Source organism: Phaseolus vulgaris, chromosome 11 (genome assembly GCF_000499845.2).
Source record: "Phaseolus vulgaris cultivar G19833 chromosome 11, P. vulgaris v2.0, whole genome shotgun sequence".
NCBI lineage: Eukaryota > Viridiplantae > Streptophyta > Magnoliopsida > Fabales > Fabaceae > Phaseolus > Phaseolus vulgaris.
This window is the reverse complement of record NC_023749.2, coordinates 15,325,559-15,469,737: the sequence shown is the minus strand read 5'-3', so window position 1 is coordinate 15,469,737 and position 144,179 is coordinate 15,325,559. Positions and strand designations below refer to the sequence as shown.

Genomic DNA, 144,179 nt, shown 5'->3' with positions numbered 1-144,179 from the left:
TTTGTCGGTTCCTAATCTTGTCCAAAATTTTTTGGTTAATGATCAATTTATCTCTGTAACTTGTCTCCTGCAGGATAAAAGTTTTAGCTTTGCAAGTGTTTATGGTGCTAACACATACTTGTCTAGACGATTTTTGTGGAGGGATCTTAGTTTCTTCACAGGGCCTTGGTGTATTCTGGGAGATTTTAATGTTGTGCTCTCGGCGGATGACTGTAAAGGGGGGGTGGCTCCTAATCAGGTTTCTTGTAATGAATTCCTGGACTGGATTAATACTAATGATCTTTCTTGTATGCCTTTTACTGGATCTTGTTATACTTGGTGTAACGGAAGGAGAGGGTTGCATAGAATTCACAGAAGACTGGATAGGGCTTTATGTAATGGAGTGTGTCTGGATGAATGGGATTCTTGTACTTATCAGGTTCTTGTTAAAAATTGTTCTGATCATTCCCCTAGTCTTGCTAGTAATTCTTTGCGGAAGGTTAGCCATTTTCGTTTCTTTTCTATGTGGCTTCAGGACACTTCGTGTATGAAGCTTATTCATGATTCTTGGGCTAATAAGGTTGTTGGGTGTCCTATGTTTATCTTGCAACATAAGTTAAAAAGGTAGAAACTTAAGCTCCGAGACTGGAATAAAAATTCTTTTGGTAATGTTCACAATGTAGTTCTTCTTAAGCAGGGTATCCTCCTTGGTATTCAAAAAAGCTTAGAGACTGCTAGTTTGTTTGATAGTGATGGGCTTCTCTGTCAAGAAAAGATTGCTAAGGAGGAGCTTGATCATGCTCTTCACTGTCAATATTTGTTTTGGAAAGAAAGGACTAAGATGTTATGGTTCAAGGATGGAGATCGAAATACCGCTTTTTTCCATGCTGTGGTCAAAAGGAGAAATAATTCTAGTGGGATTCATCGTCTACGGATTGATAATGAGGTTACGGAGGATCCTAAAATCATTGAGGATCATATTTTGGACTTTTATAAAAATCTTTATGCTGAGTCTATTTCTAATGTTCTGGATGTTGATAATATGGAAGATTTTATTGGTACTTATATTCCTGCGATGGTTTCCTCTGAGGAGAATATGATGTTGATTAAATGTCCTGATTTTTCTGAAATCAAGAATGTTGTTTTTAATCTTAACGGTAATAGTGCTCCGGGTCCTGATGGTTTTGGTGGTGTTTTCTATCATTCTTGCTGGGAAATTATTAGGACAGATGTTTGTAATGCTGTTCAACAATTTTTTAAACAAAATTGGGTTCTCCCTAGAATTAACAGTAATGTGGTATCTCTTATTCCTAAGATTCAGAGTGTTGATTCCATTAAAGATTACAGGCCAATTGTTGTTGCTAATTTCAAATTTAAAATTATTTCCAAGATACTGGCATATAGGCTTGCTCTTGTGGCTGCTAGAATCATTTCTCCTAATCAATATGGGTTTGTGCAGGGTAGACATATATTGATAATGTGTCTAGGATTGCATTGGTATTGCTTCTGAAGCTATTAACATGCTTTCTAAAAAGGTTAGAGGAGGTAATGTGGCTTACAAAAGTTGATATTTATAAAGCTTTTGACACTCTGAGTTGGAAGTTCTTATTATTAGTTTTGAAACGCTTTGGTTTTCACCCCTCGTTTGTCAGTTGGATTAGTACAATTCTCCGTTCAGCTATGCTTTCTATCAGAATAAGTGGTATTTTGGTGGGTTTTTTTCCCTGCAGTCGAGGTGTAAGACAAGGTGACCCATTGTCTCCTTTACTTTTTTGTCTTGCAGAGGAAGTTCTTAGTAGATGTATCTCTAAGCTTGTGAATGATAAGAAGATTTTAAATATGGCCTGAAAGGTTATCTCACTCCCTCTCATATTTTGTATGCTGATGACATTTTTATTTTTTGTAGGGGGGATATTAAGTCTCTTCAAAATTTGAGTACTTTTCTTAAAACATATGGTGATTTTTCTGGTCAATATATTAATAACTCTAAAAGTTGTTTCTTCACCATGGATAATTCTCCAAGATTTTTCACCAAAATTCAAAATATTCTTTCTTGTAGTCATGGTTGTTTTGTCTTTCAATTATTTAGGAGTGCCTATCTTTGTTGGTGCTCCAAAGTGTCGATTTCTTCAACCTTTGGCTGATAAAGTCAAATTGAAGCTAGCATCTTGGAAAGGTAAATCTCTTAGCATGATGGGTCGGATCCAGCTGGTCAATACAGTGATTACTGGATTTCTAGCTTATAGTTTTAATATGTATAATGGCCTGTTTTCACTTATTAAGCAAGTTGAGCAGTGGTGCCGGAATTTTATTTGGACTGGTGATATTATGAAAAAAGGTATCGCTACTGTTAATTGGGCAAAAATTTGTTCACCTCTTGAGGATGGAGGCTTGAATATTATTAATCTTCATCATGAAAATAATGCATATCTTCTTAAGCTTGCTTGGAACTTTGCTTATAGCAACAAACCTTGGTCTTTACTCTTGAAAGCCAGAGTTCTTAAATCAAAATACGAGTTTAGAATGGTTTATAGATCCTCCTCTCTTTGGCTTGGAATTAAACAATTTTATTCTATCATACTTTATTATACTTCTTGGACGGTTGGTACAGGTTCTTTTATTAATTTCTGGAATGATAAATGGTGTTCTACTACTTCTTTAGCAAATATTGCAGGGTTATCTGATGGGGCTAGCATTCCGGATACAGTCTCTTAATTTTGGTCAGGTTATGATTGGAATATTCCCTTATCTTTACAGCAGATGCCGCATTTTCTTAATCATATCATGGTTAGAGAGGAACAAGATATTCCTAATTGGATTCTAGATGAGTGTGGTCGTTTCACTCTTAAATAGGCTAGGACTTTTTTCTTGGAACCAGGAGTTCCATGTGGTTGGGGTAAGTTCATTTGGTCTTCATCTATTCCGCCTTCCAAAACTCTAGTACTCTGGAAAAAATTTCATGGGCGACTTCCTACAGATATGCATATTCAGAATAAGGGTTTGCATATATGTTCTATATGTACGCTTTGTGAAAAGCATGAAGAATCTATTCAACATCTATTTTTTGAATGTTCTAATGCATTACATATTTGGAGTTGGGTTCGACAGATTTTTCTTACTTCTCATTTCTCTAATAAGGATGATCTTCTTTCTTTTATTAAGAGTGATGGTAGTCTTTTGGTTAAATTGATTAAGCTTGCTATGACAACCTTTTCTATATGGATGATATGGCGTATGAGGAATTATGCTAGATTTCAGGATAAGATTGAGGTTTCAAAGGCTATTTCGGTAATTAAAGATTTAACTTGTCTAGTGGGAAATTCGTCTAAAGCTTCAATGAAGAATGATATGTTGGATTTCAACGTGATTAAGTTTTTTGGTATTAAGACTCATAGTGGGAAAGTTCTTCGTCCTCTTCCTGTTAGATGGGAATTTCCTTCACCAGGTTGGGTTAAAATTAACACTGATGGGGCTGCTAGGGGGTATCCTGGTCTTGCTACTTGTGGAGGTATTTTTCATGGGAGTATGGAAGAATTTATTGGTGCTTTTTCAGGGTTTCTTGAAGTTCAGACTGCTTTGGTTGCTGAGTTTTATGGAGTTATACATGCTATGGAGAAGCTCAAAAGATGGGACTTACTAATGTTTGGCTTGAATGTGATTTTGTCTTGGTTTGTGCTGCGTTTACTGCTAGGACTAATGTTCCGTGGATGCTTCGTAATCGATGGAATACTTGTCTTAATTTCTGTAGGACAATCAGGTTTAGGGTTACTCATATTTTTCGTGAGGGAAATGCATGTGCTGATAAGTTGGCTAATTTAGGGTTCATTCATAGAGAATCATTTCATTGGTATAATAAAACTTCCATCTAGTCTGTTCTTAGAATTCTTTATGAATAGGTATAGTCTACCTATGTATCGTTTTTGTTAACATGTGAGTTTTGGTCTAGTCCCCCCATATTTTTGTATTTTCTTTTTTTTTCCTTTTTTTTAATAATACTTTTTTCATGTGATGGTAAATGATTGTTGTTACTTGAGGTATCAGCCTAGCTGAGATGTCAAGTTGCATAGTGATGCCTAACATGAAAACTTTTATAAAAAAATAAAATAAAATAAAACTTGGATAATATATCAAAATTACAATTTGATTTTAACAATCTTATGTTAAATAACTTAAAGATTGGAAGAATAATATTATTTTTTAAAAATTATGCTAATTTTTAATTTTTGATTTTTTTTCTGATACTTAAAAGAAAACAAATAAAAACTAAATGACTAAATTTTTAGAATAATTTAAAATATGACATAAGAAACATTGTTAGCGTTATTATACTTTAAATATTTAGAATAATTTAAGCAATGCTGAATTTATAATTAAAAATATTAAGTATGAAAATGTTATAATTTAACATTAAATAATATTATTAATTGAATTTTTTTATTTAAAAAACCAATAAATAAAATATTATTTCATATTCATACTTTAAAACTCCCTTAAGTATTATACTTACTAAATGCATTAGATAGCGTAGATGTTTATTTCGTGTAAAAAAAACGTCTTCATGAATGTGTTTTGGATAAATTTCTCAATAAGTATTTTTTAAAAATATCTTTGTAAGTTAAAATTAGTTTGTGCATCAAATTAATTTATAAAAGTTGTCTCAATAACTTCTCTAAATTTTTATTTCTAATTTGGACATAAGCTATTTTTCACTCCTATAAATCTCTATTATAATATATATATCTTTTAAATTAATTATTTTAGATATTTTACCGTGATTAGTGAAGATGTGTACAAAATGAAAAGTTTCAAAGTAAATTTTACATCTATTGAAGGGTATAACCAATTTTAAAAAGTCTCGTTTTCAATTAAATTAAACAATGCAAACTGAATTAAAATGTAACCTTTTAAAATTCCCTCAAAGCGATAGATATTAAAGTTCAATAATACATTTTCACTTAAAAAATCTTGAAACAAAAATATAACAATTAATGATTCCTAATATGCAAAATATACTTTGTCCATTCAGTTAAAGAACTTCTTCGATGTTAATGACTCCTTATCTGCAAGCTTCAAAATATTTAATCATAAATAAAATAAAATAGAAAGAAAAATTTATGATTAAGAAAATAAAAAATAAAGGTAACAATTTAAACGACTTGAATAAAAATAAAGATATGTTGAAAGTTTATATCACTAACATTTTTCACATCACTTTAATCCTTATTCAACAATTTCAATTACTCAATTCATTCATTAAACGATCCACAAATTTAAAACCCTAAGTAGAGAAATTGTGAATTACTTAAACACTAAAAGAAAATATTATAAAACCAAGAGCATAAGGTGATATTTCTACAAATTTATCTTTGTGGAGAAGAACAACTACATCAACCTCTAACAAGAGGACATGACTTAATACTTACACCAAACACTGAAAGAAAAATAGTAAGAGACTAAGAGTGTAGTGTGATGTTTCCAAAAATCTAATTTTGTGTTGTAAGTAGAGTTGAGTATGTGGTTGAACAACCCATTTAAACTTGTACCACATTAAAAAAAAAAGTCTGCTAGTATGACCCACATCTTAAACATGTTTCAATTTAAATGATCACACCTGTTATACACTTCAAACACATAAAATCAAATTTAAATAAATATTTTAAATTCAATTGCAAATTATTAAACATTAAATTTCATAATATAAATATATAAAATAATTGCAAAAAAAGACAACAGCATCAAATTTATTTGTCAATTATGTTTTATCACATCCTTAATATTGTTAATATTGTAGGTTCTTCCTATTTTGTCAATTTTGCATATAATCTATCTAGCACAAATATTGAAACGAACATTGTTACGACACAAATACAGACACGGAAATACGTATAATCTCTAAAATATAGGATACGGAAACACGAATTTATATATTATATAATTATAAATTATATAAATTGACAATAAAGATTTATGTGCACAAATATGTTTCAAATTTTTTTAGGAGCAGATAGATATTTTGTATGACTGGTTCAAAATATCATAATAAAAATTTAAACAATAAATTTGAATTTTTAGAAAATTAATGTATTTCTCTTTTTTAAAGTTGTGTTAGAATCGTACTAGAATTGTCAGAAATTTAACAAATATTTTTTTAATTGAACATTTCATCAATACGTGCGTACGAATATCATACGAGTATTGGTGTCCGATACGTATGTCCGACACGGACACGCTATTTAAGAGAAGTGTACAGGCCTCATAGGATATAATACAATATAAAAACAATTATTTTACTTCATCGTAACAAATAAATTATAATACATTAGTGCAACTTAATGTGTTGTGTTGAGTTGTATTAGGTGTTTTTAACTTGTTTAGTCCACGGGTAACGTAGACCAAATTTTAAAAATTATCATTCTATTTTTAACTTAAAAAGATAAACATATGCACAGGTTGGAAGTTATGTAAGTAATATGCGAGCTTTTATTCACATCGGTAAAATATTTTTAACTAATATGTAACAAATTGATTCAAAACAAGTTATTGTAATTATTATTTAATTGCTTTTATTCTCTTAGCGGTTGTCGGTTATCAAAAACAATCACATCCGTTTATTTCCCTTTTTAAAAAGGGGCTTCCTCTGTTTTACAGTAACAATAAGCTGAATACAATTTCTCTGTTTCTGATGGATACAAAATTCAATTTCTCTGCCACTTAAGGTTTTTTTTTACTTTCAAAATACAAAACACTGTTTTTCTTCATGGTATCAAGAGCGGGTTGCAGAACCCTGTTATGATTCCGCTGCGTTCGTCACCGTCAATCCTTCTATTTCTTCTTTGTGTGTCTTGGTTCGTTCTTGCTTTTCCATGGCTTCCTCGCCTGTAAAAAAGGATGATCCCGAGCCCAAGATTTCTGAAGTTAAGGTTTTCAAGGATCCCTCTGGAGATCCTTCTAGTGCTTATTACCTTCATCTCGGTGAGAACCCTGGAGCTGTTCTAGTTCATCCTCAACTCAGTGAGCAAAATTACCATTCTTGGAGTAGAAATATGAGAAGAGCACTTTTGTCGAAGAACAAATTGAAATTTGTCGATGGCAGTATTGACATGCCAGAACACCATGATCCTCTGTTTGAAGCATGGGAGAGGTGTAATGTGATGGTCTTGTCTTGGATCAATCGCACCCTGTCTACACAAATTTTCGAAAGCGTGGTCTACATCGACATTGAAAAGAATCTCTGGGATGATTTGAAGGAACGTTTTTCAAGGGGCAACCATTTTCGGATCTCCGATTTACTCCAAGAGATTCACTCCATCAAACAAGGTGAGAGAAATGTTACCCAATTTTATACTGATCTGAAAATTCTTTGGGAAGAATTAGAATATTTGAGACCTATACCAAGATGCACATGTGGTGGCACCTGTCAATGTGATCTATCAAGAATCTCTCACAATTACAGAGACTTAGAGTACGTTATATGTTTTCTGAAAGGGCTTAATGAGGTTTACAGTACTGTGAAAACCCAAGTCTTGATGATGGAACCCCTTCCCAACATTAGTCGTGTGTTTGCCTTGTTGATTCAGCAGGAACGTCAGCTTAATGGAAATGGAAATTTGGATAATAGAGCTATGATTAATCTGGCTGAGAAACAACAAAATTGGAATGGCACTAACAAACAGAATAACTGGAAATTGCAAGATCAAGAAAATTGGAAACCGCAAGGGAGAAATAACAACTGGAAAGGAGGAAGAGGTAGAGGTAGAAGCTATACTCAAGGGAAACAATGCTCATATTGTCACAGACTGAATCACACAGTTGATGAATGCTATGCCAAGCACGGGTACCCTCCATGGTACAAGCAAAGAAATGAGAACTCTGAAAGGGAGAAAGGCAATGACCAATCTTGCAATATTGTTCAAAGAAGTGATGATAGTCAAATTCATAGGAACAATAGTGATCAAGACGATTGGTCAAGCTGATTTGCATGGAGGTTTATATTGTCTTCATGATCCTGTTAACATACACGAAGAAAAATATTTGATGAATTGTAATGTCCTTAATTCTAAAGAGAATGATATTGACCTATGGCATTTTAGATTAGGCCATCCTTCCAAACATGTTGTTGAACAAGTTTGCAAAACGTTTCCTTATGTTAATTCTAGTTCTGATAAGTTGTGTGATATATGTCACCTTGCTAAACAACATAAACTCCCTTTTCAAATAAGTAATACTGTTTCTTTAAACACTTTTGATCTCATACATATAGATATATGGGGACCTATTGCTGTTAGCTCTATTCACGGTCATAAATACTTTCTTACTATTGTTGATGATTGTTCCAGGCACTCTTGGATTTTTCTTATGAAAACTAAAGGAGAAACTAGAAACTTGTTACACAATTTTATCATTCTTGTTAAAAACCAGTTTAATCAAAACATCAAAACTATTAGAACTGATAATGGAAAAGAATTTGATTGTAATGAATTGTATGATAAATATGGCATTCTGCATCAAAGAACTTGTGTTGAAACTCCCCAACAAAATGCTGTTGCCGAAAGAAAACACCAGCATATCATGAATGTCACACGTAGCCTTCTTTTTCAATCAGGTTTGTCTAAAATCTACTGGTCTTATGCTGCTAGTCATGCTATTCATTTAATAAATAGACTTCCTTCAAAAATTTTGAAAGGTAAGTCTCCTTATGAGATGTTATACTGCCAACCCCCTACATATTTAAATCTTAAAACCTTTGGTTGCTTATGTTTTGCCTCCACTTTGGAAAACAATCGCAGTAAGCTTGAACCAAGATCTAGAAAAAGTGTTTTCATTGGATATAAAACTGGAATTAAAGGGTATGTACTGCTTGATGTTAAGAGTAGAGAAATTTTTATCAGTAGAAATGTTATCTTTTACGAAAACATTTTTCCTTACAATCTAACCAATAACCACGATAAAAATAGTGATAGCTTGATTCATGATGATGCTAATCTCTTGCTTAATCTTAATAGTTATACTGAAAGTGCCATGGCTGATTCAGGTAATATTGTTCATATTCAAAATTCTTATAACACACCAGAAATTGCTCACAATGCTGATTCTATTTTGGAGATTCCAAACTGTATTGACAATTTGACAGAAAGTAACAGCTTCAATAATATAGATCCTGAAACTGTTATTCAAGACGACCTTGGTAGTGATCTAAGACGATCTAGAAGAATAAATAAAATTCCTTCCTATCTTGCTGATTATCAACATCAAATTGCAAATCTGCACAAAGGTTCTAATTCTAATTTCAAAATCAAATATCCTATATCTTCTGTTTTGACATATGATTTCCTATCTGACAAGCATTTGAATTTTACTTTGGCTATTTCTTCACATGTTGAACCCCACACTTATGAGGAAGCCATAAGAAACTCTAATTGGGTGGAAGCTATGAACAGAGAAGTTCGTGCTCTTCAAGCCAATAAGACATGGTATATCACTGAATTACCTCCTAACAAGACTTCTATTGGGTGCAGATGGATTTACAAGATAAAGTACAAATCAGATGGTTCCATAGAAAGGTATAAAGCACGTTTAGTAGCTAAAGGGTATAATCAATTAGAAGGTATAGATTTTTTAGATACTTTTTCTCCAGTTGCTAAGCTGACCACTATCCGTTTATTGCTTGCTCTTGCATCTGCACATAACTGGCACCTACATCAATTGGATGTGGACAATGCCTTCCTTCATGGAGATCTTGATGAAGAAGTCTATATGACTCCTCCTCCAGGACTTATCACATCTAAACCTAACCAAGTTTGCAGATTAACCAAATCTTTGTATGGGCTGAAACAGGCAAGTAGACAATGGTTTGCCAAATTATCTTCATTTCTTATCTCTGTTGGGTTTATACAATCTAGTTCAGATTATACCTTATTCATTAAAAAGACTGCATGCACTTTCACTGCTTTACTTGTTTATGTAGATGACATCATCCTTGCTGGAAATTCCATTGATGAGATCAACAGTATAAAGAACTCCTTGCATTCCAGTTTCAGAATCAAAGATCTGGGTCACCTCAAGTATTTTCTCGGATTGGAAATTGCTAGAACAAAAAAAGGCATACATATATGTCAACGCAAGTATGCCCTTGACATTCTCCACGAATGCGGAATGCTTGCCAGCAAGCCAGCCTGATGGAGGAGGGCCCAAGCTCACCACACTATGAAAGCCAAGCTTCCAAGGCTAAGACCGTCTAGCTTATGAAGAGGAGCGTCTAAGACTCAAAGAGGAGCGTCTAGCCTAAGATATGGAGCGTCTAGACCATGATAAGGAGTGGCTACATAAGGAGCATCTAGAAGGACCGTCTAGCTCACCACACATGGATCAAGCTACGGTTTGGGAAAGCCTTGTAATTGGTACATGAAGGCCCATTAGGGGTACTTAGTAGATAGGATAGTGTAGAAAGCACTTTTGATGGAAACATTCTAGAAACTAGGTTTGTGTGGCCGGTCATTGCTTAGCACATGGCTTAGCATTTAGATTTAATTTTTGGTTTTCTTTTTCTTGTAATTCAGCTTACAAATTACGTCCAAGATAGCCTATAAAAAGGAAGGCTATCTCATTGTATTTGACAAGTTTAATTGAGTAATGTTATGCTGCCATTTTTGTGCACTAGCTTTACTTCTCCTAGAAATCTAGGCTATAAACTTCAATCCTTTCACCTTTCTCCCTTGAGCTGGCCGAACCACTCAAACACCACACTCATCATGCACCTTCAAAGCCAACACAACTCCTAGGAGGGCTTTGTTTCACTCACCCATTGCTTCCGCATCACTTTTTACTACTTTGATTCAAGAAGAACACATGAAATGCCATCATTTGGTATCATGAGCTTTTGGTTCTTCAAGATGAGTAGCTTGGTCTTTTAATTTCAGTTCTTCTTTAATTCATCTTTGTCTTTTCAATTCCTTACTTGTCTTGCTGTTTTTATATTTTAAGTTGTTCTTGGTGTGCTTATGGAAGATCCAACCAAAGCACAATTGTTCAATTGATCTTGAACAAATTCTGTGCAGCTTGTGATAGGATTCCTTACACCATTGTGTGGCTGTTTTTCTTTTAGGAAATTGAGTCCTTATTGCTTTCTTATAATTGCTTCATTTTATGCTTTGAGTCTTTATTTTCTGAATCTATAAATGTTGTGTCAAGTCATGTGAATCCATAATTGTCATCAATTCTTAGTAGTCCTATTTTTTGGCTTGATTGTTTCTTGTTTTTGGGTCTCTCTATATTGCTTTAATCTGCTGTTATTTTGATCCTTTGGTGCTTTTTATTTTTAGTTTGAGTTCATAATTGTGTCTTAGTTCTTACACAATTTCCATTCTTACATTTCCATTGTGTTAATTTTGGTTATCTTGCTGTTTTCTTCCAGTTTTCCAGATTTCCCCTGTATCATCTCTCTGTTCTGGTCTGTTTTGTTTTAAAAAAATATTTCTACCCATAGGAAAATTCTGATTTTCTGGAAAATGCAAGTTTAAAGTGTTATAGAAAAGACAGAAAAAGAATGAGGTCAAAAGAAGCAACAGAAAAAAAATGATAAATCTTACAAAATCAGAGTGCAAATCTTGAGCGCTCCAGCTGGCCTAACTGCACACCAAATTTGCAAAAATTATTAAAAAAAAATGGTGCATGCGTTTTAGGTGATTCCAAAGCCAAAATTTAGGTAAGATCCTGAGTTTTCTTGCATCCAAATTTCAGAAACAAATTTTACAATTACAGCTCAGCATAAATCGGGGAACAAACACGTTTTCTGGCCCACAACATTTTCCAGTGGTGCTGTTTTTTTTATTTGGTCATCTAATCTAGTGCTTTTCTTTAGGAATTCCTTTTGTGTGCCAACTTTTATTGAGTACCTTTAATTGTTTGCTTTAATTTCTTGAATCTCTTTCTAAGTTGTCATATTATAAATCCTTTTGGTAGTACTGTTTTCTTTCAATTAAATTTGTTTCTTGCTTTTGTTTCTTGACCTCTCATTATTGGGTGTTGGAATTTAATTTTCTCTTGGTGCTTATGTGCATGGAAATTGACTTGGTTTAAGGTTAAGCCCTTGTGAATAGGTGCTGGAAATTGGAGAATTAAAGCCAACTTTCTAAGGAGGAGTCAAAGCTAAGGCCGAAACAAGTTTTTTTGAAACAAACACTACAAACACCTAGAAGATCAACAATCAAGGCAACAAAGAAAGTGCACTAACCAAAAAGAGGAACAACAAAGGGGGTTTTCTTATCTCCTTTACAACTTGGTTTATTGTTAATTACCTCTTTTAAATTACGTTTTAGACGGTGAGTGTGTCTTCAAGGGCTCAAAGTGTCCAAGAAGCCTCACCTAGGGCCGAATAGCATAGTAATTTTGCTTAGTAATTTGTTGCTTGTTTGAACTTGTTTTTCTTTTGATTTGGTAGAAACGTTTTGCATGCTTAGTATTGTTTAATTTTGTGCTATACCGACTAGCTTTGCTGCATATCTAGCTTACATAGTTTTCTTGCTTTTTGATTTCTCAACTTCTTGTGTTCTAAGTGTTTTACTAAGAGAAAATTTTGTGTGAAGTCATTGGAGGAAAGTTTTTGGCAAGGAAAAGGCTTGGTACTTAAGTAGTCCATTGTGACTCACCTCCCTTACCTGGAAAACTACCTTCTCTAACTTTCCTAAACTTTCTCCAAGTAAAACACCTATATACACAAAGTTTTAGCCATGTCTTCTTCTTCTCACTCTCCAAAGTCTATAGAAAGTGAAGTAAAATCTTTGAAAACTCTTTTAAAAGAAGTATCCCAAGCGGTACAATTGATATCTTTTAGACAATTGGAGAATGAGAACAAAATCAATGAGTTGGCTAAAGCTCAAGAAGAGAAGTCACAAAAATCACAAAAATAAAAAAAAAAACTCATGCATCCCATTCTCAAAGTATTGAGTCTCTAGGGGAGGGAAGCCGTAGAATCAATGATTATTACCAACCACCCCCTAGAAGAACTAGACAAAGGGAGCAAGAGAGCCCAAAGGAAGTAAGGGTAGACCTACCCCATTTCTATGGTAAGGAAGACGTAGAGGCCTACCTAGATTGGGAGATGAAAGTAGAGCAACTCTTTGCTTGCCATAGGGTGAGTGAAGAGAGGAAGGTACCCTTAGCAACCCTTAGTTTCCAAAGCAATGCCATGTATTGGTGGACCTCTTTAGAGAGAGACCGACGTCTTCATAGGGAGCCTTCCATAGAATATTGGAATGACCTTAGGGGAGCCCTAAGACGTCGCCACATACCTTCCTACTACCATAGGGAGTTGATGGACAAGCTCCAAAGACTCCAACAAAAGAACTTAAGTGTGGAAGAGTATAGGCAGAAAATGGAGCTCTACATGATGAGAGCATCCATTAGAGAGGAAGAAACCACCACCATATCTAGGTTTCTAAGTGGGCTCAACCTTGAGATAAGGGATCGAGTAGAACTATTACCCTACCAAGACTTGAATGATTTGGTTCAACTTTGCATTAAAGTTGAACAACAAAATTTGCGCAAAACTTCAAATCTAAGGGTGGGTTCTTACTCCAACTCTTATCCCAAGAAAGACTTTAAAAGGGAGGGTAGTACACCTAGAGACGAATCCAAAGAAACTACCAAACCCTTAGTGAAAGATGCCTCCACCCCATACATCCGTGCTAGGGACACCAAGTGTTTTAAATGTTTTGGAAGAGGACATGTGCAAGCACAATGTCCAAACCAAAGGGTTTTGTTTTTAAAAGGAAAAGATGAGTACACAAGTGGTGAGGATGAACCTAGTACTCAAGAAAAAGGGGAAGGAGAAAGGATAAATCCTTTGGAGGGGGACTTATTGATGATTCAAAGAATCCTCCACAATCAACCTAGTGCATCCAACGAGACACAACGAGAGAACATTTTTCATACTAGATGCAATATTTTAGAAAATATATGCTCTCTTATTGTGGATGGTGGGTCATGCTGCAATTGCTGTAGCACTAGATTGATTGAAAAATTAAAACTACAAGTAGTTCCTCATCCAAAACCGTACAATTTACAATGGATCAATGAGGATGGAGAACTACGTGTAGACAAACAAGTGGAAATCGAGTTTTCTATAGGTAACTACAAAGACAATGTTTTATGTGATGTAGTACCTATGGAAGCTTGCCACATCTTATTAGGTAGACCATGGCAATTTGATAAGAAAACCTCGCATAATGGTCTAACTAACGAGATTTCTTTCATCCACAAGCACAAAAGATTTGTACTTAGCCCTTTACCACATTCCCAAGTGGTAAAAGACCAAATACAAATGAAACACAAAAGGGATGAAGAAAAAATAGAAAAAGAAAAAAAATTTGGGAAACAAAAGGCGTGGGAGAATAGTGTTCCTTCCCACAAGGTCATTCAACAAGTCAAGCACAATGAAACTACCTTTACAAACAAGCTTCTTGTTGAACAACCTAGCCTTTCCTATTGTAAAGGAACACTTGCAAGCATGAGCACAAAAGAAAAGTCTTTAAAAGAAGCTTGCATAGATCAAGACTATTTCTCCAATGTGTTAAGATATCCCCAAAAGAATGACAAGTTATCTATAAGCACCTACCAATTTTTGTATGAAGTAGTGCCTAGAACAACTTGCCATGTCTTATTGAGACAACCATTGCAAAATGTACAAATTTTCATAAACAATGGTTGTACCAACGAGACTCTCTTTGCACATAAGAGAAAAAGTCTACAAGAAGGAGAACTCATGGGGCAAATGAGAATTGATGAAACTCTAGAGCTTTTAAGAGGAAAACTTTTGTCACCCATGAGAAAAGAGGTTCAAAGACATTACTTTAGGTACAACTCTTGTTTTCAAACTACACCTAAAGCAAAGTCTCAAGAACTCTATACTCCTTCACCTTTTGTAAAAGATACTTGGGAAGACACACATTTCATATTAGAGCTTCCTAGGACAACAAAAGGTCTTGATTCTTTCTTCATGGAAGTGGATAAACTCTTCTTAAGAAAAGTGACAAGCCTCCATGATTTATTTTCAAAAAAAAGGAATAGAGCTCCAAAATTTGAAAACATAGCTCTCCCTTCTATGCTTCACGAAATCATGAGGGACACCCACAGTTCTTGGGATGAGAATCCTTTTCCTTTTATACATGCATACAATGGAGTAGTCCACAAGATTACTCATATCTCTCCATTTGAAGTTGTATATGAACATAGTCCTCTTGCCTTTTTAAAGTTGTCACCATTTCCTAAAGGTATTATGCCTAAGGAAAAAGTAACTACTTTTGAAAATTTTAGAAAATATAAGAGGATTAGAGGGCACCTACAACCCTCAAAAGGGAGATATTGTGAGAAGTTGACCAAAACAAGCGAAAAACAAAGATGGCAACTTCACAAAATTAATCGTTTTCCAAAGGCTCACCCTAACTCCTTTGCTTTGTTTCAGGATTCACATAGATTGACATTTGATCCGGGAGGATACATCTTGACGAAGCAAGAGGCTGCTATCCGAGATCAAGAATGCACATCTGAGGATAGATCTTCTCATGAAGGAGGAGATGATGGACACCATCCAGCCACAACCATCCCCTAAGCAAAAGCCTTGGATTTGAGGACAAATCCTTTTCAAGAGGGAGGGGATGATGGAGGAGGGCCCAAGCTCACCACACTATGAAAGCCAAGCTTCCAAGGCTAAGACCGTCTAGCTTATGAAGAGGAGCGTCTAAGACTCAAAGATGAGCGTCTAGCCTAAGATATGGAGCGTCTAGACCATGATAAGGAGTGGCTACATAAGGAGCATCTAGAAGGACCGTCTAGCTCACCACACATGGATCAAGCTACGGTTTGGGAAAGCCTTGTAATTGGTACATGAAGGCCCATTAGGGGTACTTAGTAGATAGGATAGTGTAGAAAGCACTTTTGATGGAAACATTCTAGAAACTAGGTTTGTGTGGCCGGTCATTGCTTGGCACATGGCTTAGCATTTAGATTTAATTTTTGGTTTTCTTTTTCTTGTAATTCAGCTTACAAATTACGTCCAAGATAGCCTATAAAAAGGAAGGCTATCTCATTGTATTTGACAAGTTTAATTGAGTAATGTTATGCTGCCATTTTTGTGCACTAGCTTTACTTCTCCTAGAAATCTAGGCTATAAACTTCAATCCTTTCACCTTTCTCCCTTGAGCTGGCCGAACCACTCAAACACCACACTCATCATGCACCTTCAAAGCCAACACAACTCCTAGGAGGGCTTTGTTTCACTCACCCATTGCTTCCGCATCACTTTTTACTACTTTGATTCAAGAAGAACACATGAAATGCCATCACAGCCTCTACTCCTTTGATTCATGATACCAAAGTTCTTTTTGAAGACAAGCCTTTTCTTCATAATGCCAATTCCTACCGCAGATTAATTGGGCGACTTCTCTACTTAACCAACACACGTCCTGACATCACCTTTGCTGTACATCTACTTAGTCAGTTTGTTCAATAGCCAACCATTCATCATCATCAAGCTGCTCAACATATTCTCCGGTACATAAAAGCCAATCCTGCACAAGGCATTTTTTTTGCTGCTGACAATAACATTCAATTGAAGGCCTTTAGTGATTATGATTGGGCTGCATGTCCAAATAGAAGGCGATCGACGACTGGACTTTGTATTTTTCTTGGCACTTCTCTTATTTCTTGGAAGTCCAAAAAGCAGACCACCGTATCTCGCTCTTCCTCTGAAGCTGAATACCGTGCCCTTGCCACTACTACTTGTGAGGTTCAGTGGCTCACTCATCTTCTTAATGATTTTAATATCAAGCCTAATGCTACTACAGTTTTATACTGTGACAATCAAGCTGCCCGTCACATAGCTTTGAATCCAACTTTTCATGAAAGAACCAAGCATATTGACATCGACTGCCACGTTGTCCGAGAGAAGTTAAATGCTGGACTTTTTCATCTTCTTCCCATTCAATCTTGTGATCAACCAGCTGATATCTTCACCAAATCGTTGAATCGTTCTAATTTTCAAGACATCATTTCCAAGCTTGGAATAATGAGTATTCATTATCCAGCTTGAGGGGAGGGTATTGTAATTATTATTTAATTGCTTTTATTCCCTTAGCGGTTGTCGGTTACCAAAAACAATCACATCCGTTTATTTCCCTTTTTAAAAAGGAGCTTCCTCTGTTTTACAGTAACAATAAGCTGAATACAATTTCTCTGTTTCTGATGGATACAGAATCCAATTTCTCTGCCACTTAAGGTTTTCTTTTACTTTCAAAATACAAAACACTGTTTTTCTTCAGACTAACCATTTTAATATCTTGTATTTCCAAATAAGTTTATATAAATGTGATATTATGAGAATTAACATTTTTTATTTCTTACATGTTGGGTCTTTAAAAGTACGAGGATCAAAATTATACTAAGATTTTTAAATTTAAATTTAAAAAAAAAAAACGAAAGGCGTAAAAGACTTTTTTGAGCTAATTTTAACGTTAACTTTTTTTTCCTTATACTAATACACATAACAATTATTTAAGACCAAAACTAATACTTAATTACCTTAATCAATTAAAGAATACAAATAAAAGAAACGAAATTAAATTTTTTATATTAAAATTATTATTTTTTATACTAGAAACAAATCAATACTTATTGTAATGAGCTAATTATTTATCCAATTTATTTTAATCAAGTTATTAATTCTAAATTTTTATGTAAAAAAATTTTATCAGCAAGAAAGAATTAATAAATAGAACTACTTCAAGGATAGTCCAATCTTTATACAAACACATGAAAATAAAGCACACATCTCCTAACAATTCACCCCAACAAACGGAGAAAAGTTACCATCTAACGAAAGAAACCAAAGCATTAATACAATTTGTCACAAGTTAAACCAACAGGTTCAACACTCCAAACAAACTAAACAAAGATCACCAAAACGTAAAACTCGTCACAACTTTACATATAGTCAACACACCACCCAACCAAATCCCCCAAAAAAATATCAAGTCTAGCATACCTAAATAGAAGCATACAACTTAAATCGAATTCAAACAAATCAAGGGAGCAAAACACCAGTCAAAGAAGGAGAAGCAAGCAGATGAAACTTTAGAAGTAACCCAAGACCAAGCCTTCAATTGGGCCAAAGAGAATATTTTATAATGATCCACCACTCTGCCATTGAAGATGACCTTAATCCTATGACTCCAAATCTCCCAAACCACTAAGATCCACACACTCCCCAAAACTAAGTTGATAGACTCAAGTGCATTACAAATAGAAAACGGAATGAAATGTGAAAAGGGATCATTAGGAGCAACCGTCAACAAGCCTAACCATGAGAAGCACCGAATCCAAACTAACCATATTATTCTACAAGCAAAAAACAGATGGTTAGTAAACTCCTTTTTTTAATCCACACACACAAACAACAGAGAACACTTTCGACCACCACCCTGCATCTAGCCAAATTAACTTTAGTAGCAATCTTGTTTTCCAGCACCCTCCAAGACATAACCTGGGTCGCAGGAAAAACCTTAATGTTCCAAAAAAAATTGTAATAACTCGAGAGCACCCCATCAATTTCTCCCTTTAATAAACCGTAAGCAAATTAACCGAGAACTGAACAAGATCACTTGTCATCAATACCCAAGACAAGACTCGTCTCATGTACATCCTCAAGAAGTTGGCAGACCCGAGTCTTCTTCCACTCAATCAGACTTCTTTGTCACACCAAATTCCACCTCCAAACACTATTTTCTCAAACCACACAAAGCTCCAACAAAATATTTTTATCAACACATAGGAAAAAACAACCTCAATAATTTACATTTTAAGGCAACGTTACCCACTCATCTGTCTTTCCAGAACTTAATACACTTCCCACCCAAATTCTATGTAACTTATCACTCAAATTAATCATACTTTTACTTTTGATGCTTATCTTTCTCCTAAAACGATCAAAAAACCTTTTTTTTCTTGACTTGTCAACTTCAATTTTCCAAACCTAAAAGAATTTCTTATAAACAATAATACACAATCAAGCTCAGTAGCTTCTGGACAAGAAGTCACTGACCCATCCACACCATTGCCATGTTACTAGATTCTCGTGGCCATTAGTTTCTATGAAGATTAAATTGGAAGTTGAAGGACCTTTGTCCAACAGTTCCCATTCTTGACCTAGTCCAAACCCTAAGCAACATGTTTGTAAGACTCTTTTAAGGTTGTTTCACACCTGCCATTACTATTTTGTGCATGATCCCAACCTTTATGTAAAACCATTCATCACACATCATCTTTTGGGGACTAGGAAGCAATATCCCATCCCCTTCCAACACTCATTTAATTTTAGTGAATTGCTTTATGCTAATGGACAAAAATAGCATCCTTGACTAAAGGAGATTAATGTAAACAGAAAAAGTGGGCTTTAGGAAATTTCCTCATCAAAAAGGGGAAAATTTTCAAATCATGGTATAACATTTGAATCTCATCAAAAGTTGAGGACGAGTTTTTTTGGAAATATCAATTTTCTTGCGGCCTTCTTCACGCATCATGTCTTGTTGGGGAACAAACCATAGTGCATTGGATAATTAAGTTGAAGCTGTAATAAAAAATAGTTGGCGTATCCAAAAAAAGAAACAAATCATATCAATATTAAAGTTGATTCAATTTCGATTTTGTTCAACACGATGTGTTAGGGAATAGTTATCTACTAATAATTGTACGAGCTCATTTAACTTCATCTAAGTTTGTGAGTATTATTCTATCTTAATTAGGATTAGACTGTTCCCTACCCTTGATCCTAATCTCTTAGAAAAGTAAAAAGTTAAGTTGAAGTGGTGATCGTGCTGTCCAGGTAGGAGGGAACAAAATTTAGATGTAATTTTGTAAATATTTTTAGGGTTATTTTAACTGGAATTATATTTTATATCAATATTTATGTAGAAAAATATAAAAAAAAAAATATTTATATCTAAAACAATTTTTATTACTAATAAAAAATTATAAAATAGTTTCTAAATTAATATTTACCTTCTATCAAGATTTTAATTACTAATACTTTATATTTTAAATTAGTATCTAAACGGTTAATAAAAACTAATTTAAAATATAAAATAATAAATAGTTAAAACTTTGATAGTTAATAATTAAATAAAAATTTATAAATTATTTTATAAATTTTTATTAATAACAAAAATTATTTTATATATCCATAATTTTTTAGATTATAAAATATTTTCTAATTTAGTATAATATTAACTAATTATTTTAATCTGTAAATGATTATCTTATGATATATATTTTGATAAATGTAAAAGCCAACTGTCAAGGTAAAACTATTTTTTTTAATGGAAATATAACACACCAGACAATTTTGGTGAGATTATTACGTGTCTATTAAACCTTTATATATTTTGGGTTTTTATTTTTATTTTAAAACAATCGATGTATTAAAAAGGTTAAAATGTATTTTAATTATCTCAATTTGATATAATTTTGTTTTGTTTTTTAATAAAAATATGTAGAAATTAGTTCTTTAAAAACAATTTATTTCTTTTCACTCTATTCATGTTGTTACTTAATAACAAAATGAGAATACACTCTAAAATAAGACATGTGAGAATATGTCAATTTTTATAAATTCTTATTAAATATTTAGTTTTGATGAGAAAAAAAAAGGTCATATTTGTTCCTCTCAATAATGAAATTGGTTGGATAAGTGAAAAAAATGTGATAAATATCTTCTTTGTTGGTCACTTTTAAATGATAATACTAATAGTGTAGATGAGAAGAGACCCATACAGTTTTTTTTTTAGAAAGACTAAGTTTTGCTAATTGTTTTGAAGGATTTTTTTTTGTTTTTCAGGACTAATTACTCTAAGAAAATTCAGACATCGAAAAGTAATTGTGTTAAATTAAAAGACTATTATGTTTAAGTCTATTACTAAAAATTTAGTGTAATTAAGATTTGTTTATGTCGAGAGAGAATGGTTGTATGTGTTGTATGTACGGTAATAAAATGATAAGTTTTCAGATAAAGATATGTTGTTTTTTATACATTTTCTTAACTGGTTGTTTTCAATGAGTTCTAATTAACTTGATCGTCGGAGTGTAATCAACAGGTAGGACATCATTTGTCTCATGAAGCCTTATTCTAGTGCGACAAGGAGATATGAAATCAGTTCCTGAAGAAGTAGATACAAAAGGGATTATTCAACCTGAAGTCAACCGTCAACTCAGTCAATCGACAAGAACATTTACTAAAATACATCAACTTAGAAACTACAATAATAAAATTTACTAAAATACATCAACTTAGAAACTACAATAATAAATAGGTTACATTCTAACTTTTTTTTTTTAATTGAGTCAACAATTTGGATCATTCTATTTTTCACAATATTAGTCTTTAAATTAAAAAAAAATTGCAATTTTTACTCAATTATCAACTTTGTATACCGTTTTGTTTCTTTTATGTTAGTCTAATTGTACAACGTAAGTAAAATTGAATGTGACCAAAACTACAATTTTTTTAAATTCTGGAATTATAAGTCAAGTAATAAACGTGATTTAGTTAAATACACGTTTAATAAATTGAGGATTACTTAAATAGTCTTATTGTTTAAAGAACACATAAAAGAGAATGTAACTATATAAAGACAAAATTGATAGTTTTCCTACACTTTGCCTTCTAAAATATCAAAATCAATTGATTTAAAATGTTCAACCTTTTTAATTTGAGGCTAAAAAGTTACACATGAAAAAAAATAAAAAGACCCGCTCATAATTTTACTCATAGTTATTAAGTGGTTTGTTTATATCAATTAAAATTCCATAACGAAATTTTCAGAAAGAAAACTTTTTCCTTTATATGTTTTTCAATATTAATTTTTCTATTTTTAATTTTTCTCTATCTAATATAATAATATGCAAATTATTTAAAAAGTTGTTAAAAAAAATCTTATTATTTCTCTCCATGCAAAGTGCAAAATAACGCATTACTCAAAGGATGCACCGAATATACTACGTGTGGTCCCTCCCGACTCCTAAACCATCCCATCTTCACAAAGGTAATCAGACACGCCCCAAACATGTTTTTACCAAATCAAACAAGAAACAGTTGCAACAAAACACAAAAATTAAATTTAAAGCATGTATGTATATATATAAATAAAATCCTCAATAATAGACAAACATAACAGACAAAAAAAAATAAGAATTAATTAATTAATTAATAGATTTTTTTTATATTTCCCTCATAGATTACATAGAAATAAATAGTCACGACTCACACAGGCGTGGAAAAAAACTCACTAGAAAGCATCACAAAACAGTAACAATTTCCGTAGTATTACCATTTCTCACTCAATTTCTCAACCTAAATGCCAAAACAACCTTAAAAAATGACATCCAAACATTTTCCATGTTTTTTCCCTTAATTTCCTAGACAGCACAAGATCAAAAAGGCTGAAGGGAAAACCCCAAAAGCGCGTTTCCGCAACGCGCTTTCATCTGTGAGCAGTAATCAGCGTTTCGATGAACCGCAACCCGTCGAACCGTGGCGCGAACTTCTCCATCGAAGCCGCACTCACCACCGGCGAGATCCCGCCGTGATCTCTCCGCGCTCCGCCGTCCTGCACAACCGAAACGCTCGTTTCAATTTCACCAAAAAAGGAGAATTTTCACATGAAAATTTCAGATCCCGCTGTTTGACACAGAATCACAACAAAAACAGAGAAATTTCGGATTTGAAGGCGAGTACCTGTATAGAGAACTTGGCGGAGGAAGAGAGGGAAACAGCGGTGGCAGTGACGGCGGCAACGGAGGCAGCTAGGAGGGCAGATTTGTTCATGGTGAAAGCTTTTGGCTGCCTAGAAAATTTTGGGGTGGAGAAAATATTTCTGGAAAAATGGGAGAACAGAGAGAAAATTGAAGAGTATGTGTTTGTTTAATCGGGTTTGACGGCTTATATATAGAGAATGGTGAAGGATGGATGGTTTTGAGCTTGGAGGGTAATAATGGAATACCGATGAAAATTAATTACGCGGCAATTCTTCATTTCCTTTTCCTTGTTTAAAATTACCCTTTTTCTTATTATTATTATATCATATTATATGTTATATACAATGAAGTGGACCGAAGACTTTCTTTTAATTTCATATATATTTTATTAGTATTTCAGTAATTCATTTTTTAATTTCAAATATCTATTTGTATTTAGTGCTAATTTAAAACTTTATTTAAGAGGATTGAATATCTTATTACTATCACTCATATCATTCGTTTGTGGCTTGTATTTTTGTTAAACTCAAGAAACATGAACCACTCATAAATAGAAGATATAATCCTAAGAATATATCAATGGAACAGAGCAAACACAAATAATATTTGTGCATATAATGAATGTTTATAAAAAAAATACTTCTTTGTATAATTTGTTCAATTTAGTGCCTATGTCAATTCAATTAAATTTCTTGACTTTCTTTTATTAACGTCAATTTGATCACTTCCATCAACACAAAAAGTATTACAAAATAATATGATAGAAACTATCAAATTAATGTCAATTTTAAAATTTAATTTAAATTTTTAATAATACAGGAATCAAATTGAATAAATTATATAAATGTAAGACTAAATTATATAAATACAGCACTAATAACTTAATAAAGTAAATAACTAATTGTTTATTAATGATTTTATTAACCTGATATATGGAGATAATGTATTTTTTTTAGTCTAAATGAATCCCAACAAATAAATGTTTTGGAACTAGTTTTAAATTCTTATTGTTAGAAATATTAACAATATATCTAAATACATTTTTTTAAAAGACCACAAAAAATGTAACTTTTATTTCATCTTCAAAATTTACTTCAAAGCTATAAAGATGCTACAGGTTTTTTGCATACTAATTAATATGGTTTTGTTAATTTTAAAGAAATAAAAAAAATAAAGATTTATATTTTTTTTGTGTTTTCTAGGTTAAATTATTTATTTTTCATATATCTATACAATTTATTTCAACTTACTCCAATAAAGAACTTCCATTAAGTCCTTTATTTTTAAATAAACATCAATTTGGTTCATTTGATGAAATTGTTAGTGTCAGTCGTGGAAAGATCAAATTTTAAAGCTAATTTAAAAATGAGAAAATCAATTGGAAATTTTAATAATATAAGAACCAAAAGATGAAAACCAAATTTTAGAATTTTGATCATATATTTTATTAACAACTTTCAAAAAATAATTTCAAGGCTTGAAAACTAAAATTCGCTAATATTCTACGCAATTGTAACGCATGCGATTAGAAAGCTAATTATCGATTAATATCATATATTTAAACAAAAGCCTTTAAATAACTTATTATAAGTTCTTTTTAAAAGTGTATGTGGGTATAGTGAGAAATTTGTTAGGTTTTTGTTAAATTTTTTTTATATAGCTTTTGGTAAGTTAGGGTAATGAGTTTTTAGTTTGGACGTTGTCGGGCGATGCTGGTGGGGGAATTTTTCGTGGGTAGGTAGGTAAACATATATAGGTAAACATATATGTTATACTGGGTTGTTGGGTACTATTAACGTTGGTCTTTGATCAATAAAGGGACTTGGTGTTGGTTGTAGGTTGTGAGTTTTAATTCTGGTGTTTTGAAGGTAAGTTTCGATCTTTGATTTATTTCTTATGGTGGTTAAACAGGTTATATGAATACCGAGCATGCCGATAGGCAGGTAAGAGTTCTTTTGGTTTTGAAGAAGAGCGGGCTCTCCTTGGCTTGGTGTTGTGGGGGTGGTTGATTTTAATTTGTATTAGTACTTGTATTGTGATTTGTAACAGTGCGTGTTGTTTCTTTGGGTGTAGTAGAGTTTGTTTTATGTGTATTGTTTGGACTAAAGACTGGTTGTATAAACTCGGACATGGTAGTAGGAATTTTTTTTTTTGGCGTGGTTCGCCATGCCTCTCTTTTGAGGTTTAGTTTGGAGGTATGTAGAGCCTGATTGTTCAGGTGTTGAGCAGGTTGGCTTTTGCCACTTTGTGTATAAGGGTTGAGACAGTCCTGAAGTGTCTCATTTTATTTTATTTATTCTTTGCTGAGCAAAAACAAAAAATAGTGAGAATTTCTGAGTTGTTCCACTAAGTTGTGGTGTACCTACAAATGATTCTCTAACGCTCAAGTTAGTAAGAATACAAATGATTTCATGTGAGTAAATGAATAATAAGATATATCTACTTCTTGATAGGATTGAGGTATTTATAGACTCATGGGTTTAAGTAGAGATTCAATAAAGTGGTTACTTTTTCATAATCGTTTAGGCCACATTCTTCCCTATGTGTGTCCTATTATTAAGGTGATTTGGTAGTTACTTGATAGTTAAGGCCAAACATTGAGTAACGTGTGTAGTTACGGTCAACTTTATTGTCATAAAGTGAACTGTTATAATTGTTTTAATAGTTTTCATCAATTAATACATAATATTTTTTAAATCCCTATTGTTTAGGTACTAGGTAGTACATAAGCCCTCCCCATGAGTGGGACAATCATAATAGTAATGGTGGAAAATATAAATGCTCTCTTTGGTGGAGGGATCTTAAGAGTGTGTGTGGAGATAAACACCAAAAAAACATAGTTTGTTAATAACTTAAAAAGAGGAAGGTTGGGGAGGGAACAGGTATTAAACTCTAGTATGGTATGTGGTTAAGTATTTCTAAGCAAAAGGAGGAGTGTGTCAAAGAGATGGGGGATTGAAATCAAAGAAATTGGACAAGTGATATTAAATGGAGAAGATAAATGTCGGTGTAGGAAACTGAAAAGGTTGAACGTAAGAAAGGTATTCAAGATTAATGGTATTGAAAGGGATAAAAGAATGATAAATACTCTGCCAAATCAGCTTCAATTTTATACAACAAGATGTGAGATTTAATCAATCTTGTGAGATATATAAAGAATTGTTGGAAAAGATAATACCATACAAGGTCAACTTTCATGTCTAGAGGTTGATGAGGAACAAATTAAGGAACAACGGTTGAAGAGAAATATTATTCTGTCAACAATGGATTTAAATTTCCTATTGTTGAATATGTGGAACATGTCTTGTTCGTTTTAGTAGAGTTCATGATATTTGGATGGTCTGTTATGCTTGGATTGATCTTAATATATATGGTGTTCCTTGAAATGCAAAAGCTCATTACTAGCAACATAAACAAGGGACCACCTAGTTTAAAAAGGATGTTTGGATATGTTATAGGTAATTGTGGTATGGTATTTTTAGAGGGAAAGTAACAAGTGTGTTTTGGAGGAAGAAATGTTGTGTAAAGAGAAAATTATTTTATTGTGAAAAGGTTTCTTAAACAATTATGATATAAGTTAGTCATGTTAAAAGAGGATATATAATAACAACTATGAAATATGTTTAGTCAAAGGCGTAAACATACCAATAACTTTTAGTCACGCAACAAACAAAATATTTACCCAACGACTACACCCCTGGGAGTTTTTTCATACAAATCAAAAAATCTTGCGCAACGAGAATTGACTCATCCAGACTCATGTTGCGAAGTACACACAAGTATTCTTTCCCAAGCTACTTATGACTCAAACAAGTATTCTTTTAACAAGTCACTTTTGGCTTATCATGAGTATTCTTTCGGCTCCCAACCATTCCTAGTTGACCTTATTCAAGTATTCTTTCCACAAGCCATTTTTTTCTAAACTATGTAGTCTTTTAACAAGTCACTCCTGGCTTATGCAATCACAAGGTTTGATTTATCAACATATCACAATTTTAGCACACTAAAAGAATAATGTCTTTCAACATATACAATGGTTAAACTTCCGTAACTAGTTTTTTTATATGAACACAAACAATGTTCTTACAAAGTTTTAGGGCAGATAAAAATTTTAGCAAAGTTTTGGCCTTTGCATATGATAACTTTTCTTCTTATCTTATTCTTCTAAAAGATACTTTATATAGGTTTGTGAAGAGATGATCGTTGTAAACCCTTTTCTACGTGTTGAGTAGTCTTGCACTCACTTGGATGCCTTCTTCTTCTTTTTGTTATTGTTTGTTAGATTTTGACAAAGAAACATTGAATGTGTTTCATGCAACATTAATTGCTCTTATCTCTTTTACGCAATTTCTCAAATATCTACAATACTTATCTTCTTAGGTTGCATAGCTTTTTATTCCTTCAAGTGATAAAAACACACATCATATTGGACAGTAGCTTGGTCAAAGTTGACATTCTTGTGTCAAATAAAGTTGACAAACATTTGAGCTTCAACTTGAATCGCAAGAGATATTTGAATAGAGCTTTGAACTTGGACGTGAATCTCTTGACAAAAGACAATGAAGACATTTTCTGCATTTTCGAAACTTAAGCTAAGAAAGTTCCTCGTGTTTGAGCTTAAAGTTTTGTTTATTACTTTCTTTTATTGATCTTCATTTGCTTATCAAACGAAGTGAAATTTAACATACTTTATCGTTTGCCAGATGAAACACATACACTAGGGATGACAATGCGGGGTAGGTCATGTGGGCTGGCTCGTAGCCTACAGGCCGCTACCAAAAAGCGCGGGACGAGCTCACTAATCTAGTCCACTAACCCGATTAGGCTCACTCCACATAACCCACAGCTCGCGTGGGTCAACAGCGGGGCGAGACGAGTTGGCCCACTGGCTCGCATAAATAAAAAAGTAATTTTTTTTACAAAAAAATCATACCCCACTCACCGTTATTGCAATGCGATCTTTATTTTATTTTATTTAAAAAAATTGAATTTAATGTACTAAAAAATGTTTCATTTTAATCTTCTAAAGGAGTTAATATTAAGAGTGACAATGGATTTAGTTTTAAGTAAAGTTTTATATTTAAATTTTTTTAATAAAAGATTAATATAAAGAAAAGATTTCAATTAGATAGTTAAAAAAAATAGTCATCTTCATTAAAATATCTTGTAGCAAAACTTTGATAAGATACTCTTATGTATTTACATACATATATTGGAAAAATAGATACAAAACAAAACTTTAATTATTTTTAATCAAACTTTCTAACAACCATTATACTTGAATTCATATGTTTATCTTAACTGAATGAATTGAAAGAGGGATAAAATTTGAATTTTTCAACAGTAGGAATAACTTTTTTATAATTAATAAAATTTTAATTTTTGAATTTTTTTTTCTTATGTGAATTAACCTGTAGACCCGCGGGTTATCTCTCTTATGTAGGACAGACCAGTAAAATGAGTCTACACTCCTATTACAAAGCGACCAATCCAACCCACATTTTATGGACCAAACATGAGCTTAACTAGCCCGAATTGCCACCCTAACATACACCCATGATCTAATTTAGCATATTTAATATGTATCTTAAACTTTATTGTTTATAAACATTTAATCAAAACAATCAGTTGACTATCATGATAAGAGAATGATTAAAAGGACAACATCCAACTAAAACCACAAACTAACTTACTCCATTCAAAATTAGAACTAACTAACTAACTCTCTCTCTCTCTCTCTATATATATATATATATATATATATAATTAAATAAATGAAGGTTCAAATAAAAATTAAATTAAATTATCAATTTTAAATGTATTTCACACACTAATTTATCACATTAAAACAAGATTTTTACAAAAGCTTATAATTGACATTGGTAACAATTGTTTTCATAAAAGGTCACTAATTTATATAATATTTATTTACAATACTTTTATGGTAACCATATATTTTTTTCATCATATCAAGCATCGCATATCATTTAATCTCTCTTTGGTGTATATTTGTATTAACAATGTAAAATTTCTACATAAACCATGCATGAAAATTAAAGTGAAATCTGTATATGAATACAGTTTCATCATCACGAAAAAGTTACTTGCGACAAGGGTAAAAGTAGAACGAGGAGAAAAATAATGAGATATTTATCTAGAATAATCTTCTCATTGTAACTTTTAACTTTTCAAGAGTTTGTCGTCATCCCTATAGAAAGTAGATTTAGGTCACCCCTGATTAAAAATCTCTACCCAATAGTAAAAAGAATTTTAAGAGAAAAGAAAATAAAGGCAAAAAGGAGTGATGATAGCATTCATGGAACATAAAATAATTTAAAAATAATGAAAGTTGAAAGTATGAAACCAACACTAAGAATAAATAAAACACATTAACTATAGTTAAAAACTATCACTTAAGCAATTGTTTAACACATTAAAAAGAAAGGTGTGATAAGCAATTGTTTAACACATTAAAAAGAAAGGTGTGAAGAAAGTGGTGACACATTCATTTAGCACCAAAAAAGGAATTGCTAAGCATACATAGCATATTTACATAGAAATGGAGAAAGAGATAAATAATGGAAAAAAAAAATGAGGAAATGATTCCCACACACACTTTTAGTCAGTTAATACAGTTTTATTGTTAGCCTTTCTTTACGGTTCTGTTATTGTTGCAGACCCCCTGTTATTGTTGCAGACCCCTTCCTGTATATAGGCTCTCATGCCCACCTTGCTAAGGAAGAATAATAATAATATCTTTCCTTTTTCATATATGGTATACTGAGCCAAATTTTTTTTCTCTCCCAACATGTCTTCTCCTTCCTCTTCCACTTCCTCTTCTCCTTCTTCCCTCTCTGACCAGCGCATACCCATTCCTTCTGGTGTCCACCATTTTAAAACTCCTATCTCTCTCAAACTCACCAATGAAAACTTTCTTGTTTGGAAACAATAGGTAAGTGTTACTCTACGTGGTCTCCAACTTATGCATTTCTTGGATGGCACTGCCGTTCCTTCTGAGTTTCTGAATCAAAACAATTGCAACGTGGCCAATCTTGCATTTTGCACCTATCAGCAACAAGATCAACTGCTTGTAGCTTGGCTTCTTGCTTCCATGTCCTCCCCTCTTTTAACCAAAATGGTGGGTCTGGATTCTTCTGTTGCAATCTGGGGATGTCTGCTCACTCATTTTGCATCACACACCCGTGCCATGGTCAAAAAGTTTCGTCTTCTCCTGAAAACTCCAAAGAATGATAAAACTATCACCACCTACATCACTAATATAAAGAAAATTGCTTATTCGCTTGTTGTTGTTGGTTCCCCCTTGTCCACTACAGACCATGTCGATGTCATTCTTGACGGGCTCTCTGCAGATTACGATGGTTTCATCACTTCCATTCTTTCTCGTCAAGACCCATACACGGTAGACGATCTTGAAGCCCTTCTGCTTGCGCAAGAAGAACGTTTTGAAAAGCACAAGCTGGCACATGATTCCATTCTTCAGGTAAACAATGTTTCCTTTTCATGGAATCTCAAAAACCAATACAAAAAGAAACCTTCCACCTGTCCCTTTCGTGGAGGCCGATCACAACATCCCACTGGTTTTCGTCCACCCAGCCCTCGTCCACCTGTTGGGCTTGTATTTGGGCCAATAGTAAAATATGACTAGTTAGGGTTAAAAATGATTAGTTAGGGTAACATTTGGGCTTCTTTGAGCCCAATGTAACCCTAAAACGTATAGGGTATATTGGAGAACGAAAATACCTTGGCATGGAGTACATGGACGTCCACATGGCAACATAGGAGTGGAGAGGATTTAGCATGGAAGGTGTGAGCTAAACATGGAAAGCATGACTCCACATGGCACCTTCTCATTGGAGAGTTTTATTTTGAATTTTCAAATTTTGGCTCCAAAATGCTCAGCCCTCTCTCCTATAAATTGAGGTGCTTGGTTCATGTATTTTCAAGATTAATGAAAAGTGAATTGCTGCCAAAATTGTGCCAATTTCACTCATTGTCTCCTACCTCCCTAAGATAGACACTTAGTCTTCATTTTTCACCTATTCCAAGTGAGATGACCTCACCACTCACTCTCCACACCTAGCATGCACCTCCAAGGAAACCAAAACTCTACGTGAGCTCCTTGTTCATCTTCCTTCATTGATGCTTCTACCATTCCTCCGAAGAAAATGCAAATCGGATGAAGGCATACTCCATAAAAAATGCTAAAGCAAAAGGATAAAAAAATTCCACAAGGTTGAAAACAATTTGCCAATCAAGTTGAATCCATATTTTGAAAAGTGATTTTCTTTGCAAAGTGATAACTATATATGCTTTTTAAATGTTCTTGGCTGTTTTTGTGTCACTTTTCTTGAAATACCTTTGCTGTTTTTATTTTATACTAATGTGTCTTATGAAAAAGAATGAACATAGCTTGCATCATGCATATTTATCAATAACTTCCAATTTTCACAAAAAAGTTTGGTTGGATTCAATATAATTCAACACTTGAAATCAAGTGTTTGAAACTTTAAATCTACTTATACTAAACACAAGTTTCTAATTACTTTGCAAACTTCACAATTAAAAGAAAGTAAATAGAATCAAGAAAAGGACTCCTAGAACACTAATGAACATAAGACTCAAAGTAAAAGGCAAGATCAATAAAAGACATAATAAGAAACATAATCAAAACGAAAAATGTTATGAATATAAAGAAAGGCCGAAAATAAAATCTGCAAGAATTAAAGTGTTGGAAAATAAAAATTAAGAAAATAATGACAAGAATTTAAAGGTACTTGAATTTAAAGACAAGAAAGTAAAGGTACTTGAATTTAAAGACAAGAATTAAAGGTGCTTGAATGTAAAGAAATTGTAAAGTGCCAAATCAACTCAAGCAAATTAAGCATAAGAATCTAAGCTCTGATAACCACATGATGTGAGTTGATTTTATGATTGATCATTTTTATGGTGACACTTTACTTAGATTTGATTTTATACAATTAGAGGTCATAACATGTTCTTGTCGGTTGACCTGGTTGTTTGTTGACTTCAAAGGCAAGTAGTGGCTTCTCCTATTTCTGGTGGATTCTGTGCTTCCCCTTTGATGTTGGAAGGTGGCTCCGTTGAAATAAAGGGGGCACTACTTGTTGATTGCACTCCGACAATCAAGTCAGTTCAGAGCTTATAGAAACATTAAGTAAGTAAGCAATTTCAGTCTTAGAAACAGTGTACCTTTACTAGGGATCTCATCTCCCTTTTCTAGACTACTTTTAGGTTACCTTGTTGTAACAACCCTTCCCTCACGAGAACCCTATCTCGAGTGAAAGTAGATTTGATAGGAAGACATTATGTTACGTTATTACACAATCTTAGTGTAACAACCGGAAAAAATCTTCCTCCTTGGAGTGCACAATCTTAACAGTATGGCCGCCAGGGTACCAACTCATGTACCAGCATCATGGGGCTCAACTGTCACTGTAGGCGTTCTAGCCTTTACGTACCATGCATGCAGCTTACCCTTGAAAACCCTAACGCTCTTGAGCCTAGGTGTTTTTAATGAGTAATTACTTGTGTTAGACCCAAATGGACACACCACATGCACTTTCGCTAATCAGGCATTTCATATATACGGGTTTCAACATACGCATCTTTGGGGGCCCACTTACGTGGCCCACTATCTCGACCAGACCACTAAGTCGACCTTCTCCACATAGGTGTCGATGTCTGATGCCAATGTGGATGTCCGATGCCGATGTCTGGTCCAATACATAACCTAAGGAAAATTCCCACCAGACATTAACTTAACCAAGTGGTTAAGTAAACGTGAAGGTTCGTTTCCATGCCTTTGAGCGAAGACGAGGTTAGATACGAACTGTTCCCTTGCGTTAGAGGTCTCGAGAGTGGGAAAGGTAGGTTTGTAGAGAACACCTCCCCCCTCGAGAGAGAACGCCAAGGTTGAACGAAGTAGTTTTCCAGTGAAATCCTCCTTCACCTTTGAGCGAAGGTAAGGTCAGTTACGAACCGTTCCCTTGGGTTAGAAGTCTCGAGAGTGGGAAGGGTAGGTTCGTAGAAAACACCTCCCCCTCGAGTGATTACACCAAGAATGAACAAGTATGGTTCACCAGAGAAATCCTCTTTCGCCTTTGAGTGAAGACGAGGTCAGTTACAAACCGTTCACTTGGGTTAGAAGTCTCGAGAGCGGGAAAGGTAGGTTCATAGAGAATACCTCCTCCTCGAGTGAAAACACTAAGAATAAACAAGTATGGTTCAAATGTTTTCTCTTTTTATAGTGGTTAAATGTTTTCTCTTTTTGTAGTATTTTTTGTATAAACTTTAAAATGCTTAAATATATAGCTTTTAGGAAGGTGTTAAGAGGAAAACCTAAAGATACCTCTTATGTACAACATCTTTAAATATACTAGTATTAATAACACTACTAGTATTACTAGCAGTACTTGTATTAGTAGCAGTACTAGTATTACAAGCAGTACTAGTAGTACTAGCAGTACTAGTATTACTAGCAATACTATTATAACTAACAGTACTAGTATTACTAGCAGTACCAGTAGTACTACTAGTATTATTAGTAGTACTAGCAGTACTAGTATTACTAGCAGCACTAGCATTACTAGCAGCACTAGTATTACTAGCACCACTAGTATTACTAGCAGTACTAGTATTACTAGTATTACTAGCAGTACTCGCAGTATTAATAATACTAGCAGTACTAGTATTAATAGCAGTACTAGTATTACTAGTAGTACTAGTATTTCTACTAGTACTAGTATTTCTAGTAGTACTACTATTACAATGAGTACTAGTATTACTAGCAGTACAAGTATTACTAGCAGTACTAGTATTACTAGTAGTACTAGTATTACAAGCAGTACTAGTATTACTAGCAGTACTAATATTACTAGGATTACATGCAGTACTAGTATTACTAACAGTACTAGTATTACTAGCAGTACTAGTATTAATTGCAGTACTAGTATTAATAGCAGTACTAGTATTACTCATATTACTAGTATTACTTGTATAACTAGTATTAGTAACAGTAATATTATTACTAGCAGAATCAGTATTACTATAAGTACTAGTATTACTAGCACAACTAGTATTACTAGCACTTCGAGTACTAGCATTACTAGCTGTAATAGTATTACTAGCATTACAAGTATTACTAGCAGTACTAGTATTACTAGGAGTACTAGTATTACTTTCTATACTAGTTTTACTAGCAGTACTAGTATTAAAAACAATAGTAATATTAATAGCAGTATTAGTATTACTCGTATTACAAGCAGTACCTGTATTACTAGCAGTACTAGAATTACTAACAGTACTAGTAATACTAGCAGTATTAGTATTATTAGTATTACTAGCAGTACTAGTATTACTAGCAATACTAACACTACTAGCAATACTAACACTACTAGTACTGTTAGTAATACTAGTAGTTCTAGTAAAACTAATAATACTAGTATTACTATCAGTTCTAGTATTACTAGCAGTATTAGTATTACTAGCAGTACTAGTATTACTAGCAGTACTAGCAGTACTAGTATTATTAGCAGTACTAGTATTACTAGTATCACTATCAGTACTAGTATTTCTAGTAATAATAGCAATACTATTATTACTAGCAGTACAACTATTACTAAAAGTACTTGTATTACTAGCAGTACTAATGTTACTAGTTGTACTAATATTACTAGTATTACTAGTAGTACTAGTACTACTAACAATATTAGTATGACTAGAAGTAGTTGTATTATTAGCAGTACTAGTATTTCTAGCAGTAATAGTGTTACAAGGAGTATTAGTATTACTAGCAGTACTAGTATTACTAGCAGTACTAGTATTACTAGCAGTACTAGTATTACTAGCAGTACTAGTATTACTAGCAGTACTAGTATTTCTAGCAGTACTAGTATTACTAGCAGTACTTGTATTACTAGCAGTACTAGTATTACTAGCAGTACTAGTATTTCTAGCAGTAATAGTATTACAAGGAGTACTAGTATTACAAGGAGTACTAGTATTACTAACAGTACTAGTATTACTAGCAGTACAAGTATTACTAGCAGTACTAGTATTACTAGCAGTACTAGTATTCCTAAGAGTACTAGTATTACTAAGAGTACTAATATTACTAGCAGTACTTGTATTACTAGCAGTACTAATATTACTAGTATGACTAGCAGTACTAGTATGACTAGCATTACTAGTATGACTAGCAGTACTAGTATTACTAGCAGTACTAATATTCATAGCAGTACTAGTATTACTCGTATTACTACCAGTACTAGTATTACCAACAATACTAGTATTACTAGCACTACTATTATTAATAGCACTACTATTATTAATAGCACTACTATTATTAATAGCACTACTAGTATTACTAGCACTACAAGTATTACTAGCAGTACTAATATTAGTAGTATTACTAGCAGTACTAGTATGACTAGCTGTACAGGTATTACTAGCAGTACTAGTATTACTAGCAATAGTATTATTACTAGCAGTACTAGTATGGCTAGTTGTACTGGTATTACTAACAGTACTAGTATTACTAATAATAGTATTATTACTAGCAGTACTAGTATTACTAACAGTACAAGCAGTACTAGTATTACTAGCTGTACTAGTAATACTAGTATTAGTGGCACTAGTAGTTTTACTAGCAGTAGTTCGTTTTTCCACCACAAAACTTAGAAATGAGGTGTCATAGAAAAATCTTTCCTAATCTGAAAACACAAAAAATGATCAAATAACACAGATAACAAGCGACAAGTCATGTTTGTGCTTCATATCACAAATTCTTACGTATTAAAAGATTACTTCTCATGTCTTATACGTGAATGTTTTTCTTTTCTTTTTTGGTTAGGAACATAGTACGAGGAATTTTCTGTTTGAATCCCTTTTTTTAAATTCGGACAAACTGTGCCATCAGATATAGTATGTACCTGAGTGGAGAGATGGAGCCCAGGCACGGTCGGTTGACGTAGTATAATTGCTGACGTGTCGATCTTCTTCTCCTTCGGTCGGTCGTTCCTTCTTGGTGTCTCCTTCGGTCGGGCGAGGGAGGGTACCTGCGAAGGCACTCCGACGCTCAAGTAAGTATGAGATTCTAAGTGTGATTTAGTAAGTGAATGAAAACGTACCTTTCTCTGACTTGAGCACGGTATTTATAGGATTGCCTAATGGGCTTTCTATCCCTTGGGCTCAGGGTAGTTATGGATAGGTCTTGCCAGTCGTGCTCCGGAATACCCGGGAAATATATCTTCTTTAAACGCGTATTCCTTATTCTTCGGAGGTGTATCTTAACCACCTTAGTTTGTCACATAAATACCCATACATTTATTATGCACTCGGTCGGTCGGCCACGTGCGTTCGTCCGGTGCCTACCGATACATAGTAAAATAGAGGTTGTTGACACGCAACAAAGAGATTATCATCCATCGAAGAGAATATCAAAGCAGAGGCGGCACCTTCATCCCTACATCCACATAGTATAAAAATACTAGAGTACCCTTGGATACTTACTCCTTAACCAATTTATAATAATCCATAATATTTCATGATTACTCAATCCAAATAATAGTTTCAGATTGCATAATCTGTAAATGTTTTCCATAGTGTAATCAATAAATGTTCCGAATTACTTGATCTGAAATTCATAATTTAATTCTCGTTTGCAAAATCAAAAAATATTCTTCATGGCCAAATGTTAAATGTTCCGAAAATTTTACCGAGTGTAGTAGGATGGGAAAAAGTGTACAAGAAAACTACTTCAGTATTTGCTCACTCAATCTCTCAAAACAAAAGTTCATTTGCAGGAGCAAGTATTATTATTACTATCTTTTAATCTCATTGAGATTCATTTGCAGTATCAAGAGCAGAACAAGCATCCTCTGGGGTGCTAATTAAAGAATTAAGCAAGTTAAAACAGATTATGCAGAATCGATAATTCAATACTGAGAGACACATAATGATAGTAACCGGATCAGATTAGTGATTAGTATTCTTTATTGAAGAAACTAATGTCCCTGTCCAGCCCAATGCTGTAATTTGTTCATGCTTTCTATGCCAACATTAAGTTGATAAATTGTGTAATGAATTCCAAAGTGAAGGAAGGAGGGCACAGTTTTGAAGGATGTAGCTGGTTTCAAGCTTGATGGAGTTAAGATTACTATTGGAGTTGAAGATTTTGATAAGCCTGGTTTGTCTATAACAGTTGTCTTAGAGACCCAAAATCCAGAATTTTTCTTTGTTCAATGTAAGTGCAATAAAGAAGGATGAGAGACTGTTGACATATGTCATCGCATGGATTCTTGTCCTATGAGGAACAATCACACCCAAATGACTATTGAAGACATATTGATCATCTATGACTTAAAAAATGGCATACAAATGGATTGGCAGGCATTTTGGCGAATAACATCAAGAAGACTTGGTACTGGGCCCTTTACCCTATTCATTATGTTCTGTTCATCTCCAAGGTGTTGGAACACAACGAAGTAGATTTGATAAATGAAGTCTTTACAATTATGCTCAGTTCCAACAAGATTAATAAAAGTGAACTTCACCACATAGGGCTGAAGAACAAGGAGATGAATTCGCCTTTAAGGATGGTCTTCCAAAGGTGGAGCTAGAGAAACCCAAGAAAATTCTTGTGAAACCTAAGCAACACTCTCAAATAATGAAATGATATTGCTAAATAAACTTTACAAGGTCTACAATTGGCAGGTTAAGAGAGACAAGAGCACTACAACATGCGCCTTGATGAAACAAATGGGAAGTTTCAAGCATTCGGAGGCGCTTGAGAAAGACATAATTGGAGCAGGGTATGAATTAGAAGACGAGCAATGATAGAATGGTCCTCGTGTGTCTTTGCCTTTCTTTTCTGCTCTTGTGGCTTCTTTTGGTTGTTATTTTGCATTGCATGGTTTCTTTTGGTTGTTATCTTGTATGCTTTTTTTTCTATTAGTGAATATAGTTCTTGTCAATCAATGAATATATTTTGTTTCAATATATTTCTATACCTTTCTTATTATTGCTCTTTTTGATAAAGCTCGAAAGGGGAGAAAGGTATTCTTTGTTCAGACTACACCACATGAAAGCTGCATAATGTAAAGTTTTATGTAGTCTTGTTCATCATAAAAAAAGGAGATTTGATTAAGTTAGAATTTGCATCTCATTCATCATAAGCCATGATTAGAACTTATACATTTTGAAAATCTTTTAAAAAAGCTTTAAAAGCAAAAATATTCAATTATAACTTGAAAATAATCCATTTTCATAATTTACACAATCGATTATCTTGAATTTTGTCTCAAAACACATGTGCATTTAATCGATTATCACTAAAATAATCGATTAAGTTGTTCTTCTTAACTTTCCAGAATTAATTATGAGCAAAATAATCGATTAAGTTGGTGTCTCCAGCTGCAACGAATAACAATATAATCGATTATCATTATGCACAGTCAATTGAATCATTTTAGAAATGTTTTTCAATAAATTGCTTTTAGTGTTTTCTTGTTTTAACACTTACACTTGCTACCAAACATTCTATTACATCAAGAAAAACACCAACAAATAGAAAAAGCATCTATTATGAAATCTTTTGTAAAAGTTTTCATCTCAAGGCACTTTGGTGACTTTGTTGCATATTCACTTTGATCTTTAATCTTTAGGATATTTGTCACATTATATATGATTTCCTTCCAAACTCTACTGTGATTCTTTCTACACCTAAGTTTGGTGTTCTAGTACAGTTGTGGTGTTCAAGAGTTATAGTTCATATCTTGTGATTACATGTTTTTCATGTGAAATGTGATTATAATTTGACTTTAATAGAAACTATCTCTCTCAGGTTGAGGTGACTGTAACTGGATTTAAAATCAGGAAGATTCAAATCTAAAATCTCGTGTCATCTTTCTACCTCTTATCTATTGTCTTTATTTTCATGTTATATATTTCTTGGTTTTGTTTAAACTTAATTCTTCTGAATGAATAGAATCATGAAGAGTTTTCCAATTCCTATTAGTATTTCATGAAAAAGTGCATTATTAGTTGTTCTCACGTAAATTAGTATTATCAGTAGAGTCACTCCTTATATTTAGTCACAAGACTAAAGACTCAACCATATATTATTCAGGCTGAATTAGAGATCCTCCCATTACAGCTAAAGCAGCATAGGATCATCTCTTTAAGGTGTGATGTGATAATCACTTTATGCCTATTCACTCCTTAGTACAAAACTCTCGTAGCCATTCTGCTTATTCTTGTCTGTTCCACTTAAACAAAGTTGATAAGACAGAAAGATAAGAAAAAGAAAAGCACACAACATAAGTTCAACAAAGTCGAGCATTTACCTGCTGACTCAGTCCCATATGAATGTAACAAATTACTATACATTTAATTCCAGTTCTATGTCTGATCCTGTTATTGAGTTCCTAACCTAGCCACAGTAGGACGAGTCAAAGCAGAGAAAATTAAAGGCATGTCCATTTTCAACTGGGTGCGATCGTAAACAGAGTATTGCCTCAATTTTGTCTCGAAACTCAGTTTGAAGTGGACAAAAAGAGAAAGTGGCTTTTGCAAACGAAGATTGCAATATGAAGTTCACTCAAACTTAAGACTATATAAGGATATATAAGTTAGAAATGCGCTGCTTTTGGGAATTATAAGGCACATTGCCGAATTCTAAGACACAAATTGAAAAGGGAAGATGTAAAAGCAATTTGAACCACGCCCTCCTTCCCCAACTGACATCCAAACATACCCACAATAGCATTATGAAGAACTAATGCAAAACTGCAAACATCTATCAAATAGACAAATCAAGAGAATCTATCACAAGCATACATTTCAACCATGTGTGCATCAAGAACTATTAGTAAAGGATGAAACAAAACCACTACGGAGAAGCCTCTCCACATACTTGCCAAGAATATCGACCTCGAGATTCAGCTTATCCCCAACGTTTTTCAGAGGAATCACCACCTTCTGTTGAGTATAAGCCACCAACATGAAATTGAAACACTCCTCATCGTCGAACACATCCACCACAGTCAAACTAGTCCCATCCACAGCAATAAACCCCTTAGGCACAATGTACTTAAGCAACGATTTTTCAGTCCTCACCTTCACCCAAAGGGAATCTCCTTCTGGAACCTTCGACACGATCACCCCCGTACTGTCCACGTGACCCTGCACGAAGTGCCCACCCATGCGGCTAGTCGGCGTCACCGCGCGCTCCAGGTTCACCGGCGACCCGGGCTCCAGCTCCGATAGCGACGTCTTGCGCAGCGTCTCCGGCGACAGCCCCACCGTAAAGTCCGAGACTTTGCCATCGAATTCCGTCACCGTGAGGCACGTGCCGTTCACAGCGATACTGTCGCCAAGGTTGACGCCGTCAAGGACCGTGGAAGCCGCGATTTTGAGGTCAAAGCCACCATGCGGGGCCGTGCCGAGCTGCTTGACGGTGCCCACTTCCTCGACTATGCCGGTGAAGAGGCAGACGGGGCTGGCCGCGCGGCGGTGACGCAAGGGGGCGCGTGAAGTTAGGGGGAGGAAGGCATGTAGATAGGTAGGTTTGAAATTGGGAATGAATCTTAGATGGGTGGGGTGAGAATTGTGGGAAGTGTGAGTTGTTGCAGCGATTCCTGAGACTGTGGGTGTTAAGGTAAGAGAAGATGAAATTGGCATGTTGACAGTGTCGTGTCGGAATTAGAACAATGTTGGAACGATAGGGACTGTGCTGTGTTTGGGAATTTGGGGAATCTGCGTTTGGGACCAAGGATGTGCTTCTGCTAATCTATGAGATGGTCTCAGCCTTTGGACAATACACCAAACCACGAAAATTGTATACACCCTGCTTACATGAACTTTTATAATTAATAATTAAATTACACTATATTTGATGAGGTGGTATTAGATTAGTAAAATTGAAACATGTTAGAAAAGGTGGATAAGCGTTAAAATTTTTCTTTTCTTTTGCTTCAATTATGTTGTCATTTTTGTATACTCAGATAGTTTATGATGTTTTATGATTTTTTTGAAAATCGAGGATACGAGAATCTAATGATATGTTTGATGAAGTGTCTGAAAAATACTCAATGAAAATATAAATTGAAACTTGTTACAAATTGGACAAGTTTAAATTTTGAACACGAAGTTTTTCAAATTGTTTCGAGATTTGTACAATGAGGTATTTCTTCTTTGTTGCAAACTATTTTCACGTAAAACTAAATATTCAAGATGTTACATCACATACATGACAAATACTAAATAAAGTTTATTTATGATGTTAGAAAGATATTTTCCAAAGTCCTGGGTTATGTTATTGCACATTGGGAGCTTGAAAGATTGTTATTGGTTAATTCCATTTTTATGAGATTTTTAATTAATAAAATATCATGATCCTTTTGAACGAGTTTTCAACTCTTTTTTTTTAAATTATGATATAAAGTTTTATTGATTTTTTTATGAAAAAATTAATTATGACTAAATGTGTTTTTTTTAAATGATCCTTCATAAGTGACATTTACAAATAAAATAAGAACAAACAATATTAATAGAATAAAAACTTTTGGGAGAAGTAAATAATGAGATTTTTAATTAATAAAATATCATGATCTTTCGAACGAGTTTTCAACTTTTTTTTTAAAATTATGATATAAAGTTATATTGATTTTTTTATGAAAAAATTAATTATGACTAAATGTGTTTTTTTTTTAAATGATCCTTCATAAGTGACATTTACAAATAAAATAAGAACAAACAATATTAGTAGAATAAAAAGTTTTGGGAGAAGCAAATAATGGTTCTATTTTCTCATGCAGTCCAAGGTGTGAGTTTTGACCTGGATAAGGAGGATAGGTGGGAGTGGAAGGAAGGGGAGAAGCTCGGGTATACAGTTGAATCGGCTTACCTCCGTCTAAGGGGGGACAAAGTTGGAGAGAATGGGACAATATATAATAAATTTTGGGTGAGTAAAGTTGTACCTACTGCACTAGTTACGGTTTGGAAGGTGTTGGAAAATAAGTTGGTCACTAAGGCTAACCTGGTTAGGCGCGGGATTACAGTTGCAAGTTCTATTTGTAGCCTGTGCGGGGTGGAGGAGGAGACTAGTACCCATCTGTTCTTCGAGTGCAAATTTGCTTGGTTATTGTGGAACCATTGTTGTGTATGGCTGGGTGTGCAGGGTGTGTTTCATAATGTCCCTTTGTTAAATTTTTCTCAGTTTAGGATTAGCAGTGCGTCGGCTTCGGTGGATGAGGTTTGGGGAGGGATTTGGATCACAGTAGTTAATGAGGTATAGAGGCACATGAATAGGGTTATCTTTAAAGGGGGAGTAGGAGATGTACTGGAGGCTTTCACGTTGGTCCAACTAAAGACTTGGTCTTAGGTTTCATCCAAGTCACAGTTTGCGTTTTTTCCTTTTCTAATTGGTGCATAGATCCGATGATTTGTATTAGGATGATCTTATGAGATGTTTACTTAGTATGTCAGGTGTCTTTCTCTAGGTTAAGTTAGGAGTGTCTTGTATAGTCAGCCATACTTGAGAGTATGTCTACTGGATGTGATTAAGATTGTCATTATGTATAAGGTTGAACCACCCTTAAAGTGGCTCATTTTATTATTGCCGATAAAAAAAACACGGTAATTTCAAACTACTAATTTTAGTTGTAAATGGTAGTACTAATTTAATACAATTATCATTAATACATAGAGAGAACGTGAGTAGTGTACACATTATACAAAACTAAGTTAAAAAATGGTTAAATGCATAGTTACATAGTCATAAATGCCATTTTCATATCACCTTGGTGAGAATATATAACATAGATATATTTTACTGTTTTTCTTTTTTAATTTGTTGAGTGATGTTTTCGTACACGAAGACATGTCCTAGGTGGTGTAAATAATTAAAATTATTTTATAATTTCTTTATTGGTATAATACTACACCATTATGATATACCTTAGTTGTGGACTAAATGATGTGTATGTTTTTATCTTTTTTTTCTATAAATGTTCAATGATTGAATTATCTTTCTATTTGTTTTTGTTATCTTATTCACAAGTTATTACAAAACTCCTATGCCTGTTTAATTAAGGGGAAATGTTTACAAGGTTTAGAGTGATATTCATCACCATGGATATCTATGAAATTATGTTAGAATTTGTTTGATTTTATGTTATTTATAGAATTATAAAGGGATATTTGAATGTCACCCAAGTTAGAAACTTTGTTGCCCATGCTTTTTTCCTTTTTTTTAATTATAAAAATACTTTCATGTTAAGTCTAACTATGCAATTTGACATCTCAGTTAGGCTGACATCTCAAGTAACAACAATCATCTACCATCACATGAAAAAAGTATTATTAAAAAAAGAAAAAAGAAAGAAAATACAAAAATATGGGGGGACTGGACCAAAACTCACATGTTAACAAAAATGATACATCTATACCTATTCATAAAGAATTCTAAGAACAAACTAGATGGAAGTCTATTATACCAAGGAAAATATTCTTTATGAATAAATCATAAATTAGCCAACTAAGCAGCACACGCATTCCCTTCACGAAAAATATGAGTAACCTTAAACCTGATTTTTCCCACAGTAATTAAGACAAGTATTCCATCGATTACGAATCATCCACGGAACATTAGTCCTAGCAGTAAACACAACACAAATCAAGGCAGAATCACATTCAAGCTAGACATTAGTAAGCTCCATCTTTTGAGCTTCCTCCATAGCATGTATAACTCCATTTTTTCCTTTTATGATTTAGAGGACTTAATAAAAAAAATCAAGAATTTTAGTGTTGTGTGCTTTAAAACTAAACCTATATAGTCAATGTTATTGTGGTCTTTTTTTAAACTAAATGTATCTAGTCGATGTTATTATGATTTTTCTTTAAAACTAAATGTATATAGTCAATCAGTAACATGTGAGTGCTGATAGAAGTAAACAATGAGAATATCATTACTATGTTTTTTTGTAGAGGTAAGATAATAAGGGGAGAAATCAATTTATGGGATAGTAAGCCATAAGGAACTCTAATAGTGTTGTTTCCAAGTGTGGATGTAGGTTGAATTTTCTGCAAGTTCCAAGTTAAAACGGGTGTGCACTACAGAGATAAGTCATTGATGACTGCTAAATCGCATCCATACTTTCAAACAAAAATACTAAGTTTTCTCCTAATATAATATAGGGTCAACCTAGGTCGAATTCCAAAGAAAACATGTTAATTGAATCCATTATTTAATATTCTTTTCTACACAAATTAAAAGGGGAGAAATTGTAATTGAAACAAGAAATGTAAAAATGTAATTCAATGTTTATACATAAACTTATGAACATGCAAAATGGAAATACAATAAAGCATCTAACATGTGATCGTGAATCAGATTGTCTATTGTAGTTTATGCAAAATGAATTAAGCGGAAAAGTTGTAAACAATCACACTAGACAATATAGTATGTAATCGTAAACTAGATTGTCTAACATGACCTATGCAATGTGACCTTCATTTAACTATCAAACATTTTGAGAGTGATCGCTTAACAAATCATCTAATGGGAAAGTGATGATGAGTAATAACAAAAATTGCAAAAAAATGTAAATGACAAGAAACGTAAATTGCTTGAAAGTTAAAGTGGTGGAAATGTAAATTGTAGAAAATTAAAGTGTTAGAAATGTATAAAGCAGAAAAAGTAGAAAATGTAAAAAAAGCACAAAATGTAAATTACATAAATGTAAAACAGGGCATCATGGAAAATGTAAATGACATTAAATTAAAATGTAATTGAAACAAAAAGAAAATGTAAACTAGATTTATAAAGTGCATAAATGTAAACGAACAAGAATCAAAACAAACTGAAAACAAGAAAAGAAAAATTCAGAATTTTAAGGAAAAATAGGGAACAAAAACCATGGTTAGTAATCTTTATCTTCAATTCATAAGAAACCCAAATTTGGAATCCTTGTTATTGAAGAAAACACAACCAATCGGTTTGTATGTTCTTAGAAAAACTACTTTCAATATAAAATAGAGTTCCCAAAAAGATTTTGAAGAAGAAAACACTACACAGAGCATCATCTGACATGATTTTCGTTTCACTATTTCCAAAACCAAATTCATCTTCAAACAATGATAACAAACTCTAGAATGTAAATAGAAGAAGAAACGATGGAGAAAAAAGTAAAAGAAAACAAGATCTTTTATTAGAACTAGAAATGTCAAAAACAGAAAACGAACAAGATAAACCTAAATTATTCTACTTCATTATTTAACTCCCTGCCTATCTCTAATATACTTTTCTCCCATTTTCTCTCTCTCTCTATGTAATCAGTTCTATTTATAGAATTTCTATATTGTAATGAGTTTCAACTTTGGGAGTTAATGATTCCAATTCTCGATTACATTTTAATTAACTTTTTCAACTTTCTTTTGTCAAACATTGTTGACCATTTAGAGTCAATTACTACTATTGTTGATAGTCTATTGTTTGTTTCCAACAAAAGGTTGATCTTCTAGAGCCTGTTTCCAATGTTTTTCATTATTTTAGCTACTGGTTTCCAAGTCTCACTTCTTTAGTAGCTTCTTCCATGATTCTTAGGTCAATTGTAATTCTAAATTAGCCCTCAAAAGGTCAAAATATTACATTCGACAATTCATAAAAAATAAAAGCTACAAAAAGTCGTTTCTAAGATTTTTTTTTTAATTTATTTTTTTAGAGAAATACAAATCTAATATAAAACAGGAAAAAAGAAAAAAAAAATCTCAATTGTCACATTGTCTCGGATGAGACCCTTGACCAACAATTGAACTCATTAAACCAAAAAATTCAACTTATTTAATGAACTTTATCATTGGTTCACATATATAATATAATAACAAATATTTTTTATGTGACAGCAAGAGTGATGATTACTATAAGAATTTTACAGTGCCTACTATTTCAATGTGCTACAATTGGCATATTAGTTCAATTATTAACTTGACCAACAATTATAGTGATTTAATAAAAGTATTCTGGTTTAGAAAAAAGAATAAGTTTTAGGATTTCATGTGTCTCCATCATGTCTCATTCAGTGTTGCACCAAGTCTAACAATTCTCGCACACTACTTTCATGTGATACAATTGACACAAAGTCCCGGTTGATGGCCTTAACCAACAAATGGACTAATTTAACAAACTCTTTCAATGTGTTTAACCAGTCAGTTTCAGTCCACATATACACAAAGATAACAACAATTATTTTTTATGTGATAGCAGGACTAGTGATGACTATAAGGATTTTACAGTTCCTACTATTTGTTATGTAGTATTTGAATGTGTTATAATTAGCATATTGGTTAAGACATTAACTTAACCAACAATTATAGTGACTTAACAAAAAAAATATATAACTAGTTTAACTAAGTGTTTTGGTCCAGAAAAAAAAAATTGTGATCTCGTGTGTCTCCATCATGTCCACTCACTCATTTAAAGTTGCAACAAGCCTAGTGATTTTCACATATTACTCCCATATGATATAATTGTAACAATGCCTAAATTGAGGTTCTTAATCAACAAATAGACTCATTTAACCAACTATTACAACTTGTTAAGTCAATCATTTTTGGTTCACATATTGATAACTTTTTTCATGTTATAACAAGGTTGGTGATGACTATATAGGAATTTCACAAGTTCTTTTAATGGTTAGGTAGTGCTTGGATGTGTTGCAATTGTCATATTGGTTCAAATATGAATTTAACCAACAGTTGTACCAATTTAATCAAAACATTGTACTTGTTTAACCATAATATTGTGGTTCAGAAAAAAAAAAACTTGTAATCCCATGTACGTTTACCATGTCCACTCACCCTTTTAGAGTTGCACCAGGCTCAGTGATTCTCACAATGCTCATGCTCAGATGTGAGGAGGAGAACAATTCAATCATAATGAAACATAGTGTGCTTGCAATAATCAAGTGAATTGGAATTAGGAGAAGAAAGTGAAACATGAAGAAAATACTTAATGTTTAATACCACGTGAAAAATAAAGCAAGTTTTTAATAGAAACAAATATCGGCTGAAGGTATAAAATCAGGATAAATCATATATCACTACAAGAAAATTTACATTAAATTGAAACTAATTCTATAGACCAAAGTAATTAATTACTATTTGAGTAAATTAGATATCATTTTATAAACTAAAAAAGTTATTGGTATCTAAATTAGTTTCTATTATTAATACAAATTTATAAAATAGTTTTTAAATGGGTATGTAACCCTTAACTACCAAAATTTTAGCTACTTACTACTTTTAGACACCAATTTAGAATCTAAAATAGGTAGCTAATTTATATACAAATTTAGAAACTATTTTATAAATTTTTATTAATAATAGAAACTACTTTAGATACCAAAAATTTGTTAGTCTCTAAATTAGTATCTAATTTAGTTAATATAGTGACTAATTATTTTTTGTCTCTAAATTTAATTGTTATTTATTGATTTTCTTTTAGGGTAAAGATGTTTGTTTATCATTTTTCTAAATTTAGCATGTTCTATACTAAAACTACATCACCTTAAGATTTTCATTTTACATAAATTAGTATCACTTCTTACTCTATTTTAATATTATTGAAATTTTATTTTATTTCATAAAAATTACCAACAACAATAAATATGTCGGTTATTAAAGAAAAAATTACATATATATATTTGATTAATTAAAAATTAAGATTCTCAACTCAACTATTGAAAAAGACTAAATCATATTTATTTTGAGACAAAATAATAATAATGTCTTACTTAAAATGCATTCGTATATGTTATAGATAAAAAAATTCTCTAAATTAAATATTTGGAATAAATTAGCTATAAAATTAATATTTCAGAACATTAGTCTATTTATAAGTTTTTTTGAAAGGATTTTAGATGATTAATCATTTGTTTTGGTAAAGTTTAGAACATTGGCCATTTTTTTTATAAATTTTGGTTGATACTTAATTCCATCACATCATGAAAGTAATATGAAATGGATAAGGTGATTATCTTTTAATGTGTAGCCTTTCTTTTCCATGGCATTTCTTGAATAGGAGAGTAATGACTAGAACGAAATAGAAAAAATATTATATTAAATATTTTCAACTTAACTTGGTCCAAAATTTAAAGAAATGTGATTTGACAACGAAAACGACAAGTGGGGACATGAACTTATAATTGCCACGTCTCCACTGATTATTCCTCTTTTACATATTTAAACTACCGTGTGTATTTTTAAAGTTGTTTTTTTTTTACCAAAATGGTCTTTTAAAGTTGCAAACAAAAATCAAAAGTGAAAATTGTTTAGTAATAAAACCTATCATAACATTTTGTATACATTTCTGGTCATTTAGCTATAAATGATTATATGTAATAAGATTACTAATTTTTATAAGTGTTTTACAAATTAAATTTAATGTTCTTTTAAATTACTTAATAATATATAACTTTATTGAATGTGTAAGTTTAAGCATAAAATCAGTATTGGGTGAAGAATAGAATGGACACTCTAGATCTTCCTCCTTAGTCTCTGGAAAAAGAAAATTAAAATTGACCTCTAATAAAAATTGGTGTTATGGTAAGAATTTGATCGTGAATCGTGATGAAGAATTCAATATAAAAGCCTTCGTCTTGATGAGGAGATGCAAAGTTAGGAAACAGAAAAGAAGGAAAAAGAAAGCTCGTTAAAAGTGAGGTGGCTTGCATTTTATAAAAAAACAAATGAATGGAAACTTATAAATGATTTAAAAAAATAGTTGGTAATTTATTTATTTATCATGTTAATCTTGCATCAAATGATAAATAATTTTAAATACTAATTGCAGCTTAATAAAAGACTATTTATTTTGCATCACAGACAAAATTTCTTTCAAATTAGTTCATATCTCTGAAAATAAATCAGTTAACTTGTTGGAGATCCCACTTCAACTAGATATAAAGATAATTCATAATATATAAATGAGTGAAAATCTCATCTTATGAATTGGTTTTATAAGGTTGAGTTAGACTTAAAGTTATTTTTTTAAGATGACATCAAAGTCATTTAGAGTTTATTCTTGCGAGAGTTTGTTGGGTTTATCCGTCATTTATTATCGGACCGCTATCGAATCACTCATAAATATAATGTATGTTTGTGCAACCTTACCTTATAAGCCGATTTTGTAAGGTTGAGTTAGACTTAATGATGAAGTTCCTTCTTCATGGTTGTGAAACTAGCACCGGTTGGCTTGGAATTTAGATGTGGAAGCAATGGAGGAATGGAACCAAGGCAGAACTCATAGAATTCCCATGAAGTTTGAGTGTCGTGAGGTGTATTAGAGAGTGATAGGTGAGGCCTAATCACTTGAAAAAAGGAGAGGAAGAGATCAAAAGGTGTCTATCCTAAAAAGGCTAGACAAAGAAAAGTTAAGGCTTCCAAATTCAATAGCACAACTTTAATGTATTCATCTGAATTTTTAAGAGTCAAGCACCTCCTTTTATAGGTAAATGGAGGGAATTTTGAATTTAAAACTAGGTGTCAATAGCTAATCACATGGCAAGTGCGACAAAGTGTGTCATGTGTGACTAATTAGGTTTTTAATGTGGGATGTAATTAAACCCAATTATATCCTAAGTAGATTTTAGAAATCTAACCTTAACCCTAATATACTCAAAGCCAAAATACAAGCCAAAATTCTATTATACTTTTGAGCAAGAAATTTAAATTCTACTTTAGATTGTACCACTAGGTAATGACTCTTTCAAACATGTCTTTGCCATCAGTAACAGAATCTCACTCCTCTTAAATTCTTCTAGTCATTATCCTAATGATTAATCCTGAGCTGAAAACTCTGTCATCACTTAAAGTCAATTTCTTAATATAATTATCATAAATTTTCCCCTTATTATCTTCTTCTTTAATAATATTTTAATAATTTAATAATGGAAATTAAACACAATGTCTATAAAATATATAAACAATCATTTATTGTTTTAGAACAATACCTCAATTTAATTTTTAGGCCTTCTAACTATGTATCAAAAATTGTGTCCACATCCATAGATGTATTTTATAAGTTCTATTTTTTGAATTTTAAGAAATATTATTTTTCTCAACCGATTTTGTACCATAAATACATATTTTTTTATATTTATCTAAGATTATGATAGTTTTTGAACTCTTTATTTAAGTTTGGATGTTGATATATTAACTCCCTCAACAATAAAAACATACACTTCACACCTTAATAAATTAATATTTTATTTATTTTTATTTAATGTTTTAATTTAAAAATATTATAATATTATTATAAACCATATCACGTGTATGCTATTTAGGGTTTATTAGTGTTAACAAAACTTTTCTATTTATGTTACGTTTCATTCTGATAAGAGATTATGCACTCACAACTCAAGAAAAACAAAAAATAAATGACAAACATACAATCATTTAAATTAAAGTTAAATGTTTAATGACATCATAATTGAAAATTATTTTTACTCCTACCCCGTGAATGGTAATGTAAAACTAAATTGGTCAAATTAACGCGTTGGTGACTTTTGGCGCAGTATTTTTGGTACCAAATAATGCTTCTGAATCAACATTTTAGTGTGGAGAAGCAGCATGTGCTGACTGTTGAAAAGGGTGCAACACCTTTCTTGCTAGCTGAACCAATTGAAAGGGAAACAAAAAGACATAAAACAAAAGACAGAACAACAATATTAAAATCATTTAGCTTTGTGTTTAGGTTGGAAATTTCACCTGCTTCATCTAGTATCTTAACATTTTCTTGGCCATAAATTAGCCTGAAAAGGACACCAAACTAATCTTACTGATTACTAAGATAAAAATGGATTTGCTTACATGAACACCACAAAAGGAAGGGAGGTAGCAGCAAAACTAGAAAAAATTGTTAAATGACGGTGGCATAGACTCAATCAAGACAGATAAGAATTTCACCTAACACAACCCAAATGTGTACTATAACTTCAGTGCATTACCCCATTTTTTTCTTTCCTAACATCCTTGAAATTTCAACACTTCATCATGTTCATCCATTAATTTAAACCATTGCTTGAGGTTTCACAGTGCACAAATCCATGGCCAAGACTAGGTGGGTGTGCCATCTTCTGCTAAGGTTCTTGGCTTTTGCAGCAACCCTTTCAGCAGTCATTATGATGGCTACTAGCCATGACACAGTTACCATCTTCACAGTGTCCTTTGAAGCAAAATACACCAATTCCCCTGCCTTCAAGTAAGTGTCTTCTAGTGGTTATAATTATTAATCTTTTCTGGTCAAGAAAATGTTGGCTTCCTTCATTCTGAAAACTGATAAAATGGTTTCTACTTAGGTACTTTGTCATTGCATACTCTGTTATCACTGTCTATGGATTTTTTGTGCTCTTTCTTCCTGCAAAAAGCTTGCTATGGCAACTTGTGGTAGCCTTGGATTTGGTAAATGTCCTAAAGCCTCCTCTTTCTTTATATTAGCACGTCTCAACACATACACTACATTACTGTGCTTAATCAATAGTAGCCAACCCATAATCAAGCACTTTAATAACTTCTTCACTCCATTCATTGATCATACTAAAGAAAACTCAAATCTCACCTTAAAAAAGATAGAATTTGAAAAACTTCTCACTTTAGAATTGAGTTGTCTCAAACACAAATTCTAATATGCATGTTAACTGAACTAAACAACATAATGTGATTCATCATGTAACTAACCTTGATTAGATAAAATGAATATATGAGTAAGTATATTATATATTATTATTATAACATGAGCACTTTATATTATAGATGAGTCAAATTCTAACTAGGATTATATTAATGGTTCATTTTTGGGTAGGTGTTCACCATTCTACTTGTCTCAAGCCTCTCTGCAGCTGTGGCCATAGCTCAGGTGGGAAAGAAAGGAAACAATTATGCAGGTTGGCTACCGATATGTGATTCAGTTCCCAAATATTGTGATGAAGCCACAAGAGCTTTAATCGCTGGTTTCATTGCAATGATTATATACATAATTCTTCTTCTGCATTCCATTCATACCATCATAGACCCTCTCCTCTTGAGAAAAAACTGAACACTTTTTATGTGTTACCATGTTAGAGTAGAATTTGTGGTCATTTGTTGTTGAACCACCATTTTCGTTCTACCTTTTTTTCCTTCACTTCTTTCTTGTATTAATTCCTTTAGATGAAATATGTTTCTCAATTTTCATCAGTGAGATTTTGGTTGTGATTTTTAATTTCACTCTACCTTATATATATTGTAGTTGTAATTTGCAACATTAATCATAGGTCTTAGTTTTATTTCAACAACATGGGCACTGAAAGTTTGATAAGATCTACTAAAGAAAATAATTAAAAAAAACACTACAGTACTGAAACTTGTTTTGTCCTTAATATCCATATTTTTAATGTTAGAAATTTTTATGTTTTATTTTCACATGAATATTGTAGAAGTATATCAATAATATATATTTTTTTTACTTTTTAATTTCTTAAATGTATGATGAAAATATTTATTATCGTTTTCTAAAGGGTTGCGTTGTGCATTACTTAAGAGTTGACACAACAACGCTTTTTTGCCTTCCATTATTGATAATTAATTGGTTTTCTTCTTTCAATGACATTTTTATTTATTTATAATCTGGAACCTAAAATATTATTTGGAAACCAATTTTCTAATCAACACGTGTTAATCATAAATATGGATCGAATCTTTTTAAAGCTATGAAAATATTATTTGGTAGGTAATCTTTCAAGATCTCTTGATTTCACGAGCTACTAAATAATTGCTATTAGTGCAGGTTGCTTCTTGATTTAAGTATATGCATATTAATTTTTAATGAAGTTCTCATAATTTTTCTTTTATGTCTTTGACTTCGTTCACTCTAGACCTCTGGGAAAAAAAAAAAATTCTTCCAAACGTAATCGAAGAATTCCGAAAGAAATTTGGATATAGGTTTATGGTTAATAACAGAGTAATATTACTAAATAAAGTTAGATGAAATAAATAATAATGATGAAATTTAAAAATAAAATAATATATATATATATAAAAATTTATGAGTATCTGAACTAATTAAAAAAGGATATTTTAATATTTTTAAATTTATATGTATATATAATTTTAAATTTATTTTAGTATGATATTTTTTTAATAAACTATGTAAAGTCATATTTTATTATTAAAATTATATCATAATTTTTTTTACTAAAAGTTGGATGTGTTTATTTTATTCATTTAAAATTAAAATAAAAGTTTTTTCTTTCAAAAAATTTGAGAACCAGAATTATCCATCCAAATTAACCTGCAACTTACATCTGATTAATCTGATAAGTTAATATTCATATATAAATCTTAAAATGTCAAATTCAAATTATACTGGAGTGGTTTATTGGACTCAAATTTGACCTAATTCGATGTTTAGTCTTAGTTCACGTGAGAATTAATTATAATATTCTCTTTTTATCACCTTTAGATTGAGAAGAGCATGATTTAGCAAATTTTCGATTCATAATATTACATCAATATATAAATCACACTGAACAAAAATTTTAATTTAAAAAAATAATTTTATAAAAAAACAAAATTTATATTATTAACTCTAAGTTCTAACTGTTAAACAAGCAATAACCTTTGATTTCATATTATTTTTTATTTTATTCATCTTTCAATAAAACAACAAAAGAAATATAATAAATACTTTTAATGGTGTGCAAAGATGTTAAAGAAGTAAGTGTATAAGAGAAAGAAAAGTTTAAAGTTTTTCCCATATTACTTAAGGGAAATAATAGCATCATAATCATAATGTGTGTTTTGATAGTGTAAGTTTATATGTTGTAGTAACAATTAGTTGGAAACACGAAAAAAATAGTTTGCTAATGTATATATAAACATTGTCTTTAAGAATTTATTCGTAGTACGTTGCGTAAGCCACCATTGTTCAACAAGAATTTATAGGGCGATATTGGGACTCACAAAACTAGTAACTTCTCTCAAGAAAGAGAATCCTAAGATAGGAGAAAATAAGAGAATGAGTGAAGGCACGATTTAGAGGAGAGGAAAGGAGAAACACTTATTTATAGGAAATGAAGATTTGACTTACACATTCCTGCAATCCCCTAGGTTATGAAAGAGTAGGATGAACGTTGCAATGAAAGGGGAGACAACATTCATATTAACCAAAGGCAAAAAGAAAATAAATAATTAAACCAAATGGCAAAAAGTACCTTGACCTCCTTATTGCATGCAGGGGGAAATCAGTGAAAAAAAGAACTGAATCGGGCACAAAAAGTCTAAATAATGCCTACAATTTCATGCGCCCAAGGCCTACCTCCTCTGTTACCCATTTTAAAGATAATGGAGAATTATTGTATATAAACCTTTTGAATAGTGTGAAAACTAAGAAATGTGGGACAATTTGTCTTTTGTAATACCCATAGTGTATAAATTTCCTTCATGTAAAATGCAAAAAAGGAAAGAAGAAAAATCATAAGTCTAATATAAAATGTAATGCAGGAAAAGATGCTATAACAAACTATATGAATCAATTCTAAAATTAGAAACTTAACACATAATATAATTGTTAAAAAGGCTATATGAACCAAAATACTTAATTTGTGCTAACAATTAATTAATCACAATACACTGCTACAACTTTTGTTGTTATCGTTTAGTTGCGCTTACTAGGTCATGCATGTGTTTAGTATTCATTAATGCTCCAAAGATCTTTCCAAGACCTAAAACAAGTAGCTCCAATTGACACTCATATAGGTCATTTTATCAAGTGTATGTTGCAAATCATACACCACCGGTAAGGGATATGAAAATCATTCAAAACTTTGTTCGAAGTTAAAATTATTTATATCACATTAACCACTAAGTTTTTCTACTCAATTATGCAGTATGTAGCACTTTGACATAAAATTGATTTAAATCAATCTTAGTGCTAGCAGAATTGACTAGTGACTTGTTTTTACCCATATGAATCTTATTCATGGGATCTTCAATAACAAAGGTTAGATTTTTATCCCTTGTTTGTTGCAATTGGCTTGACTCTCACTCCCATTAATGTTTCTAAAATATGTTTCTCCCTAAGGGTTTCTTTAAAGGGTCAATCAGATTTCGTTTTGACTTATCATAATTAATGGAAATTGTTTCACTCTTCAGTAACTATTTTATCAAAGTATGTTTCAATTATATATGTCGACTTTTTTCATTGTAAGTTTTATTTTTAGCTATAGTTATCGTTGAATGACAATCACAATGCATTAACATAAATGGGGTTGGTTTCATTCCTAATGAAATATTTGCTAAGATGTTTTTTCAGCCACTCAGCTTCACTTGCAACCATTTCAAGAGCAATGAACGTTGATTCCTTTGTTAATCTTGCAATAATTGTTTGCTTGGTTGATCTCCATGTAATAACACCACCCCCAAGTGTAAAGACATAACCACTTGTAGATTTTGTCTCATATGAATAAGTGATATAGTTAGCATCGGTGTACCTTTTTAGTATAGTGGGAAATCCACTATATTTAGTGGCATAATTTATAACACTTCATAAATATTTCATGAGTCGTGCAAGTGCATCCCAATGATTCTGATTGTAAAGACAAAGTGTACACTAGAACATCTAATAAGACAATCGTTTGATAGATTGTCTAATGACACTAGAAATGTAAATGACTTGAAAGTAAATGATTAAATGTGAAGTACGAAAAAGAGAATTCAAATTATAAATTGGAAACATAAACAAACTGAAATTGAGGTAAATAAAATTGCAACAGAATATGCAATAAACACTAAAATGTAAAGAACTATAAAGTCAGGAATGAATTCGAAAGTAAATATACTCTAAAACGAAAAGTGCAACACAAAAGTAAATTTGTAAAGTAAACAACTAAGTACAACTATTAGATAGTCTAGACGACCATCGTCTACTAAATCGCCTAATAGTTATACAACAAAGAAAATTGAAAGGATAAAGCGTTTGATGTAAAAACAAATTAACTAAAAGAAATTAAAATAAATTAAAAAAAACTAAGTATAACTATTAAACTCCTTAGTTAACCATCGTTAACTAGACTATGTAATAGTTCAATTTATAGAGAACGAAAAATAATAAAAGTGAGAATGTGAAAAGTAAATTGCAAGAAAATGAAATTGTGTGAGAAATGTAAATGAACAAAAAGTAAATTGCATGAAATATAAAGGGTTGGAAACATAAAGGGCACAAAGATAAATTGAGGGAATTGTAAATTGTAGAAATGCAAAAACTATATCGTAAATTAAGGCATGATGAAATGTAAACTAAGAATGCTTTAGAATGTATTAAAAGTGAAAGGAAAATGTAAAAAATTCAAATATAAATGAAAAAAATGTAAACCAACATGAATTTAATAGAAATGCAATAAAGAAAAGTAGAACACAATTCAACAATGAAAAACAAGGATCGAAACCATGGTTCATTTTTCTTCTACTTCAAATCTAATGGACCTAAATTTGGATTTCTTGATAATGAAGAAGCATATAATCAGTTGTTTCATATGTCCTTAAAAACCTATTTTCAGTCGAAAACATAATTTTTAAAGACTTTGAAGAGAAAAACATTAAAATAGAGCAACATCTAACAAGGTGTTCAAATAGCTGAAACCCTTTTCCATAATTTTTTCAAAAGAAGAAGTGAGAAATTGCGAAAAGTAAAGAGAATAAGAAACAGGAATGAAGAAGATAAACTTAAATCAATTATTTGGATCTCAAAATGTCATACAACAGAAAACTAAAATTGTCGCATCTACTAACCAACTAAGTATCTAAGTGTCTCAGTGTGTTAGTGTTACTTCTACTCTATTTATAGAATTTCTAATCTTTACAATTGAATGGGCTTTTCAATCGGGCCCAAAAATCGTCTAAAACTAACTAAATGAATGTCAGCTTCTTTCTTCATATTTAGTGTTGACCGTCTAGTGCAGGTTGACCAAGAATTTTTTATCATTTATTGCATGTTTTTGCATATTTTTTTGCTCTTTTAAGTTTCGGTTTCCAATCTTCATCACTTCAATATCATCATTTAAGATTTCAAGGTCAAAATTAGTTCAAAAAATTATTCCTTCAAATTATCAAAACACTCATTAGACAAATCAAGCAAAATTTAGGCTGTAAAATGCAATTTGTATGATGTTCTTTTTGTAAAAACTTTAATATTTTGAAGAAAATACAATCTAATCTAAAATCAAAAAATAATAATAAAAGACACCTCAAGGAAATTATATTGGTCTAGAAAAATACTGAAAAACGGAGAGTTACCAATGGTCTATAAAAGCTCATTAAATGCAATAAGCTCTCAATTATTTGGGCATACTTAGGTTGAGAAATTGATTCCTCTCTGTTTTTTTTTTTTTAATTTAAAGCTAGCATCATAAAGGCTACTTAATGGCTAAAAGTCATAATAGTCAAACTTCATATGAAGTTTATTGGTATGTTGCTTTTGGGATAGTAATATACTATGTTACTTCTTTACGACTCTAACTTATAAAATTAACTTGCTTCACATGTGTTTTTCATTTCAAACTTAGATCCCCACAAATAAGCATATAAGCTATAATGATGCACTCACCTTTTTTCAGATTTAGTGTACACTCATTTATCAACATTGTTAGTACAAAAACCATCACAAAGTAAAACATTATTGAGATTTTCATGCCATTATTTTGGTGTCTATTTTAGCCCATATAACAATTTTAAAAGTTTGCATACTTTTTTCTCTTGCCAAGAACTACACACCCTTCAGGTTGGGTCATATAAAATTCTTCCTCTAGTTCACCATTATAAAAGGTTGTCTTAACATCCATTTGATAAATAATGAACTTAAGGATAAATTCTAGAGCTAACAATACTCGAATAGAGGAAATCCTGATATCTGGAGAAAAATTATCAAAAGTATCTATGTTGAGTTTTTGACTAAAATATTTTGCCATGGTTTTGCCTTATATTTTTCTATGGGTCTATTAGGATGATACTTTTTCATAAAGATCCACTTATGACCAATGAGATTTCCTCCTTTAGGCAAATATACTAAAGTTCAAGTATTATTTTTCTTGATTTAATCAATTTTAGTTCTAATGGTCTTATACCAATATTTTGCATAAGAAGCACTAGTAGTTTCTAAAAAACTTTTTGGATCATTTTCAACTAGGTGAGTGAAAAAAATCATCTCCAAAAATGTTTTTTGTCTTTTTCTTCTCCTTAAATCCCCACACATGACATCAATAATAATATTTATAGGATGTTCATATGTTTCATTAACTTTTGAATGAAAAATATGCTCAAAGAACTTACATTTTTCGTCTCAATTATAGTATTACAATCAATTACATCATTTTTAAGAACAGAAAATCTATAGGCAATACTATGTTCCAAATAGCCTAAAAACATACAATCAAGAGTTTTAGAACCAATTTTTCTTTTCTTAGGATAAGGTAACATAATTTAGTTGGACACTCCCACACTCTTAGCTATTTAAGATTAGGTTGGTAACTTTTACACAACTCATAAGGTGTTTTACCAATTTTTTTATGTGTTATTCTATTTTGTAAAAAACATGTTGTAAGAAGGGTTTCTCCCCAAATATTATCAGGAGCACTAGAACTAATAAACATAACATTCATCATTTTCATAAGAATATTATTTTCCTCTCAGCTACTTCATTAGATTCGGTTGAATATGGTGAGGTTACTTCATGAATAATACTTTCCTTTATACAATAATTATTAAATAAAACATATTCACCACCTCTATTTAATCTAATCCTTTGAATTTTTCTATTTAATTGATTTTCTACTTCTATTTTGTAAGTTAAATGCTTCATCCTTATTTTTTATTAGGTACACTTTAATATCCAATATAATAATTTATAAAGGTTACACAATAATTTTGACTACTGTTAGATATGGTTTGTTTTAAGTCAGCAAGATTAGTCTGAATTAAATCAAGGAGTTCAGTTTGACTATTCGTAGAATAACATGTTTTCTTGATTATTTTAGATTTTACACATATATCATATTTTCTACTTTTTTTGTCATGCATATTAATTAATCTTACTTTTTGCAATTTAATAACATAGAGAACTTACATGTCCTAATCTAGCATGCCACACATCATAAAAATCAACAATATAAGTAAAAGATCTAGATGCAGATTCATTAACAACTTCATAAATGTTAAGTACAAAGAGACCTTGATCACAATATCTCACCCCCCCTAAATACATTATTCTTTGTCATCACAATATTGTTAGACTCAAATGACACTTTAATCCCAACATTTCCCAACAATCCTACAAAGATTAAATTAACTCTAATAGATGGCCCATGTAACACGTCGTTTAAAGTCAAAGTCTTTCATATGTAAGCTTCAGAAGAACTCTTCCTTTTCGTAGAACCAAAGTTGACCTCAATCCCTTGCACTATTGTAGGAGGCATAAACATTTTTGTTTGCATAGACTTGTCTGGTAGGCTCAAAGTCTACCACTCATTTGCTCATATTGGTCACAATGTTCACTTGAGAAATTATTGTAGCAATTATTTCTTTCCCTTCAACTAAATTTACCTTAGGATAATTGTTATTCTTGACTCTATGTATAAACTAAGGTGCATGATGACATGAATTTTCACAAACAAAACAGGTTCCTTTCTTCTTGAAGTAGGAGTTATATCCATTAGACGAGAAAATTTAAATATTTTATTTCTTGTGATCAAGTTTTATCTCATACGTTTTTTATTTGATTTGTCTTCTACCATATTTGCCTTAGAAAATAATGTCTTAGCCCTTGCAACAACACATTCATTTATATTGGTATCTTTAAGATGATATCAATATAAGATATAAGAATGACATCTATTTTTGTTTGTGCTTTAGTTGTTTGTTGTCAATCTAGGATTGTAGAAGATTTTCGATCAACAATTATAAAATGAATTCATCGGGTAGGGAAATGTTTTTTGCTTTAATATCTTCAAGTATTTTGTGGTATTTGTTTATCTGTATCTTGATGTCCTTATTTTCAATCATCTCTCAACGATAATGATTTCCTATAATAAACCTTTGAAGGGCCACATCTTCGACAATGTATTTAAGAATAAGAGCTTAAATACCTTTGACTTCCTATTAGGATCAATACACATGGAACAAATCGTTAAGAAAAATGTTATGATGTACGTTATTCACATGTAACTAATCTTTAATATATTTTACATATATATTAGAGTAGGGTTTGGAAGTTGTAAGAGCGAAAGCAACTCCATACATCTTTGATAGATAGACGCACATTTATGTTAACGTCATAAGTTTTGACCAATGCAAACATCAATCTTTGAAACATTCAAAAATAGTTTCACAAAAATAGTTTATGTCACAACAACATTGTTTGGCTTCTCCGATGTAGAGTTGGTGTTGATCTCCATGTTGTCAGCCATAAGTTCTTAAGATTGTAGTAAAAAATGGATGAAAACATGAGCAAGAAAATTTCTTGAGGCGTGGATGAGTTAAGGACTTATCCGCAATATGCATCATAAGTCCCTAGGTACAACAAGAACTTCTCAGGTGGTACCAAGAATCACGAAACTAGCAAGAACTAACAAGAGAGAGAACCCAAGATAGGAAAAGATAAGGGAATAAATGAAGGTGTGATTTGAAAGAGAGAAGTTGGGATGACAACGGGGCGGGTGTTTTCTCCAATGTCAAATATTAAAAAAGAAATTAAAATTGTATAAATATCAAATGAAAGTATAAAATAATAATTGGATAAAGGTCAAATAAGTATAAAAAAGAGTAAAATTGATCAAATGTATGACCTATAAATAAGTTACAAAACTAAGGACTAAAGAAAAGTTAATATAATTTTTTTAGGCTACTTAATAAATTAAAAAATGTTTTAGTATTTTAAAATGAGAATGAATATGAGGACAAGGATTAACATTGGACATGTATGGGGACGGGGATAGAGCGAATATACACATATTCATCCCCGTCCCCACATCCAATTTAAAAAATCGTGTATTACATATACTCATACTCGTACTCAATTAATGAGGGGATTTCCCATTAAAATCAAGACGAGTTCAGACAATACCCGCGGAACGAGTTCATTTTGTTGGGTTTAATAGTGCCAAAGTTCAAGAGGGGGGGTGAATTGACCTTTAAAACTTTCTCGCAGAAACAGTGTTTAACACAGTTTTACAGAAAATAAATCGATTTATGTTAAAATGAACAGATTTATTTCAGCACTGTTTTTGTTTGAAAAGCTTTTAATTCAGCAAGGTTAATCACAAGATTATGCAGTGAGAATTTCCAGATGCACACACACAGATATCAGATTTGAAAAACAGTGAAACACAAAACAGCAAGCTTCAATTTCAAGCAAGTGATTAAGGTTCAATTGATAGCATGCTAATTAATTGAGTGACCTTAGCAAACAACCTGTTCCAGTGGCTTTTAACAGACTATGAGTGTTCTTCTTGATGTCAAGCAATTTTCCAGAAATTAAGAACAATGAATCACAGAACAACAAGCTTCAACTTTAAGCAATTGTTTAAGGTTCAATTAATGGCTTTGACAGTTTCTTGAGCAACCTATCACAGTCAATCTGTTCCAGTAGCTTTTAGCAGATTTTATATGTTCTTATCAGATTAAAACAACTTTTTCAGAAATCAAGAACAGTATGCACAGTGCCCAGAAAGAACAGATTTATTTTCAATTGAACAGATTTATTTCTTTGCTGTTTTATCAATTATGCAGAAACGAAATTGCAGAGAGTGAGAAAGAATGAACACAAGCAATTATACTGGTTCACTCAACCTGAGCTACATCCAGTCTTCACCAACAACAGGTGGAAATCACTAACACACAGTACAACCAAGTACAATTCCCACTGTTCTTGAAACCTACAAGAACTTAGGTACTCTTGCTGAAAAAACCTATTTCAGCATACACACACCCACTCTTCAAGAACACCTATCAAGAAGAGTGTTCAACCAAACTATTACAAGAAAGAGATGTGAAACGACTACACCTGATTGAGGATACACAGATTTGCCTTAAACCAGTAGGCAAGATTGCTAGAACAGTAGCTGCACCTCACACCAAGCTTTTGGAACCAAACCAAGAACAAACACTTTGTGATTTTTGAAATCTTTGAAGAACAAATGCTAATCCTTTGTAAACACTTAACTCTCTGCTGTCAAAACTTGTTTTTGCAAATGTATGAATTGTTTGAATCGTTATTAAGCTCAGAAACAAGTTTGCATTTTATAGAAAGCCAGCTTATAACAGAATTTTGAAAAACAGTTAAAGCTGTTATAAAATGAACAGATTGAAAATAAAATAAACTGATTTATTTTCAAAAGCAGTTAGAGAATCTGTTAAGTGAGGAGACTTAGTCAACCATTATGGTGCTGAGATAAAACTGAAAAACGTTTAAGCTTGACATGGCACCAGAGGCAAAAAGAATCTATTCATTTACAGATGAACAGATTTATTTTTCAAAACGAAAACAGAGAAAGTTTAACAATTTAAAACTCAGTCGTTTTGAAAAGAAGAAGACTTAGTCAAAATACCTGATGCACAAAATCAAATTTTTACAAGACTTTAGCCAAGGCATCAGTGAAGAAAATGAATCTGTTTATTTAGAAAAGAACAGATTTATTTTTATGCAGTAAAACGTGTTTTTGTGTAAAACATGTGAAAAACAGTTTAAGAAAACTTATGCTTGTTCTTAACACATGGCCAGTGGTTATGAGGTGAGTTACTCAGCAAAAAGCTACTCTTAGACAACCTCTAAGCACTAACTAAGACATACTTAAAGCAAAGCAAAAATACATGAAAAGTACATAAAAGTCTTCATCAAAACACTACATATAGGTCTTCATCAAACACAATCTTGAAGGGGCAGCAACCATCTTCAACACATTTGTCATCCCTTAAGAGAAGAGACACCTATTTATAGGAAGTGGAGAGTTGACCGACATAGTTACACATTCTCACAATCCTCTAGGTTACAATAGAATATGATGAACATTAAAAAAAAAAAGAGATAATGTTCATATTAACATGAATGTTAAGGATCCCACAAATCAACGTTAATGTAATGAGGAAGCAAAAAATCTATAAACTAAGATCCAATGCTTACAAGGAAAAAAATAAAAAAACCAGATAAGGTACTAACTAAAAAAAAGAAATTAAATAATTACCCAAGTGACAAAAAAGACTTGGACCTCATTATTGCACACGGGAGAATTGGTGGGGAAATGAACTGAACATGCACAAAAAATCAAATCAAATCCACAATTTTATGCATGTGAGGTTCACATCCTTTGTTATTCACTTTGAAAGTATATGGATAGTCATTACATTTAAACTCTTTAAAAGTGTGAAAACTAAGTAATGTGAAATTATATGTTTTTTTTAATACTCGCAATGCATCACATATTATGCATCCATAATTATTTTATTCCTTATTTTTTTATATTTTGGGTAAATAATGCAAGAGTTTATCAAATTTGAGAATAATAATCAAGCCCAAATGATAGTTATCGATGCCTACTTAAACTAGCTGAAAACTTTCTTTGACATATCTAAATTTTGATATTTTGTATTATTGAAAAAGAAATCAAGTAAGGTTTCCAAATCTTGGATTATTGGCATGTACCACTTTAAGTATCCAAATTAGATTTGTGACATCTGAATATGTTTTAGTACAGGTTATTGTCTTAATAAATATTGCACTTATATTCTTCCAAATAATGTGTATTTTTTTATTTATACCATAATTGGTTGCTTGAATTTGAAGTGAAACTTACAAACAAATATTTCTAAAGTTTGAATTAAATTTTTAATATATTATAATTTTGTTTTAATTTATTATTTATGATGAATTAAAGAAATTGTTTTTTTTTATTTGTATATTTTAGAGTTTAGAGTGAAAAATTGAAAAAACTTATCATATAAAAGATGCGATCAAACATAATTGATGAATAAATTTGATAACGTTATATGTTGTTTTGAATCTATTTATATTTTATTATTTAATTTAATGTTTAATACACTTTTGATAAAATAGGAAAACACAATAATAATAGATCATTGAATTTCTAAAAATTTTAAGCAGTTTTCGTTAATATCGTCTGATAGGGAATATTTAGACGATGGTTCTATATATTAAGTTATCAATTGGTAGCATTTATTTGCATATATAATGAGAAGTATCAAACGAAGCTCTACAACTGAAATAATTAATTTAATTAAAAACATACTGGTTGTATGTGTTTTAAAAATAACACTTCCTCCTTGATTTATGTAGATGAAGATATCATACAATGTAAAAAGATAATGAGAAAGAGAGAAAACGCATTATCTTTTTATACAAGTTTGTCTAACCAAGCAGACTACATCTAGTTCTTAATCAACTGATTGAATTACACTAATAAGACAAATAATGTAAATACAACGAGAGTATTGTTTGGACTCGTAGCAATTCTTGGTTAATCCCTTGGATATTCTTGACTTAAGTCACTCCTGACTTAAATGAGTATTCTTGACTCCAACCACTTTTGGCTTAATTGAGTATTATTGACTCCAACGACTCCTAGCTTAACTGAGTATTCTTTTTTTTTTTTATCAGCAATGAATAAATAAAATAAAAGGGATACTTCAAGGGTATCCCAACCCTAAACTGAGTATTCTTGACTCTAGTCACTCTTAACCTAAATGCGTATTCTTGACTCCAACTACTCCTGGCTTAACTGAATATTCTTTGAACAACAACCACTCTTGACTAATAACTGAATATTCTTTACCAAACAGTCACTACTGGCTAAGATGAAGAAGTTATATAAATGGTCATTAATTGATCATATTGAAGCTTATTGGAGAGGATAATCGACTAAAGACGTATATATAATTTATCACTCTCACTCCTAGTTAGTTGATTGAACACAAACAATGTTTTATGAAGCTTTAGACGAGAATACAAAATTACACAATATTTCAGTACTATATAATGTGCTCTCTCTCTCTCTATATATATATATATATACATATTTCTCTCTCCCTCTCTCTTCTCCTTGAGTTTCTTTATATAGGCTATGAAAAAAATGATCTTTATGAGGCCATTTATGCCCGCCAAATCAACTTCAACTCTTTTTTGTGTGCTTCTTGTATCAGATGAGCTTGCTTAACTTGAATGGATTAAATGCACTTCATATAACATTAATTGTTTTTTTCTTCTTTAATGTAAAATCCAAATAGTTGGGTGTGCTAATCTCTTGGACAATGTGTATTTGCTTAAACTTGTCTAAAGTGTAGTGTCATACGAAGTAGAGAGTATTTCCAAAGTTGATAATGCTAGTGTCAGGATTTGTAGAAGAAAAGCAACCTTAACTCTTTATCAAATAAATCTCCTTATGTGAATTGTACTTGTAGCTAATGGATCTCTTTGATCAAACGAAATAGCATACATTTCCTACAATATAGAATAAAACATTTATATTTTCATTTTATATATGTTTATCATGTATGTCAGATGTAAAACAAGATTGAAGAGTGTTATATTGTCGGTTAGATGAAACACTTACCTCCTATATAATTTGTTAAACTCAATTATTATCTTATGAACAAAACATCATTACGTTGAACCTTCACAACTTTGTATTTAAATTTTTTACTTTGAATTTTGTTTATCTTAAACTTAATTTGAGGTGTCTTATAAATATATTAAAATTACTTTAATTTGTTGATAGATCCATATTGCCAATGGATTTTACAGGAAGAGTGCGGTGAGATTAAACCTCGTTTAAGATATAATGTAATATATACTTTCAGTGAGTGTTATTTTTTATTCAAATTTATGTGGTATACATTTAAATGGTTAAGCCCGTATATAATACTATATCATATATCATATGCATACTTTGAATATACCATTATTCAATAAAATTTAATTTTCAATTTTCAATTTATCTCACAACTATATTTACCCGTAAACAACAGTAAATGCCTTAGGAGTATTTACATAATTTTTTATAAATACAAAACAATATATTACGACGTTAAATGATCTAATAACAGAAATACTGTAACACCTCATAATTTACATATAACTATTACAATAAAAGTTTTACTAGTTTCTATACAAATTTGGAGTTTTTCAAAACATTTCTAATACATGATTAGGATTTATAGAAATACAAATATTTACATATCCACAGCTCAAAATAAAACTCTAAAACCTCTAAGGCTCTCCTGCACCTGTATGGTCATCTGCTCGTGTACATAGTACAGCCATCTCAGTTCAAACATAGCAAGAAAAGTAAGGGTAAGCTACTGAAAATATAATTTTATAATATACACACTTAAATCCAAAGAGAAAACCAAATTACATGATAAATTTATCAAATTATTCATTTTTCTTCAAATCTCAACAATAAAACAATCACATAGATCTCACATGGATCTACACATCCAGAATATTCAACAAACAACGTCTTTCGGAAGACCCGTATTAAGTAAGTCCTACCAAAGACTAACACCTTATCCAAAGATTACCCGCGAATCCAACATAAAGGATCAAGGTAAGTTCAATACAACCCAAGCCGTGCATCTCATATGTCACGGTGTGCATGAACTCCCCCATCAGCTTCTCACCACCTACCACCTGATATCTTAGTCTATGTACTGTTACCACATAGGCATCAATACTTAATACACAGCAAACATCAGTCCATACATTATCCCGACATCAATACTTAATACACAACGAACATCAGTCCCTATATTATCCCAAATGTATGAATTCAATTCCATACCATTTCGTCATACAATATCATTCAAAAAGTGATCCAAAATATTCAAAAGTCTATTTGACATAAAAAAATAACACTTTAATACTAAATCATCAAAACCGAATATTTCCACAAATTTAAATCATATATAAACAAAGAACCCAATATATATAAACACACAACATCCTTGCAAGAGAAATTGAATATTGGAACCACGTCCCTTCCACATCCATCTTCTAGCCTAGGGTTCTATTAAAAATTAAATTTAGCTTCCCTTACCTTAATTGCTTGCTTTCCAAGCAACTTCTAGAATTTTATTTCCCACCGTCTGGATAAGCTTCAAGATTTACGGGCCTGATGCAAGTTATCCAAATAGAACAAAAATTCAGTATATTATAGAAATACTAAAAATTCAGTCTGGGTAGAAATGTTCTTTAACTCCTCTGCTACAACGTGGTATGATCAGATTCTAAAATAGATGAGGTATGAAGTGAGAAATTAAGAGAGAAGGAAGAGGAGAGAAGTTGGTAGAGAAAGAAAGTGATTTGGAAGAAAGAAGAAAGTGATCTGGAAACACTATTTCTTCTTTTTAAAAAAAGTGTTGTTACAAATACAGTATATTTGTAAAATAAAATTTATATAATAATTAGGAAAGGTTAGTTTCTCACCTTCCATAAAAATATATTTTTTTTTAGAAATTTGGCCAAAAAATATTTCTGAAAAGTATGATTTTATTTTCTGCATAAATATTATTTTTTAAAAGGTAAAACAAATGTGAGAAACAAACTTTCATATTCATGGAAAACTAAAAAAATCCCCTCTTCCTTAAGAATATTGATTAAAAATATAATGTATATCATTTAGATTTGATTTTAAATAGGAATGGGAAATAAAAACAAACTCCATTTAATGGATATAATTTAAATTTAGATTTGATTTTTTTTCAGTTAGGTATAAGAGATGATGATATATATATATATATATATATTATTGTTTCTATCTTCAGATTTGTTTTTGTTTTAAATTATTAAGATCTTTTTTATTTTTTAAGAACTTATTTTTGATGTTTTATTATTATTTGTTTTGTTTCATTCATTACATGAATTTTTATTTTTTCTTTTAATTGTTTGTTTGACTCGTTCCATATGTAACTGTTTCACTCAGAGTTTTAAGATATTTTTTCTCTTATTATAATTTTAATTATACTTTTTTTCTCTTATCAAAATTTCAATTACAATTTATTTTACGTTTCCTTCAAACAATGTATTGTATGGAAATGAAAATTTTAATTTTATCAAATTAAATCATTTCCAGAATATAGATTTCATCATTATTAATTCTTTGATTTTTTATTTTTTTATTTTTTAATGTAAAAATGTCTAATTATCAATTTTGAGAGTGTGAGAATAACTTAAAAAATTTATTTTATATTTTTAATTTTATTTCTCCTTTATTCTTAATTTCATTTCTCTTTTATTCTGAATTTTATTTTATTAGATTCATTTTATTTGAATAATTCTTTTTTCTACACATTTTATTATTATTTATTACAATAATGAACTCTTTCAATATCCACCAAATTCATTTTAATATCAAATTTATTTTCGTTCTCAACATTTACAAAAATAATAAATATTTCATAAAATTTTAATTATGTGTAATTATTATTTAATATAATATTTTTATTATTATAATATTTATGTTTTACATAAAAATAATTAAGTTAATATTTGAAGTACTAAAAAAACAAAATATGTACTATGTTACTACTATTTCGACTAGGCGGGAGACAAATTGTATAACCTAGAAAATCAGGAGAAAAATATTTAAAACATGGTTTTAATTTTTCACATAATTTTGCCTTATCATATAAAAAAAATTTAAATATGTAATATTTAAAATATTAAAACACTAATAAGCATATTTACACTTTAATTTAAAATGAGATATTGGAAAGTAATATTTGTAGTTATATTTGTAGTACTATTTAAATGTGAATTACTTAAAATAGTTATATGATTGTTAAAATGTTTACATGTTTATTTTAATTTGTTGGAGTGTATTATTTCTTATCTTAGTTGTGGTCATATTTATTTTTTTGGTTTTACACCATACTTAATAAATCGTAATTTTCGTTTTTAATTTGTATGCTTAATAAAATATTCACGTTTTCTTATACTCATTATATTTGATTTTTTCAAGTAGCAACTTAAAATATCTTATTCTCCTAAAGAGCACAATTATCAGTAATAAAAATACTTACGGTATATTAAAAACATTTTACATTTGAAGATTTTTATTATCGCTACAATTCATTACTGTCTATACGTTTTCATTAAAACAATAGTATCTACTTCACTTCATCCTTATATGTATTTCATTAAATTAAATTTTATGCAAAATTCTTTTACAACTTATTTATTTATTATATATTCTTCTTAGAATATATTTAATACTTTTTATGTTTATAATAACATTTAGTATATCTACTAATATTCTAATCAATTAACTATATAAGGACCACTGGTATCAAGCATTTAAAATATTTAATAGAATATAAAATATATTGAACATATTTTTGGAGTGGTTCTTAATGAGATGTTTTTTGAACATTGATACTCTAATAATACAAAAGTTAATCATATGGTCCTTATATAAAATTTTGAGAGAAGATAATTAAATTTTAATTTTATAATAATGAATTAATGGCAGATTGCAGTACACACCAAAATCAAGAACCTCTCACCAACTATTAAAAATAGTGGTCGGTGTATCTCATCCTTATCCTCATCTTCTCCAACACAAATCCCCTCGTTTTTTAAACGTTTCTCTCACACTATTCTCTCTCTCACACCTTTTTATTTTTTCATCATATAAATATAAATAAAATGGGTCAATGATTATTTTGTATAAAAAAAATTTGTGGTCAATATTTTGTATAAATATTGGTTGTATAAAAAAAATACAATAGTTATATCCTTTTGTAAATTTGTGGAAATTCATTCGACATTTTTTTTTTATTAATTTAACATTAGAAAGTAAAATTAAAAAACTGATTTTGTAATTAACTTATGTAACTAAATACTAAATACAATAATCATATTTTTATTATTTTAAATCTTTCAAGTTCATATATCTATAAAAACCCTAACATTTTCTCCTTTTTGAAAAGTGTTACCAATACGATACTTGGTTTTGCGGAAAAGCAAAGTAACGACGCAGCATTCGCTACACATCTTCTTCTTCTCTCTCTCTCTCTGAAATTTTTTTTCTCTCTCTCTCTCTTCACACCCTTTTCTGGCTGAATTCATTCTTCTGTACGCATCATCGTCTTCAAGCTCCGGCCATGGCGTCTGGATCATCGGGTCGCGGAAACTCTGGTTCCAAAGGGTTTGATTTCGGTTCCGATGATATCCTCTGCTCCTACGATGACTACGCCAACCGCGATTCCAGTTCCAACGGCAATCACGCGGATCCGGTAATTGCTCCCAACTCAACTATGGTATATTTACCCATGTGCCCTTTGCGTCAATTCGTTCGTTGACTCGGGCGTTTATGGTTTCTGAGGGCAATTTCAGAAGATGGGTCTCGCTCGTTTAGAGTAAACGTCATTAGGGTTTTGGGAAGTTATCATTTTTAGTGATAAAGGTGTAATATTGACGGTGGAGGTTTCTATTTTCTTGTTTTCGATTCCCTTGATCCCTGATCGTGGTTTTGGTTGTATTTTGTTGAGCCTGCATTGGTTCTTTGGGTGTTTATGTTGGTTGCGGAAAGTGAATGAGTTGCTGGGAGTTGGACTATGAAAGATTGGAGTGACTTGCTGAGTTTGGGTTTATGTTGTTCTGTAATGGCCAGTGACATGTTAGGATGTGAGTTCGATGTTGTATGTTAATGAAATTTTGTGGTGAATGAATGTGAAGCTGAATTCTTTTGGTGTTGTGGAGTTCCTTATGGTTGGTGAAGTTACTTTTGACTTATTGCTGCAACACAACTTGTTCAGCTTGAATTATTTCTTTGAGTGTTTATTTGGGTTGCTGAATGGTGGATGTGTTGTTGGGAGTTGAAATAGGAAAAGTTGGGGTGACTTGCTGAGTTTTGGGTTTATGCTGTTCTGTAATGGCCAGTGAAATCCTAGGATGTGAGTTCGTTGTTGTGATTGAATGTTTTAGTGAAATTTTGTGGGGAATGAACGTGAAGCTGTATTTTTTTGGGGCTATGCGACAGAAATAAGTGTTTATGTGTGTGGGCCCAAGGTATTTTGAAGTTTCTTTATGAGTGTGGATTCGGGTGTGGATTGCATGAATGCATGAGTTGTTTGACTTTGAAAGAAGAGAAGTATATTGATTGGATGTGAGAGGGAAAAAAACGTTCTACTGTAGTGTGCATTTGTATCCTGAGTGTTGGGTTTTCTTTATCCGTACACCTGATTGAGTTTTTCTCATGCAATTTGAATACATTGATGTGTGAGTTGTATAGGGTCAACATGTTTGTCAGTTGAGAGAAATAGAATCAATGAGGGATTGTGTTTAAGTGTGCCAGTTATATATGTTTTGGCAATTCAGATGCTGTGATGCTTTTAATTTGTGCACTTAGTTAGCTTGACTGATAGATTGATGATCATGATTCACTGTATGTTTAGAATATAATTGATCGGTCCTCACATCCAAAACTAAAAATATTTTTTACGGTGTAGATATATGAGGATGGATGTAAGTAATAGGTCAATTCCATGAATCTTGTCAAGAAAGGAATTGGTGAAAATTAGAGAAACACCATAGTTTAAGATGAGGAGACCGATGATAACATTATTATTGTTTTATGCTTAAAGTGGTGAAGTGAAATTGTCCCATTGAATAAAATTGCTTATTATGGGTAACCAGAGTTTTTAGTTAATCATAACTACTGTGCTTGCTTTCTTCTGAGTTTTCTCGACCATTCTCAATCTTATTGTTTCTTATATGCATGTATATTCTTATAATGGTTATGAGCCAAATGTACCTTTTATACCTCTCTGTCTTTTTTAATCTCATCATATCCACAAACATTTTGCAGGATTTTCACAAAGCAAGGATGTCTAGGACATCAATGTTTCCTACTACTGCCTATAATCCACCTGAAGATTCTTTAAGCCAAGATGTCATTGCGACTGTAGAGAAGAGTATGAAAAAATATGCTGACAACCTCATGCGTTTTCTGGAGGGAATTAGTTCAAGGCTATCACAGTTGGAATTATACTGTTACAATCTTGACAAATCTATTGGAGAAATGAGATCAGATTTAACTCGTGACAATGTGGAGCAAGATTCAAGGCTGAAATCTCTTGAAAAGCACCTTCAAGAAGTAAGTCCACAACTATAATTTTGTAATATCTATAATAGTTTATTAGCATCAAAGTTATACTGTGCTGTCTAATGACATCATTCCATCTAATCTTCCACCCCAAACTTTGGGGAGTGTGGGATGGAACCGAAATCATTGATATGATGATAATCATTAATTTACTATTTTACCCATTCCTGAGAGGTATTGAAAACCCTTGTTTTTATATTCTCAGCCAGCAGTCCTCCCAACCGTAGATATGTTTCCTCATAGTGTCAGCAAGTCACATAATAACCTGTTAACTACAAGATTATATATTATATTTTATAAGCATAATAGAGACAAGAACAAACACACGGATATTGACTGACAATTCTGCATCATATAACAGTTTTTCTTCTTAATATGATTTCGATTTTATTGAATCAACCTGTACTTGGACCTAGGGGTGTTACTTTGATGGTTTGGATAAATCTCAAGTTGGTTTATATTGGATGGATAGAAAAGAATCCATTAATCCATTTGTGGTCTGTTAAAAATGCATTGAAAAAAAATCCAATTGATCCATGACCAATTTAATCAAAGCCATCCAATGAGTAAGAATTTTTTTGTTGGATGGATGGTTATCCAACTCTTTTGTTTAGAAGTATGTTATATTTGAAAAATACATTTCAGTAATTGCAGTTATTGTTAGTAGATCACATAATGATGGACAAGTAGCAGTGGGATGAAGCAAATAGATTTCAACAGTTATGGGAAGAACCACTTGATCTATTTTCAAGAATTTAATATCCAATGCATTTGGGAAAAATTGGATTGATCATTAACTCCGCTAATCGCAATAACCCCACCCATCCAACCCATTTATTTTTGTTAACTAAAATAGATGAATTGGATGTACAAATAGGGATTGTTTTGCCAACCCACTAGTGGAACATAAACTTAGAGATTTAACTTGTAAAACTTCGAAGGGTTTACTTAATGTAAAAAATAATATTAAAAATTCTATTAGTGACGAATGTGCATGTGATAATACTATATATAATATTTTAACTTCAAAGAAAAGTAGCAACCATAGTACAATAGTGCTACTGAGATTATACTTAACATGAATGACCAAGTCATATATAAATTTATAAGAACACAAGTTCATAAACTGAAAACATTTCAAACAGAAGTTAATTTCTTCATATAGTTTGAGTACTAATAAAAACTGTGGAGTGCAGTCAACGAGGGGAAATATTGTGTTGATTTCGAACTTGCTGACATGTTTCTTAACTTGAGAGTTTACACAAGTTTACACAAATTTAAAGAGTTTACGAGTTTACTTAGGAAAGAGTGAAAAAGAGTTAACTTGCTTTCTCTACCTAGGATTGGGAGCTCGTAATCGGTTAGAGTTCACTCTAGAGTTTGACAACCTTGAACCCTACCCAGTCTACCATCACCCACAACCAATTAAATATTTAAATAAGTGCAAGAATAAGCAAGATTTAATAGCACCAGATAGACATAAACATATATACGGATAATAGGTAATTGATATCCTTAGTCAGTTTTTGAGTCTGAGGCAGTGAACCTATTTACCAGAATTTTATTGTCTTATTCAAAAGTGGAGGTGTGAAAGATAATTGTCTCCATGTCTCTTTTTGCATTGAAAAGTTGTTACTTCTTAGGGCCATTTGTGTAGAATGATATTTTGATGTATCAAATTCTAACTCAACTCTGTCAAGTGCATTATTTCATTACTAATATAATTTGGTTTCTATTGATATTAAATTGCTGCTGCTATAATCTTTAGTTTCTTCTCTCGCTATTTTTCTCGGCACATGTTTGGTAAAGAGGAAACAAGTGGGAAATAGAGAGGATGGAGAGATGAAGTAGATGAGAAATGGGGGATTCTCTTGTTTAGTTAGGTGGAAATAGGAGCAGACAAAAAAAGGGTGTGGAGCCCACACCTTTGTTTCCTTGCTATACTGCATGGAATTGTGATTGGGGAGACAAATGGATATGGTCAGTTTGAAACTGTGAGCAATTGTGCATTGTCTGAGGGTTGTTTTTGCTGTTCAAAATGCCACAAATTCAGCATTTACTACCTGTTTTATACATTACTGATGGTGTTTAACTACCAATAATGTGTAATGGTTGATTTTAAAGCATAGTTGATTTTCACTAATCACAATAGGTCATTTGAATTAAAAATAAATTAACAAGGGGTATGTTTTTATGTATTCTTTGGTATTCTTTTTTCATATTTCTTTATTTCTCTTAAAATAAACATTCATTGATCTATTTTATTTCCCATCTATTTCTTTCCTTCTTACCGAACACACCCGAATTGTTTGAATGAGGGTACTATGGGAATAATAGTAATAGTAATTCATTCTGTTTCATTCACATTCTAAACAATGGAATAAAAATTTATTCTTTCTCGCCATAAAATATCTAAGGTAGTTGCTTTTGTTTTATTGCTTGTTAATCCATTTTGCTCTGCTTATCATTAGATATGCAAAAGAATCATAGTGTGTACTCAACTTGAAATAAAAAGAAAGTATGTATCAGGTGCATAGATGCACTGTAACATACATGTGTTTGATATGTACCTTGATGATATGCATCCAACATTACCACCGGATTAGCAACTTTACTTCCTAGCTCATTTCAAAACACAAATCTCATTGTCCTTGTGGAAGTATCTATGTAATCAACAGTCAAAACCTTTTACCAAAGTTGGACATGGATAAAAAGGCACCATTGTATATTTTGTCCGAAATCAACTCTTCGGAGAGATCTAAATGATTTCAGTTTATTGTTCTTCATCTTTCTCAATCTCCTATTCTTCAGCTAGAATATCCAAGCACAGCCATGAGATAATTTCAAAAGATGCAATTATCTCCAATTGTATTCCAGGGTGTTGTGGTGTTTCTAGCATGCTTGGTGCTACAAGTGGTAGGAATCCTTTGTGTTGAATCTAAGAAGCTGTGGGAGGCGTAAGCAGAATGGTCTAGTTGGTCTTAAGATAGATCCTTGGCAGCAAGGATTTGGATTATGAGGACCATACTTGGTCAGGATTTTTTAGTCGGGCTTAATAATGTGGATCTGGAATATTAGTCTTTCTCTGAATTTGCTAACCCAACTATAGTCTTATCTCGATTTGCAAATTTTTAATATGCTTTATCCATCAAGGTTAACAATTGCTAACCCTATGCAGTATTGCTAAATTAAGAATTGATTACTTCTAGAATAAGTTGTACAGTAGTCCCAACCTTAAATTCTCTTATGTTGCTTCTGTAGGTTCACAGGTCTGTACAAATTTTAAGAGACAAGCAAGAGCTGGCTGAGACTCAGAAAGAATTAGCCAAGCTTCAACATGCTCAGAAAGAATCATCTTCCTCCAGCCATTCACAGTCCAATGAGGAGAGATCATCACCAACCACAGATCCTAAAAAAACTGACAATGCATCTGAATCAAACAACCAGCAGTTGGCTCTTGCTCTACCTCATCAAATTGCCCCTCATCAGCAGCCTGCAGCGCCTCCTGCTCAGGCTCAGGCACCTGCACCTGCTCAGACTCAAGCCCCTCAGCAGCCTCCTTATTACATGCCTCCCACCCCTCTGCAGAATACACCTGTGGCACAGCTTCCCCAGAACCAGTATTTACCTTCTGAACAACAATATCGAACTCCCCAACTTGTGGCCCCACAACCAACACCATCTCAAGTAACGCCATCCCCACCTGTGCAACAATTTTCTCACTATCAGCAGCAACAGCAACAGCCACAACAGCAGCAGCTCCAGCAACAACAGCCACAACAGCAGCAGCTCCAGCAGCAATGGTCACAGCAGGTGCCATCACCTCAGCCACCCTCAATGCAATCTCAAACAAGACCCCCTTCTCCAGCTATGTACCCTCCATACCAGCCAAACCAAGCATCAAACCCATCAGCTGCAGAAACTCTACCGAACAGCATGCCCATGCAAGGGCCATATTCAGGAGTTCCACCACCGGGATCTAGCCGTCCTGACACAATACCCTATGGCTATGGAGGATCTGGAAGAACAGTTCCACAGCAGCCTCCACCCCAGCAGATGAAGAGTTCTTTTCCTGCACCACCAGGTGAAATGTATGGACCTACTGGCTCTCTCGCAGCCCTTCCTCCCAGTAGTGCATACATGATGTATGAGGGTGAAGGAGGAAGAACACATCATCCACCACAACCTCATTTTACTCAACCTGGATATCCTCCAACAAGTGCTTCCCTTCAGAACCCCCCAAGCCATAATCTTATGGTTCGAAATCCCAACCAGTCGCAGTTTGTCCGCAACCATCCCTACAGTGAGTTGATTGAGAAATTGGTGAGCATGGGATTCAGGGGTGACCATGTTATGAGTGTGATCCAGAGGATGGAGGAGAGTGGACAGGCCATTGATTTCAATTCGGTACTTGACAGGTTGAATGTGCATAGCTCTGTGGGTCCTCCGAGGGGATGGTCAGGGTGATGAACAACTTTTCTGAACAATACTTTGTCTGCCAAACTAAATACTGTGTTCAAACCCTCAAATCATTGCGTGTTTTAGTATGCATTGAATAAAAGTTTTATGTAATGTGGTGGTTTATCTTCCTATGTAAAAAAATGTCTTTGAGACGTGAGGATTGTCTAGTATTTATGCAGAAAATCCTCCGCTTGCTCTTTTCTATTTTTTTAACTTATATTTCTAAAGAAGTATATGAAACTTTAGATTATTGGTAATCCACTTGTTCGTTATCTCCCAATTAAACAGAGTATTTACTTTATCTGCTTATATATTTTGTTAGTCATGATAACATATAGGGGGAAAAAAATTGGGGTAAAACTTTCAAGCATTAGTAAAGGTTGATTCTACTAGTCTTTGTATTTTAAAATATGGTGGTTTTGATTCTTGTACAGGGTCTTTAGTCAGGTCAAAATGATGTATAGGGTCAGGAATAAAATTTACATTTTTTAATTGCAAAGGACATAAAAAGTTTTGTAAGGACAAATACTAGTTTTCATCAAAATTTGAGGCTGTCATTTTATACAAAATTTGTTAGACTTACACATTCGTTAAGGAATCATTATTCATTCCCGTAAATAAGACTCTCTTAAATAAATTAACTAATCATCTCTGAAATTCTCTTGTACTCGTGTTTAGGGATTTTTTTTGTAGCTTCAAAATTTACTTCTATAAATAATTTACCATAACACACAGAGTCTTATATTTCCGGTTTTGGAAAAAAGTGTTCATAAAAATAAGTTTTAACCAGAAAATACAAGAACATTTTATAGGTTACGGGTGCATGAGCCAGTTCTTTTTACTTGGTTCTATCAGGAAGATTTTAGACTAGTGGTCTGAAAAACTTCTGCCATGTACAATTCAGAAATAAAAAAAAAATTTCTACACAATTTAAAACTAAATACTCTATTATTCTAATTCATATGAAATGAAAATAAAATAAGATATATTAAATAACATAGAATCGGAAAAAAATTATGTATAGAAAAACAAAAGGCAGTTATAATAGAAAATTTTATATATATATATATATAATTATTTAATGTTATTTTAGTTAATAATGAAATATTTATAAAAAGTGTTGTATTATAAGTTTTAATTATTACGGAAATTAAGACTTTTTTTTGGTAATGGAGATGAATTGGAATCTTCTCCTTCGGAATGATTTTTTAGAATTTGCCATCAGTTTTCAGTGTGGACCATGGATCATTGCACCTCTTCAATAAGGTTGCCTAGAAAAGAAATATTATTTTTTATTTTTCTATTTTAAATATTATTGCTCTCACTTTATTTTAATTATTTTATCAGTAAATTGTAGAAAACAAAATTTGATAGTAAGTTTACTTGTGTAAATAATAATAGTGATCAAATAAATTTATATAATAGTATTTATTCTTTGTCGTGCTATGAGTTTCGTTAAATTTGTTGGGTTAAAAACTTTTTTTTTTTCTTGCTCCACCATAATGATTGTGGTACTGTTAAATAAAACAATTAAACCAAAATTTTATTATAGGTTAAAACCAACTGTGTAATAACAAAATGATAAAAAAATATAAATATATTGAGAAAAGGGAAAATAATGTGTTATTTGATATCCTAGCTTTTTAAATTATCATTTTATATATCATATTATAAATTGACTTTTGGAAAATCATTCATAAAGTCATTATAAATTGTGAATAAAAACATACTTAAAAGCAGAGTTTATTCCCACCAGTCAATTTAAAAATCAACAGAAACACAAAATAGTCAAAAGTGAGGAGAAGGAAATGTTGGAGCAAGTCTGCCATAGATGGAAGATTCACTTCAATGGGTAAGAACGAAAACTTTTTTTTTTTTCTTTTTTACAAAATATGATATAGAAAATGCTGTAAATAAAATATTTTCAATTTTCTAATTTAATATATTTTCTTCTTCATTTTTCCTGAACAAAAATAATGAATGAAGAAAAGACTTGTATTTTCTTAATCAATTTATCTTTCCCTCAAATTTTGTAATAACGTGTTAGTTGATCCACATACCAACTTTTCTTTGACAAAACTAGTAAAAGGCATTACAAGCTTCCTTGTTTCGACATTAGGGGATATAACTTTCTTAAAAATAAAATATATTAAAATGTATTTTATATAATTATAAACTTAAAAATCAATATAGTCAATCACTATATTCGATATACTGTGAATTGAAATTCGTAATTTTATTCTTAAAAACACATTAATAAATTAGAAAAAATGTATTTAAAATATTATTTAGCTCAATTTTTAAGTGATGTAACTATTAGATAACTGAAATAATTTTTATAATACAATATTTTATTAAAAAAACAATTATAAGTGAAGATATTTATTTAACGGTGGTATCAAAGCATCTTTATTCTAAGGTAAGGTGCATGTGCAGCAGAATTAAAAAGTAAATCATGCATTGCCACCATTTTTAATATGATAATAATATAATGAATCCATTGATGATGATGATGATAGTTAGTGGAGTTTTGGTCACTTATCACACTACTTGTCTTGCAAATTGCATTTTAATTAAGTATATTTTTTACTACATATTCGCCATCAAAATTAGTCTCTTAGGAATATAAGACCACATTGGTATTTTTCTTTTAAGTAAAAGACATAATTCTGTATTAACTATAGCAGTAAGTGGTAGCCAAAGCCTTAATTACATGACACTACAGATTTTATAATTAGCAAACCACATTATTATGGTTATTAGATCACTATGTGGTTTGTGTGAAACTTTGGACCTGATTAAGGTCCTTTTTTTTTCTTATTTACTTTATTCTTTTATTTTATTTTTCTTGCATGCATAGAAAATATTTTTAAAAATAAGTAAAAAAATATTAAAAAAAAACTAACAGAAAGTCTCCTACATCATACAAATAACTTAAAAAGATGTATAAATTAGTAACTATAAACGTAACTTGAAAATAAGAATACTGAGTTGTCTTACATATCTATAAATAAAATTTAAATGCTAATTGTCAATACTTTATAAATAAGAAGTTATATGTGCTTGTAAAATCCACCTTTGAATATAAATTAATTTTAAAAGCTTTGAAAGCCTAATTTTGTTTCTTTTATATTTTGTTTGGGTTTGGAAGAGGATTTGAGAGAGTAGATTTGAGAGAAAAGTAAGATTATTTGGATTAAAGTAAAAAGAAGAAAAAGTGAAGAGAAAATTTATGAAAGTTTATGAATGATGTAACAGATATGATTAAAATTGTATTTTTTTTTTTTTTTAATTTTTTTAATCATTTTATTAATATTACTATTATTATTATTATTTTATATATTTTTTATTATTTTAATAATAACTATTATTATTATTATTATTTGTGTTATATGATTAATTATATTTATTTTATTATAATATAAATATAAATATTAAAGAATTAATAATATAAAAATAATATATATAATATAATAATTATGAGTATATATATAATAAAACATAATATATATATAATAAAAACTGACCTTTCTCTTGCAAATTTTGCTTTTTTCGAAGAAAAAACACACAAATCAATGTAATCTATTTTGTACTTTTAATTAGTTTTTATTTATTATTTTTCGTGAAATTTTGGCTCTTCCTCACTCTCCCAAATCGATCTTTAGAAGCAAATATAGAGTTAGTAAGAGTATTGTGTAAGGACCGAAAAAAATAATTTTAAAGTAGAAGTGGTATAATTAAAATAGCACCTGAATATTTTATTATTAAATTTAAAAGAGCATATAAATAGAAATTCAGTTATTCAGGTCTCATTTTAAAAAAACCATCATCTCTCTAAAAACTCCATTTTCTTTTCATCTACTTTCTCTCTAAGATTCTGACCTCCTCGCTCACCAGTTTGACGATCGGAGTACGCCATTAGACTTCTGATAACAAAGACTACAAGACTGCCCTATAGAATCTCTGATAGAGTGAGTTCATTTTTGTTCCCTTTTTCCTTTCTTCTCCCTTCTCTTTAAGATTTTAACATCCTAGCTTATCAGTTTGACGATCTGAGTTTGCCATTGGAATCCTGGCAGTGAACTCTACGAGATTGCCCAATCAAAATCTCAGATAGAGTAAGTTCATTTTTGGCTCCTTTTCCTTTGAGTTAGTTTTGATCTGGTTAGGTTTGTCTTTAGTTTAAGCTTGCATGTAATGTTTTTATCTTCAAAAATAGTCTTTGTTAGCACAGAGTTTTTTTTTATCAAGACTCTATGCTGCATGTTAGCCTACCTTTGAAGAGTAAAGTAATATATTGACTGATTTTAAGGTGTTTGTGATTGAGAATTGAAAGTGTTTGAATGATAATATAAATGAGTTTAACTGTTTTTGAATATTTCGTTGAATTACTTAAATGAGATGTTTCATGAGAAGTGGTTGTTTGAATTTAGATGATGATTGATTTAGATAGCATATATTTGAAACTTAGTTATGTGTATTACAAAGTGGACTTTAAGCCTAACTCAACCCCATAAAACCGGCTCAATGGGGTGAGGTTTGCACCCACTTATATACAATGAAAGGCTCTAATCTCTAGTCGATGTGGGATCTCCAACACACCCCCCTCACGCCGCAACTGCCAACTCGTGCGTGGGACTATATATTATGGGTGGTCCGATAGCGGCCCGATAGCGGGTGGCACGATAGGCCCAACACAAACACTCGCTAGGATAGGCTCGAAATGACTAGAGATTAGAGCCTTTCATTGTATATAAGTGGGTGCAAACCTCAACCCTATGAGCCGGTTTTACGGAGTTGAGTTAGGCTTAAAGTCCACTTTGTAATATGGTATCAGAGCCATTTCGAGCCTATCCTAGCGAGTGTTTGTGTTGGGCCTATTGTGCCACCCGCTATCGGGCCGCTATCGGACCACCCAAAATATATAGTCCCACGCACGAGTTGGCAGTCTCGGCGTGAGGGGGGTGTGTTGGAGATCCCACATCGACTAGAGATTAGAGCCTTTCATTGTATATAAGTGGGTGCAAACCTCAACCTCATGAGCCGGTTTTAAGGGGTTGAGTTAGGCTTAAAGTCCACTTCGTAACAATGTGTTTAAGTGAATTTTGTGATATATTTGGATTGTTTAGAAAGTTTAAAATATGATGTGATTGAATGGTGCATTGATGTGTTATATGATGTATGTAATGAGGTGAAAGTGTGATCAAGACATAGCATTTTCAGGAAAGAAAATACTGTGTTGAGATTGTTATTAAGGTGTATTGATTTATGAGTGTCATGTGAATGAGACGATCCTGACATAATGGAATCACATAGATGAAGTTATTCAGTTGGTGAGAGTCGAAGGAGGTTCATTTGGATGAGTCTGAGGTTTGAAAGAACTTATCAAAGCAAATAAAATGGATTTACCCTGTCATATGAGATGATGAGATTGATTGTGTGGATTCATGGTGAGTAGTATGACGGGTGTAGGTCTCTAGATGCTAACTTCAATACACGAGTCTTTTGGAAGTAAATTCGAGTGTCTGAATATGTGAGTCAATAGAAATCTAACGGGAAAAATGTGGATGATAAATGTAATAGACATTTGATGACTTTGTGCAAATTATGAGAATTTGATGAATTATGTGTGTTTTTTAAAAATCAAATTTATATTAGAATTCTAAAAAATATCTAGCTTACCATGTGCTTTGTATTGTGTTTGTTTTCTTTAAATCTGTGATGATCGTGTTAATTTACACGAGAGCAGATGAAGTTGCAGGTGATAGTGCTCCTTAGTGAGCCGTCAGAGGAACAAGTGTTTTATTTGTAGACTTTTGTGTATATATTAAATCCCTATGAAGAGGGATATCTTTTTGAGATACAAATATGAGAAAGTAGTATATGTTTATATGTTAATTAGATATTGCATGCATAATATATTATAAAATATAGGGTAAAATAGGGATATTACATATTGCATGCTTATTTGAATTCTCCTAAATGATTTATTCTTTTCTTGACTTTTTGGAACTAGGAAGGAGTGTGTCAAGTTTTACCTTCTTCAAGCTGTTAAAGATTAGGTTAAGAGACCTATTAAGGATCTTAGCCAACTTTAGGGTTGTTTATACTTGGTAAAGTAATCATCAACCTATTTTACCTCTCTTCATTTCCATTTTTATCCTAGTACTAATATACATTGAGTCTATTTGCCTAATTTTTGTTACACTTCCATCTCTTACCTCACCATACCTAAAGCTTGTGAAGCATTCAAAAACATACAAAGAGCTATCGCTCAAACACCACACCATCACTTAGGCATGGTTTCTTCAAGAAACCTCCCACAACCCTATCTTAACTCTCGTTAATCATCCAAAAACAATCCAAAACACCACTCATAATTCAAACGAAATTTTCCTATCCTTCATCTAGCTACCCATAACAAAACTATTTCATTTACCAAGAAACCTAGTTTCATTTACCAAGAATCCTTAAATTGTGGCCTTTGAGCTTCCACTAGCCATTTTCAATAATCCCCAGAAGATTCTCACTAGGAATTATCCAAAAACTAGTAAGAATCATCCTTAATTAGCCTACACATACGCCTCTAGTCCCCATAGGCTAGTTGAGACCTAATCCTACTAAAAAGAACCAAGAAACATGTTAATAATCTTGCATTGTGAATCTTGAATGGACATTTCTTGACTTTTTTTATAACCTAACTTGATTCTCATTATCTCTATTGATTACATCCTTTCTCTTTAAAGTCTTGCCTTTATTTCTCATCTCTTTCACAAACAGATCCCACTAGCTAGACAATGATAAAATTATGACATTTTCATCTGATTGGATTACAATTTAGAGTAAGTCAAGATCATCTTGATGATCATGGATCATCTTGGCATGTTTTTTTTTCTCTTGGTGGACACATGAACATATTACACGATCTGGAGATGTTTCTTTCGTGTCGAAGATGATGTGCTGCCTCTAAAATATCCTTCTGTCACGAACGGGTATCTCCCTGCTCCTTCCCCCATCATCTTTGTGTCACATCGAGGGTTATCTCCTTTGTGCTTCCAAGTAGCACCCATTTTCCCTCGAGCCTCAGTCAATATTCCTCTAGATAAACTGACATAGGTGTCCAACTTGGATTAACTCCTTGATCTTATCTCTTAAGGAAACACGATCCTCAGTGTTGTGACCATAATTACAGCGGCAACGACGTTGTTTACTTCAATCAGTGTTGGGAAGCATAAGGACCTTTCTGGGTATCGGTAACAACTCAACATTCAAAGCCTTTTCCAAGATATGAGTTTGATCTAAATTAAGGGGTGTGTAATGTGAAAATGTTGGGCCTCACGGTGGTTCTTTAGGTTGCTTGAGCTATTGAGCTAGACAAGGGACTCCCTTGTCCAAATGTTTCTTTCCCGTTGTAGCCTCATCCCTCATTTGATTTTGAAAGTCTTTTAGTTCTTTCAATTGCATGAACTTGGCGACCTGTTGTCATAATTCGTCGAGATTCGTTGTTAGCTTCTTGCATAAGCTAGCAGATAAGGGTCTCAACCTCAAGGGGGTGACCATGTGAGACATTATGACATCTAGGCTAGGTTCCATATGTTAAGTGCTACCTTTCTGAAGCGTTCTATGAACGTCCACAAAGATTTTCCCTTTTCTTGTTTGATGTTCACCAAAGATATTGACATTAAATGATGAAGGCGACTTGTCACGAATTGGGATATGAATTCTGCTACAAGTGTATCACAACAGTTTATGGATTGGGGCAATAGTCGAGTAAACCAACTCAAGGCCACTTCTTTTAGTGACATAAGGAATGTGCAACATAAAATCGCATCATCTGAGGTGTATAAGTTGACTTGCATGGCATAGACAACAACATGCTCGTTAGGATCTATGGTACCATCATATTTCTCCAAGGCTGGGATTTTCTAGTTGGTCGGGAGTGATGTTTCTATTATATCTTTAGGGAAGGGATGTCGTCTTGAAGAGGCTCCATAAAGTGTGTGTGAGGTGACTGATTGTTGTTCCAAAGCTATCGACTTTCAAAGTTTCCGAGGGAGCTGGTCGACTTGACCCGACTAATTCTCCCTATTCTGAGACTAACAAGATTGTTTCCTCATTCCTTAAATTTTGCTTCATGTGGGTGTTTTAAGCTTTCAAATCATCTATTTCTTTAGTACTTTTTAGAGTTTTTAGTTCCCTTTGAAGTTCCATCAACATCGTCAGGGTGGGGTCTGTGTGATTGTCTTTGATTCTTCCCACTAGGGGTCTTCCCATTCTCGTCATTCCTCTTGTGGCAACCATGTGATCTTGCGATCTCACTTGAGCTCACAGTGGGTACCAAAATATTCTTACAAGGTTGAAATGAATCTAAGAACACCATTACTCTTATGCACACTGTTCCTATTGTGCTTAATCTCTTTTTCTCAGTCTTTTACTTTTGGGCTTCCTCTCTTGGTCCTCTTAGTCCCTAAGCGTTAAGCAAGGTGAGGATGATATCTGCAAAAGACACTTTAACGCTCAAGTTAATATGGTCTATCAATCTCAAAGTGTTCAACAAGGTGGGAATGATATCTACAAATGGTACTTCAACGCTCAAGTTAGTATGTTGTATTAACAAGTCATAGATGCTTTTGACCTAACATTTAGATGTCTCGAGGTTATCTATTTATACTATTTTGTCATGGATTTTCATTGTATCAGGCTCATTCTTCTTGTTAACATGTATTTATAACTCGTTTAGCAGTTTAATACTTGATTAAGGTTCTTAACTAAGTTCTCCATTTGATAACATATTCCTTGTGAATGATCAATCGCATTAACTTAAGGATGAGGTACATGAATCAAATTTGATGGTTTAGATGTCGTGAAGCCATCATATACCGATTTATCCATTTTTAGGACTAATCCTAGGAGGTTAAGATACTGTACATATCATTATTATTTATTTACTCTTATTATTATTATTACTATTACTATTATATAATTAGAATTTAATAAATATTATTTGAAATAAATTTGTGTACTTACTATTACTATTATATAATTAGAATTTAATAAATATTATTTGAAATAAATTTGTGTACTTTTGAATCTATTAAAAACCTAAATTTAATAATTTATGTTTTCATACATTTATAAATACTTTTACACTGTCCATAAATTATAAATCATTATTATAACTTTTAAATTAAGAAATTAATAAACCTGGCATATATGATAATTTGTGATTGATTGAAAGTATTTTATACTATAGTCATAAACTTTTTTCTTATACTATATATATATATATATATATATATTCTATAAAATTATAACTTTTTTTAAAGTTTCTAAAATTATAACTTAAAATTAAAAATAAATCTCAACTACGAATCTTTAATGTATAAAGTATATTATTTTTCTTTCTTTATTTTTTAATAGAGCTTCATAATACTTTTTATGGATATAGTCGGAATTTAAATATATTTTCGGTATATTTAGAGAAAATTTATGCACTTTGATAAAGCAAAATGTTTGTATGAAAGAGTTTAGACTTCAGTTTTAATACATTATCATGAATTTTTATAATATCTATTAATTGAAAATAAGCTTAAACATAAATTTTAAAATATTTATTTATTATAAAATTTTAGAATTTGACCCTGTAAAAGTTCGTAAATATGGCTAAAAACAAGTTGTAATTACGTGATACTTCGATAGTAAATGTATTTTTAAATAGATTTAAGATTTTATTTTCGTATATTTAAAAATAAATATTCGTCCGGTCTTATTTTTATTGTTGAATGTACAATGTATTAATTATTTGTTTTTATTATTAGCATAATATCATTTAATTGATTATTTAATGAATAAATAATTTTAGTAAATTAAAATTATTTGATAATAAATATTATTTAAGGAATTTAATACGTTATGGATTCCTTTTATTTTCTTTTAATAATTAAAAATTTCTTAACGATTAAGGTTAGAGGAAGTCAAAAGTACAGGCTCCACATCCGTTATGGTTATGGTCCAATTTAGTGGGACCCACTTTTCCGTTGGACAACTCATCTGCAAGAAAGAAAACTACGGCTTTTTGGATATATCTTGGTAACAGCTTTAGCAATAGCAAAAAGAAAAAAAAGTATATATATATATAATCTTTTTTATGAATTTAGCTATAAAGATTTAATTTCTTTGAAAAATTTCATATTTATGAAAAACTAAAGATTATTATTATTATTATTTATTTTTAATAAAAACGCATACTTTTCATATTTGATACAAATGAATTTTGTATTTAGTATTTATTAAATACACTCGTATCAATAAAAGTATTCATTAAACATGTTTAAAAAAATAAAAATGAAAATTATTAACATTTCAACCTAAGATACTACATATTTGTTTTCTCTTTGACATTATATGTACTGGTACAGTCGAAAGGTTTAACCGATGTTATGCATATATATATATATATAAATCAACCGTAATAAGACTTAATTCAAAAAGAGCCTACATTAATGGGTGTATGTAAAATAATAAAGTGGTGCAGAAAGAAAGTTCCAAAGTAAGACCTAAGTTTAATAAGAAAACCCTATAAATAGGGGGTCAAGATAAGAGGTAAGTAAGAGTGAATTTTATCTGATGAACATAAAACCATTTCTGACTTTGGCATCAGAGCGTCTTGCAGGTACACACCCATCCGTGAGGAGAAGAAGTCGAGAAGTCCTACTTGGAGAGAAGTCGGGAAAGCAGCCGAGAAGTTCTACCTAAAGAGTAGCTGAGAAGCCCTAAAAACTTGCAGATCAGTGAAAGAAGGTGGTCTTGTCAACTTACTTGAGTGTTCTCGGTCCTTGTTGTACCTAAAGAGTTCTACCTAAAGAGTAGCTGAGAAGCCCTAAAAACTTGCAGATCAGTGAAAGAAGGTGGTCTTGTCAACTTACTTGAGTGTTTTCGGTCCTTGTTGTAAGAAAACACACACAGACACACACATATATATATGTAATAATAAAAAAAATTATAATCATCTAATTTTTAAAATAAAATTTTAAATAAATTAAAGATATTTCAATAATTTAAAAATATGACCCATATTTATATTTCTATATTTAATTTAAAAATTCATATATTATCCATATTATAATTATATTTAATGAATTTAAATAGTTTTCTATTATTATTCGAGTTCATATATATGAGTATAACTTATTTGTTATTTTTAATTATTAGTGTTTTTATTTTATTTTTTCATTTGATTGTGTATTCTAAACGGATTGGATATGATAGATGAAATTTAGAAAATATTATACGTATCATTTACATCATTATCAAATATTATTACAAAATATCTTTCTAAGATCTTAATATATATATATATATATATATAATATCTAAAGAAAAAGAAAAATTACATCTTATCAATATAGAGTTTTATCAGTTATAATATTTTTCTCTCTCGTATAACACACTATCATGAGATATTTTAAAGACAAAGAACAACAACAAAAAATATGATAAGCTAGAATTTTTTTAACTTTCAATATAATTTTAGATTCAAATAATACAACCATAGGCATATGAATCATCACATTTCATCAATCTCAGTATACTAAACACTAAAGTGTCCACAAATAACTCATATTCAATACACTCATGCTAAAAATCCACTAACATCACACATAGACATTTGACTCTACTTTTGGTAGACTCGTGCATTGAATTTGAATTCAGAGATCTGCACCTGTCATACTACCTTTAGTATGCTATCTTGCCACACAACTACACGAATATATGAATTTAGTCAACTTGTATGACAAGGTAAATCTATATGACCTTCCATACCAGTATCTTTCAAACTGCAAATTGAGTCATATGAACCTCTTTCGACTCTCACCACCTGATAATTTTCATCTATATGACTTCAGTACACATTAGAGTCAGAATATCTCATTCTAGACGAATTCCTAATTCAATGCACATATTAACAATCTTAACACGCTATTTCTTTCCTGAAAATATTATGTCTCAACCACATTTTCACATTATTTATAGTTCATATCACCTAACATACAACTTTTGGAAATAAATATTCAATCACATATATAAATAAACATTAACTTTTAAATATACTAAAATCATTACAAAATACCCCGACAAACAAAAATCAAAAGTTTTTTTAGATTGAGCGAAATTCCCTTCACTTAAGTGAAAATAGACCTAAGACAAAAATTCAGTTATAGTATTATTTTTGTTTGAGTAAATATTTCTTCGCTTGAGTGAAAATACAATCGAAAAGAGAGATAATTTTCACTCCAATTTTTCTTGAGTAAAAATGAATCCGAGAGAAGGTAAATTTTTTGTTATATTTTCACTTGAGAGAAAATCTGCCACTTGAGCAAAAATATCAGAAATTTTAGTAACAAAATTAACTTAATTTTAAATCTTCAACAAAAATCAATACTTCAATTTGTACCTTATTTAATCTACAAGATTTAGACACAAAACTATCAAAATCTAATATCTCTACACTTTCAAAAGATATAGACAAACAATTTTCATCAAATAACATTCTTGCAGGATAAATTTGAAACTTGTGACCAAGTCACCTTCACATCTCGTTCCTCTAGCCTAGGGTAGTGTTGAAAAAATAAAATTAGCTTCCCTTACTTGATTAGAAATATCAATATTCACAAAGAACTTCAGCTCCTAAAGAAAGCTAAGACAACCAAACATGCATCAAAGTCTTATCAATGATTTGAACACATACACTATGACGCTAGGTTAACAGAGACTATCCCTGAAGCCACATGCAAAACACGTCTACCTAATTACATAGTAAAACTTAAATTTGGCTCAAAGGAAAAAAAACATAAATGAACTTAGTCTAAACAAATATTCTAATCAGGCAGTTATACTCTACTCACTAGCAGGGGACAAACTTTACTCTACTCTATCACATGAGTCTAAATGGTATCCGATTGTCAATCTGATGAATGATAAAGTTAGAAATGCGTAGAGAAAAGACACAAAAGAAAAAAATAATAGTAGTTATTTTAAAATAAAATTTCAATAACTGAATTTTCTATTCATATAAATTTTTTACTTTTATAATAAAATATTTAGTATTTATACATCATTTTAATTATACCATTTATATTCTAAAACTATTTTCTAAATCCTTATATTATATTATGTATCTTAAAGTAAAAAAAAAAAAGTAAAAGCAAAATTTATGTGTTTTTTAAAAGCTTAAAAGGTAAGTATCACAATTAACTTATCAGGTTACCCATTCCTACTTATTCGCGAAAATAACTTCATTTTTTGTACTGTAGTAATTAATTTTTAAATATAATAAAAGTGAAAATGCAGTTTTTTCAATTCATGTTTGTCACTACAATATGTAAATGATAAAATATCCGATAATTATGTGAAATAAATCTACTAATAACAAGGTAATCTAATTACATTTAATTGAAAATACAAAGACTAAAAATATATTCCCAATATTTTTACTTTAACACATTTTTAATGATTAAAATTAAAAATATCCTGACATATTGGAATCTATTTGCTGTTTTTTTAATATGAGCCCTCTTGTGTTCGCTATCAAGATTGAAAGCTCTCGATAGTGCTGTTTTTTCTTTATATACGCTTCAGTGGTTTTGAAACAAGAGAAGCGCGTAGCGTTTGTTTCTCTCCGCCATCCAAAATTGCACGTTACGTTACCTTTTCACTCTTTCTTTCCCTTTCAATTCCGTTCACCTTCCAATGCCGTTCAATTTGTCCACTTCAACATAATACAAAATTATTTCATTATTACTTTATTGCTGTAAAACAAAATTACTTGATTCCGGCATATTTTAACATTGCAAAGAAATTATTTTTAGAGTTTGAATAAAAATGCATATATTTCAATATAATTTATTCAATCTTAAAATAAATTCTGCATTAACAATAATAGGAGTATGATTTATAGTGATAAAAGAGTGGAGAATCCTTGAAATCAGAGAAAGTAAACAAACTTTCATTGTCATTGTTATAATAGTGTTTCATTTTTTTTATAATAGTGTTTCAAGGTTTTGCCTACATTAAGAAAATTATAATTTTCTTATTCTTAATGAAACTTTAAGAAAATTGTATATTATATTTTTTGGTTTTTATTTTATTTTATTACATATTTATGTATTATTACATTTCATCTTTCGTAATTATTTTTTTTCCATATTAATTAATTAAGGGTATAATTAGAAAAATATTTGTTATCTTGAATTAATGTTTGTTACTCCGTAAATTTTGTAAGAAGCTTCTTCTTACACATGGCGGGAAGGGATATTCTCACATGATCATGTCAACTAGAAATTTTATTTTCTTTGTTTTTCTATAAGAAGTTTGATTCGATAGTCAATGATGCTGGTAAATTGCAATTTTATTTTCAAATTAAGGGGATCACGATCCATAAATTGACCACGACAACAAAGATTGAAAAAGAAAATTAAAAAAAAAGACAACGACGGTGAAAGCGATGCAAGAAAAAGACTATGTCAAATTTAAGAGGTTACTAAAAATTTCATGGGGGTAAATTAATTAAAATAAAACCAAAAATAAATTCAAAAAAGACGATAAAGGTGAAAGTTTGAGGCAATATATAGGTTAGCAAGATATTTATTCCGTTTAATTAATTCAGCAATTAATTAAAACTAAAGAAGCAAAAGTGAAAATATCTCAACGCGCTTCTGAGGCGCCGTTTCTTCTTTCTTCCCCCTCAGCTTTTGACTAGTGCGCACGTTAGCCATCATCACCGTTCACCACCTTCTCTCTCTCTCTTCTGTCTTTCTCTCTCTGTAACAAACACTAGCCACACTTTCAGCACCTTCTTCAACTTCGAAACCCGTTACTGTATAGTACTGCTGCTGCTACTGCTACTACAGTTTCATCCTTCTTCTAGGGTTTGGATTCCCATGCTATGAGTCTCCGCCACCGTCACCCTCCGCCGGCGGCAGCCGGCGCTACAGGCCGCGACGAAGAGCCTTTCAACATCATCCCCGTGCACAACCTCCTCGCGGACCACCCGTCGCTTCGCTTCCCCGAGGTCCGCGCGGCGGTGGCAGCGCTGCGGTCAGTCGGGGACCTCCGACGTCCTCCGTTCGGGCAATGGCGGTCGAACATGGATCTCCTCGACTGGCTTGCGCTCTTTTTCGGCTTCCAGCGTGACAACGTTCGGAACCAGCGCGAGCATTTGGTTCTCCACCTCGCGAACGCTCAGATGCGCCTCACACCGCCGCCGGACAACATCGACACGCTCGACGCCGGCGTTCTCCGGCGGTTTCGCAAGAAGCTGTTGAAAAACTACGGGGCGTGGTGCTCCTACCTTGGGAAGAAGTCTAACATCTGGATCTCCGACAACCGGCGTGGTGGCGCCGGTGACGACCTTCGACGTGAGCTGCTTTACGTGTCGCTGTACCTCCTGATCTGGGGAGAGGCCGCAAATCTTCGCTTCATGCCGGAGTGCATCTGCTATATCTTCCACAACATGGCGAACGAGCTGAACAGAATTTTAGAAGATTTCATCGACGAGAACACCGGGCAGCCGGTTATGCCCTCGATTTCCGGTGAGAACGCGTTTTTGAACTCGGTTGTGAAGCCTATTTATGATACTATTAGGCGTGAGGTTGATAGTAGTAGAAATGGTACTGCTCCTCATAGTGCTTGGAGAAACTATGATGATATTAATGAATATTTTTGGAGTAGGAGGTGTTTTGAGAAGCTTAAGTGGCCTCTTGATGTTGGGAGTAACTTCTTTGTTACTGCTGGTGGTGGTGGGAAGCAAGTGGGGAAGACTGGGTTTGTGGAGCAGAGGTCGTTTTGGAATTTGTTTAGGAGTTTTGATAGGCTTTGGGTGATGTTGATATTATTTCTTCAGGCTGCTATTATTGTGGCTTGGGAAGAGAGGACTTACCCTTGGCAGGCTTTGGAGGATAGGACTGTGCAGGTCAGGGTTTTGACTATCTTTTTCACTTGGACTGGTTTGAGGTTTGTGCAGAGTTTGCTTGATATGGGGATGCAGTACAGGTTGGTGTCGCGGGAGACAATTGGGCTTGGAGTGAGGATGGTGCTGAAGTGTGTCGTGGCTGCTGCCTGGATTGTTGTGTTTGTTGTGTTTTATGCCAGGATTTGGACGCAGAGGGACCATGATAGGCGGTGGTCACCAGCGGCAAATAAACGGGTGGTGAACTTTCTGCAGGCTGTGCTTGTTTTCATTATTCCGGAGCTTTTGGCTTTGGCTCTTTTTGTGCTTCCTTGGATTAGGAATTTTGTGGAGAACACAAATTGGAGGATTTTCTACATGTTGTCATGGTGGTTTCAGAGCAGGAGCTTTGTGGGACGTGGTTTGAGGGAAGGTCTTGTCGACAATGTGAAGTATTCAGTCTTCTGGATTGTGGTGCTGGCCACAAAATTTTGCTTCAGTTACTTTTTGCAGGTGAAACCCATGATTGCTCCGTCAAAGGCAGTGTTGGACCTGAAAAATGTTAACTATGAATGGCATCAGTTTTTTCATAACAGCAACCGGTTTGCTGTTGGGTTGTTGTGGCTTCCAGTTGTGTTGATTTATCTTATGGATATACAGATTTGGTATTCAATATACTCGTCTTTTGCTGGGGCAGGTGTGGGGTTGTTTGCACACTTGGGTGAGATAAGAAATATGCAACAGCTGAAATTGAGGTTCCAGTTTTTTGCTAGCGCAATTCAGTTTAATCTCATGCCGGAGGAGCAGTTATTGAATACAAGAAGAACATTGAAGAGTAAGTTTAAGGATGCGATTCACAGGCTGAAGCTCAGGTACGGGCTTGGTCGGCCCTATAGGAAGCTTGAGTCTAACCAGATTGAGGCCAACAAGTTTGCTTTGATATGGAATGAGATAATTCTGTCTTTTAGGGAGGAGGATATTATATCTGACAAAGAGTTTGAGTTGCTGGAGCTGCCTGAGAACTCTTGGAATGTCAGGGTAATCCGCTGGCCATGTTTTCTGCTCTGCAATGAGCTACTGTTGGCACTCAGTCAGGCCAAAGAGCTGGTTGATGATAGTGATAAGAGGCTCTGTACAAAGATATGCAAGAGTGAATACAGACGCTGTGCTGTCATTGAAGCTTATGACAGTGTCAAACACTTGCTTCTTGAGATTATCAAGCACAACACGGAAGAGCATTCTATTGTGACTGTTCTGTTTCAGGAAATTGGTCACTCTCTTGAGATTGAAAAATTCACTAAATTGTTCAATACAACTGCACTGCCTAAGCTTCACAACAAGTTGATCAAACTTGTTCAGTTATTAAACAGGCCTGTCAAAGATCCTAACCAAGTGGTGAATACCCTTCAAGCCCTTTATGAGATTGCTATCCGAGACTTTTTCAAGGAGCAAAGAAATCCTGAACAGCTTAAGGAGGATGGTTTGGCTCAACAGAATCCTGCTTCTGGTCTACTTTTTGAGAATGCCATTCAGTTACCTGACACCAGCAATGAGAACTTCTATAGGCAGGTTCGGCGCTTGCACACAATTCTTACATCCAATGATTCAATGCAAAACATTCCAGTAAATTTAGAAGCTAGACGGAGAATTGCTTTCTTCAGTAACTCTCTTTTTATGAACATGCCCCATGCACCCCAAGTTGAGAAAATGATGGCTTTCAGTGTGCTAACACCTTACTATAGTGAAGAAGTGTTATACAACAAAGAACAGCTCAGAAATGAGAATGAAGATGGGGTTTCAATCCTGTACTATTTGCAGACTATATATGATGATGAGTGGAAAAATTTTATGGAGAGGATGCGTCGGGAGGGAATGACAAAAGACAGTGATCTTTGGACTGATAAACTTAGGGATTTGAGGCTCTGGGCTTCCTATAGGGGCCAGACCCTGTCACGAACAGTTAGAGGAATGATGTACTACTATCGGGCTCTCAAGATGTTGACTTTTCTGGATTCTGCATCAGAAATGGATATTCGAGAAGGTGCCCGGGAACTTGTTTCAATGAGACCAGATAGCTTAGGGAGTTCCAACTCTGAAAGGTCACCTTCCTCTAGGAGTTTAAGTAGAGGAAGCAGTTCAGTTAGTTTGTTATTTAAAGGCCATGAGTATGGGACTGCTTTAATGAAATTCACGTATGTGATTGCTTGTCAGATATATGGAACTCAGAAAGAAAAGAAGGATCCTCATGCTGATGAAATTTTGTATCTAATGAAAAAAAATGAGGCTCTTCGAGTTGCTTATGTTGATGAGAAAACCTCTGGAAGGGATGAGAAGGATTATTACTCTGTTCTTGTTAAGTATGACCAACAGTTGCAGAGGGAGGTGGAAATTTACCGAGTAAAGTTGCCTGGGCCTTTGAAGCTTGGGGAAGGAAAACCAGAAAATCAAAATCATGCCATCATCTTCACTCGTGGTGATGCAGTCCAGACTATTGATATGAATCAGGACAACTACTTTGAGGAAGCTCTTAAAATGCGAAATCTCTTGGAAGAATACAGGCATTACTATGGTATCCGGAGACCCACTATTTTGGGAGTTAGGGAACACATTTTTACTGGTTCTGTTTCTTCTCTTGCCTGGTTCATGTCAGCTCAGGAAACAAGTTTTGTCACCTTAGGGCAGAGGGTTTTGGCAAATCCTTTGAAGGTTAGAATGCATTATGGTCACCCAGATGTATTTGACAGATTTTGGTTCTTGACTCGAGGTGGTATTAGTAAAGCGTCCAGAGTGATCAACATAAGTGAGGACATCTTTGCTGGATTTAATTGTACTCTTCGTGGAGGGAATGTCACTCACCATGAATACATTCAGGTTGGAAAGGGAAGGGATGTTGGGTTGAATCAAGTATCAATGTTTGAAGCTAAGGTTGCTAGTGGAAACGGGGAGCAAGTCTTAAGTAGGGATGTGTACAGATTGGGACATAGGCTGGATTTTTTCCGTATGCTGTCATTCTTCTACACTACTGTGGGGTTCTTCTTCAACACAATGATGGTGATTCTGACTGTTTATGCATTTTTATGGTGTCGACTATATCTTGCGCTCAGTGGTGTTGAGAATGCAATGGAAAGTAACAGTAATAACAATAAAGCACTTGGTACCATCTTGAATCAACAGTTCATCATCCAACTCGGACTTTTCACTGCCCTTCCTATGATTGTAGAAAATTCCCTTGAGCATGGGTTCCTTCAAGCTATCTGGGATTTCTTGACAATGCAGCTCCAGCTTTCATCAGTTTTTTACACATTCTCAATGGGCACTCGTAGTCATTTCTTTGGTCGGACTGTTCTGCATGGTGGGGCGAAATACCGAGCTACTGGTCGTGGTTTTGTTGTTGAGCACAAGAGATTTGCTGAAATCTATAGGCTCTTTGCTCGTAGCCATTTTGTGAAAGCAATTGAGTTGGGGCTAATACTTGTAATTTATGCTACACATAGCCCTGTAGCAACTGACACTTTTGTTTATATAGCCTTGACCATCACTAGTTGGTTCTTAGTAGCGTCATGGATTATGGCGCCATTTGTGTTCAATCCTTCCGGCTTTGATTGGTTAAAAACTGTTTATGACTTTGATGATTTTATGAACTGGATTTGGTACAGTGGAAGTGTGTTTGCTAAAGCTGAACAGAGCTGGGAAAGGTGGTGGTATGAAGAACAGGATCATCTGAAGGTAACTGGCCTTTGGGGAAAGCTTTTGGAGATAATCTTAGACCTTCGATTCTTCTTTTTCCAATATGGAATTGTGTATCAGCTTGGCATTTCTGGTAGAAGTACCAGTGTTGGTGTTTACTTGCTATCTTGGATTTATGTGCTTGTTATATCTGGGATTTATGTTGTGGTAGTGTATGCCCGGAACAGATACGCAGCCAAAGAGCACATCTATTATCGTCTGGTCCAGTTCCTTGTCATAATTATTGCAATACTTGTGATAGTTGTTTTGCTGGAATTCACTAAATTCAAATTTATTGATATTTTTACTAGCCTGCTGGCATTCGTTCCCACAGGTTGGGGCCTGATATCAATTGCACAAGTATTCCGACCATTTTTGCAGTCCACTATCATTTGGGATGGTGTGGTTTCAGTGGCTCGTCTATATGACATAATGTTCGGAGTCATTGTTATGGCCCCTGTGGCACTCCTATCATGGTTGCCCGGATTTCAGAACATGCAAACCAGAATACTTTTCAATGAAGCATTCAGCAGGGGCCTCCGGATATTTCAGATTGTTACAGGGAAAAAATCACAGAGTTGACGGTGAATTGAGGTAATTTCTATTCATATTTATAGTAGATTTAAGATTATTGTTTGCCTGTGTGATTGGTGATATTTGAGCTGGCTTAAGTCACACTGCATTATTGTTGGGATCATCATATACTGGTGTATTTTATGAATGTCTAATGTGTGTGTGAAATATTTGATCTGGCTAAGGCGCCTCAATGCATTAAATCTGGATCACCACAAGTTGGTGTAATTTGTTAAGTACTGCCATTCATCTCAGCTATTGCTGTTTCTTTTGAATGAAGCTATTCCATGCGACCGTAACTATATATGTATACTTTTGTCTTCATGCCTGTTGTATCTATCAAAAGAAGTCCCTAATAATACCCTGCTTCTAATGAAGCAACTTCTGCTTTAATAAACTAAACATGTTTACATAATAAACTAAACATGTTTACACCAAAAAGAAGGATATAAATAAGTGAAGCAGCATATACCATGGAGCTGGACTATTTTATTATAAGTTGATGGTTTCTCTATTTTTCTAGAAGTCTCTGAATTAATCGTGTAATATCAATTTCACCGAACCATTGCTGTCATGTCACAGGATCACGACAACCCTGCCCTTGTTTTTTTTCCTTTTAAAATATTAAAAGTAAATGTTCTGAAAAAAAGTTCAGCCCTTGGGTGTATAGCTGCAGGAGGTGCTGTTGAAAATACCACTGCGGCTTATCCATTTCCCATTTCATAATGGCGATATTTGTGTTTATCCTATTATCTGTGTCTTTGTTTGTCTATTGTTGCTTCTTGTTTAGGGTTCTTTTATCTGATTTATGTTTTCTGGTGCTTTCCATGTATGTATGCATGCATGCGTAGCTGAGGGTACACTGGCTTCCTTTTGCAACCTTTGAACTATAACTTGACTGAATTAATTACTGGCTAAGATGTCTGTATGATGTTTTTTTTTAGGATTTGCGCTGGAAAGATGTGTGTAGTGAAGGCGTAAAAGACGAGAGGCAAACTTTTTTGGGTTTCCAAATTTTCATCTGGCCGAGTTGGTGGCTGTGATATATTATTTTTTCCTGTTCTGTGGATAGGGGAGATTAACTTTTTGCTTTCCTTTGATGATCATATTTGTTATTGTAATTAGTCAACTCTTACGTTTTTTAAAATTAGTTTTGGCCGGTGATCTTCTGATTATGTGTGCTCTCATACATCCCTCTGCCCACAATTCAGTTTTGTTAGCTTATTTCCACAGTTCAAATTATAGTGCATGTTTAATTCAGTAATCGTTTATCTCTTATATATGCCAATTTCTTCCTGCATCCTATCGTTTTTTAAAATTTTCAAAATTACCATTATTTCGGATTTGAAAATCCAGAATATTAAATATAATTCAAAACCAAAAAAATGCATTCCGGACAAAAAATATCCGGAACACAATTGAAAATGTATTCTAGATAAAAAAAATTGGAATTAAAAAAAAATGTTAAGGAAATTCAAATTCTGAATATTTCTGCATAAAAGATTCCAGGAGTAATTTTTATCTACACCCACCTTAAAAAAGGTTATTTTTATAATTTTGAATTGAAGGGGGTATTTTTGTCATTTTTAAAAGCATTGATATGGTGCAGGAAGAAATTGCCGTTATATATATACTAAATACTTGGTGAATTGAACCCTCCTTAGTTGCAAATAGAACTTGAAAGTTATCTTTCTATATTATGTTTGACAAGCACTTCTAGAGGTGTTTATGTTGCACTGAGAGGAGTATGAAAAAACAGTTGAGAAACTGTTGTTACTTTTGTGCTTAATGCTATGAACTTTACTCCTAATATCAATTTCGTCTTAAAATAATATAACTCAGTATCAAATTAGCTTTTAAACAATACAATTTAATGATAGAAATGGTTCTGTAAAGTTAAAATAAATACGATATTTTTGTTACATATTTTATTGATAAATCTGATATTTTGTTCTTATAAAAGTTAAATTGCTATTGATTTACGCATTCTAGGGTATAGTTGATTATTCATGCAAATGATATGCACCAAATATTGGATTTAAAATTATTGAAACAACACCGGAGCTTAATATGTTTTTAAGTTTTTTTTTCCGTATTTAATGCGAAATTTTAAATATTATATGGATAGTTATACTAAGAAAATGATTAATATGAGTTATAGCCAATTTTTTTCACATGAAAAATAGATTTTGAATGTAAATTAAGATGTTAAAATATTTTACTTTAATTATTGATGTGGATGTTGTAATATTATAATATATTATATATTTAAAAAAACATTAGTAAAAATTTATTTTAATAATTTTCTTACTATAAATATTTATGAAATTTAAAGTTTGGATTAGGAAAAAAAAATAAAATTTGACATTATAGTTTAGGGAGGAAAAATATATATTAACTCTTTAATTTGCTAAAGTGAAAAAATATAGAAAATTAATGAGTGAAAAAATGGTAGGAAATTAATGTGTGAAAAAGAAAATAAATAAATTAATAAAATTTCTCTAAAAAACAATCTTTCTGCCTCCTTTTATCATCTTATAATATTATAATATATTATAAGAAAAAAACACTAATAAAAAACTATTTTTTAATAGTTTTCTTATTATCAATACGAATAAAATTTAAAGTTTTTATGGAAAAAATAATTTTGACATTATAGTTTAGGGAGGAAAAATATATATTAACTCTTTAATTTGCTAAAGTAAAAAAATGATAGAAAACTAATGAGTGAAAAAATGGTAGGAAATTAATGAGTGAAAAAGAAAATAAAAAAATTTCTCTTTTCTCATAAAAAATCAATCTTTCTGCCTTCTTTTATCTTCTTATAATATTATAAGATATTATATGCTAAAAAAATAATAATAAAAATCTATTCTAATATTTTTTTTATTATAAATATTTATAAAATTTAAAATTTGGACTATGACAAAAATAAATTTTGACATTATAGTTTAGGGAGGAAAAATATATATTAACTCTTTAATTTGTTAAAGTGAAAAAATGATAGAAAATTAATGAGTGAAAAAATGGTAGGAAACTAATGAGTGAAAAAGAAAATAAATAAATTAAATTTTTTCTCTTTTCTCATAAAAAATCAATCTTTCTGCCTTCTTTTATCTCTTATAATATTATAATATATTACATGCTAAAAGAACACTAATAAAAACTTATTTTAATATTTTTTTATTATAAATACTCAAAAAATTTAAAGTTTGGACTAGGAAAAAAATAAATTTTGACATTATATTTTAGGGAGAAAAAATATATATTGACTCTTTAATTTGCTAAAGTGAAAAAATGATAGAAAATTAATGAGTGAAAAAATGGTTGGAAATTAATGAGTGAAAAAGAAAATAAACAAGTTAATTTTTTTCTCTTTTCTCATAAAAAAATCAATCTTTCTGCCTCCTTTTATCTTCTTATAATATTATAATATATTACATGCTAAAAAATCACTAATAAAAACTTATTTTAATAGTTTTCTTAATATAAATATCCATAAAATTTAAATTTTGGACTAGGAAAATAATAAATTTTGACATTATAGTTTAGGGAGGAAAAATATATATTTTGACTCTTTAATTTGCTAAAGTGAAAAAATGATAGAAAATTAATGAGTGAAAAAATGGTTAGAAATTAATGAGTGAAAAAGAAAATAAATAAATTAAATTTTTTCTCTTTTCTCATAAAAAAACAATCTTTCTGCCTCCTTTTATCTTCTTATAATATTATAATATTACATGTTAAAAAAACACTAATAAGAACTTATTTTATTTTAATAGTTTTCATACTATAAATACCTATAAAATTTAAAGTTTGGACTAAAAATAAATAAATTTTAACATTATAGCTTAGGGAGAAAAAAAAAATATTGACTCTTTAATTTGATAAAGTGAAAAAATGATAGAACATTAATGAGTGAAAAAATGGTTAGAATTAATGAGTGAAAAAGAAAATAAATAAATTAAAAATTTCTCTTTTCTCATAGAAAATCAATCTTTCTGCCTCCTTGTATCTTCTTTCCTGCTCTTTCACTCCTACTAAATTCACAATGTTTTCTTTAATAAATAGACAAAATAGGGATGCAAAAGAAAAAAAGAGTCAAAGTGAATATAAATTGAAATTGATTGAAAAGAAATAAATAAGAAAGATAATGAAAAAAATTGTTTATTGAAATAAAGTAAAACTATTTTTAGAATAATTAATTTTGAAAATCATGTGTATATATATTTATTTATTTATTGTATTATATTGTGTGCTTTTTAAATTTTTATCATATTTTTTTTTATCTAATGTGGAATAGGAGTGCACACGATTGAGCTAAATGAGGTTTGGAAAATCTCATCACTTAACCTAATTCAAAATATTGGGTTTAGTTAAGGGTTCTATAATTTTTTAGTAGATTCAATTTAATAAAATACTCCTTAGATTGATTGGATTAAGTTAAGTTAATTGAATCTTAAGTTTAGAAGTTTTATTTTGCTAAAATTTATAATTTTAAAATATTTTTTTATTATACATTAAGTTAATGAAATATGAAGTAAATTGAATAGTAACTATATTATTATTGTTATTATTTAATAATTTTTGGTCAAATTGTGTTATTCGGGTTCAACATACAAACACTCCACTCAAGTTGTAAGAAATTGGGTTAACCTAATATTTTGTGTTTTGGATTTTTATTTTCAGAATATGTTTTTTTCATCTTGAAATTCCTTTTCTAGAAAGAGATTTTGATCTTTGAATTGTATTTTTTGAATTTTGAATTTTCAAATTCGAAGTTGAGGATAATTTTGAAAAATTTAAAAGATAATAGAGTGTAGGTTGATATAGATATGGTGTAGGAAGAATTGATCACACTCTTTTAAAATATTAGCGAACATACATAATCAATGTTAAAATATTGTAGTTTTACAATATTTTTATTATTAACTTATTTTTTCTTAATTGAATTTATATTATTTATAACAACCACACTATAATGATCTAAAATAAATAAAAACATAAAATTAAACATACACAATATATATATTCCAAAAATAACTGCCATGTAAGTTTAATTTATTATTTCATACATTAAACACGTCAAAGAAAATCTCTGTATGTTTACTTATAATAAGATTATCTTTGAACTTGCATTGTCAATCTATTCACGTGTACATATACAATCATCATAATTATAAGACAAATTCAAACAAACACGGTAACATAGTATAATTAAATAAAATATACAAATTTTACAACTCCTTTTAACAAGTATATTAAAATCATTTATTGCCTTCCAAAAATACCATAGAATCATAATGATAATTTCAATAAGATGATTTTTCAGAAGACAATATTGAGGTTACTCATCTAAGACTATCATTTATCATATAAAGAGTTCGTATATCTTATTTATACATGTCATAACTCAATACTCCATACACAATCACAATGGTATTACATCATTGACACCACTATCATTAATTTAATCTCATTTAATGAGAAAATATTAATAATTTTATTCCACATATGCTCAAAATCATAATCTAAAAAAATAAAACATTAAAAAGAATATAACACAAATAATATATTATGATTATACAATACAATACATGAGTAATTAAAATTGTAACAGCGTGCCTTTTTTAAAACCAACAGAAACATTCTTCCCACCACCACAATACCATTTTTCTTCTTTCTCTCCCTCTCTCCTAATTTTCTCTCCCAAACTTCATCTATTTTAGAATCTGATCATACCACGCTGTAGCAGAGGAGTTAAGGAACATTTCTACCCGATCATATTTTTAAACAGAGTCCGTAAATCTTGAAGCTTATCCAAACGGTAGGGAATAAGATTCTAAAAGTTGCTTGAAAAGCAAGCAATTGAGGTAAGGGAAGCTAAATTTAATTTTTAATAGCACCCTAGGATAGAAAATCTGAATGTGGAAGGGACGTGGTCCCAATATTCAATTTTTTTTCTTGCAGTGATGTTGTGTGTTTATATATTGGGTTGTTTGTTTATATATTATTTAAATTTGTAAAAATATTATATTTTGATGGTCTAATATTTAAGTGTTGTTTTTTTATGTTAATTACGCTTTTGAATATTGTAGATCACTTTTTGAATGATATTGTATGACGGAATGGTATGGAATTGAATTCATACATTTGGGATAATGTATGGACTGATGTTTGCTGTGTATTAAGTATTGATGCCTATGTGGTAACGGAGATCTCCGAGCTTCACTGATGATCTAAGTCACATAGACTAAGATATCAGGTGGTGAGAAGCTGATGGGGGAGTTCATGCACACCGTGACATATGAGATGCACGGCTTGGGTTGTATTGAACTTACCCTGATCCTTTCTGTTGGATTCGCTGGTAATCTTTGGATCAGGTGTTAGTCTCTGGTAGGACTTACTTAATACGGGTCTTCCGGAAGACGTTGTTTGTTGAATATTCTGGATGTGTAGATCCATGTGAGATCTATGTGATTGTTTATTGTTGAGATTTGAAGAAATTTAAATAATTTGAGAAATTGATCATGTAATTTGGTTTTCTCTTTTGATTTAATTGTGTATATTATAAAATTCTATTTTCTCTAGCTTACCCTTGCTTTTCTTGTTGTGTTTGAACTGCAATGACTGTACTATGTACACGAGCAGATGACCATACAGGTGTAGGAGAGCCTTAGAGGTTTCAGAGTTTTATTTTGAGCTGTGGATATGTAAATATTTGTATTTCTACAAATCCTAATCATGTATTAGGAATGTTTTGAAAAACTCCAAGTGTATATAGAAATATGTAGAACCTGTAGTGTAATAGTTAGATGTTATTTTCTGGGATGTTACAAAAGTAAACTTAAATAATGTAAAACATGTTAAAGAAATAGGAAAATACTGTTGAAGTGAATTCTCTATTAAAACTTGACTTGCTCTATAACTTTGTTTAAATGATAAATAGTTCTTTGAAGTAAGAAATAATTATCTGAGTAAGGAACTCTAAAAATATAATTCTTATTTTTTTTTACTGATAACTCACTTAAATAAGATATAGACAAAAATCATATCTCAATCATATATTAATACAATTTAGCAAGACATGTAGTATTATATAATATTTTAATTACATTATTAATGAATAAAATTCTATGTTAAATTAAATATGACCAAGAACTCATGCACTACAAGAAAATCATGAAATAAAAACCAATTTTTAGAGAGCAAAATAATTAGTTGCAATAGTAACTAAATTAGAGACCATTTTAGAAACTAAAAGGAATTTTGGTTTCTAAATTAGTTTCTATTATTGTTAAATAGTTTCTAAATTGATATCTAATTATCAACCAAGGTTTTAGAGACCAAATTTAGAAACTAAAATCATTGGTAGTTAAAACCTTGATTTCTAATTAGATACCAATTTAGAAACTATTTAACAATAATAGAAATTAATTTAGAAACCAATTTTTTTTTTGTTTTTAAAATGGTCTCTAATTTAGTTATTATTGCAACTAATTATTTTGGTCTCTAAAAATTAATTTTTATTTCATGATTTTTTTTAGTGATGCATAAAGAATCATTAAATGAGAATAATACAGTTAACAACTTGAATGGTAAGAATAAGACTTAAACTATACTCCATATTCCAACTTCAAATTATTTCATTAAGACCACATCCATATCCATTTAGAACTCATCCAACAAGTTTCAATAATGTATTGTGAAACATATAAGCAAACAACTCTTTATAAAACACAACACTTTTTAAGGTTTTCAAGTCTAATTTAAATCCAACCAACCCCTTTATACATTTACTCACTACCACACACATTCGTCTCAATTTATCTTACAAACCATAAATTTAAAATCCAAATTTCACATAGGCAATTTGTCTATATCAACGCATAACTCAAATTACCCTATATACCTAAATTTGAACAATTTTTCTTTTTATAATTTTCCTTATATTAGATCCCTTATAGTTTATAAGAAAATTTGAAGTTGAAGAGATGAACTAAACACCAAACTATGATTCGATCACCATCACAACTCAAGATCCTACTTAGAAACACTAAAAGATAAGCTCAACTCATAAAACCTCATCTATTACCAAATAAACCCATATGCACCTTCTACTAGAAAAAAGAAACACAAGTTAAATGAAAGAGGAGAAACTTACCCATAACAAATATTCTCTTACATAATCTCTTAAATAGTTTTGAATTTTGGAGATCATCAAGAAATGAAGAATAGCTTTGGGTGAAACCCTATTTATTTTTGGAGAAGAGAAGACATGAAGGGGAAGAATAGGAAGGGAGAAAGAGGGCTTGTTGAGTTGTGAAAGAGAATACCCAAATTCTTCCTGCTCCATATCAATTTCCTGCACCCAATTTGCCACTAAAATCACAAAAATGTCCCTGTAAAATGATCAAAATAATTTTAAATGAAATAAGAGTATGGATAAAAAAAAAAAATACTTATAAAATCTCTTATTTAGATTTGAATTTCCAAAACACATTTTTAATTCTGGAATTTTTTTTTCTGAAATAATTTTATGTTCCAATTCTTTGTTTTAGAATTGTATTTTTTAAATTCTAGATTTTAAATTCTAGAATAAACACTATCCTGAAATAGAAACTAATTTTATAGACAAAAAATAATTAGTTGCTATAGTGAATAAATTAGAAACCATTTTAGAGACTAAATAAATTTTTGGTTTCTAAATTAGTTTTTATTATTGTTAAATGGTTTCTAAATTGGTATCTAATTAGCAACAAAAGTTTTTTCTACTAAATTTAGAATCTAAATAATTGGTAGTTAAATCCGTGGTTGCTAATTAGATACCGATTTAAAAATTATATAACAATAATAAAAATTAATTTAAAAATCATTTTTTTTAATTTCTAAAATTGTCACTAATTTAGTTATTATTGCAACTAATTATTTTGATTTTTAAAAATTGATTTCTATTGGATGATTTTCTTATAAAAGAATAATTTTAAAATTTTTAAAAGTTGATAGTTTATGGTGCGAAATGAATTTACCAAGAGAATAATGACTCACTAGAATAAACCTTCCTTATCCCACTTATTATTTTTAATCACACTATTATTATTTAACCTATCCACATGTTTATATCTTAAATAAGATTTAGAGATAAATGAAATTTATTTACTTCCTTTTAACTAATTTGAAAATTTATTATTATTATTGGTCAGACAAATAAGATGTTTACAACACAAATATCTCTAAATTGGAACAAACCAACTTATGTGTGAGGACCTACGTCTAGAAATTGAAATTGATTGTTTTATACATTATCAGTCCCCTTTCTCTCCCTTTTCAGTTAAATTTAAAACCCTTTTCTTAATGTGTTTAAAATTATATATTTCTCAGTACATATAAATAAAAAACAAATAAAATTGAAATATGAAATTATTTGAATCATAGTTTACTTATTTTTTCTTAAAACAGTCAAAGTTATTAACTAGTTTAAACAAACATAATTTTCAATGCCACATCAGTTTTTATTTATTATTATCACATGGGAGTTTGTATTTTCTATAACTTTATCAGAAATAGTTACTTGTAGCGCAAGATCCTCAAAATACTGAAGATTTCTAGATTTTGAAGGCCAGAAATCTGTGATTTATTTTGTAAATGTTTAATATATCAGTTTCCATCCAGAAATCTATAAGTCGTAAGAGCTAGTTTATTATCCAATTCAATAATTTTCTAAACATTTTTTTTTGTATTTTTATTTAAAAATACTTTTAAACATTTAAATGTATGAAACTTGAACACTCATCTTAAATGGTGTGTCCGTGTCAGACACAGACACCGACACTCGTAAGACACATATTGATGAAGTGTCTAATTTAAAAAATATTTATTGATTTTTTAACAATTTAAACACGGGTCTAACATAATTTTAAGTAAGAGAAATATATTAATTTTCTAAAAATTCAAATTTATTGTATAAATTTTTATTATCATTATAAAATTAGGAAACAAATCCTTTTGAATCGGTCATGAAAAACATCTTTCTGTTCTAAACAAAAATTGAAACAAGTGTACATAAATCTTTATTGCCAATTTATGTAATTCATAATTATATAATATATAAATCTGTGTCCTGTATCCTACATTTTAAAGATTATGCGTATCTGCGTATTCGTGTCGTGTTAGTGTCACTGTTTGTGCCAGTGTCTGTGCTACATAGTTTTGTAGTGTGTTCTTTAAAATTTTAAGAAGTTACAAGAAGAAAAACACAAAAAAATAAAATAAAATTATAAGGTATTTGGAGTGTGAAAAAAATCCTGAACAAACCAACCACACCTGGCTTGCGGTGAAGGCTATGGAGTTGGGTTACACCGGAATCGCTTACAACCGCACGATCAAAGGTGTTGAAAACAATTGCAGGTGCATATTATCTCGATTGATTTTTCCGCTAAATTGCCCTTTAGATTGAAGCAGCCTATGATTTAAGTAGCAACTCAGGTTTGTTCTTGACTATTTACCCTTTTTTTTTTCATATAATCGGAAAGGAAGATGATATGTAAAATGTGGTGTATTGATATGCAGCGTGGGGTTTGTTTTGAAGTCACGTATTATGGTTTCTTTGCTGATATTAAAAAACGGAGACATATAATTTCCAGTGCTAAGGTGATTTTTGGACCTCTTAGTTATTAAATTTAAGAAAAATGAGTTTTTGACATCCCAAAAGTCGTTTCTCCAAATTACACCTGAATGACATGGAAAGAGTGATTAGGTGACATGGACAGTTTGGTAAAATGAGAAAGGCTACATGGCAAGTCATTTGGGTTAAATGAGAAAGGAAAGAAATTTAAGATTTCCAGAACCGCAAGCGTACCAGAGTATAGAATGTTCGTAGAGAGAGTACCTACGGCAAAGGTGAACATTGCGAAAGTGGAGACGTAGTGCGACGACGAGGTAGTGCGAAGGGGCGATGGTTAAGGGTAACGACGATGGTGTGCGAAACACAATTACAAGGAAAGAGGAGAAGGTAATGTGTTTATTTGGTTTTTCCCGCATTTTAAGCTTTAGGGTTTGATGTTTGTGGTTTAGGCTTTTAGTACGTGAGTTTTTTTTGTTGTCTTCTTTAATGATTGATATTATTGTTGGTCATTGTATATGTGTTTTCATTTGAAAGTTTGCGTTATTGAAAACGTATTAAACTTTTGTGATGAGTGATTGGTCTTGTGATTTAGTTTACTTGCTTCATTGTTTACTGTATTTTGCTATGCGATTTTGGGACTGGTTTTCAATTTTTTTGAGTTCAATCCAGGTTATTATGCAATTCAATAGTCCAGACCTGTGAATTGGGGGACCCCTTTGATTTTAAGTGGGGACCTGTGTACAACTTTATGAACTGTATTAAACTTTTGTGATGAGTGATTGGTCTTGTGGTTTAGTTCACTTGCTTCATTGTTTACTGTATTTTGGGACTGGTTTTCAATTTTTTTGATTTCAATCCAGGATACAATATTGATTGACCGTGATGATTTACACTGAAAAAAAGTTGCAAATGGCATATCATACTTATTTGTTAGGTATGTGGTATCGAAACATAAAATATCTCCAAAACTATCCCATGTTGCCCTGCTTCTAGCATCAGCCCAAAATACATGTCGTATGCGGTTATCATCGCCCAAATCAATGTCGAAGTAAAATTGTGGATTCAATTCCCTCATGCGACAAAAATGATTTAAGAAAGCTTTTCCATCACCTTCATTCCTCAATGCTCTCCTACTTTGGGCAACATAATTACGCACATCTCGTTCAACAAAATAAAGATTCTCGTAACCACCAACAGTAGATACAAAAGACCTAAAAGTCTTATTTATACGAACCCCGACATCGTCATTTATATCAAACACTCTTTTTGTCTGCAAACTTATTTTCCTATTATCATGAAACAATATAGACTTCGGCGGGCTCAGATCATGTGAGTGTTCCTCGTGTACGGACATAATATACCACTTCCCTTGTTTTATGCCAACAGTTATACGAGTTGGACATTCAACGGTCTGAGTAGGGTGATTGTTCATTTTGGGTGGAATCGCCGACATGTATTTTCCTGCCCTTGCACATACCAAGATAAAGTACCTTAATTCCTTGTTAGGTCCTTTTTTGAACTTCGTGTTCTAATGGAGAAACCCTTTTTAATGGCATATTGTTAGTAAAAACTTTTTACGTCATCTGTAGTGTCAAAACACATTCCAACTGTAGGAATTGATTCATCGACTACATTTGGAACCGAGTCATCAATATTTATATGGGAATCTGATTCATGAACTATATTTGCCACAAAATAATCCAGAACTAAAGGATTCGAATGTTGAGATTCTTCAAAAAAGGTAATGTCCTCAAATGACAAATCTTCCATTACCTTGGACCTGTTGTGTATACTATGGTTAGCTTAAATTACATTAACGAAAAACATAAATGCATATCAATACAAATTTCTTCATATAAATTAACTTCAATATTTGAAACAATGAACAAAATAATTCTACATTAAAATATAAAACTAGCAACACTAAGAAAGATCATTTGACATAGAATTTATTAAGAAGTTGGCTAAAGGTATGAATGGTTTTATGAATTATAACAATTTGCAGTTAGTAATAACCTATTCATGTATATAACTAGGGTACAACAACAGCCATGTTTTGGATTGTCATCCACACACCTTAGACGTGAATTGCAGAAAGGAGAACATTAATAAATATTTAAGATCTAAAGTCCATTCACTTAACTAATAAGCTGCAATGCGTGCGTCATAATGGCACCATGAAGACACAAAAATGTGGGTAAGAAAGGAACAAATAAATTCAATTCAACATGGAATTGACAAAATAACTGAATGGAGTGGAAGGAAGAAAATTTAATGGGTTTCCACCCAACAACGAAAGTCTATTGAATGCAACAGTACCTTCAATCATTGAATGCAATAGTACCTTCAATGCCTATGCTAAGTTCAATGCATAGTAAATGCCATGGACAACAATGATTGGAATGAATGAATGAACCACGTGTAGTTTTCAGTTTGAAAACAATTTGAATGGAATTCGGACAGTGCTGTACTTTGATGAAGGGCACAATTTTTTCTCTTTACTGTGTGAATGGAGGTGGAAATTTGGTTACATCATTTCCAACAAATATCATATTATTTAAGAGGAAGTTCAGCATTTAAGAACGTCACCAACCTCCTGCAAAAAGTGTACTTGCACCCAAAGTCTACTTTCACATTTAAAGCTCTAAAAAATACTATTTCATTTACTTTTTAGGTATCCTTACTGCAGCTCACCTAAGAAAGATTTAAAAATAATTTTTCTTTGCTATTATCTTAATTAATTGGACATGACGTTCATTTTTTGACACAATGCACACATAGTCACTCCTCATTCAACCATTAGCTGTGGGCACCGTTCATACATAAATGACATTACATTCTTCAAAATTTGTATGTAAACATCCATTCCAAATGGAGCCATGTGAAAGTCTTGATATCGACAACAACGACATTGGTAGTTAGGGAATTGGATAGTGCAGGACTAGCTTCACTTATGGTGTGTCAATGTATTTGGGGACCCCTTTGATTTTAAGTGGGGACTTGTGTACAACTCTATGAACTGTCATGTGATCCTCCAACTTAATGTTTGCAAGTTTTTTTTTTTTTTTTTTTTTTGTGAGGGTTCAAATGGGACTCCAATTTTTGTGCACAATGTATGAAAGACTAAATAATATGTATGTTACCTTAACCCTTTTTAGCATGTCTCCAAGACCAGTGAGTTTGCATGATTTGATAACACAAGTTAGGAGTACGAAAACATCTAACTCTTTCAAACTTCCCAGGAGTGATTTTTGTTCACAATCATGTCCATCAATTTGTCCTTCAAAATAAAAATAAAACATCATAAATATTATAGTTGGCACTTAGATTAAAATTTGTTAATGAATATTACCCTTAATTGAAGGAATTTTTCTGCCCATTTTCATGGGTTGGATGTAAAATTATGCTCATAACTTTGTTGACCTATATGGGTTTATAAATTCTTGAGTGTTTATTGCATTATCAGAGTTTTGATTAAGAATCACGGCTTGCACATTACCAGTTGGTCCCAAAATGACATTAGTAGTGGAGTTGCAACAATGTACATAGCTACCAATGTCGTTGTCGTCGATATCAAGCCCTTCCCATGACTCCATTTGGAATGAATGTTTACATAATTTTTTTGAAGAATATGACGTCATTTATGTATGAACGGTGCCCACAGGTAATGGTTGAAGGAGGAGTGACTACGTGTGCATTGTGTCAAAAAGTGAACGTCATGTCCAATTAATTAAGATAATAACAAATAAAAATTAGTTTTAAATCTTTCTTAGATAAGCTGCAGTAAGGGTATCTAAAAAGTAAATAAAATAGTACTATTTTAATCTTTAAAGGTGGAAGTAGACTTTGGGTGCAAGTACACTTTTTGCAGGAGGTAGGTGACATTCTTAAATGCTGATCTTCTTCTTAAATAATATTATATTGATGGAAATGCCGTAACCAAATTTTCACCTTCGTTCGCACAGTAAAGAGAAAAAATCGTGCCCTTCATCAAAGTACAGCACCGTCCGGGTTCCATTCAAATTGTTTTCAAACTGAAAACTACATGTGGTTCATTCATTCATTTCAATCCTTGTTGTCCATGGCATTTACTACGCATTGAACTTAGCATAGGCATTGAAGGTACTATTGCATTCAAGGATTGAAGGTACGGTTGCATTCAATAAACTTTTATTGTTGGGTAGAAACCCATTAAATTTTCTTCCTTCCACTCCATTCAGTTATTTGTCAATTCCATGTTGCATTGAATTTATTTGTTCATTTCTTACCCACATTTTTGTGTCTTCATGATGCCACTATGACGCACACATTGCAGCTTATTATTTAGGTGGATGGACTTTAGATCTTAAATATTTATTAATGTTTCACCAACTAATGTTCTTCTTTCTGCAATCCACGTCTAAGGTATGTGGATGACAATCCAAAACACGGCTGTTGTTGTACCCTAGTTATATACATGAATAGGTTATTACTAACTTACTGCAAATTGTTAAATAATTCATAAAACCATTCTTACCTTTAGCCCACTTCTTAATAAATTCTATGTCAAATGATCTTCCTTAATGTTGCTAGTTTTATATTTTAATGCAGAATGTAGAATTATTTTGTTCATTGTTTCAAATATTGAAGTTATATGAAGAAATTTGTATTGATATGCATTTATGTTTTTTGTTAATGTACTTTAAGCTAACCATAATATGCACGACAGGTCTAAGGTAATGGAAGATTTGTCACCTGATGACATTCTCTTCTTTGAAGAATCTCAACATTCAAATCCTTTAGTTGTGGATGATTCTGTGGCAAATATAGTTCATGAATCAGATTCCCATGTAAATATTGATGACTCGGTTCCAAATGTAGTCGATGAATAAGTTCCTATAGTTGGAATGCGTTTTGATACTATAAATGGCGTGAAATTTTTTACCGACAATATGCCATTAAAAAGGGTTTTGCCACTAGAACACAAAGTTCAAAAAAAGGACCTGACAAGGAATTAAGGTACTTTATCTTGGTATGTGAAAGGGAGGGAAAATACGTGTCAACGATTCCACCCGAAATAAACACTCACCCTACTCAGACCGTTGAATGTCCAACTCGTATAACCGTTGACATAAAAGAAGGGAAGTGGTATATTATGTCCGTACACGAGGAACACTCACATGATATGAGCCCGACGAAGTCTAGATTGTTTCACGATAATAGAAAAATAAGTTTGTAGACAAAAAGAGTGCTTGATATAAATGACGATGTCGGGGTTCGTATAAATAAGACTTTTAAGTCTTTTGTGTTTGCTGCTGGTGGTTACGAAAATCTTGACTTTGTTGAACGAGACGTGCGTAATTATGTTGCCCAAAGTTCGAAAAACTCTCTTAAATCATTTTTGTCGCACGAGGGAATTGACTCCACAATTTTACTTCGACATTGATTTGGGCGATGATAATCGAATACGACATGTATTTTGGGCTGATACTAGAAGCAAAACAGCATGAGATAGTTTTGGAGACATTTTATATTTCAATACCACATACCTAAGAAATAAGTATGATATGCCATTTGCACCTTTTGTTGGTGTAAATCATCACAATCAATCAATATTATAACCTGGATTGAACTAAATTTTTTTTTGAAAACCAGTCCCAAAATCGCAGACCTAAAAATAGTAAACAATGAAACAAGTAAAATAAACCACAAGAAAAATCACTCATGACAAAAGTTTAATACAATGCATAAAGTTGTATATAGGTCCCCACTTAAAATCAAAGGGGTCCCCAATTCACAGGTCTGGACGGTTGAATTGCATAATAACCTGGATTAAACTAAAAAAAAATTGAAAACCAGTCCCAAAATCGGATAACAAAAAACAGTAAACAATGAAGCAAGTGAACTAAACCACAAGGCCAATCACTCATCTCAAAAGTTTAATACAATGCATAAAGTTATACACAGGTCCCCACTTAAAATCAAAGGGGTCCCCAATTCACAGGTCTGGAATATTGAATTGCATAATAACCGGGATTGAACTAAAAAAAGAGTTGAAAACCAGTCCCAAAATTGCAGACCAAAAAATAGTAAAAAATGAAGCAACTGAACTAAACCACAAGACCAATCACTCATGACAAAAGTTGAATACAGTGCATAAAGTTGTACACAGGTCCCCGCTTAAAATCAAAGGGGTTTCCAATTCACAGGTTTGGACTGTTGAATTGCATAATAACCTGGATTTTACTCAAAAAAAGTTGAAAGTTAGTCCCAAAATCGCAGACCAAAAAACAGTAAACAATGAAGCAAGTGAACTAAACCACAAGACCAATCACTCATCACAAAAGTTTAATACAATTCATAAAGTTATACATAGGTCCCCACTTAAAATAAAAGGGGTCCCCAATTCACAGGTTTGGACGGTTGAATTGCATAATAACCTGGATTGAACTCAAAAAAAGGTTGAAAGCTAGTCTCAAAATCGCAGAACAAAAAACAATAAAGAATGAGGCAAGTGAACTAAACCACAAGACCAATCACTCATGAAAAAAGTTTAATACAGTGCATAAAGTTGTACACAGGTCCCCACTTAAAATCAAAGGGGTCCCCAATTCACAGGATTGGACTGTTGAATTGCATAATAACCTGGATTGAACTAAAAAAAAAGTTGAAAGCCAGTCCCAAAATCGCAGACCAAAAAATAGTAAACAATGAAGCAAGTGAACTAAACCACAAGACCAATCACTCATGACAAAAGTTTAATACAATGATAAAGTTATACACAGGTCCCCACTTAAAATCAAAGGGGTCCCCAATTCACAGGTCTGAAATGTTGAATTGCATAATAACCTGGATTGAACTCAAAAAAAGTTGAAAGTCAGTCCCAAAATCGCAGACCGAAAAATAGTAAACAATGAGGCAAGTGAACTAAACCACAAGACCAATCACTCATAAAAAAGTTTAATACAATGCATAAATTTGTACACAGGTCCCCACTTAAAATCAAAGGGGTCCCCAATTCACAGGTCTAGATTGTTGAATTGCATAATAACCTGAATTGAACTAAAAAAGAATTGAAAGCCAGTCCCAAAAATCGCAGACCAAAATACAGTAAACAATGAAGCAAGTGAACTAAAACACAAGACCAATCACTCATGATAAAATTTTAATACAGTGCATAAAGTTGTACACAGGTCCCCACTTAAAATCAAGGGGGCCCCCAATTCAATTCACATCTCTGGACTGTTGAATTCTATAATAACCTGTATTGAACTCAAAAAACCGTTGAAAGCCAGTCCCAAAATCGCAGACCAAGATACAGTAAACAATGAAGCAAGTGAACTAAACCACAAGACCAATCACTCATCACAAAAGTTTAATACTTTTTCAATAATACAAACTTTCAAATGAAAACCCATATACAATGACCAACAATAATATCAATCATCAAAGAAGACACTAAACATCAAACCCTAAAGCTTAAAATGCCAGAAAAACCAAAATAAACATACTTACTTTCTCCTCTTTTCTTGTAATTGCGTTTCCCACACCTTTCGCACACCACCGCAACCTATCGCACACCACTGCAATACCCTTAACCAACGTCCCTTCGCACTACAATGTTGTCGCCCTTCGCACTACCTCGTCACCGTGATCGTCGAATTGTGTCTCCACCGTCAGCGTCGAACTACGTCTTTGCCGTTACCATCGAACTACGTCTTTGCCGTCAACATTTCTTACACCTTTCGCACACCATCGCAACCTATCGCATACCACCACCATTACCCTTAACCACCGCCTCTTTGCACTACCTCGCCGTTTCCTGCTTTTCTCATTTGACCCAAATGACTTGCCACGTTGTCCTTCTCATTTTACCAAACTGCCCATGCCACCTAATCCCCTTTCCATGTTACCAAGGTGTAATTTGGAGCCACCTGTCAAAATAGGGTACTCTTTTGCTAAAATATCCTTTGTTATGTTTGGGTCTTGTGGTGGGCCATGTTTAAGAAATCTTGAATATCATTATGAATGGTTTGCAGGATTCTTTTAGCTAATTCTTTAAGAAAAAAACGATATTATAAAGAGACATCAACAGTAGAAGTTTTATCAACAGATGCAGCATCTCATTCTAAGAAAGATCGGTATCAAGAGTTACTACAGTGGGATCCTATCTCCAGTGGTCGTGAGGTGACGTGCAACAATCTTCTATGGTCTCCTCTAAAGCATCAAAAACCGAAAAAGCTATTGACTTTGCTTGCTTCAGTTATCAACAGCCTTCCATCTAATGGTTTTGAAATCAAGAATATCTTACCTGTAAACAATGTTTTACCTGCCAGTTCAGACAATAAAATAAACTCCCCACCTGCTACCAAAAAACTAAATCAGTCAGCAACCATTCCTAACAACTTCACTGAGCAGTCCAACATTCTTGATATTTGTCCTGAGCAAGATGAGAACTCCTTATCAGATGCTATAACAAGAAGTTACAGTTTGAGCCGTGATCATGGTTTTGAGAAAAATATACATAGTGGAATATTTGATGCTTTCAATTTTAAGGAGATAAACATTCCTACTGCCCTTGATTCTGCCTTCCCTGATGAGCAGTTATTGAATAGAAGAGGAACATGAAGAGTAAGTTTAAGCTGAAGCTCAGGTATGGGCTTGGTCGGCCCTAGAGGATGCTTGAGTCTAACCAGATTGAGGCCAACAAGTTTGCTTCGATATGGAATTAGATAATTCTGTCTTTTATGGAGGAGGATATTATATCTGACAAAGAGTTTAAGTTGCTGGAGCTGCCTAAGATTGAAACTGAAGTATCCAACAAATAAATATAATAGGGTGGTGTTTAAAATTTAAATTTAAATGTAAAATTATTGTTAAAACACTTGCAGGCAAAATCAGGCCAGATTCTCTTAGGAAGTTTGGAGAAACTGCTGAGAAATGCTTGGCTGACTATGGTGTTGACAGGCCTTCTATGGGAGATGTCTTGTGGAATTTGGAGTATGCTCTCCAACTGCAAGAGGCTGTGGTTCAAGGTGATCCTTAAGAAAACAACACTAATATGATTGGTGAACTCTCTCCACACATCAACAATATCAGCCAGGATGCAAGTGCTTCTACTGCACAATTTGAAGGCACAAGTCTGGATTATCTCTTTGGTGTTTCTATGAGTAGGGTCTTCTCACAATCGGTGAAGTCTGAGGGTAGATAGATGACTCTGGATATCCTATCTTATAAATTATGTTGGAGAGCTCTTAAATTATTATTTTTGTTGTTTTTCTTCTTATCACTAGTTCTCTTCCTGCACATGGGAGAGTAGGCATTTCATAGATTTGTAAAGAAAGATTGAGTTGAAACATGCTTTTGGTTAGTTGGTAATAAGGGCACATCTCCTTGTTAAACCTCTTGCTTGTCAAGTTTGATTTGACTATGACGAAAATCTTAGTGTAAGTTATGCAACTATTCAGGTGTATCCTATTAGCCGCATAAACACCTGAACCAACAAGTGTGGCAAAGTCCTCTGATTAACTTGTCATATAGAGTTGATTTACATGTTTTTGATTTGTTTTTGTATGTTACATGTTTTGATTTGTTTTTCTATGTTACATATTTTGTGACCAGAGAGGGTACTGTCTGAGTGGATTTTAGCCAATTGCTAAGCATGCAGTGTTTCTGAAATAATACAGGATATGCATTTTTGGTGCATTTGCTGTTAATACAATTTGCATGGTTTCTTATTTTCAGTCATTTATTTCCTCCACCTTATCTCTTATGTATTAGCTATTAATATAATTTATTTCCCCCACCTTATTTCTTATATATTAGCTATTGATATAACTTAAGCTGCGTGGTTTAAAACGTTTATGTGTTGGCAAAGTCCCTTTATTTGTTTTACCAATATTTGCAAATAATGTGCCATTAACCTTACAACTAACCTGGCATTTATTATAATCAATTTCGCTTCCAGTTAAAACTTTTCTTAAAGCAAGATATGGCATTTCCCCTGTCAAATTCCTTAGGTTTTTAGTTTTCTAAAATTTAAAACTTAAAAAATAAACTTGATACGTTTATTCTCAATTTATAGAATTGTTTCCAAAACATATGAAACAGAAACAGCAAGCTCTTGTGCAGTACTATCCGGAAGCAACTCAAATCTGCATTTCGGTCCTTTTTGTACACGGATAGAATTGCATTGCAAAAGCTGCATTAATTTACTTTAATTTAGAAAAATGTTTCCAAGGAAATAAATTTTCATAACTGAACCTGTTTTAAGCACTTAAATTATTACATGTTTTCATATTTTGTAAACTATTTTAGTGGTTCATACATGACAGAAAAAATGTCCAACTTGAAAAAATGAATAACAAAATGAGAACCAAACAAAATATAATGTCCCGTGAACCTAATGTTTTCTGATTCTGAAATAAATATGTAATGTTGAGTTCACTAGTATGATTCAACCCAATGCAGTTAATTAGTTCAATAAATTGCAAAAGATGATGATTTCTGATAAAGAAAAAAATGTTCACCATAGAGCATGTGATAGAGGTAACAGAATGATCAATAAATTTCTTTGTTCTATTTGTTGACATACTCTTCCCAGAGCTGGTCCCCAACTCCTAATGAGAAATGCACTTGTTTTCATTTAGGGGATCAATAGTGGTAATAAGAAACTCCATGGGCAGAAAGATGAACCCATTGAGAATGTTTAGAACCAATTTAGGTCCTCCACTGCCACCACTTCCAATTCCACTCACTTCTCACTGCTATAGAATTTCTATCTCCATCTGGAGTCAAATTCCTTAGAAGCCTTTATCTTATATTATTATTTCTATGCTAATTGCACAGTGAAGAAAGTCACAGTTTCTTGAGTCATTTTGACAATGTTCCCGAATTAAAATGGAAATTGAAATCGAAATTGGAGATGAAAGTCTGATTTGGATTACAAAGCAATTCTAAATGCACTAGAAAAAGTTCACCGAAGTTTTATTTATGTATTAAATTTCCTGTATATTTCCAAAGTTAATGACCCCATTTGAATTCGGCAAAGAGCTAATAATTTCTGAAATCAAAAGCCTCCATATCAGCACTACAAAAAGGTAAATAATTGAAGGACAAAAGTACCAACTGAAATAAAAAGAAGTTAACACTTAACATAGTCAGTCATAAAACTGCTAAAATAATAGAAAACAGAAACAGGGCATATTATTTGGTATGCAGTACATCCTCTTAAGAATTGGTTGGATAAGCTTGTGAAATTCTTCATGACAGCAAAAGAACAATGTGAAAAGAAAAGAGAGAAGGAAAACAAAAGGTGAACAAACAAAGAACACATATTTTCGTAATGCCCAAGTGAGACAAAAAGGTATATATACAGCAAAAGAAAACTAACAGCCTAAATGGTGGTCTCAAGGGTCTAATGTTAAACAAGTTGTTATAGATAGTGTGTGAACTGATTAGAGGATTTAGAGTAAATAAATAGACTAGAGTATCTATTGTTAGAAAATCTACACAAATAGAGTAACGGTATAGCGTAGGAATATTGTCAATAGTGATTTTTTCACAGCTAAAAGAAAAATCCAGGTGAAAGTAATCCATTAGACATTAGATTAAGCATTATATACACAATATTTGGTAACCCTTTTTTCCATTCATCACCATCTGCCACATAAATACTAAAAACAACTGCATGGCTTGCTTATTCGTCTTCTTAAATCCTAGATAGAAAGAACCAAAGATTGAGAAGAAGAACATTATAGCAACAGAGAACTTATGAATCATCCTAAACCCATGAAGAACCAACAACATCATCATCAAAAGTTCTTCCTATTAGGTACAGGCGAAGATCCATCAGAAATGGCAGACCTAGAACCGCAGGACCTGAGAGAACCAACTCGCATGAACATCAAAACCGAGGCCATAATCTTCTTGACTTTAACAGCAACCTTCTTCAGCTTCAGCTTAGGCTTTTGAGGCTCCACAAAAGTGTTACTATCCAAGGAAGAAAGCTTGTACGTAGTGAGAAAGATTTGCCTTTGCTTGGCCCTTCTGCGTCTGTAGCTGATGGATTTGAGCATCTTGTCTTTGCCCTGAAGACCCAGAAGCTCGTATCTGTATTTGCGGCTGAAGGTGAGGGTGGTGTTGCGAACAAGTGTGCTCATGATGTCTCAAAATATAACACTGATCTTGAAAGTGGAAAATGGAAAGAAAACACAGACACGGCTTTTGATTAAGGTTTAATGTTGGAGCCTGCAAATGCAAATGATGCAAATTTGTATGTGGCACCTTTTGGGGTTTGGTATAGACTCGTGTAAAAGCGTGTTTGACTGTTGACCGTTATTTCGTTGGTTTTTCGCACTTGGCGTGCGCACGCACTTTTTGCATTCACGGTAACATAAGATTTTTACCAAATCTAAACTTTATATGATTCATGATTCATAGTGTGGTTGTTATGCACGTGCCACAAAGACTACTACTAACACTATACTTTTCAGTAACAATAAAATATTAAAAAAATAAATAAAATTAGGAGATTTTTTCTAAGATAGTACTATTTTTAATTTTATTTCTCCATCTAACCTTTTTTTTTTATTTCTTTATTTAACATCTTTCTGACTTTATTTTTCTATCTACACCATTTCATCACATATTTCATTTATCTTTATAATTTTTTATATTTATTTATAATTAAATATGATTATATAATATTTAATGTTATAATTTATGACATATATTTATATATAACTCATTATTTACATAATCTTTCAATTTAAATATAATTTTTTTCTTAATTTTTATTTTAAAAGTATAATTTATACATTTATTTTTTTATTAAACCTAATAATAAAATAATCACTTAATTTTTTTTATTATTACATACCTATCATCAATGAATAACTTAATTTTTATTTATAATTTTTTAAACCATTTAGTTAATATTTTGTTTTATAAAATATCCAAACAATTTATTTAATTTTTACTATTACTTATTTTAATATCTTTTTAACAAACAAAAAATACCAACATTTAATTTGGTACCAACATTATAATTTATTATAAGTTTTTCATCTGAATTTTATTATAAAAATATATTTACAAATGTATTATAATTTATTTTCCACAATTCAAATTTACTATAAAAATAAAAAAAAGCAAAATAATGTTACAATTTTACATTTATTTTTATCAACAATATTTACTTACATCAAAATATCAATAAAATATTTTATTTCATTATGTTTGTATTGATATTTCTTCGTAAATTTTTATGTATTTAATTTTTAATTTTTAAATTTCAAATTTTCTTCTATATCAATTTTATAAATATTTAAATTTACTAAAAAAAATTAACGCAAATGCTACACTTAATGTTTAAAAATGAGAAAAAGAAATACAAAAAAAATAAACATAGAAAATGAAAACAACAACAATAAAAATAAATAAAAATTCTCAATTCTTTTTAATTTATTAATTTCTTTTTACTTTTGAAATGATGCTATATAGAGAAATAAAAACAAAAGGGTGCTAGATTAGGAAATAAAAATAAAATAGAAAAATAAAAATAAAAGAGTGTTAGATGGGAAAATGAAAAATGGAATGGAAATAATTTTTTCAAAGGAAAAATATCAAAGAATATGGTTTCCACTTATCACAATATACAATTTTATTCTTCGACAATCATAATTTTAATTCCAAAAATTATTTTACAATTATCATAGTTATAACAGTTTAAGCCCTTGGCAATTGTTTATTAAATATTTGATGAATACAAGCATGACATGAAATTCTTATTTGTTAATGTGTGACACACATGTTATTATGATTTAATTACATTTTTATATCTTCAGTACCTCGCATTTAAAAGTTAATCAGGTCATATTAATGTATATGTTAAACAATACATTAATTATTATCATAATCTAATATCATGTTAATAAATTTGTTAAAGAGTAATAAAAATCAAAATTAAGATAATTTATAAAATCAAAATTCTAAGAATTAAATCACAAGATTATATTTTGCGGAGAATAAAAAATGTAACCTTAAGGAGATTTATTGGATTGAATGTAAATTTTTTCTTTAACAAAAAAAAAAAAAATGTATCTAACCCAATATAACTTGATAAAGGGAGTTAATGAGATAAGTTAATTTATAAAATTTGTTGAACAATTAATATTCTTATTAATAATTGTATAATTTTCATACATTACATACAAGTCTCTATTTATAAAGGATAACAAATAAATATTTTATAGGAATTGTATGAATTCATTATAATGTTGATTTAAAATTGGATAATGAAAACTTGTCACACTTTAAATTAGTAAAACTATCCTTATTTTATTTAATATTTTGAAGATTACATAATTATATTTGTTTTCTCATTTAACATTAAAAATATTATTTTAATATAAAATATTTTATAATATTATTAGGAGGACAAATATTTGAACACGCCATCAAAATATCAAGTTTTGACATCAAATACATGTATATATCTCAAACCCACATCTTCAGTAATCAATATACACATGTCTCAAAGTTTTAAGTAGGTATGAGAAAAGATTTTCAAATTTAAGTAACACGTTAATTACATGTAAATATTAATTAAAATAATAATTTGATTACTAAAAGTCATATTAAATTGAATTCGGAGGTCTACACACATTGGATTTGAAGGAGCCTTACATAAAAAAATAGCATGGTAAAGGAAGCTTCGTGTTACTATGTATGTTATTGACCATTTCACAGCCATAATAATGGTTAACATTGCTATTCTCTGAAAATGACATTTTCAGTATTTTTTTTTATTTGTTTTCATAGTTTTCTTCTGGAAGCAACTTGGTGAATGCTTTGAATTCATTTTGTTCTTTATTGATTTATTTGTTTGTAGTGAATTCAATCAAAATTCTATATTTGATTCCTTTAACTTCTAGAAGAAAATAGTCATTCCTTCACGTTGTCATTTAGTATCTCTATGTATTGTTTTAATTAACTATAAAACTTTATACGAATTTTTGGAGAATAGTTTTCATGCTTATATCCTTTTTGTTGGAGATCCCACATCGACTAGAGATAAGGACATTTCATAATATATAAATGGGTGCAAACCTTATCCCTATGAGCCGGTTTTATGGGATTGAGTTAGGCTTAAAGTCCACTTCGTAATATGGTATCAGAGTCATTTCGAGCCTATCCTAGCGAGTGTTTGTGTTGGGCCTATCGTGCCACCTGCTATCGGGCCGCTATCGGACCACCCATAATATATAGTCCCACGCACGAGTTGGTAGTCTCGGCGTGAGGGGGGTGTGTTGGAGATCCCACATCGACTAGAGAATAGAGCCTTTCATTGTATATAAGTGGGTGCAAACCTCAACCTCATGAGCCGGTTTTATGGGGTTGAGTTAGGCTTAAAGTCCACTTCTTAATATGGTATCAGAGCCATTTCGAGCCTATCCTAGCGAGTGTTTGTGTTGGGCCTATCGTGCCACCCGCTATCGGGCCGCTATCGGACCACCCAAAATATATAGTCCCACGCACGAGCTTCTATCTATCACTCTCGACGTGAGGGGGGTGTGTTGGAGATCCCACATCGACTAGAGATAAGGACATTTCATAATATATAAATGGGTGCAAACCTTATCCCTATGAGCCGGTTTTATGGGGTTGAGTTAGGCTTAAAGTCCACTTCTTAATACTTTTGCTTCCAAGTTTAATCTTAGATTTAATATATATATATATCGACAAAGAATAAATATAATAAGGACGAGTATTTTAGAGATATTTCAACTCTTGTAAAAAAAGAAAGTAGTTATAGTGAGTCACCATTCACCAAAAACATTACCTTTCGTATATACTTCCTACAAATACCTGTGCAAAAAGACAATACTACACATCCTCAGGGTCTAACAAAAGGAGCTAACCTCATAAAGAATGGTTTCCAGTCTCACCTCATAAAGAATGGTTTCCAGTCTCACCTGTTAATTGGAACTTCAAAATACCTATATGAACAAAAAGAGTCAACGAATGTGTTATCTTAAAGATGCCTAACATGAAAAGAGAACCTTCACAAGGTAAAACCATGCATCAACGGGTTCTAGCCCTCTAAGTTATGCTCCAACATAGTTAGTTTATCTAAAACAAAATTTGTGATTTACCATCATAAAAACTCATCATCTACACTTATGCTTAGAGATATGCCTTATGCATCAATTGTGTTTTTCAAAACAGCAAAATCACACCTTCCCCCAACAATGGTACCAAATTAAAGCAAAAATTAAGTCACTTATATAGCAAAAATAAACAAGACAACCATGAAAAACTTCTTTTCAAATCTGATATGCGGGGGTCATATATGTCACTTCTCCCTTGTTGTTGCTCCTGCTGGTATATATACCTAGGCCATTGAAATGCTTTATAAAACATTATTATCTCAATTAGTTGCAAGCCTTCAAAGTCCAAAAATTTTCTGGACTTCCACGTATTTACAGTATGATTTCTTCCCAGCTTTAATAGAACAAACACTGCTCCCTTTTCACTTTCTTTCCTGCAAAACACAACCTTACAAATACCTTTCCCATCCAGTTAACACAGGACAAGAGCATAACATACAAAGACCTGACATAAAGCACCCAAAAGTGATTAGCTATGTGATAAAGCCAAGCACTTATGCAACAATTCAAAACTGGTTTCAATTAAAAACCAGATGAATTTTCAGTATCCTAACATACTACGCACAATTGAAACTTAAAGCCAATAAAACCATAACAAAAAAAACATGACATTGTGTGTAATAAGCACAATTATTGCATCAAAATTGAGTTTTTGTGGCTACTCCAAGGAGTGCAGAAGGCAAAAGTATCCATATTAACCATCCTTTCCTAAGTGCTTATTAGATACTTTTCAGGCATTGAGAAGGACAAAGATTCAAGTTAGTAAAAGAGTAACAAAATCTAGAAAGTTTGTCTTTTATCCAAATCCAAGATTTTAACTGAGCCATATAAAAAATCTCTTCTGCATCTACCCTCCATTCTTTAAAAGCTACATTGTTCCTATGCTCTTAAATGCTCCAAATTATTGCAATCTAGAGACTTTTCCATACTAGATTCTATTTTGATTTAAATGGAAGAGATGGAACTGTAAAAAATATTGTATTAAATTGCAATGTTGGACAATTTGGATACCTACCCACTTGCCACAATTTTCCCCGACTTTACACACTATGGACAAGAACAAATGTTGGATAGTTTCTAGGTGTTTTAGACATAGGGGACAAACTTCAGTACTCAGCAACACCTCTCTTCTAACTAAGTTTGTTCTTGTCAGAACCTTCCCTTTCATAACCAGTCAAGCTAGTATTTTGGCATTAGGTAAAGCATTAATTGACTAGAATATGCCAAAATCAATAGAGCTAATCATTGTATTACTGCTATGCAGATATGCATATCTACATTTCACTGTATAAATTCCTTGATTTTCTCCCAACCATAATCGTCTATCCTGGCTATCTAAATTCAAATTTACTCCATTAATCATATCCAACAATCGTAGTTCTTGTGAGGTCTCCTAGAGAAATCAACTCCTTCTATAGATTAGCATTCCTAACCCCTTTACCTCCTAACAACTATGTCTCCAACTGTTTTGTATTGACAATTAGATATAGAGTACAACCTAGAGAACTTATACATAAGTGAAGAACCTTCCAACCAATTATCCTCCAAAAAAATGAGCTTTGTTTCCAACCCCCACCTTCCACTATATATTCCTATCAAACCAACAATTTTGTTTAACTATTCTTATTAAGTCTCTCCACCACCAAAATTTCTTATTAAGAAGTATAATCTTACTAAGTTCCATCTGCTATTTGATATTTTGATATTAAAACTTCTCTCATTTGCCCTCTATTTCAGTCCATCGTCTCCATTTCCATTTTGCTAGTAAAACCTCATTAAACCTTCCTATTTTCTTAACTTCCAACCCTCATTCCTTCTTCTTCTTACATATTTGTTTCGATCTTCCCTATAAGGCCTATCTTTGTGCCACCTCATTTCTATAACAGTATTAGATGTCACATACAATTTTTGTAACCTTGGAACTGAAGGAAAATAACGCATAACTTTTTGAGGTAACTTTTTGTGTGGATCTTTATATCGAGGAAATTTATAGGTTGGACAAGAAGTTGATTTCAAATAGTCACGTCGATAAAAAATGCAATCATTCATACAAGCATTTATTTTTGTGTAATCATGCCCAAGTTCATGAATAATTTTTTGAGCCTTAAAGTACGATTCAAGATCTTTGTTTCCTTGCGAAAATGCTTTTGTTAATAACATAAGTATGACACCAATTTCTTTTGCGCTCAAACCAAAAAGACATTTGATATTCAATAATTGAATGATAAATGATAACTTGGAGAAGTTTCCGCAACCAGGATATAATTCTTGTTCAACGTCCTTGAGTAGTTTATAAAGCTTAGATGTTTTTTCGTTCAATGTATTATACTTTGGACTTGTCATATACCTTGTTCCCTTGCTTTCTTTGGTGTCTTAAACAATAATAGAACTCCCAATATCATGTAACATACTATGAATCCTATCATTATAATTTTGCTTGTTATCAACTTCATAATCTTCCTTCGCTATTTCTCCATAAAGATCCCATATAACAATCTTTTTTTATCCCAATTATGATCAAGTGCTCATATACGATTCTTTTAGACCGAAAGAGATTATTGTTGCACTTTTGCACAAACAACGTATTAACTTTCCTTCCTCAAGATTAGTAAATGCAAATTCAATAAAGTCAAAAACTCCTTTTTCATATAAATGTTATGTTCTATCAATAATTTGCATCCAACTTTTATCTAATCCCATACCTATTAAAGAAATTTATTATATTAACAATTTGAGAAATTGGAAAATAAAATATGTTAAAGTGAAAATGGAAACATATTCTAAGCTTGCAATTGCTTATGAACCATAGCATATTCACACTCCACTCTGAAGGTCTTCTTCTTCCTCACCGTCAGAATCAAAATACCGTGAACAAGGTGTAAGCCATCTTCCTTCTTTTGATTTTTTCATAGGTTAGGGTTTTTATTATAAAAGTTGGGATTTAAATCCATTTAGGATTTAGGGGGTGAGCTTCCTTTGATTTTGTTTAATAAGTTCAATAACATTAGAGGGGGGGGGGGGGGGGGGGGGCGTGGTGGTGGTATGGGTTTCAAAGGAAGTAAAGTTTTTCTATTGCCTGTTTTTTGGTTTCAATTTCAGCTTTCAATTACTATTTTTGGTTTTTAATTTTTTTTTATGTATGTACAAGTTTTCTTTCTAATTCCTTTTTTTTGGATATTGGAATTTATGTTCGTAAAATACCGCGGCGTTTTTCCATTAAGGATTGGCTTTGTTGTAATCATTTTTGCATTGCCAATGATTTGCGAATAAATTATGTTATGGACCTTTCATTTGGTAGTGTTGCTAATCTTTCTCCATCTACTTCAATTCTTTTTCCATCAACTATGCCATATTGATTGTCAAAAGAATGAGTCTTGTTCTACCAATCAAAAATCACTCTTCTACCAATTTCTGATTTACATTATCATCTTCAATTTCAATTTTCTTAATTTTTGCTATTAATGTTTTCTTAATCCCTATTACCCCTTGTTACACAAAAGCCTGTTGTATTTAAGTTTAGTGATCAGTATGCATATATTGTGGGTGATGTTACTGTTGAAGCTGGCCAACAGTTACAACTTGTTTAAACTATATTAATTTTAAAATTAAGCTACTGTTAAAGTAAAAAATGATTAGGACACACATATTAAAGGGTCGAATCAAAAGTGGTGCTTGGTAGAGTAGTGTGGGTAGAAAAAGTAGGGAGTGCGCTGCAGAATAGAAGACAAAAGAGAGATATAGGGATGGAGATGATATATTAGAACTTATTTGTGCATGGTCTTTTATTTGTATCTTACACTAGATTGGTTATAGTTTATTATAATTTTGAGGTATTTGACTTTGCAGAGTAATTTGTTGTGCCATCACACTCTTACATACTGAATTGTTGGTTCTTGAATCATTTAAGTTGTGGATTTCAAGATAAAGTTTTTTAGAGTTGGTAGTAAAATGTTGAAGCTTACTATTTGGGACACAGGTAACAAATCTATGGTTTTTAATCATATTTTTTGTTATTTATTTTGTTTTTTTGAAGGATTTTATCATACACATTTGTGAAGTTAAATTTTCTCCTTTTACTACCTCAGTTTTCTACTCATTGGGAATATTGTTGTAATGATAATATTGCTTACCATGTGGTTAAGAATTAGATCCTCAAGTTTGTGATTATGGAATAATATTTGTTGAGAGAGGCTAGCTCCTTAAATTAAATAGATATCAGTATTTTGAGGGATTAGTCTTATACTTTTGGCTAAGCGGTACACTAGTTCATAAAAATAAATTGCTTTCTTGTCTTTTTAAATATAAACTGATTACTTGTATAATGTATCCATGAAGTGGTTGCTTTAAGAAATAAAATTATTAGAGAAGAAAAAGGTGTCTAACTTAAGAGTCATGTCAACATGTTCTCGAGATAGCCAACAGAAAAAGGCTAATAAAATCTCCAAGATTTGGTGTTTCCTGTCTAAAAGATTGATTTAGAATCCGATGAAAGGACTAACTTTCATCACAAAATCTCACCTTTTGGTTTTTAGTGACTTAAGTATATTAGTAACACACATAACAAAGTTTGTGAGTTTCATTATATGATATTAAAAAAAATAAATCAATTTATGTTTACTTCTTCATTTTTAGTGTTCATCGTCTTCCTTTGTAATCATGTTTTAGGTCTCATCATTTGAACCATGCAGAAAATCATTATGGTTTTAGTGCGAGACGATCATGCTCAACTTCATTGCCTTTATTTTATGTTCATTTGTTAAATCTTAATGGCTCTTGGTTTTCTTGCTATGTTCTTTCTTTTTCATTTTACTGTATTTTTTTTTCTAATTTTTGTTTCTCCATGATACTTCACAAACTCATTTAGCCCTTTCTACCTATAACTAAGGGAGAATATAGGAATGATCCTAGTCACACCACAATTAAATGAAGTCAAATATCATTCATGAAGTAGAGTCATGAAACACGCTTTACTATCCAAAAATAAGTTTAAATTTGTTAATGGAGATATTCTTGAACCAACACAAGAAGATGTTATGTATGATGCTTGGAAGAGGTATAATGTGATAGTTATTTCTTAAATTACGTAGACATTAATGAACAATATTTCTTAAAGTACAATATACATTGAAAATGCAAAGGATTCATGGGAGGATTTAATAGAATGATTTTCAATAAAATGATCATTTTTGGATATCGAATGTCCCTACAAGAAATTAACTCTATCAAACAGAAAATAATAAATGTATGTGAATATTTCATCAATTCAAAATCTTTACAAGAAGAACATGAATCTCTAAGACTCATCCTAGTTTGTGTTTGCAACATTAAATGTAGTTGTAAACTTGTTAAAATGGTAAATGCATATAATGAATTCAAATTAATGTATTATGTGTTCCCTAAAAGGTCTAAGCGAAATTTGTGGGGCGGTCAAAAACAAAGATTGTTTCTAATGGAACCTCTATTGAGCATCAACTATGAATTTTCTTTTGTTCTTCAACAATAAAGGTAATAAAGTTAAAGCCTCCCTATCAAAACAAAATCCTTGATTAAGAGCAATGTTCAATAACAATCAGGAATGCATAACAGAGACAACAATATAGTTTATGGATGCAAAATCAATGGAAAAGAAGAAGAAGAAATAAAAAAAAATAAACAATGTACATATTGCAATCAAATAAATCATGGCATCAATGAATGTCATTTAAAACATGGATTTCCACCATAAATGAAACAAATGAATGAGCATGTTGTTAATGATGTTGAAAACAATGAAAGTTACGTGTTCATATAAAGCTTTCTAATAACACTCATGTTATTACAAATATTGTTGGAACCATTCATTTTCCAAAAGAACTAATCATTCACAATGTGTTATACATACCAAAATTCACATTAAATATTATATCTATTTAGCGACTCATTGCATCCTCAAATTATCAATTACTCTTTTCTCACACTACTAGTCAGATATAGAACATGGATACATTGATGATGATTGGACTAGCTAGCTTGTAAGATGGTTCGTATCATATGATTATACCTATGAATAACAAGTGGTTTATTTGGATCAGGCAAGTAAAATTTCAAGACCTATAAATACTTTTAATTTATGGCATTGTAGACTTGAGCATCCTTCTAATAGAGTCGTAAAATATGTTTGTAAAAACAATCTAAAGACATATATCATGGTGAGTCCAAAATAAGTGATTTCTATCATTTAGAAAAACAACATAGATTAGCTTTTCCCTTAAGCAAAAATTATGTGGAAAATGCTTTTGACCTAATACACGTTAATATATGGGATTATTCAATGTTTCTTCTATACATGGGCATAAATACTTTCTTACAATTATAGATGATTATACTAGATATACACGGATTTTTATCTTATGAAACCATGAACCTTTTTGCATAATTTTTTCATTTTGATATGAAACCAATTCAATGAAATTATCAAAATTATTACAACTGATAATGAGAAAGAGTTTAATTTTCCAATTGCATTGATACACCCACACAAAATTGTATTGTAGAAAACAAACATTAACATATTATAATTTTGTTATATCATGTTTCAATCCAATCTTCCAAAGGTTTTTTGGTCTTATGTTATATGTCATTATTCATTTGATAAACAAACTTCCATCATAGTGATAAATAACAAGAGTCCATATGAAATTTTGTATAAACAAAAACCACATTTTCTTGATTTAAGAGCATTCATATGTTTTTCTTTGTCTCCACCACAAAAACTAACAGAAGTAAACTTAATCCTAGAGCTTGAGGATGTTTCTTTCTTTGATTTAAGACTATAACCTCGTCTAATGATATCTCTAAAAGAGAACCATGAAGAAAAGCTAACCACAAAGGACCCATATATGTATGAGTACCTAAGAGTAAAATAATATCTCTTGCAAATGTTCTTAACTCAAGCAAGAAGACCCCTGTCATGGTACTTGGATAGTGGTTGCTCACGACATATGCAAGAGAAAAGTTTATATTAAACAACCTTCAAGTGAAGAAAGGAGGCAAAGTAATCTTTGGAGGAAACCAACATGAATAGGTGATTGGTTGATGTGAGTTGATTTTAGGATTGCACATTTTAGGAGTTTAACTTTGTTTATGATTTTTTAATTAAGCAGAATAAGGTGAGACTCAATGAAGATTGTCACTAGACACGAACTTAACAAAGTGGTTAAGTACGTGTGAAGGTTCTCTTCAAGAGAGCAAAGAGAAAAATACAATAAAAGGTGAAAATTACGATGAGGTGCGAAAATTAAAATTGACAAAGATGAATAAGACAAGATGGAAACCAAATTAAAAGAAAGAGATAAAGAACACCAAACAAAAGACAAATGGAAATGGCGCAAGGGAAGAAAGTAAAAGATGAAGAGATAAGAGAAGCTTAGGAGTGGAGATGGTGTCACGCCACTAGGAGGGTGGGAGACTCCAAGATGAGTGGTGCAGAGCCACCACTTGAAGTACACTCAAGATAAGACCCAAACTACAAGAGCACTCAGACTCACTAAACACTCCTGCATAGTTTCTTTTCTATATCAATTTCAAGTGTTCATTACATGAGCCAAGACACCCTTTATATAGGAGAGAGTGAATTGGAAGGGTAGGGGCGATCATTACGGAGAGGCTTCTAGAAACTAGGTCTAGCCTAGCCAATGTTGCACCATGCAGAGAGTTTTTAGAAGGTAGGTTAACAAGAGTGATCATGGGCAACACATGTGTGTGGGTGTGGCACAAGCCCAAATTGCTAAGAACACTCTAGTCTAACTTATTATTCTATTGGACCCTCAATGTGAGCCCAATTTATTTACATAAAATTGTCTTGTGAAAAGACTAAAATGAAGCACATATGATATTATAGTTTATGTCTTGTTCTTCTTCTATTGAGTATCTCTTGAGATTTGGTGGGGCCTGGTCTTGTATGCTGAGATGACTGACCTAATTGTGAAGTTTATGTTGTCCTTAATCATCTGCTTGTTGAGGTGGTTTGTATCATGCCCTCCAAGTTGGAAAGAACTCGACATCGAATTTAGAACTCCTGTAAATAACATAGTTAGTGATGGCAAATTTCATGAAGGTCTTCTTGAATCATGTAAGAGATGGTGCGGAAGCAATGGATGTGTGTGTGCAAGATCCTCCTAAGAGTGATGTTGATCTTGAAGGTGCATGGTGTGTATGAATATTGGGAGGTTCGGCCAGCCCAAGGAAAGGTGAAGGATGTGAAGTTTAGAGCCTAGAATTCTAGGGAGAAGCAAAGGTTGGCACAAATTGGCAGCATAACTTTACTCACAATAAACTTGGAAAATACAAGAGATAGCCTTCCTATTTATAGGCTATAGAACCGTAAAAGCTAAGCTAATTCCTAATGAAATGGAAGCCAAATGAAATGCAATTCACAATACACATGGCACAAGACCGGCCAAGCAACTAGATTCTAGAATGTTCACTCATTTATGCTTTCTACACTACTCTAATTACTTAGCCACCCTTAATGGGCCTTCATGTGACAGTTACAAGGTCTTCTCAAAACCGTAGCTTGACCCATATGTATGTGAAGCTAGACGGTCTAGGATTCCTCCTAGATGCTCCTTATGTAGTCGCTCCTCATCATGGCCTAGACGCTCCTCATCTTAGGCTAGACGCTCCATTTGAGACTAGACGCTCCTCATCATGAGCTAGACGGTCTAGTCTTGGAAGCTTTGGCTTTCATAGTGTGGTGAGCTTGGGCCCTCCTCCATCATCCCCTCCCTCTTGAAAAGGATTTTTCCTCAAATCCAAGGCTTTTGCTAAGGGAATGGTTGTGGCTGGATGGTGTCCATCATCTCCTCCTTCTTGAGAAGATCTATCCTCAGATTTGCATTCTTGATCTCGGATAGCAGCCTCTTGCTTTGTCAAGGTGTGTCCTCCCGGATCAAATATCAATCTATGTGAATCTTGAAACAAAGCAAAGGAGTTAGGGTGAGCCTTTGGAGAACAAATAATTGTGTGAAGTTGCCATTTTTGTTTTTCTCTTGTTGTGGCCAACTTCTCACAATACCTCCCTTTTGAGGGTTGTAGGTGCCCTCTAATCCTCTTATGTTTTCTAAAATTTCCAAAAGTAGTTACTTTTCCCTTAGGCATAATCCCTTTAAGAAATGGTAACAACTTTAAAAAGGCAAGAGGACATTGGGCACATACAACTTCAAATGGAGAGATATGAGTAATCTTGTGGACTACTCCATTGTATGCATGCTTATAAGGGAAAGGATTCTTATCCCAAGATTTGTGAGTGTCCTTCATGATTTCGTGAAGCATAGAAGGAAAAGCTATGTTTTCAAATTTTGAAGCTCTATCATTTGAAAATAAATCATGGAGGCTTGTCACGTTTCTTAGGACGAGTTTATCCACATCCATGAAGAATGAAACAAGACCTTTTGTCGTCCTAGGAAGCTCTAATTTGAAATGTGTGTCTTTCCTAGGATCTTTTACAAAAAGTGAAGGAGTATAGAGTTCTTGAGACTTTGCTTTAGGTGTATTTTGAAAACAAGAGTTGTACCTAAAGTAATGTCTTTGAACCTCTTTTCTCATGGGTGACAAAAGTTTTCCTCTTAAAAGCTCTAGAGTTTCATCAACTCTCATTTGCCCCATGAGTTCTCCTTCTTGTAGACTTTTTCTCTTATGTGCAAAGAGAGTCTCGTTGGTACAACCATTGTTTATGAAAATTTGTACATTTTGCAATGGTTGTATCAATAAGACATGGCAAGTTGTTCTAGGCACTACTTCATACAAAAATTGGTAGGTGCTTATAGATAACTTGTCATTCTTTTGGGGATATCTTAACACATTTAAGAAATAGTCTTGATCTATGCAAGCTTCTTTTAAAGACTCTTCTTTTGTGCTCATGCTTGCAAGTGTTCCTTTACAATAGGAAAGGCTAGGTTGTTCAACAAGAAGCATGTTTGCAAAGGTATTTTCAATGTGCTTGACTTGTTGAATGACCTTGTGGGAAGGAACACTCTTCTCCCACGCCTTTTGTTTCCCAAAATTTTTCTCTTTTTCTATTTTTTCTTCATCCCTTTTGTGTTTCATTTGTATTTGATCTTTTACCACTTAGGAATGTGGTAAAGGGCTAAGTACAAACTTTTTCTGCTTGTGGATGAAAGAAATCTCATTAGTTAGACCATTATGCGAGGTTTTTTTTATCAAATTGCCATGGTCTACCTAATAAGATGTGGCAAGCTTCCATAGGTACTACATCACATAAAACATTGTCTTTGTAGTTACCTATAGAAAACTCGATTTCCACTTGTTTGTCTACACGTAGTTCTCCATCCTCATTGATCCATTGTAAATTGTACGGTTTTGGATGAGGAACTACTTGTAATTTTAGTTTTTCAATCAATCTAGTGCTACAGCAATTGCAGCATGATCCACCATCCACAATAAGAGAGCATATATTTTCTAAAATATTGCATCTAGTATGAAAAATATTCTCTCGTTGTGTCTCGATGGATGCACTAGGTTGATTGTGGAGGATTCTTTGAATCAAAAATAAGTCCCCCTCCAAAGGATTTATCCTCTCTCCTTCCCCTTTTTCTTGTGTACTAGGTTCATCCTCACCACTTGTGTACTCATCTTTTCCCTTTAAAAACAAAACCCTTTGGTTTGGACATTGCGCTTGCTCATGCCCTCTTCCAAAACATTTAAAACACTTGGTGTCCCTAGCACGGATGTATGGGGTGGAGGCATCTTTCACTAAGGGTTTGGTAGTTTCTTTGGATTCGTCTCTAGGTGTACTACCCTCCCTTTTAAAGTCTTTCTTGGGATAAGAGTTGGAGTAAGAACCCACCCTTTGACTTGAAGTTTTGCGCAAATTTTGTTGTTCAACTTTAATGCAAAGTTGAACCAAATCATTCAAGTCTTGGTAGGGTAATAGTTCTACTCTATCTCTTATCTCAAGGTTGAGCCCACTTAGAAACCTAGATATGGTGGTGGTTTCTTCCTCTCTAATGGATGCTCTCATCATGTAGAGCTCCATTTTCTGCCTATACTCTTCCGCACTCAAGTTCTTTTGTTGGAGTCTTTGGAGCTTGTCCATCAACTCCCTATGGTAGTAGGAAGGTATGTGGCGACTGTTGAAAATGGTTGCTGCCCCTTCAAGATTATGTTTGATGAAGACTTATATGTAGTGTGTGATGAAGACTTGTATGTACTTCCCATGTATTTGTGCTTTGCTTTAAGTGTGTCTTAGTTAGTGCTTAGAGGTTGTCTAAGAGTAGCTTTTTGCTGGGTAACTCACCTCATAATCACTGGCCATGTGATAAGAACAAGCATAAGTTTTCTAAAACTGTTTTTCACATGTTTTACACAAAAACACGTTTTACTGCATAAAAATAAATCTGTTCTTTTCCAAATAAACAGATTCATTTTCTTCACTGATGTCTTGGCTAAAGTCTTGTAAAAATTGGATTTTGTGCATCAGGTATTTTGACTAAGTCTTCTTCTTTTCAAAACGACTGAGTTTCAAATAGTTAAACTTCCTCTGTTTTCGTTTTGAAAAATAAATCTGTTCATCTGTAAATGAATAGACTCTTTTTGCCTCTGGTGCCATGTCATGCTTAAACGTTTTTCAGTTTTATCTCAGCACCAGAATGGTTGACTAAGTCTCCTCACTTAACAGATTCTCTAACTGCTTTTGAAAATAAATCTGTTCATTTTATTTTCAATCTGTTCATTTTATAACAGCTTTAACTGTTTTTCAAAATTATGTTATAAGCTGGTTGTCTATAAAATGCAAACTTGTTTCTGAGTTAAATAACGATTCAAACAGTTTATACATTTACAAAAAACAAGTTTTGACAGCAGAGAGTTAAGTGTTTTCAAGGATTAGCATTTGTTCTTCAAAGATTTCAAAAATCACAAAGTGCTTGTTCTTGGTTTGGTTCCAAAAGCTTGGTGTGAGGTGCAGCTACTGTTCTAGCAATCTTGCCTACTGGTTTAAGGCTGATCTTTGTTACCGCAATCAGGTGTAGTCGTTTCACTTCTTATTACTTGCAAAAGTTTGGTTGAATCCTCTTCTTGATAGGTGTTCTTGGAGAGTGGATGTGTGTGTATGAGTGCTGAAATAGGTTTTTTCAGCAAGAGTACCTAAGTTCTTGTAGGTTTCAAGAACAGTGGGAAGTGTACTTGATTGTACTGTGTGTTAGTGAATTCCACCTGTTGTTGGTGAAGACTGGATGTAGCTCAGGTTGAGTGAACCAGTATAATTGCTTGTGTTCATTCTCTCTCTCTCTCTGCAATTTCGTTTCTGCATAATTGATAAAACAGCGAAGAAATAAATCTGTTCAATTGAAAATAAATCTGTTCTTTCTGGGCACAGTGCATACTGTTCTTGATTTCTGAAAAAGCTGTTTTAATCTGATAAGAACATATAAAATCTGCTAAAAGCCACTGGAACAGATTGATCGTGATAGGTTGCTCAAGAAAACTGTCAACGTCATTAATTGAACCTTAAACAATTGCTTAAAATTAAAGCTTGCTGTTCTGTGATTAAGTGTTCTTAATTTCTGGAAAATTGCTTAACATCAAGAAGAACATTCATAGTCTGTTAAAAGCCACTGAAACAGCTTGTTTGCAAAGATCACTCAATTAATTAGCATGCTACCAATTGAACCTTAATCACTTGCTTGAAATTGAAGCTTGCAGTTTTGTGTTTCACTGTTTTTCAAATCTGATATTTGTGTGTGTGCTGCTGAAAATTTTCACTGCATGATCTTGTGATTAATCTTGCTGAATTAAAAGCTTTTCAAACAAAAACAGTGCTGAAATAAATCTGTTCATTTTTACATAAATCGATTTATTTTCTGTAAAACTGGATTAAACACTGTTTCTGCGAAGAAGTTTTAAAAGGTCAATTCACCCCCCCTCTTGAACTTTGGCACTATTAAACCCAACAATTGGTATCAAGAGCTAGGACTTGTATTTTAATCAAGTTTGTTTGTAATAATGTCTGAGTTCAATGTGCTTTTTGCTGAAGGTTCTGCTGTTAATAGACCACCTATGTTTAATGGAATGAATTATGCATTTTGGAAAGTTAGAATGAGAATTTTTATGGAATCCATTGATGCATTAATTTGGGAAGCTGTGGTCAATGGACCTTATGTGCCAATGCAGGTTGTCAAGGATGAACAAGTTGAAAAGCCAAGATCAGAATGGAATGAGACCGAAAGGAGGAAGGCTCAACATGATCTTGTGGCCAAGAACATCATAACCTCTGCATTGACCATGGATGAGTTCTTCAGGATATCTCAATGTAAGTCAGCTAAGGAGATGTGGGAAGTCTTAGAAGTGACTCATGAAGGTACTGAAGATGTGAAAAGGTCAAGGAAACATGCACTCATCCAAGAATATGAGCTGTTCAGAATGCAACCCGAGGAGAGCATTGCTGATGTGCAGAAGAGATTCACCCACATTGTGAATCACCTCACTGGCTTGGGAAAAGAATTTGACAGAGAGGAGCTCAACACAAAGATATTGAAGTGTCTCGACAGAAGCTGGCAACCAAAGGTGACAGCTATCTCTGAAAGCCGTGACCTGTCAAAATTGGAAACTGCTGCACTGTTTGGAAAGCTGATGGAGCACGAGCTAGAGCTTAAAAGACTTAAAGAGCAGGAAACAACAGAGAGAAAACCCAAAGGTCTTGCACTGAAAGCAACTGAATTGGATGAGATCAAGGAAGAAAAAGAAGATGCTTAAGATGATGATACAATCAGCCTTCTTACAAAAAGATTCAGCAAATTCCTGAGGAAGAAAAGCAAAAACAGGAACCAGCAGAAAAGAAGGTATCCTAAACCCAATGATTCAAATTCCTCTAAATATACTTGCTTTGGATGTGGCAAAACAGGGCATATCAAAACAGATTGTCCAGACAATCAAACTAAGGACAAATCTGCCAGCAAGAAATTTGAAAGGAACAAAGGAAGAAGAGCCTACATCTCATGGGAGGAAAATGAAGTATCCTCAACTAGCAGCTCTTCAACAGAAGATGAGGAGAACAATCTGTGTTTCATGATGAAGGATGAGGAGTCAAGCTCTGAATCAGTAAGTAATTTTTCTGCTGATTCTGATAACTATGATGATTTGCTTGCTGCCTTCAAGGAAACACATGAGGAAGCCAATAGGCTAGCTGTAATATGCAATAAGCTGCAAAAGGTAAATAATGTGCTTGCACCTAAAGTAAAAACACTTGAGGAAGAATTGCATAAGGCCAAAACAGATTTGGTAAGCCTTGAACTGACTTGCTTGCATGACTCTATTAAAAACTGTGAAAACTGCAAAAGATTGGAAAAACAAGTGGAATATTTGCTGAAAACTCTTTCCAATTTCACCAAGGGCAGAGAAAATCTTGAGTCTCTCCTTGGATCACAGAATGCTGTTTTCAATAAGAATGGACTTGGTTATACCCCTGGAAATACAACCAATGTCAAAAAGCTTTCAAGTTTTTTTGTTCCAGCAAAATCAGTTTTTCCAGCTTTTAACAGTGGCAAAAAGGCATCTCATGTAACCTGTTTTTACTGCATGAAATATGGTCATACATCTAGGTCTTGCATTGCTAGAAAACATCTTGTGCCTAAGAACTTAGCTAAATGGCTACCAAAGAGAAGGTGTTAATATGTGCTGGACCCTATACTGAAAAGGGTACCATTTGTATATTTTTTATTCTGTTTTGCAGATTGGAAGCAAGAAAAACCAGTGGTACTTGGACAGTGGCTGTTCCAAGCATATGACTGGAGATCTTACAAAGTTCACCAGCTTAAAGCTCAAAGCAGAAGGACATGTGACCTATGGTGACAATAACCGAGGGAGGATTTTGGGCAGAGGAACTGTTGGAACAGGGAATTCAACAACCATTGAGAATGTGCTGTATGTAGAAGGACTTAAGCATAGTCTTCTCAGCATAAGTCAGCTTTGTGACAAAGGATACAAAGTGAATTTTGAGTCAAGTGGCTGCACAATCTCAAGTAATTCATCTAGTAAGGCACTGTTTACTGGTAAGAGAGTGAATAACATTTACTTGTTGAATATCATGGAAACTAACTCTTCAAATGAGTGTTTGCTGTCCAGAAGTGATGAGTCTTGGTTGTGGCACAGGAGGTTAGCTCACATACACACAAATCACTTGAATAAATTGAAATCTAAAGATTTAGTTTCTGGTTTACCTAACATTAAATTTCAGGATAACAGGCTTTGTGATGCTTGTGTGAAAGGTAAACAAATAAAATCCTCTTTCAAGTTAAAGGATATTGTCTCTACAAAAAATCCATTGGATGTGTTACATATGGACTTATTTGGTCCATCTAGAGTTGCTAGCTTGGCTGGAAATTTGTATGCTTTAGTTGTTGTGGATGATTACTCTAGATTTACATGGACTTTATTTCTTGCACATAAACATGATGCTTATTCTGCTTTTAAGAGATTAGCAAAAATTCTGGAAAATGAAAATGGTTGCTGCATTAAATCAATTCGAAGTGATCATGGGGGAGAGTTTCAAAATGCTAAGTTTGAGAGGTTCTGTGAGAAGCATGGGATAGCTCATACCTTTTCAGCCCCTAGGACACCCCAACAAAATGGTGTAGTTGAAAGGAAAAATAGATCACTAGAGGAACTTGCTAGAACTATGTTAAATGAATCTAAGCTTCCTAAGTATTTTTGGGCTGATGCTGTCTATACTGCAGGTTATGTCTTAAATAGGACTTTAATAAGACCAATTCTTAAGAAAACCCCATATGAATTGTATAAGGGCAGAAAACCTAGTGTGAGTCACCTTAGAGTATTTGTGTGTAAATGCTTTGTATTGAATAATGGCAAAGAAAATCTTGGTAAGTTTGATGCTAAATCGGATGAAGGTGTGCACATTGGTTATGCTTTGAATGGTCATGCATATAGAGTCTTCAATAAAAGGCTGCTTATAGTAGAAGAATCAATGCATGTTGTTTTTGATGAAACTGATCATAGCCTATCTAAAACTGCTGATGAACCTGACAGTAATGAATTTAAATCTGTTTTAAATCAAAATGAATCGATTCATTTTGATACTGCTGATACACATACTGTACAAGAATCTACTGCAGCTGCAGGTTTGCCAAAAGAGTGGAAAACCCCAAGAGACTTAACCCTTGATAATGTCATTGGGAACATTGAGAAAGGAGTGTCAACTAGAAAATCCTTGAACAATTTCTGTGAAGCAATGGCTTTTGTATCTCAAGTTGAACCCAAGAATTTGAAGGAAGCTCTCAAGGACAGTAACTGGATTTTAGCTATGCAAGAGGAACTGAATCAGTTTGCTCTTAATGAGGTCTGGACTCTTGTTCCTAGAATACCTGAGATGAATGTTATTGGAACAAAATGGGTATTTAGAAACAAAATTGATGAGCATGGAGTGATCACCAGAAACAAGGCTAGGCTTGTAGCTAAAGGATACAATCAAGAAGAAGGAATAGACTATGATGAGACATATGCACCAGTGGCTCGGTTAGAAGCTGTTAGACTGCTGCTTGCTTTTTCATGTATCAAAGGGTTCAAGCTATTCCAAATGGACGTGAAGAGTGCCTTTCTGAATGGCTATATAAATGAAGAAGTATTTGTCTCACAACCACCAGGTTTTGAAGACCATCAACATCCAGAATATGTGTTCAAACTCCAAAAGGCTCTCTATGGACTCAAGCAAGCTCCTAGGCAATGGTATGAGAGGCTAAGTGATTTTCTCACCTCTCAAGGCTATGACAGAGGCACCTCAGATAAGACCTTGTTCATTAAGAAGAAAGGAGATGATTCAATTCTAGTCCAAGTATATGTGGATGACATCATTTTTGGATCAAACAATGGAGAATTGTGTGAAGCTTTCGTGAAAGTCATGAAGAGTGAGTTTGAAATGTCAATGATGGGTGAGTTGAACTATTTTCTAGGCTTGCAGGTCAAACAACTCAAGGATGGCATTTTCCTAAGTCAAGCCAAGTATTGCAAGGATCTGCTGAAGAAATTTGAAATGGATAAGTGTAAACCAATCAGCACACCCTTCTCAACAAGCTGTCATTTGGATCATGATGAAGCTGGAATTTCTGTTGATGAAACCAAATACAGAGGACTCATAGGATCACTGCTGTATCTTACTGCCAGCAGGCCAGATATAATGTTTGCAGTGTGCATGTGTGCAAGGTTTCAGTCTGCTCCTAAAGAATCACACTACAATGCTGTCAAAAGGATTTTGAAGTATTTGCAAGGAACTAAAGAAGTTGGCTTGTGGTATCCAGGTAACATTTCATTAAGCTTAACTGGGTATTCTGATTCAGATTTTGCAGGTTGCAAAATTGATAGGAAGAGCACAAGTGGAACCTGTCATTTGCTTGGATCAAGCTTGATCTCATGGCAATGCAAAAAGCAGGCTTGTGTAGCTCTTTCCACTGCTGAAGCAGAATACATTGCAGCAGGGAGTTGCTGTGCTCAAACTATATGGCTTAGACAACAATTGAATGATTTTGGTATCTTACTTAACCATATACCTCTGCTGTGTGATAATACAAGTGCAATCAACTTAACCAAAAATCCTGTCATGCATTCAAGAACCAAACACATTGAAATAAGGCATCATTTTCTAAGGGAACACATATCTAATGGAACATGTGACATTAAGTTCATTGGTACTGATTTACAACTTGCTGATTTGTTCACAAAACCATTAGCCAAAGATAGGTTTAATTTTCTGCTTAATGAATTGGGTATTTTAAATGTCAATTGTACCTAGCAGTGAAAAATTAAATCTGTTTATTCGCAATTAAATGTGTTTATTTTCTGCACTGATACGCATTGATGACTAGGAGAGAGAAATTCTGATCTTTGACTGCTTTACTGACTTAGTGGGCATTAACCTCTGTACCTTTGACGGTTTTGGTCATGGTTATGTAACCGATTTGATGGTTTGGGTGCTCAATAAGAATTTGAGTGTATGCATCGTGACCCTAAAGATTTGGTGCTTATTTTCAAAGATACTCTGCACAAAATTCAGAAGCATAAAATCTTCATGCATATCTTCTCATAACTGCCATATCAATCCATTTATTCTGCTATAAATCTGTGTGAATACTTGCTACCCACATTGGCCATTCTCTTTCTATTCTCACCATTTGAAATCAAGAAAAGAATTCAGGTTACCATGGCTTCGTCTTCAAGACAAAAACAGAAAGGCAAGGGAAAGCAAACCACTTCTCAAGGTGTGTTAGAAGGATGGTTCGCTGGAAATGAAGAAGGCATCAATGCCTACATTCATGAAACAAGCAGGAAGCAGATCAACATACCCAAGGTGCTGGATTTCAACTGGCTGAAATCTGAAAAACTGGTAGAAACAAGGGCTGTGTTGAAGCACCAGAAACTGAAAAAGATGCTGGAATTAACGGAATGTTGTCTCTTATGTGAAAGGGACAAAGATGAAGATCACAAGTGAGGTGTGGAATTCTGTGGCTGGAATAAAATATGCTGGACTGAAAGTAGGGAAAGGGAACACCAGTGGAATTTCAGAATTCAACAAGCTGCAATATTACAAAAGTTGCATGAGGAATCCTATAGAAAGCATAAACAGATTCCATGCAGGGCATTTGAACCTCACTCCACGTCTAGTTGCATACATCATAGCTTGGCAACTGATTCCAAGAGGAACAAACCATGCTGTCCTACATGAAGAGGATCTCATTCTCCTATATTGCATCATGAACCAGATTAAGGTAAACTGGGTGTTCATTGTCAACGAACACATGCTCAAGTCAAAAAGGTTGGCTGATTACAGATTTCCCTATGCTATTCTTGTTTCCAAATTAATTGATTACTTTGGTATTGATGTTACAAATGAGAGAAATGACCCTATCAAAGCTGTAAGTGAGATTGATACTTCAACTCTCACCAAAATGGGTTTCCACAAGATTGAAAACAAGTGGGTGGTCCTCAAGGAGAAGGACACTCCAGCAGAACATGAAGATGAGGATGAAGCTATTCCTATGGATGATGACTCACCTGCTGCCCAATCTGAACATGAGGAAGTTGCTGCAAATGCCATAGTTTCCTATCAAAGTCCAGAATACCGTGGAGAACCAATGTCTATGTTTGAGAGGCAAGTGCTGTACCGTCTTGATGTCATGTCTGCAGAACAAAGGGCACACTTTGAGGCTACTCATGCAAGGTTCCAACACCTTGATAATCAGATTGAAGGAGTTCAGGCACAACTTGCAGAGCTTTACTACAAGGATTAGTAGTTTTCTGTTTTTAATGCTTTCATTATCAGTTTTCAAGTTTCTGTAATGTTGAACAATTTGGTTTTTTGTTTCTGAACTATTATGATTGTGGTTTCTGCTTTATATCCCTTTATTCCCTATGCTTATATGCTGTTTGATGAATCCAAAGGGGGAGAAAAATAGCTCACCATGCTAGGTGATGCTAGCTGTAACAGGGAGTTAATTCTGCACCTTTAAATCAATTCATATGCTATGCAATACTGCTGTTTTTTTCTGGTTTAAAATCTGGTGCAGTGCAGGTGCTTTTTTAGTTTAAAATCTGGTGCAGTACAAGTGCTTAAAGCAACAATGCTATGAGGTTAGCTATGGGGATTTGTCTCCATCAAACAGGGGGAGATTGTTGAAGATGGTTGCTGCCCCTTCAAGATTATGTTTGATGAAGACTTATATGTAGTGTGTGATGAAGACTTGTATGTACTTCCCATGTATTTGTGCTTTGCTTTAAGTGTGTCTTAGTTAGTGCTTAGAGGTTGTCTAAGAGTAGCTTTTTGCTGGGTAACTCACCTCATAATCACTGGCCATGTGATAAGAACAAGCATAAGTTTTCTAAAACTGTTTTTCACATGTTTTACACAAAAACACGTTTTACTGCATAAAAATAAATCTGTTCTTTTCCAAATAAACAGATTCATTTTCTTCACTGATGTCTTGGCTAAAGTCTTGTAAAAATTGGATTTTGTGCATCAGGTATTTTGACTAAGTCTTCTTCTTTTCAAAACGACTGAGTTTCAAATAGTTAAACTTCCTCTGTTTTCGTTTTGAAAAATAAATCTGTTCATCTGTAAATGAATAGACTCTTTTTGCCTCTGGTGCCATGTCATGCTTAAACGTTTTTCAGTTTTATCTCAGCACCAGAATGGTTGACTAAGTCTCCTCACTTAACAGATTCTCTAACTGCTTTTGAAAATAAATCTGTTCATTTTATTTTCAATCTATTCATTTTATAACAGCTTTAACTGTTTTTCAAAATTATGTTATAAGCTGGTTGTCTATAAAATGCAAACTTGTTTCTGAGTTAAATAACGATTCAAACAGTTTATACATTTACAAAAAACAAGTTTTGACAGCAGAGAGTTAAGTGTTTTCAAGGATTAGCATTTGTTCTTCAAAGATTTCAAAAATCACAAAGTGCTTGTTCTTGGTTTGGTTCCAAAAGCTTGGTGTGAGGTGCAGCTACTGTTCTAACAATCTTGCCTACTGGTTTAAGGCTGATCTTTGTTACCTCAATCAGGTGTAGTCGTTTCACTTCTTATTACTTGCAAAAGTTTGGTTGAATCCTCTTCTTGATAGGTGTTCTTGGAGAGTGGATGTGTGTGTATGAGTGCTGAAATAGGTTTTTTCAGCAAG

At 32.4% G+C, this 144,179-nt stretch overlaps 7 protein-coding genes, 1 long non-coding RNA gene and 1 other non-coding gene across 9 annotated transcripts; 6 read left to right on the top strand and 3 right to left on the bottom strand.

Annotated features, from left to right (window-relative positions):
• Positions 1-6,842: 6,842 nt before the first annotated feature.
• LOC137835143 (uncharacterized) lies at positions 6,843-7,952 on the top strand. The gene has a single exon (XM_068643507.1). The coding sequence runs from the start codon at positions 6,843-6,845 to the stop codon at positions 7,950-7,952; it is 1,110 nt and encodes a 369-aa protein (XP_068499608.1).
• Positions 7,953-22,213: 14,261 nt separating this feature from the next.
• On the bottom strand, positions 22,214-22,968 carry LOC137828703 (uncharacterized). The gene is made up of 2 exons (XR_011083951.1): positions 22,757-22,968; positions 22,214-22,628 (listed from the first exon to the last, which is right to left on the bottom strand). It is a non-coding gene; the product is annotated as an uncharacterized lncRNA (long non-coding RNA).
• A 6,790-nt stretch (positions 22,969-29,758) lies between these two features.
• On the top strand, positions 29,759-30,442 carry LOC137835128 (uncharacterized). The gene has a single exon (XM_068643486.1). The coding sequence runs from the start codon at positions 29,759-29,761 to the stop codon at positions 30,440-30,442; it is 684 nt and encodes a 227-aa protein (XP_068499587.1).
• Positions 30,443-33,156: 2,714 nt separating this feature from the next.
• LOC137835121 (uncharacterized threonine-rich GPI-anchored glycoprotein PJ4664.02-like) lies at positions 33,157-36,243 on the bottom strand. The gene is made up of 7 exons (XM_068643471.1): positions 36,190-36,243; positions 35,004-35,523; positions 34,828-34,840; positions 34,302-34,669; positions 33,585-34,085; positions 33,499-33,502; positions 33,157-33,430 (listed from the first exon to the last, which is right to left on the bottom strand). The coding sequence occupies exons 1-7, from the start codon at positions 36,241-36,243 to the stop codon at positions 33,157-33,159; spliced, it is 1,734 nt and encodes a 577-aa protein (XP_068499572.1).
• Positions 36,244-39,442: 3,199 nt separating this feature from the next.
• Positions 39,443-40,671, bottom strand: LOC137823946 (riboflavin synthase). The gene has a single exon (XM_068629316.1). The coding sequence runs from the start codon at positions 40,495-40,497 to the stop codon at positions 39,673-39,675; it is 825 nt and encodes a 274-aa protein (XP_068485417.1). The 5' UTR covers positions 40,498-40,671; the 3' UTR covers positions 39,443-39,672.
• A 10,090-nt stretch (positions 40,672-50,761) lies between these two features.
• LOC137824610 (CASP-like protein 1C1) lies at positions 50,762-52,054 on the top strand. Its single transcript, XM_068630279.1, has 3 exons — positions 50,762-51,076; positions 51,174-51,276; positions 51,677-52,054. Exons 1-3 carry the CDS (start codon positions 50,922-50,924, stop codon positions 51,908-51,910), a joined length of 492 nt encoding a protein of 163 aa, XP_068486380.1. The 5' UTR covers positions 50,762-50,921; the 3' UTR covers positions 51,911-52,054.
• A 17,765-nt stretch (positions 52,055-69,819) lies between these two features.
• Positions 69,820-76,735, top strand: LOC137834560 (uncharacterized). Its single transcript, XM_068646084.1, has 3 exons — positions 69,820-70,146; positions 71,721-72,008; positions 75,279-76,735. Exons 1-3 carry the CDS (start codon positions 70,015-70,017, stop codon positions 76,482-76,484), a joined length of 1,626 nt encoding a protein of 541 aa, XP_068502185.1. The 5' UTR covers positions 69,820-70,014; the 3' UTR covers positions 76,485-76,735.
• A 14,203-nt stretch (positions 76,736-90,938) lies between these two features.
• On the top strand, positions 90,939-97,898 carry LOC137818817 (callose synthase 12). The gene is made up of 2 exons (XM_068622471.1): positions 90,939-96,744; positions 97,668-97,898. Exon 1 carries the CDS (start codon positions 91,423-91,425, stop codon positions 96,730-96,732), a length of 5,310 nt encoding a protein of 1,769 aa, XP_068478572.1. The 5' UTR covers positions 90,939-91,422; the 3' UTR covers positions 96,733-96,744; positions 97,668-97,898.
• On the top strand, positions 94,385-94,462 carry LOC137811721 (small nucleolar RNA J33). Its single transcript, XR_011081129.1, has one exon. It is a non-coding gene; the product is annotated as a small nucleolar RNA J33 (small nucleolar RNA).
• Positions 97,899-144,179: the final 46,281 nt, after the last annotated feature.

Coding starts and splice junctions, on each gene's coding strand:
- LOC137835143 (XM_068643507.1), top strand. CDS start 6,843: ATGGCTTCCTCGCCTGTAAAAAAGGATGATCCCGAGCCCAAGATTTCT.
- LOC137835128 (XM_068643486.1), top strand. CDS start 29,759: ATGCATTTCTTGGATGGCACTGCCGTTCCTTCTGAGTTTCTGAATCAA.
- LOC137835121 (XM_068643471.1), bottom strand. CDS start 36,243: ATGGATGATAATCTCTTTGTTGCGTGTCAACAACCTCTATTTTACTAT. Junction 35,524..36,189: donor CTCTATTTTACTATGTATCG/GTAGGCACCGGA, acceptor TTTTCAGATTAG/GAAAGATTTTTCTATGACAC. Junction 34,086..34,301: donor TAGTAATACTAGTACTGCTA/GTAATACTAATA, acceptor CTAGTAATACAG/GTACTGCTTGTAATACGAGT.
- LOC137823946 (XM_068629316.1), bottom strand. CDS start 40,497: ATGCCAATTTCATCTTCTCTTACCTTAACACCCACAGTCTCAGGAATC.
- LOC137824610 (XM_068630279.1), top strand. CDS start 50,922: ATGGCCAAGACTAGGTGGGTGTGCCATCTTCTGCTAAGGTTCTTGGCT. Junction 51,077..51,173: donor ACCAATTCCCCTGCCTTCAA/GTAAGTGTCTTC, acceptor GTTTCTACTTAG/GTACTTTGTCATTGCATACT. Junction 51,277..51,676: donor TTGTGGTAGCCTTGGATTTG/GTAAATGTCCTA, acceptor ATTTTTGGGTAG/GTGTTCACCATTCTACTTGT.
- LOC137834560 (XM_068646084.1), top strand. CDS start 70,015: ATGGCGTCTGGATCATCGGGTCGCGGAAACTCTGGTTCCAAAGGGTTT. Junction 70,147..71,720: donor ACGGCAATCACGCGGATCCG/GTAATTGCTCCC, acceptor AACATTTTGCAG/GATTTTCACAAAGCAAGGAT. Junction 72,009..75,278: donor TTGAAAAGCACCTTCAAGAA/GTAAGTCCACAA, acceptor TTGCTTCTGTAG/GTTCACAGGTCTGTACAAAT.
- LOC137818817 (XM_068622471.1), top strand. CDS start 91,423: ATGAGTCTCCGCCACCGTCACCCTCCGCCGGCGGCAGCCGGCGCTACA.